We start from the raw sequence: 144179 nt of genomic DNA on the forward strand, positions 1-144179 counted from the left end.
GAAATGAAGAGAGGAGGGAAAGAAGGAAAGAAAGGAAAGGGGAGGGAGGAAGCATGGGTGGAGAAGAGACTGACATTTGGACATTGTCTCTATGGGAGGCTCTGAACTGGGCATTTTATATACATTATCTTACTTATTTCCTGGAATAACCTGTAATTGTCATTATTTCCACCATTCAAAAATACTAGATTGGCAGGAGAAAAAAGAGTTCTGGAGATGGATGGCAAAACACTGGGAATGTACTAAACATTACAGAACTGTCCACTTCTGGTGGTAAAAATGTCTGTTTTACATTTTTACTTTACTACAATTAGACATTTAAAAAACAAGAAGAGCCAGGCGCCGGGACTCACACCTGTAATCCTAGGGGCTATAGAGGCTGAAGCAGGAAGATCGTGGGTTCAAAGCCAGCCTCAAAAGTGAGGTGTTAAGCAACTCAGTGAGACCCTGTCTCTAAATAAAATACTTAAAAGGGCTGGGGATGGGGCTCAGTGGTTAAGCACTCCTGGATTCACTCCCTAGTACCAGAATCAACAACAACAAAGAGAAACAATAAGAGTCAACTATTTCAGTGCTTTCTTTGAATAATGAAAAGTAAGTAAACAAACTTAGGTTAAAATTTGATTCGGTGAAGTTTCTCTTTCTACTGTAGTTTACTACTGAATAAGACTATTGCTATACAAGGGGCATCAGCAACTTGCTTGGAGGGTTCAGATAAGTAAGGGAAACATGCCCTGCACACTTCTAACACTAGAATCATTTTATGTACAAATGATCTTTTTGTGGGTCTCTTCTATTACACCTTAGGTTGCCCCAAGTCAGTGACTATCCCATTCATCTTGCTATTTTCTTCCTTGACTCTCCTTGACACATGGCATGCCTTCAATGTGAGCAATTCAGAGAAGACCAGATGTTTGAGAGAGACCTAGAAAGATGCAGAGAACTTCACCAGCTAGACGGGATGGGGGAGGAATAGGGGAGACCCTGCTTTTTTGGTGGTTGCTGTTTTGAGAAACAAAAGTGTGGATGTGAGACACTGCAGAATTTATTAAAAGCACAAAGGATAATTTCCTCAATTGGAGAGTGAATTTTGATGAGAACTGAAGGACTTATGTTGAGGTACAGGGTTGATCTGAAATGTTATGAGTTTCTACAGACTGAGACCAAATGAACTTAATCTGCTAAACAAATGTCCACTCCTGGTCCAAAAACGAAAAATAGCCAGAATAGTTTAATTAATTAGATTTTAAATAGAACAAAACAAAATAAACTAAAATTAAAAAGATGAACAATCTATATCTTTGCTCTAATATAACCACAGAATTCACTCAATTCAAAAATATTCTAGATAATCTTAAGAAATAGCTACATATTGCCATGGAAAGGAAATCTCCTCAGAAAAGAATAAATTGCTTAAAATATTTAGCAAAGAAGAAGCAAGATAAGAATACAAGCTATAGTCTGCATTATTCCCCAAATGATATACTTTTAGGAACATTAATTAAATGGCATTTTCCCCCTAATCTTCAGAGAAATGTTTGTTGGTGTTTACTGGGTAAGTTCTGTGAGATCCTTATGTGCCTTTTGAATCATCAAAGTAACACTGAGTGATTTCATGGCAAGTGAAAAAAAAAAGATATTTATACTGTATCCCAGTTCTTTTAAAACTGGTATTTCACACAAGGGTCATGGCGGAAATATTAACTACAGAATCTGTTCATTCTGAGAACTGGAGTCTTCAAATCTGCTGATTATTAAAATATCCATGGTTCTCCCCGCCCCATGTTAATATCTGAGATATTGAATTTGGGCTGTAGATTCAGTCATCCTCCCTCTCCAAGTAGTATTATCATGACTACGTTTTCCTTCCTGGGTAAGATTTGCCTCTGAGGTTCAGATTGGCATGTGAATTCCATCTGCATCTTCTACAGGATGTTCATGACTATAATATATCTCACAAGCATTAATTATGTATGGATTATAGAGAGGGTTGTATATTTAATTTTTTACTTCAGTGTTTTATGTTGACAGGCAAAAGTTAAAAACTTCTAAGAGACATTGTAATCTATTATTAACTTGTTACATCAGTGACCATTCTCAAGATGCATTTCTTGGTGTTCATATTTTCAAAGAGTATAATTGATTCCAGGTGTTGGCATTTCAGTGCTTCAAGGCTTAGAAGCTCTGGTTCCACATTTTCTTTACCTGCATATCTCTAATATTTTATCTCTTATCACTTCTTTTCTTAGATAACAACAGCTATCCAGGCACTTAATCAATGGTTTGGAGGCTGGGGTGGTGGCTCAGTGGTAGAGCACTTGCCTGGCATGTGTGAGGCACTGGTTCCATTCTCAGCCCCACATATAAATAAATTAAATAAAGGCCCATTGACAACTAAAAAAATATTTTAAAAATGAAGTAAATAAAATAAATAAATGGTTTGAACAATGAGGTTCAGACTTTAATCATTTAGGAATTAAAATCTATATAGGATTGGATATTAGGGCTTAAAAGGAAGTTTGAATGTTTATAGATTGTTAAGGAAATACTGAAGTAGCTATAATCACCTAAGGAGAACAGAGTAAAACAAAGGAATCTCATATAAAGAGGTTATAAAGTCAATAATCAAGGTGTTTTACCTACACTGTGACATATTCACCACTCAATAGCCACATACTGTCCTACACAGACTAGCTCTCCTTCAGTTACACAGGGTCAAGGGACTATTCCTGACCAATAAGTCCATGGCAGAAGGGACATGTATCATTGTGGACTCAGCCACCGAAAAACAAAATCAATTCAGTATGCCCCGCATTTTGTGCTGAGAATTCCAGAGAAGCAAAATATTTCCAATGGCAGGACATCTCAGAAATCACAGGGTTTGTTTTACTCTGGGTAGCCAAGGGACTTCCAGCAGTAAAGCCCTTGAAGCCTCTGGACATAGAGCAGCAGGAATCCAGAAACACAATAGAATGTTAATGTGTTTAAGCCACTGAATTTTCAGAGCTGTTACCTCAATGTAGCCTCACCTATCCTGATCAGAAGACAAATTAGTACCGGATGGTGGGGGGCTATCCGAACAAAATCTAAAATACACAACCTTGGTACAGCAGTACTAATACTGAAGACTGAAAAGGTAAGAATTATGTTATACTGTAGCAAAACTTTTGATACAACTTTAGCCTGGACTGCAGATGTCCTCCCTTTTTTAACAGAATGGGAAGTTGAGAAACCAAGCATCGGTCACTGTTGGTCATCCACAGAATGGCAATCTGTGCAAGAGATGGAGAAGGAGAAGATGGGCCAGGATGTGTGCAGAAAGGATATAGATAACTCTGGAAATTCAGGTTCCTAAAACATTGAAGGAAAAAAAGGGGGGGGGGGGGGCGGAGGAGAGAATGATCTAAGCCTCTACTTGTAAAAATTTGAGTGTCTTATGGGAAAGATCAGATTCAGAGTGAGAGCCTCCTTACTAAATCCAGTAATTTCTTAATGACCGTCCCTGCATTGAGAGAGCAGTTTGAGAGTGGAAAGCAAATCTGCTTGACATAACTGTGAAGAACATAGGGTGATTATTAGTATGGAGAACTACTTGAATAAAGTGAGTGGGAAGCCTACTAAGTTTTGGAAAGTGTGGAATGATACTGAAAAAGCCATTCTCAGGAAGAAGTGAAGATGAACCGATTTGAAAGGTCTCTATCACTGAAACAGCACTAGCTAAATACTTGTGTCATTAGGAGCTGTCCTCCTAATTGCTATGTTCAATGGCAGTGAAGTGGACACTTGAAATGCATCATTTCAGGTTACTAGTATTATGCTGATATTATCATGGTTATTAAAGGTCAAGAACCATACAGAATGAGAGCTTCATCTAATTAGTCAAGAGTACATGTCATCAATTTGTTACTTGTCATTTAAATCTCAAACCTCAAACCATTTTTTTTTTTATGGTAGACTAATGGTACAGCAGGACACAAAGTAGGTAGAATTATGTTGATTGCTCCTGTTCTTTAAGTAAACTACATAGCCATTCAGCTGCCCTAAAAATTGAACCCATTAAGTATTCATCTCAATCATTGTTAGCTCATCTTTGAAAACAAAAAGGGTAATGCAGAAAGAGTAAAGCAACACTATACTATTTTAAACCAGACGACTAACAGGAAGCAAGTTCAGACTTAAGGTAAAGGTGAGTTGTGAACTTATTTATGTAATTATGCTCTTTGCATAATTATGCAAAGTGGGTCAAAGAATGAAATAGTTAATTAATAAATCAATGCTTCTCTAAGAGTTTTTCTAAGATTTTAGCATGTTAGAACTAAAACTGATCTGATAGGTAAAACATCCCCTGGCAGTTTAAAAGGTAAAGGAAAGGTGATATCTTTTTTTTCTTAATTTGTCCTATTTAAAAAGGATTTGATTTTTTTCCTGTCCCCTTCAAATAAAGGGAAGTTTAGCATACTGTTCTTTTTTAAAATACCCTGTATCTTCAGGCTATCAGTGACACAGAAGTCATGTTTTCCTATTATCATGTATTTTACAGCAATCAAACTACCTCAACAAATGATCTCCCCCCAAATTGTTCTTTGTACCCAAATTACCACCAAACTCTCAAAGCTGGCATGAGCCTTAAGTACTTAATTAGATCATAAGACTATCAGTTAATAAAAGCAAATTTCAGAACTCAGACTGAGTGAATATCCACTTCTTCCAATGGTAGAGCCAAGCCCAACACCATTTGTTGGAAGATGCTCTTGAACTTCCCTGAGATTAAACTGGGAGGAAAAGTGGGGGGAAAAAAGACATCCTCTGAGAGAGAGCAAAATGATTCAGAGTACCTGCCTCTTAATATCAGTTTGTCCCCAAGTTGTTGAAGAAGAACATATCAGTTACCCTCCTGGGAATGAGCAAACCATCTCTCCAAACAGTGACATGACTCCTCATCCTGTTTTGAGACCCATCACATTACAGAAACAATGCTAATATTTAACATGTGTTGAATTTTACCTTTTTGCTAGTAGCCCAGAGATCAGTAAAGTACATTTTGAAGATGAGGAAACTGAGGCTTAGAGAAGATTCATTTAGCGATCAGTGGAACAGCTGGAATTTAATCCACATTCTCTTTGACTCAGTGTCATACCCATTAAATTGTGGTGGTCTGTCCCCTGAGATCCGTGGCTTTCATATTAACTTTCCAATTCTATGTGTCATTTTGGGCGTGTGCATATGTGCGTTTTCTACACCTCCAAACAGTGTATCGTTTATAACAGATCATTTTAGGGATAGATCAGATTCAACAATTTAATTCTCAAAAGTTGAAGAAGAACAATTTCATCAGTTTGTCTTCTGTTTTCTAAAATATAATTGCCTTTTTTCCCACTCTTTTTTTTTTTTAAGCCACCCATTTTTTATTCAGATAAACTCACAGGAAGAAGACAATTAGAGCAGAAATTGTAATGACCTTCCACACTATATATATCATTACAAATCTTTCAGTTCAAATTGGAAATTTTCAAGTGCCAGGACCAAATCTACTGCAATAACAACAACAACGAATAAAATGTAATAGCTTCATTTACTATTCAGAGATTATCAAATTTCTTTTTTTTTGGGGGGGGAGTTGTGTTTTTTTTTGTTTTATTAATTTTTTGTTTATATATGACAATGGAATGCATTACAATTCATATTACACATATAGAGCACACATTTTTCATATCTCTGATTGTATACAAAGTCTATTCACACCAACTCGTGTCTTCCTACATGTACTTTGGATAAAGATGTCCATCACATTCCACTATCATTTTGGAATCTCTCTGCTACTGCTGTGTGTGATAGCCGATACAGCAAATTACTGCTAATTTTTAAATTCACCAGAAGTTTCAGTTCCACTTTCTTATAAATTAACAATGTTTACCCCACAAAAACAGTTCCAGTTTTTCTGTCTCCTCTTACCTCTTCATTATATATTGCTCTCTTATGCTATAAAAAAGACATATTAAATGAACATGGAATATTGTGAGATATTCAAAGTTTGAACTCTTCCCCTCTAAGCAAATAAACTATTTGTATTAATAATGCAACAGCATCTCATTTTGTTTTAATTTGAAATATTCATGTGACTCAAAAATCAAAATACTTTAAAATGTACTCTTCAAGAATTATCTTGGGCCGGGGGTTGTAGCTCAGTGATAGAGTGCTTGCCTATCACATGTGAGGCCCTGGGTTCAATCCTCAATACCACATAAAAATAAATAAACAAAATAAAGGCATTGTGTCCATTTACAACTAAAAAAAATAATTTTAAATAATAAAAAAAGAATTATCTTGTTCTAACTCTGTCTCTTTCTACTGTGCCCTACTCTGTCCTTTTCTGCCTAAAGGTAATACATTTCTTGGTTATGTGTGCACATATTGGGTTTTTATTTGCAAATGTAAGGAAAAAAATATAAATATTTTTCTTTTCCTTCCTTACTTATGCAAAAAAATAGTCACACAATATTATTATATTATTTTAAACAACTTTAATTATGTCATTCCTATGCTCATCTTATTTGCATTTTTATTACCTACCCATGGCCCTTTCTGAATTTCTAATTCAAAGTTTAACTTAATTTTGTTCTGTCTTTGACAATGCTCAAAGATTCTTTAAGGGATATACATTGTTAAAACACACTATGTTAGTCAGCTTTCCATTGCTGAGGCAAAATACCTGAGAACAACAACTTAGGGTGAAAATTTTGTTTGGGCTTAGGGTTTCAGAGGTTTTAGTCCATGGCTGGCTGGCTCCATTGCTTTGGGCCTTGGTTGAGGTGGAACAACATGACAGAAGGGTGTGGGTAAGAAAACTGCTCTCCTCCTTTCATCTGGAAAATAGAGAATCACAAAGTGGCCTAGGACATAGTATAGTTCTCAATGGGATCATTCCAAGGATCCATTCCCTTCAACTAGGTTCCACTTCTCAGAGTTTCTACACCTCCCAATAATACCATCAGCTATAAGAACTCAATGGATTAACCCACTGATAAGCTCAGAGCCCTCATGATCCAATCATTTCTCCAACTCCACACCTATGAATACTGCTGCACTGAAGAACAAAGCTTTAACACAGGAACCTTTGGGGAGCAGCGCAGATCCAAACCATAATACATACACCTACCTCTAGACTTGATTTTTGTTTTTAGTTATTTTTCCTTCTGAATGAGTTATAAAGTCTAGGATGAAAGAAAAATGGCAGTGAATTAAATATGTTATTATGGTCCCTCATGAATTGGTTTTACTGGATGAAAGAAGACCCATTCTGAAACACTACCTGTGTAGACAGGCATGGTAACATATGCCTATAACCCTAGCAATTAGGGAGAATGAGGCACTAGAATTGTAAGATCAAAGCCAGCCTCAGCAATTTAGCAAGGTCCTAGGTAACTTACTCAGACCTGTCTCAAAACAAAAAATAAAAAGGGGCTGGGATGTGCCTCAGTGTTTGAGAGCCCCTGAGTTCAATCCCTAGCAACACCTCTGCCCCCCCTTACAACTATGAAATTTAGAATAGAAAGAAAGAGAATCTTAATGTGTATTTCCACCTGAATATGTGAAATGAATAACAGTTTGTAACATAAATAAATAATAATAATATGAAAACATGAGAAATTCTCAGTTCTCAAAGAACTTAATTTGTATTAGGAAACTATAAAAAAATAATAGTATGTTCAGTATGTTTCTCATGTTGGAACTCTAACTTTGCCAAGAATCAGTGCTTCTTTAAATGTAGTATGGGTAGATGTGTAGCCTCAGGATAACCAGCAGTAATGGGATTATTTAGAATCTGTCCCTCAGTATTCTAAGCTCTGTGGAATGAGCTCCAGCATCATGGTCTGTCAACTTCAGCAGCTGGTGGGTATTTAGGTAGAAACAATCCAAGGAGATTTACACAGCAACACATTCTTTTGGAAAATCCATACTCTCATTAAATGCAGTGTATCACTTTCATAATAGATGATTACAAACAGATTAAAGCCATTATTAATGGATTTCAGTTTAACTCATTATCTGCATAATTTTTGTTTCTACCCAAAATATTTTTTAGAAAAAAATGGAACCAAGAGGGGAAAAAAAAAAAAAAACCATATACTGGCAGCTATTTGTCAAGAATCCGTGATATGAACTCTGCAGTCAAAGGTTAAAACAGTTTTCTTTTTTTTAAATATACCTGTTATTAAAAATTCCTGGTGATGAACCGGGGCCATTTATACTACTCTGATCAAGGAAACCATCTAAGAGGACAGAAACACCAGCAGTAGAAATACCAACATGCTCATGAATGCTAAATTTTCATCTTTGTGGTTGTATGTTAAGGGATTAAGTTTTATATATAAAAGCTCTTTCCCCTAAAAATTGATTTTTTAAAATCATAGTAAATCCCTGTTGAGATTTAGAAAATATGACATTTCCAAGTATAGATTTTAAATGAGCCAGTCGTGCTAAAAATGCCTCCATAGTCAAAAGATGAGATCTCAAATAAATATAATCAGGTCTAGGTAAAAATCTCAGTTAAGAAACACTTTGTTCAGATAAGTAGAGAAGGAAGTCATTTTTTTTTTTTTGGCCCTCTCTAAAAAGCTAACTCCATTTAAGCCCTCCTCGAGTCCACTGTGGTATTTAAAGATGATTTTCTTCTCTCTGCAAATGTCTCCGAGTGCTTTGTTGGTACATTTTGCTGCCTGGAATGGGGACTTCCCATTTCATCCCAGATGGTGAGAATTCATCTGTTTTGAGTGTCCCATCATTGCTACTTCTCCTATAAAGCCTTTCTTAATATCCTCCACTTGGGTGTTGTTTCTTTTTTTTTTTTTTATTGGTTGTTCAAAACATTATAAAGCTCTTGACATATCATATTTCATACATTAGATTCAAGTTGGTTATGAACTCCCAATTTTACCCCAAATACAGATTGCAGAATCACATCGGTTACACATCCACATTTTTACATAATGCCCTATTAGTAACTGTTGTATTCTGCTACCTTTCCTATCCTCTACCATCCCCCTCCCTCCCCTCCCATCTTCTCTCTCTACCCCATCCACTGTAATTCATATCTCTCCTTGTTTATTTTCCCATTCCCCTCCCAACCTCTTATATGTAATTTTGTATAACAATGAGGGTCTCCCTCCATTAACATGCAATTTCCCTTTTCTCTCCCTTTCCATCCCTGAAGATCTTAAAAGAGCGTACTACAGGGATACTGCTACATCGATGTTCATAGCAGCACAATTCACAATTGCTAGACTGTGGAACCAACCCAGATGCCCTTCAATAGATGAATGGATAAAAAAAAATGTGGCATTTATACACCATGGAGTATTACGCAGCACTAAAAAATGACAAAATCATAGAATTTGCAGGGAAATGGATGGCACTAGAGCAGATTATGCTTAGTGAAGCTAGCCAATCCATAAAAAACAAATACCAAATGTCTTCTTTGATATAATGAGAGCAACTAAGAACAGAGCAGGGAGGAAGAGCAGGAAGAAAAGATTAACATTAAACAGATACATGGGTGTTGTTTCTAGGTCTTCTGATCTATCAGAAAATTGTGTTTGCACATCTCTTGGGACTCTTGATAAAACCAAATACATATTTCTTTTCTATCAGGGACTATACACTGCTTTGAAAGCATAGTTTTATATTTAGCTTTGCACTTAGCACAATAATTAACAACTAGGTTGAGCTCACAAAATAGCTAGCAGATGAGTTGACCGGAATAAAAGTCAACACTGGTCCATTCAGATACAGTAAGGAGAAGATGGGTGCCTAACATTTGTGCCATTCATGCATATTGCTATAGTCTCTAGTAAATGTCTTAGGTATTTAATAAATACACATAAACTAAATATAAATGAAATAAAATAATTTATAAGCATTTTGGTATATATCTAAATAAGTAAAATTTTCTAAAATGAAACACAAATAATTGTTCAGTGTACCATGAAACATTTCCTAAGGTCCCACTAATGCTTTGTGAACGACAATTGATTTATTTCATCACTTTTTATTGTTAAATTTGTTTGGGGTGTCAAAACATGAAGCGATCGGCAAATATTGTTGAGTGCACATGTGCACACTGAGGTATGTTCTGAATGAAGGATAGATGGAAAGCCATTTACTTAGAACTACGAGAACAGGAAACCCAGGCAAACATCCATGATTTAAAAAAAGGAAAGAAAGAAAGGGAGGGAGGGAGGAAGGAAGGAAGGAAGGAAGGAAGGAAGGAAGGAAGGAAGGAAGGAAGGAAGGAAGGAAGGAAATAATGGGATAGATTTAATAAAATTCTGACTCATATAATGTTTATTGGGTAACTTTTTCTGAAACGAGAGAAGATTCAAATATATTCTTTTCTAATATTAAGTTGTCCTTTATTCCCTTCGCCTGGGGCTACATGGACATTATTTTTCCAGAAACTATTTTCTTTGTTTTACACTCATAGGTATCTGATATGAGTTGTATGTGTTTTTATTTTTCCTTTGAAAGATCCGGTGTGTTTCTATTATAATAACTATCTAGAGTCATGAAGTGAGGAAACTGGCATCAAGTGGGAGAAGAAAATGCTTTGGATAAATTTTCATTACTGTCCTTTATATAGTGAGACTAGAAAGTTGTGTGGCTCTATGTGAATTGCTTTAACCTTATCTTTATGCAGAAGCATTTTTGAAAATGTTAGTGATCTAATAATGAGACACCTGACAGTAGAAAACAATACCCTCTTTATTGGATCGGAGGCAAAGCTAAAAAAGTAATAGCCTCATTATTTTTGCACTAAGCATTCCCAGATTAAGTGAACCTTGCATGTAGCAGCTGAATGCATTTTTTTTTTCTGCAACTGCAGACTAAGACGTGTGGCATGTGTTTTCTATACTTTCAGAAGTGGGCATATTTTTCATGTCTGCTATTTTGATATAACTTTCAATTCTAATACTGTTTCAACAAAAATATGTTTTCAGGGAATTAGTTTCCTTGTTGATAATATTATGACAATGATTGATGCTTGGTATTTCTAATCCATTCATAAGTGGTTCTGTACTTTGATTGCCTTTGGAAGTAAAATAAAGACCCATGGAGAAATGTTGTATTCCTTTGAGGCATGGCTTGGACCTATAACAGCAAAATTTAAATCAATGTCAACATAGTTTCACTATCGCAAAGTTTAAAACGGCGCTTACCATATTTTAACTCTTTTGTAAAAATTCCATTCCTCAAAATGCACAACACAATCATAATTTTTACAAATATCATGCTTTATGCTTTATATGTTGGTGTGCATAATTATAATGCATGGCCTTCAGTTGTTCATGTGGTGCTCTGAGATATAACAAGTTAGATAGAAAATTGACTTTAGCTGCTCAGAATTAGAATCATTATTCTACTCTAATGTCTTAATCCTTTATTTATTTATTTATTTATTTATTTATTTTTATTGGTCGTTCAAAACATTACAAAGCTCATGACATATCATCTTTCATACATTTGACTCAAGTGGGTTATGAACTCCCATTTTTACCCCAAATACAAATTGCAGAATCACATCGGTTACACATTCACATTTTTACATAATGGCATATTAGTGACTGTTGTATTCTGCTACCTTTCCAATTCACAATAGCTAGACTGTGGAACCAACCTAGATGCCCTTCAATAGATGAATGGATAAAAAAAAAAAAATGTGGCATTTATACACAATGGAGTATTATGCAGCACTAAAAAATGACAAAATCATGGAATTTGCAGGGAAATGGATGGCATTAGAGCAGATTATGCTAAGCGAAACTAGCCAATCCTTAAAAAACAAATGCCAAATGTCTTCTTTGATATAAGGAGAGCAACTAAGAACAGAACAGGGAGGAAGAGCATGAGGAAAAGATTAACATTAAACAACTAAGAACAGAACAGGGAGGAAGAGCATGAGGAAAAGATTAACATTAACAAGTGGGGGGAGAGAAAGGGAGAGAGAAGGGAAATCGTATGGAAATGGTAGGAGACCCTCAATGTTACACAAAATGTCTTAATCCTTATAGCTCATTTGGTTTTATTTTACCTTCCATGGAGTAGTTAGAATTGAGCATCATTATTCCTTTAGGTCAAGAACATAAAAAAATGTTCTTGATTTTAAATTTTATAAATTGAGAAGATGGCTCCATTTTAGATAGGTTGCTTTGGCAAGGTTTCTCTGATAGTGATGCATTTGAGTAAGTGGAGAAAACAAGTTTAAATGAATATTTCAGATAGTATCCCCAAGAAAGGGAATGGCTATAAGGCAGGGCAAAGAATGAACATAAACAGCAAAAATTCTTCACAGTACAATGAGTGTGGGGAGAGTGGTTGAAGGTTTGACTGGGAAGTGGTAAGGATGCAAATTTATTGTGAATATAATTGGAATCATTGGAGAGTTTGAGTAGGAAAATTGCAAGATCTGATAGATGTTTTGAGTAAATTATTCTGGATGCTTTGTGAAGTATAGGGAACAAAAATAAAAAGTAGAAAGATCAGCTAACTATCTTTTTCTAGAATCCTGATGTGGGATAATGGTAAATGTCACTAGCTGAAAGCCATGTACATGACATTTAATGGTCACATATGGAAATTTTTTAAGCTACAGGTAAAGAAGATGCCAATGGTTTGGATAAGAATTCTGGGAGAAAGTTAAGAATTCTTGGAGAAAGAGACAAATTTGTTTTGGACAACTGGACAAGAGGCAGTATTGCTTTCTAAGATGAGGAACAGGCTTGGAGTGGATAGCAAAGAAACACAGTTCTATTTTGAGCATGCACTTTCTTGACCTGGATAGATAATAATGCTCCATGCTATCTCCTCCTTGGAAAATAAGAGTAAACCAAGCAAACAACAAGGTGTATGGCACAGAAATAGAATCTTCACAAAACAGGTGGTGTTTAAAGCTGCATGAATAGATGAGATAACCAAAAGAATACATATGAATAGAAGATAGGTCAGAGTCTAAAAGAATCTTTTGCACATGGAACATAAAGAGATCAAGAAGAAAAAAGACCCCGAGGAACAGATATGAAAGTTGGGGGAGAAACTAGGAGATTCCATTGCCCCAGGAAATAAGAGATGAAATAATTTTCAGAAAGATCCCATGTAGATGAAGATTGCATATAATGAGTATTGGGTAATGGCCTCCACACTTAATATTGTCGAAAGTTATGTTGCAAGGAAAGTTTGTGTGCAAAGGTGGGAGAAACAAACTGGTAAGCATAAATTCAGGATGGAAAGGAGGCAAGGGAAGAGAGACAGCTAATATAGGCAGTTTTTTTTTCCCCTTTGAGTCTTGCCATCAAAAGTAACCAATATAAACAGTAGCATTTGGAAGGAGGTGAGAAATCAAGACAGGCATCTGTTTATTTTAAAGTCAAAGAAAGAAGAAATATTTACTTTTAATGTAAAACAGAAGGGAAATGATTGAGGAAGCAAATTTTTGAGTGGTCCAGAGGACATGAAATTCAATGCACAGATGGAACAGTTCGAGAGAGCCACAGGAGACATTTCAACAGTTAAACAATAGGCAGAAGGCAAAGTATAGGAGTGCAGAGGTAGATGTCTATTAATTCCATGACAGAAGAATAAGGACATCCTCTTCTTACCATTTCAATGTTTTATTTTAAAAGATCCAAGGGCATCAGCTGATGTTCAGAAAAGGATAAAGAGAGACCCCAGGTAGGAGATGTGAACCAGTACCCTTACAGAAATGGGAAAGAGGTTTCACTAAGATAATGTAATAGGGTTACCTGGCAGTGTAGAGAGCCTGCTTCAGATTGATGGTCATGAGTTCAAAGTGTTATCTGTCAGAATGATGGTGTATTCTGCTCTGTACAAACTTTAGATGTTTGGATCGAAGCATAGTGTGACCACAATACATACATTCAGGGTAAAGATTTTTGAAGTCTAAAATATTACCAAGAGTAGCATAGACATGAGATCAGCAAGGTATGTATTAAAACTTTGGATGAGGTGACACAGAAGCTGGTGTATATTAATGAGGAATGACTGATAGTATCAGTGAAGAATACTTGATTGCAGATGCTTTTAAGGGGTCAGGAAGGAAGGAAGGGAGGGAAGGCTGGGTGTGGTGGTGTATGTCTGTAATCCCAGCAGCTTGGGAGGTGGAGGTAGGAGGATCATGAGTTCAAAGCCAGCCTTAGCAAAAGTGATGTGCTAAGCAACTCAGTGAGACCCTGTCTCTAAATAAAATACAAAATAGGGCTGGGGATGTGGTTCGATGGTTAAGTGCCCCTGAGTTCAATCCCCAGTACCAAAATAAAAAAGAAAAGAAGAGAAAGAAAGAAAAGTCTAGAAACACAAGCTAAGAAACAGAAACATGCTAACTCTCTCACCTCTAGTCCTCTACATAAAATCAAAGTATGAGAAAACAAAATCATTTCCTGAAAGACTTGTAATTGCCATTTCCTAAGAGAATGATGCAATGGCTTTTACTGATGAAAAACTGGGGTTCTCCAACCGTGTGGTCAAAAGTGAATAATCAATTTTTGAGGTTGGTATAGCAGCTAATAATTGAGGCCAGATGAAAATGGAAAGTTGGCCAGGAAGATGGACTGTAGAACTTACCAGTATCTCTGAAGAACTCCTTGAACACTGCTCTGAGCAATGCCATGCTATGTGGAAAAACATTACCATTTATGCAGAGCCCAGTGGCCTCCCTTAAAACTTTCTGGGTGCATGGTAGTGGAATAAAGAGGAGTTGTTAGTATTATTTGGACTCTATGCTATTGATGCTCCTTTGGATTAAGGTCAGGGAATCTCTGACAAGGAGAGAGCAAATGTTTCCCTAAAGGTTCTGTGCCCTTGACTTCCACTGATACCAGTGAAAATACTTGACCTTGCTAAAATGTATGTTCCTGTGGTTGTGCTATTCACCTTTCCCCACCCCACACTGTGCACTTTGTGGTGGATTTGTGCAGACTGCATTCCTTGTGCTCTACATACTGGTTGAATCTGGTTGACAGGACAGGGCATGGGAGGAGAAGAAGACAGAAAAGTTTTACTTCCCCTATTATTCTCCTAATTGAGCTCTGTACGAACAATCATATTTTTAAACTGAAGATTATAGAATCTGCTATGTGGCTTTTTATGCACAACTTTCTTATCTTCCATCTTCTGCTAATTATCTCTTGCTTTGCTTTTCAAGCCTATGGGTAGTCATGATGGTCCACTCTTTCTAGTCCTGGAATAGTGTGTTATACCTTACAGTCACCCTATACCTTACCCACAGCTTTGCAAATGTATTTCCCAAATTACCTACTTTAGGTAAGCTGTTTTCTGCTAGATTAGTAATAAGTGCAGCATCTGTGTCCATTTTGTGCTCTTACAACAGAATACCTGAGGCTGAGTAATTTATAATGAATAGCATTGCACTGGCTCACAATTCCAGAGGTTGAGAAATCCAAGATTGAGAGCCCAGCATCAGGTGAGGGACTAGGGACAATGTCCTCCATGATGGAGGGTGGAAGAATAAGAGAGAGATGGAGGAAGAAAGGGAGAGAACAGTGTGGAAGAGGAGAAAGAGAAAGCATGAGAGAGATCCAAAAACATTTTTTTTAGAAGATACTCACTCCTGTGTTACCATACACACTTCCCCTGATAATGACATTCATCCATTTGTAAGGGTCCCCATGACCAGATATTGTCTGATTAGAGTACACCTCCCAAGTTTTTTACTTGTGAACTTTGAGGAACACACGGAAGCTACAGCTTATAGTAAATAAGGGATGATCCCAAGGGAAAATCCCTAAATGGGATTCTGGGATTGATTGTTAATATATTTGAGAAATACACAGATAACCTCTGGAGAAACAAGAATGAGTAACCCAGGGCATGTGGCAGTGAGCGTGTGTGCTTGCCATCTACAGTGAAGCCAGGTAAAAGCCACAGCACTGGAGTTGGAGGGCATGGCGGTCTGGTACTATAGCCCCTACAGACTGTGGCATTAGCAGGCTTACCATGAGGGCTACACAGGGCAACTGACCTTTGGCATATTGACAGCTTCTGATTAGATGGTCAATAAGGCTTGCTGAAATAATTACAAGTATATGGTTGTAATTACACAGCAGTCATTATCACTGATACTGCTATGTGCTCACTGCTTTTCATGAGTTAGACTGTTGGTGTTTTAATGCTGTAAGTCTTCATCTGTTCTGTGGAGCCTCCACTAACCTGATTCAAATCTGATATTAGAAGTTAAATTACAGCAACTAATTAACTAAATTTACCAACATACTTCAATGATGATTTAAGAGATATGGCATTTACTGATCTCTGAGCAATACTGAGCAACCTATAAAATCAGTAGTTTCAGTATATATTTATACTGCAAGCATTGTTACAAAGAAACTGCCATTATGTCTGGCACACTTCAGCTGTTTCTTCCTGGTCCCCCCAAATCTAGAATGTTGTGTGGTATAGTCTGGATACTGACTTATTGATAATAGATTTCTAGAACCAGTCTATTTTCTACAACTAATGCATGTCTTCCTCATTAACAGAATTGATTATTATAATATCTTCTAGTGTTTTTATAAGAATGAAATGGGATGGATAATGAGTGTGCCCAGGGCAGTAATTGTACCACCAGTTGACGTGCAGGGAAATTTATACCCCAACCCAAACACCCACTTTGGGATAAGCCACCCAAGCTTTATCAAGTCCATTTAGAATTTATACATAGAAGGAATCAGGATATATAGTTTGATATTGCTACAAAGAGTGAGCGAGTATGTGTGTGAGATACAGCTTATGTGTATGTGACAAAGTTTTCCCTGAGTGAGGCTTTCAGAAATACTTCTTTAGTAGTGGAAACCATTGCTTTATTCAGAATACTTATTTGAAATTACAAAAATGTCATTCAGGCCTTATTATAAGTTGAATTGTGTCCCTTCTTCACACCAAAAAAAATACATATATCTTAAAGTGTTAACCCCTAGTACCACATAATGCACCCTTATGTGAAATAAGGTCACTGCAAATATAATTAGTTTAAAACACAGTCATACTGGAGTAGCATGGGCCCCTGGTCCAATATGAATGATGTCCTCAGAATATGGCCATGTGAAGACAGACACAGGGAAAAGGCCATGTGGCAGTGATCAGCATGATGCAGCCCTAAGTCAAAGAACATCAAGGATGGCTGTCACATCACCAGAAGCTGGGTAGAAGCAAACAGGATTTTCCCTACTGGTTTCAGAGGGTGCATGAACCCACTGACACCGTAGTCTTAGATTTCCGTAATTTCAGACTATTCTGGACTCTGGAACTGGGAGAGAATAAATGTCTGTTATTTTTAGCCACCAACTTGTGATGCTTCCTTATGGCAGCCCTAGGAAACTAATACAGACCTACAGGTTAGATACAAATAGGAGAAATCAGTGGGAAATAGCTTTTGGCACTCTGGGTGGCTGTGCAGAATCACTCAAAGAAGCATGGTTCCCAGCCATTTAAGGAAGTGACAATTGCAAGAAAGAAATATATCCCATGTAGTACAGAGACCGTAGCCCTCCTTTTATGTGGAGCATGAGGAATTGATTTGGTCTTGGATATTTTTCTTCTGTTTATTATTTGGAGTCTTTTCTCTATCATTTACTCAAGTAGATGATGTTGTCAGAACATTTTTTCTTTATCTCTTTTCAAGCTTATTGCTAATCCAAATGATGTTGTAGGCCAATTCAAAATATTAGATTACTGCCTCCTCAAACTCAGTGGCTTACCACTGACCCTTCAGATTCAGAATCTTGGAAATGAATGCAAATCAATGGATCTCATGACCACCCAAAGAATAAAAAGCGCTACTTATGGAATTTAGATATTAAATTAATAAAGATATGCTGCTACAGAACCCTCCTCTCTTTACTACCAAAAGAAAAAAATCTCACCAAACAAAGGGAATGTGCATTATTTTAATTACAAAGTAAATGAATTTTCTAAGAGGAAACCCATTGTGTAGGTCAAAACACATTGAAAAGAAATAATGTGGAGGTAAATATGAAAACATCTTTCTAATTAGTTGAAGACATTTCTGTAAGTATCTAGGGATCATTCTCCTACTACTTATGCTGATACTAGAATGGCTTTGTGATATTCTTCATGGAAGAATGGGCTGCAGATAATTGTACTAGAGGGAAGGTGTGGTAGTGCCAAAATTGCTGAATTATTAAAGATTTAATATAGTTTCCATAGGAAAGATAATTCCTGGCAAGATAATTTGGGGAGATAATCAAGTCATGTAGACTGGTAGATCGGCCAAGAAGGAAATCAGATGTAAAATGGAAAGCACAGAAATCTGAATTATTTAAATATGGTTGCTTTATTTACAAATGGACTGAGCAAAATGTCTCATTAAATAAAAAGTAATTTTCCAAGAGAAAGATGAAATATCCACAACACAGAATAAGAATAAAGATAACAAATGTCAAACATTCAGCTACAACAAACTGTGAAATTAGTTTTCCTCTGCCTAATGGAGAACAAACGACAGCTTTCCGTGTTTATTACTTATCAATCACATCCCGCAAGGAGTAATTTATTCCCCCAAAGGCTTTGAATGACCATTTTTTTTATTAGGTTTACTTCACCAAAAAGGCAGAATTCTGATTTCCATACTTTTAATTCAACAATAACATGTGGTCTTTTATGAATGTCGATGATAAAGTGGGTTTTCGTAGTGTTTCCTAAGGCAGAGAAACCCAGACTGCACCACCACCCTGGTAGACCATGGCGGCTCTGCATGTTATTTATTTATTTATTTTATCAGAATGTATTGAGTACTAGTTTTTAAAACTTTTTGAGCAAGTTGACATCCTTGTGATATAACTTAACCTGTGGTCAGTGAACTCTGTTCCTTCAATACAATCTAGACCAATTTATGGGTTGTTGAACTTGCATGAAAAGTTTCATATAGCATGAGACACATACTAATTATGCAGAGTGGAATATGTATTGGTCTGTAACAGGGAAGGAAAAAAATTGTCCAGTATCACAAATAGTTTGAGAAACACTGGCATATTAGGAAGAGCATAAACTTTGGAGTCAGACCTTAGTTAAGATTTAACACCATATTCTTCACAGCTCATGCAATCCTGAGAATGCCACTAAAGCAGAGACAGATAGATAGATAGATAGATAGATAGATAAATAGATAGAGAGTCATTAAAGTTCATTGAGAAGTTTAAATGGAATGCTTTGACTTTAACACACAGTACTCAGTGAGGCTTCACAGATATCCAACTAACTTCAGTTCCTGTAGTTTTTTTCCCACTAAGGAAGACACCACTACTGTAAAGATGGTCAAATCTAGTCCTTCATAGGAAGCATCATTTCTAATGAAATCAGTAAGATAGAATAATCATTAAGTGTAGACTAAAATTCTTTGCATAAAAATAGAGAAAACAATTTTTTTACATATATCTTAGATATTATATATTAAATATGTATTAAATATATATTAAGTATATACTACATATTTTTATATTTTATATGTAAACATATATATATATATATATATATATATAATATTTAAGTAATATTTTTTTACCCAAGTCTGATAAATATACTGCCAATTTTAAATTCTTCCTACTATATGTCCATGCACTATTTTTCTTTGCCATCAAGATCTAAGCACTAGTAAAAGGATAATGTTATCCCTTGTGCTCCAAACCATTCATGTGAAAACCTGGATACAAGTCAAACCTACCCAGATTGATGAAAGCCTCACAGGATTGCACACATGTTTCTTATATTTCTAGGTATCTCTGAAACTGGACCCCACTGCTCACACATGTAGTTATGTATTCTATGCTGCTCTTTCCTTGACTGTCAAAAATTAACAGGTTGGGGCTTTGAAACATAGTGATAAGCTCTACTGGTTAAAGTTCACTTCAGAAGGGCAAAGTCCAGGCCAAGAAATGCAAGACAATTGCCTGAAACTGGAGAGGAGGAAAAGAACATAAAGCTTTGACTGGTTTTGAAAAATGAGATTATTACAGAGTCTGAGAAGCAGCGAGGCAGCCTTCACCCATCAGAGGGCCTAACCCTGGGACTCCAGCCCTGGAGCTCCAATCATGCCAAATTTAGAAACACACAACTTGGAAGTCTGAAGGAAAAGTGCATTGGACTAATATGACTTCAAGTCATTTGTCATGGTAACCTCAAGAAGACTCTAAGGTTACACATTTTTTTCCCCTCTCAAGACATACTGCTTCTTGACTAGAAAATGAGCATTATAATCTGCTGAGTTAAGTATAAGAATAGGGACTTTCCAGGAAAACAAATACAAGTGGCTAAATAGACAGGAAACATCTTCAACATTGCTCATGGTCCAAGACATGAATATTACAATGATAATGATATATCTTACTTAGGCAAACATTAGAATGTCTGATAAAGTATTGGTGAGCATGTACGAGAAAAAGAAATTTTCGTTCTGTTGATGGGTGAGTTGGATGATGTGTCTGTGTCCTCAGAAAAATTCCTGTTGAGATCCCAACTTTCAATGTGAGAGTTAGTTATGGGACCAGGGATCTGAGGGAGGTGACTGGCTCATAAAGGTGGGGGTCCTCTTGATGGGATTTGGGCTTTGATGGGAAACAGACCGCAGAGAGCTCTCTCACTTTTTTCTACCATATGAGGAGACAACAAGAAGTGAACCTTCTAAGAACATATCTGATCTGGCAGTGCCTTCATCTTAGACTTCCAACCTCCAGAACTGTGGAAACTAAATGTTCTTTATAATGCCAAGTGATATTTTTGTGATAGCAGCCCAAACTAAGACAGAATACAAATGGGTTACAACCATTTAAAAGGAAAAGAAGCCTTTTTCAGATTAAAAGTTACATGTACCCTTTGACATAGAAACTCCACTGTTAGGAATATATCATGAAATAATCTTACAAAAAATTGGATACACACACACACATAAACACACACACACACACACATATATACATATATACACACACACACACACACACACATATATATATATATATATATGAATATATATACACACACATATACATATATATATATATATATATATGAATGTTAATGGTGTCATTTGGATATTCTTTCTTTTTTTATTTATATATGATAGTGGAATGCATTACAATTTGTATTACACACATATAGCATAATTTTTCATATCTCTGGTTGTTTACACAGTATATTCACACTAATTTATGTCTTCATACCTGTACTTTGGATAATAATGACCATCACATTCCACCTCATTGCTAACCCCATGCCCCCTCCCTTCCCCTCCAACCCCTCTGCCCTATCTAGAGTTCATCTATTGCCCCCATGCTCCCATTCCCTATCCCACTATGAATCAGCCTCCTTATAGCAAATAAAACATTCGGCATTTGTTGTTTTTTTTTTTTTTTTGGATTGGCTAACTTCACTTGTCATTGAATATTCTATGAGAAAAAATTCATAATGTAAATGTCAATCAAGACAAAACTAAAAGTAAATGTTGTGGGGTGGGGTGTAGAGAACACGTTGTATATGGGGGCTTGTCCATAAGAGTTACACCAAAAGATAGCACATTCAGGATAATTTCAGGAATATATGATAAAAGAACTTTTACAAAAATATGTTTTTTTGGTTGTCAATGGACCTTTCTTCTATGTATTTACTTGTATGTGGTGCTGAGAATCAAACCAGGTGCCTTACACATGGTAGGCAAAGTACTTGACCACTGAGCTACGACTCCAGCCCCTGAAACAAACAAAAAAAAAAATTTTTAAAGGAGAGGGCATAGTATAGAGAAATAAAAAATAATTTGTTTCCTGGGACTAGTCTCTGTGGAGCGCTTCCTACTTCTATGTCTGAAGGCAGCAAGCGGCAGTGGTCAGAACCGAGAGGACAAGAGGTTCATAGAGAAGTCTGCCTTGATGGAGTAGTCATAGAGGAGCACAGCCTGCATCAGGCAAGCAAATGGAAAGGGAACTAGAGCAACCACTCTTGAGATCCTACTCTCATCCCTCAGCTCATTTGTGTTGGGGCTTCAGTCGCCCTAATGCCTTTGGAAGCCAGAGGCCAAGGAAGTCTATGGAGAACCGCCTTTGAGGACAGAGTAAAGATGAACAGAGACACAGAGACCCAGCATGGCATGGTACACACAAATCCACCCCACTACCACACGTGGGCACACACCCATGTACACATGTTCACACACATCAGACAGAGACAATGCCTGTCTTTATCTCAGATCTGAAAATATTAACTATGGTGATCTAGCAAAGTGAGAAGTTCTTTACACTCTTCAGAGTGATATTTTTTTCCTCAATGCCACACATATGGTTTTTAATTTAGAAACAACAATAAAGGCATTTTTATTGTAAAAACAACTAAATGAGATTGCTGACAGTATATGAGACAAAGTTAGAGGAAAGAAGACATAATCCAAAACTGGGAATAGGTTTTCCCCCCACCCTGCTTAAGCCTACCTGACGTTTGGTAGCTGGGGCTGTCTCTAAAACTTTGGAGCAAAAGAAACCAAACCAAGAAAAAGCTCAGATTTAAGAATGCACTGTGAGAAACCTCCCCAAATGCCACAGAAGCAGAAGGAATGAGAATTAAAGACTCAAAACTATTTCCACTTAACCTCAAGTCGTGAGTCAGAATAAAGAGTGTACCAGGACTGTGCTTTCTCCAAATGGATACAGATGATTCACCATCACGATTTCTACAAAGGCCATAGATCCCAGGACAGTATCAGGCTAGGACTCAGGTCAAAGATAGAAAAGTTGCATTTATGTCAATAACACTTATTAAGAACTCCATCTAAATAAAGGCTGATATGAATTTCTGATTTGTTTTTCAAGAAAACATTTTGATTTGTGTACATAGCAAGGACAAAGCAGGGATGTGAAACATTTAAATCTCAGCTCAAATACCCACTTACATCCATGCGCTAGAACACCTGTTACTCATCTATAGACTGACATGTTCATCAGTAGGAGAAACGGTATGAATTAAGCTCAGTCAGAAGGAGAAAAATCTCTGCAGGAAATGAGGCTTTCGAAGTTCATGTGCCATAAGGGGATTATAAGCCTGGTTTTATTTACAAGAATTTAAAGAATATTGTAGTAATTCTCCAACTTGAACTTTGCCCCAATCAGGAACAGAGAATGAATGTGTGTGTATGTATATATATGTGTGTGTGTGTGTGTGTGTGTGTGTGTGTGTGTATATATATATATATATATATATAATTTTTTTTTAATATTCTGGGATCATGGGTGACCAAAGTTACAAAAGCGGGCAGTACAGTGCTACAAAGTTTAGGGGGCTGGAAAATCTTTCTTGTAGAATGATGTTTAAGTGGATCCTCAAGAAATGTGGCAGGGTGGCATATTGGTTGAGCAATCAGTGAACTCAGAAAGCAGACAGTATGAAATTAAACCCCTGCTCTGATGCCTATTTTTAGATTTATGGCTTTGGACGAGCTATTTCTCTGTGCTACCATAAAAAATAATAATAATATCAACTTAGTAAGGATGCTGATCACAATACCATACCTTAAATTATACTACAGAGCTATAGTAACAAAAATGGCATGGTATTGGCACAAAAACAAACATGAAGACCAATGGAACAGAATAGAAGACACAGAGTTTTACCATCATAAACACAGTTATACTAGACAGAGACGCTATAAACATACATTGGAGAAAAGATGGCTTCTTCAACAAATGGTGCTGGGAAAACTGGAAATCCACGTGTAGTAGAATGTAATTGAAACTCTATGTCTCACACTGTACAAAACTCAACTCAAAAGTGGACCAAGGACTCAGGCATTAGACCAGATACTCTGCACTTACTAGAAGAAAAAGAAGGCACAACTCTTCACCATGTCAACTTAGGAATGGACTCCCTCAATAAGATTCCTATTGTGCAAAAAGTAAAATAAAGAATCAACAAATAGAGCAGGCATGGTGGTACATACCTAGAATACCAGCAGCTCAGGAGGCTGAGACAGGAAGATAGGGAGTTCAAAGCAGCTTCAGCAATAGCAAGGCACTAAACAACTCAGTGAAACTCTGTCTCTAAATAAAATACAAAATAGGACTGGGGATGTGACTCAGTATTTGAGACTCCCTGAGTTCAATCCATGATACACCCCCCTCCAAAAAAAAATTTGAATAAATGGGATGGTATCAAACTAAAAAGCTTCTTAACTGCAAACAATCAAGGACATGAACAGAGAGCCTACAGAATGGGAGAAAATCTTTACCATCTGCACCTCAGAGCATTAATCTCCAGGATATACAAAGAACTCCAAAAGCTTAACACCAAAAAAACACCCCTCTAAAAACAAATAACTTGATCTATAAATGGTCTAACAAACTGGACAGCATTCATAGAAGAAGAAATATGAATAGACAAAAATATTTTTAAAAATGTACAACATTTTTAGCAATTAGAAAAATGCAAATCAAAAGTACCATTGAGATTCCATCTCACTGCAGCCAGAATGCCAATTATCAAGAATACAAGTAACCATAAAGATTGAGGAGGATTTGGGGGAAAAGGCTCACTCATACATTGCTGGAGGGATTGCAAATTGGTGCAACCACTATGGAAAGTAATATAGAGATTCCTTAGAAAATTTGGAATGGAACCATTACTTGACCCAGTTATCCCACTCCTTGGTTTATACTAAAAGGACTTAAAATCAGCATACAGCGGTGACACAGCCACTTCAATGTTTACAGCAGCTCAATTCACAACAGCGAAGCCATGGGAGCAACCTAAGTGCCCTTCAATACATGAATGAATAAACAAAATGTGATACACACACACACACACACACACACACACACACACTAGACTATTACTCAGCCATAAAGAAGAATGAAATTATGGCATTTGCTGGTAAATGGATGGAACTGGAGAAAATCATGCTATGTGAAATAAGCCAGTCCCCAAAAAACCAAAGGCAGAAGCTCTCTCTGATACATGGATTTTAATCCATAATAAGGGAGGAGAAAATTAGAACTTCATTGGACTAGACAAAGGGGAATGAAGGGAAGGGATGGGGGTTGGGAATAGCAAACACAGTAGAATGAATTGGACCTACCTCTCCTATCCTTACGTAGGAATGTGTGACCGATGTATCTTCACATCCTGTAAAACCACTATAATGCTATGCTAATTGGAACAATTAGGATATGTATGTATAATACACCAAACACACTCTACTGTCATGTATAGAAAGAACAAATTAAAACATAGAGATGCTGAGGGCATTACTAGGATAAGTTCACACCTAGTGATCAGAATAGTGTCACAGTAAGCTTTGTGACTTTTTGGCCACAAGTATTTGTGAAGTTGGAGGGATTGTGTTCAGAAGAAAGGGGAAGACATCAAGCATGAGGGACCTGAGGAAAGAGAGAGTTTGATGCTTTCAAAGGCCTGAAAGGTCCTAGAAAGACCAAATATATGTTCAATAAGTAGGTGGACCTTTTTTAGATAAAGTAAAAGTTTGAAATATTGCCTAAATGGCAGAGGCAAGGTGTTAAAAACTCTCAAGGAACTAAAAAAAATCTCAGATTTGAATCTGGAAAAGATAATTTTCATGGAACCTGCTGGAAGTATGTAAGGAAATTTGAAGAAATATGTGAAATTTTTTTTTTTTTTTGGTAACCCAGGCTAAATATGATTCTAGATTGAACTACGTTGGGCTCAATGAAATGGACATCGATAGCCACTTTCTTCTCAGACACCTAAACTCAATCAAATGGTTTAATTTTTTTTCTTGAAGAGGGTTGTTAACATTTTTAATTGAAGGAAAACTTTTATTCCTCTAATCCTTAAGGTGTAACTAAACATAAAAGACCTGTCTCGGATCCCATTCACAAATTTCACCAATGTCCATAGTTAAGTCACTTTGACTATGAAGAAAACTGCTAAATTCCCTATAGCCATCCGATTTTAATTTCACATTGTAATGGGTTTCTTGGCAGCTATATCTATCAATTATTTCTCTATCTCATATACCCAATATAGTACCTATACAATTGCTCTTTCTCCAAACAATCAACATTTGGAGGTGTATATGTTCCTGTTGCTGCTGTAACAACTACCAACACTTTGTGTAGTAGAATAAATTGGCCATAAGTTTCCTATATTCATATATGAATACACTACCATGTGAAAATCCCCATCATGTACAACCACAAAAATGGGATCCTAATTAGAATAAGATATACTCCATGTATGTATAATTGTCAAAATATACTCTACTTTATGAATATCTAAAAAGAATAAATAAAAAAAAATAAAACAACACATATATACTCTCTTACAGTTGTAAAGGTCCGGAAGTCTAAAATGGATCTGTAGGTTTTAGAGAGACTCTAGGGGAGGATCTTTTTCTTGTTTTTCCAATGTCTAGAAGTTGCCCTCTTTCCCTAGCTCCTGGTCACATCATCTTCTTTCATTAGCATGTGTTTGAATCTGACCCTACTGCTCCTCTCTCACTTATGAGGACCCTTGTGTGATTGCAATGGTAGGCCTGGACAATTCAGGATAATATTTTCCTTCAGGATCCTTAATTTAATCACATCTTCAAAGTTCCTGTTGCAATACCAGGTGACATATCATAGATTTTAGGGTTCAGGATATGGTCATCTGTCAGGATATAATTCTACTCACCACAGGAGGGTGTGAGTTACTGTAGTACTCACTGAGTGATGCTTAGAAGTAACCTGTCATTGGTAGTATAGTAGTATTACATCACATGCTTTCAAAAAATACTTTCTAACTAAGTGACTTGACCTAGGAAATTTATGCCATTGATTTGCATGAAATCCTGCTCCTGTGGCTCTCACGTTGTTCAGTTATTCATGTACCTTTGCTTACATTTTGCCCCCAAATTCAGGTCTTCAGGTGTATCCTGTTCATATAATCTCTGTTCCTATTCTGCCCATCTTATACAGCCATACTGAGACTTAAGAATTTCCACATGCCTAAGAAATTCGGTGCATCCTTCTTTTCTTGTCAGTCTTCCTTAAATACTAACTTTTTTTTTTTGAAAATTAGTTCTGTAATGAATTTGGTTCAATACTTTCTTCCATATCTTTTTAAAAATGAATAGCTACTTACATATCTTTCTACATAGGGTATGCTTTCAATCTCTTTTCTTCATGCAAGACCTTTCTAACCTACAAAGTCTGCCTGCATCTCTTTGTAGTGGTTTAGGTCTTGGCTGACTTGCTATCTACTCTAAGTGCTCCATCATAGAAATACAATTTAAACCTATATATATATATATATATATACCATGCCTCTATATGCAATTTATCATTAATATTTCTTATCTTCTTACTGCTCTCAACCCTTTGTTGTCATTGTTGTTTAATGTACCCAGGCCTTGTAATCGATATTTCATGTATCTTGTTTAATCAAAATTTATCTCATCATGACTTCTAATGTATGTTTGTTATCAGCTCTTGAAGGCTCATTATTACTGTTTTTTTTTAAACTGGGCTTCTTTTACATATTTTCAATTTGAGGCTAAGGAAAGCTTTCATTCTGGCTTTGCCTCGGCAACTTTTGTTATCAAAACGTTTTTCTAGACTCAGCATATCTGAATCACTTTTTCACTGTGCTCAGTGATCAAGAGACTTTTAAGTGGAGCAGTTGGCATCATCATTCCAGGAAAAAGCACATTTCTGGGTCATAAGTGACCCTAAAACGGTTACAAGTCAAAGAGATCCCCGTGTAGGAAGAGACTCTCTAATGCAGCTTTTTCATGTAATTAAGTGGAACCTGGTCTATATTCTTGCAGCTTGCATTTCTCAGCCTAAATATGGCCACTGAGAGATGAATTTTGCCTTCATCTGCCCATGAATACCAATTTTCCACAAAGCTGCTCCCCCCCACCTTTATTTAGTCTTATTCAGTCACTGAAGCCTCTTGGGAGTCAGCTCTCCAAGTGCATTTTTTAACTACTCTGGTCCCCAGCAGGCAGATCCCTGGATTCCACTATGCTCTGCTTGCCACTACCTATGACCATCTTACCAGATACCAGGGACTCTCCCAATAGGTATCTTAACTCCCCACCACAGCACTGCTGACCTTGCTAGGTACTTGAAAAATATTTTTTCTTTGGGACTGTAGTTTTCTAGAGCTGACATGATAAAGCACCACAAACCAAATGCCTTTTAAAAAAAGAAATATAATCTCTTACAGGTCTGGAGACTAGGAGTCTGTAATCAAGTTGTTGGCAGGGTTGTGCTTGCACTGAGGGTTCTGGGGGCAGTTCTCCTGTGCATCTTCCTACTTTTCCTAGTTGCTGGCAATCCTAAGCATCCCTGGGCTTGTAGATGGCTAACTCCCATCCCTACCTCCAGTCACTGAGTGTTCTTCCTGTGTTTATGCATCTGCACCCAAATCTCCTTCTTATATGGACAGCAGTCAATGGTCACCCTACTCCAATATGACCTAGTTTTAACTTGACAATATCTGCAAAGACTCCTATGTCAAAATAAGGTTGGGCTGGGGATGTGGCTCAATCGGTAGTGCGCTCGCCTGGCATGCGTGCGGCCCAGGTTCGATCCTCAGCACCACATACAAAGATGTTGTGTCCGCCGAAAACTAAAAAATAAATGTTAAAAAAAATTCTCTCTCTCTTTCTCTCTCTCTCTCTCTTTAAAAAAAAATAAGGTTGCATTCACAACTAGTGAGGGTTAGCACATGAATATATGACAGGGACCATGCTGTCGTAGCAAATTAGTTCTTGAGGGCCTACTTTGTGTCTGACACACTTAGCGCTCCTACTAGGCATAGGCACTGCCCCGCTCACTCCAATCTACCCTTGCACCCTGGACCTTTCTGCAGTCTCCTTGGGGAGCAGCCCAATCACTAGTGTGTAGATGCCTTTCAGATTGCAGGGCTGCATGGGGTTAATGGCAAAAGGACAGAACTATGCCTGCCTCTCTTTCTCTCTCTCTCTCTCTCTCTCTCTCTCTCTCTCTCTCTCTCATAATTGGTTCTGTAATGGGAGTACAGAAGCACCACTGTGTGTGCTTAAGAATCCCACGGAATTTTTCACAACATGGCTACTTCCTATTTTCTTTCACATCTAGTCTTCATTCACCTGAGGGCACGAATGTGATTGAATGCATGGGGACTGGGCCAAGGACAAAGCCAAATGAAAGATCTGGGATATATCCAGGAAAAGAAACACACACACACACACACACACACACACAAATAAGTAACAATAAAAAATAAATCATTCTCTGACCTCATGGTTTTAAAGCTAAGTAAGTCCCAAACCTCTTCCCATAGTCTTTTCTAGGAATAGTCTTAGTCCCGCTTTCAAATTGACCCTTGGATGTGCTGTGCATATACCCGGTTTATGCACACTATTTATGTAATTAGTAACATTCACCCTTCTGGACTATCAGTTTCACCTCAGACTATCAGCTCTAGCTCTCATTTTCTAACTGCCACCAGAGATCAACATCAAGGAAACATCTAATAACTTATTTCTGAACATGATAATGATTAATGGGAGCTTACTGCTTTCTAGATGCTATGAGTCTTTTATGTCCATTATCTCAATTGATATATGTGCCTAGAAATAGATATATGGTATTGTCATGTCCATGGTACAGATTAGAAAACTGATGCCACTGCCTGCCATAAAAAAATAAGTAAATAAATTGCTCAAGGTCACATGGCTACAACATTGACCTATCTTTTTGGCTCTAAACAATTTTTATATTTTGATTTTTCCATTATCATTCATGCAGCACAGTCTATAGGGTGCTAAAAATTATGTACTATGAATATCTTCTATGCTTTTTATTCTTTAATGTTCATTAATAATCAGTAAGTAAAATGTACCTTTAATTCCTTAGGAATTGTGTGGAAATAAACTAGATATATGGAAACATGCAAAGAGCAAGGGTATCAAATTCATGTTTATAGCTGAGTTTAAAGGCACGTCAACCTGTCCTGTGCCACTTTCGTAATCAGCAGTTGAACTGGTTTATGTACAAATTGCATCTCCCAATGCAGCGAGTACATTGCCATCCTCACAACTAAGGTTCATGCTCTGCTGACACCTCCAACTGGGGCTGTATGCAAATACACACACATACACACACACACACACAAATTTCCAAGCCTCAAATCCAATTTATTAGTATTAGCATGTGCTTGCTGAAAGAGACAATTTAAATAGGATATTTTGTAAAAGCAGAATTAGATGTAGATTCAGAGCCAGAAATGTCTCCGTAGGGTAATATATCCCCTATTCTGCCATTATATTTTTCCCTCTTTAATTTTTCTAGATGGGTCAAATGAGGCTAAAGCGTAACACTAGGCAGCTTTATTGACATCATTACTAATTTGGTAGCAGTCTCTTTTGTTTATGACTGGTAATTTTTTTCCAATTCCAATTTTTTATTTCTTTGCCATTTTGAGCTAGCATCTATCTCAGGCAGCAAATAAAAGAAAGCACATGTCCTCAGTTTCCAAATTGATGTCCCTTTCCACCAGTGTGCTGTGATATAAGGAGCTCTGCTGGAACACATACGTCCTGTGACATATCATCCCTCTGAACCACTTGGCCTTTATTCATCCATTCAGCTCCAGCTACACTGTGCGCACTGTGTGAACACGGTGTATACACCAGACACTCTGCTGAAAATCAGGGGATATTTAGAGTATTCAAAATCATTCAGAGCAGTAGACTTTCCAGTTATTTCTCGGTAATGGAGGCTTGACCTCCACCACAATAGAGATATTTCTGAAACTGAGGTTAATCTTCAAGGTAAGATACATATATCTGCCTCAAGTTAGTGACAGTGGACAAGTCATTTCATACCCTGTCAGGGACCCACTTTCTTCATTTGCAACTCACAACTGGGACACGATCTCTAAGTTTCTTCCAGGCAACATTCTGTGATTTCAATGAATCCAAAGTTTACATGATTTATATCAGGCTGCTTTATGTTTATAACTTTCTGGATAACATTGGTTTTTAATTTTTGAACATATAGTCCAATTCTTAAATCATTGTGGAAATTTTAGATAGTAGCAATGCCCACAAAGAAGGCATATCACAGTTACTTCAAACAATACATTCCAGAAATGAATAGTCAACATTTTAGCATTGGCTGCTCTCTATAATTTTATAGGAAAAGATACTTTATAAGGAATTTTCATGATAATAAAATGCTGAGAGCCACAGCCAGTCGGAATGGCCCCTGGCATTTTACCAGAAGTATGGTTGAGAGGCAAGCCATTAAGATGATGTTGGATTGAAACAGGTTGTGTATTCAATTGTATATTAGACCTTTACTGTCCTGTAATAGGATGGCTCTTGCTGCCTCGGGCGCCCGCTACTTTGGAGTTGGGCGCCATGAGTGTGCCCACAGCCGGGGGAGGGAGTTCCGGTTGGTGTGTGGTATGTTCCTGGAGGAGCTGCATGGGTGGTGTTTGGGAGAGTTCCCGCGGAGTGTACTGGTGGAGTTCAGAAATAAAGTTTGTTCCTGCTTGAGTGGCTGGTGATTTGTGCCCAGCCAGACTACAGCAATAAAATATATATTTTAGCTATGAAAATAACTCTGATTTATTTTTAAGGTTTTGTAGTGGTTTTAAAATTCTTTTCTGCATGTCTGTAGAAGTTCCTTGTTATCTTTCTAAGTTCTACCATTGGTGTAAGGTGTAGAGGGGGAAACTCAGGTTGTCGGATCATCTCAAAGTGAATGAGGTGTTCCCACCAGATCCAAAGGTGGTCAGGAACACGGGTGAGAAGGAAATGTAAAGCTGGAAGGTAATCTGGACAAACTCTATAACTACTGCTTGGGGATCTTTGCAGAAAGACCATTTCACAGTTCAGAATAAGAAAATTTACAGGAAATATCTTAGAAAAAACAACTTTGCCTGTTAAGCCTATTTGCACACTTACTGACATCAGCTGTCTGTGTAGATCAGGAGTCAGGGAAGCACCGTTTATGCTACAGTGACTTCCAGGAAAATAATTCACAATGAAAATAAATGAAGGTCTGTGTTCAAGCCAAGAGAAACATTTGCTCAGCTGGAAAGTCAGCCAAGTGGAATATATGCTTGCTCACCTCCGAATTCTGTTCTCTAGCCATCTTGTATTTAATTATATGATAACAGGAGGGGTGTTAATGCATACCTAGCTTTGGTACTGCTTTAGAATTTTGTCAGCATTGTTAACTTGGACATTCTTCTTGTTCTTGCTAAGAATTCTTTCTTTTTTTACATGACTTATTACTGGTTTGTATTTTTATTGTTTTTAACCTACCTTCCTTTACCACCACTCATAAATAAATTGTATGTGTAAAGTACACAAATAGGCATTGCCTTCTAAGGTAGTACATATTGGGAGGAAGGGATGCCAAGTGTAACAAGAATCCTCAGCACATTCTGGCTTTTCCTTCTGGTCGCACAGAATGATCATGATTCCTTATGTTGAACCATTTCTTTAAGACTAGGCCTCAGATGTAGATGATCTCTCTCTTTGTCTGTCTGTCTGTCTCTCTCTCTCTCTCTCCCCTCTCTCCCCTATCTCCCTCCCTCCCTCCCTCATCCAGACATAGATCTCTGAGCAACTTCTCTGCAGTCTTTCAAAGGCAGAATACAAATCAGTCCTTTTAAGAATTTATAAAACCCCAGAAAGCAAATAAAACACTACCAATAGCACTTGATGATTCTCTAAGTCATTCCCTCTTCAGCCTCTTGTTAGTTGGATTCATTCACTTTCACTCCACCAAAGCTTCCCTCTCTAAAGGTCCAAAGTGTCTTCTCAATCCTTTGTCTGCTTAACTTCTTTGTAATATTTGAAAATGACAATCACGTCCTCCTTCTTTCAAGAACTCTTTCTCCAAGCTTTGGAATGTAGATCCATTCCAATTTTTCTTGCACCTGTCAGGAAGTCCCCAAGACCCTTATTTTATTTACCCAATTTTCTTTTTAGCACCAAAGATGTTGTCAAGAAAAATCGCATGAAATTGTCAAGGTTACAACATCTTGATGAGTTCAGAAGGACAGTCAAGATTTACATAAGCTAAGTTTTTATCTGTAATAGATGACCAACTCAGAACTAGTAGTCTCAATATATTTACATTTAATACTAAAATCCTGATTGCAATCTGCGGTATAGCCTAAAAGCTTCACAAGAATTCAGAACTACTGAAGGTTGTGATTCTAGACCTATTTTCTTCTCGTTCTATATATTCTGTTAACATCATGACTTCAACTAGAAGCTTTTTATTGATAATTACAAGGTCTAGAGAGTCTCCCTTAATTTATATTTTTTGAATTTCAGGTCTCATTTTAAAATTCTGGCCAATAGGGCAATGAGTATGAATTCATGCCTGTCTCACTGCTGACCAGAAACACTATGTAGAAAATGGGTCCATATTTACCTCCCAAGGTTTTAGCAATGAGAACATGAGATGGTGCCTCTGGTGTATGAGCCACCTGCCATCAGCAAGCCTCACATTATTCAGGATTAATTAATTCAGGACTAGTTATTTTCTTATCTGTTCATAACTAGCCAGTCATCTCCTTAGCCACAGTTGGAAACAGGAAGCAGGAGCTGCTTTTATTGATTGCACTTTGACTTTCCTTATATTCCTGGACAGTCCATTACTAATGCTGCCAAACTTAAACTTGAAAATATTCTTGGGAGCTCACTTTATATAGAGTTGAGTCTGTGGAATAAAATTCCTCACCAGGGCCTTCCTTTGCTCTTAGTTTCCATCAAGTCCTTGTTACTAAATGTCTCACAGCATTTTACAATTTACTTTATGTGCTTGTCATCTCATAACCAATGGAGCAGACAGAGGTTTTTATCTCCCAATAAATAGGGTCCAGTCAAGACCTCTGTTTAATTCATCACTGCCCAAAACAGCATTGGATATTCTCCCCAACCCCTGGTTTTTATACACCCGCTGTGCTATTCAGTCCTTCTTGGTTTTAGTATAATTCATATTTTATTCAAAGCCATCTAATTTATTTACAATTTCTTGAATTGATCTTTTCCAATTTATACAGATAAAAATGCATGAGTGTGTTGTAAAGACACATATCTATTAGGAAAATAAATACTACCCTGCCATTATTATACCCACCCAACTTCATCCAATACATAACTGCCATATTGCCTGTTTGACTCTTTCCCCTCTCCCACAGTTACATGATTTTGAAATTTTCTGTACAAGTGCAGATTCCAAAGCCCTATCCTTCCCTAAATTGAGTTGTAACCTCAAATTCTGTTGATTCCATCACATCCTTTTCTTTCCCCAAGCCATTTTCTGAGAGCAGGTCCTCATTGTCTCTCTTCCTGATTCATGAAACAATGTCTGAACTATTCCTCACCATCCTTTTTTCTCTGATCAGTCATAACTCCAGTGGAGCTGCCACTCCATCATATAAAGAGAATTTATATGTAGTTGTGTCACAGGTATCAAGAGGCAGAAAAGTTTTTTTCTTAGATCCTGATTGCCTGTAGAATGATCTCAGATTTAGCAGTCTCTAAAACCTCCACCATTTTCCCTAATTACATCTCCTCTATATATCACCTTATTTCTTTCTGTAGTAACCACTCAAGTACTATTTAAGACATTGGCTTGTTCTCATTTATGTAGAACATTTTTTTTTCTCCACAAGATCCATCCTAGTTCTTCCTTCAAATTCGAATGCTAATATGATCCTTTCTTTACGTAGTCTTTCCCTGACTAAAATCATGCAGAGTTCATCTTTTTTCTTACTTTGGCTAATTTAACACTTCACCTACATCTGTATTATGACAATTTTATATAGAAAAGCATGTAAATATAGGATTTCCTGTGTTAAGAGAAATTGGTGCATCCTTTACAGTGGCAAGAAGCAGGGTTTGGTGCAAAGGAGTAAGTACATAGTGAATGCCTACAGAATGCATTAACCAAAACTACAGTTGCACAACACTGTTATAAATGGTGTAAGTAATACATCTCCCTGACAATGACTAATTCTGTATCTTCCAACGGTTTCTTTAGTAAGGCTGGGGAGATTCTGTATTCTGTGTTCTTAAGGTAATTTTTCTTGCACTTTGGTGAATTCAGAGCATGAACTCTCTTTCTTATTCTGATCTGTAAAATGAGGCTGCGTTGTTGGAAAGGTTAAATTTGGCCAGTGATATAAAGCACACCCCTAACATGCATTACTCCATATGTATCAGTTATTAATTATACATGTTAAGATGTAAATATGAATTTGGTGACAATGTCAGTTATTTTTCTCACTTGCATATTAGATAGAAGTATACCAATTGAGATTGATATACCACCACCAATTTATTCCATGGTACAGCAAGGTTAACTACTGAAACCTCAATTAAGCTGTAGTGTTTTCCCAACCTCATGATAAAAAAAAATACATTGAAAATAACAGCAATAATAATGTGCACAAGGAACTTTTTGTACATTTTCTTTTTCATTAAAACAAATCTTAGTAAAAATGTAATTGTTATCATACCCATTTTACAGATGAGAAGGATAAATTATTTATCTAACATTCGAAGACTCACATATGTGAGAAAGAATACTTTGCTGATCTGACCAGCTCAACAGGGCATCCCTTTAACTACAGTTCCTGTATTTCCATATAATGCTTTAATTTTATTGTCCTTGCTTTTACTATACACACTCTCCAGCTTGCTTTCATCTGATCACTATATATTCAAATAATACCTATTTGAAGGTCAAGATAAATGAGACTTAGTATATGAAACCACACATGCTCTTTAAAAGTAACTTCTTTCCTCTAAGAAATTTGCTTCTAATTTACCTTTACTTTTTAAGGCACTTATAATTTTTTACTCTAAATTATAATTATTGGCACATGTAATTTTTCTTTCCATTAAATCTCTAAATTGCTTGAGAAAACAATTGACGTTCTATCCTGCTTTGGATTCTTAGCACACTACATTGCACACAGTAGGTGGATAACATTTGAATTTTTCTACTTTTTGTTTCTCATGTCAATCTTGTGATTTGTATGATAGGATTTGATTTTCTCATCTTATAGATAAGGAAAAGGGAGTTCTCTGAGCAGCGTTTTGGGGATATAGCAATGTACACATAGAAGTGATCATGGCACTAAATGTTTCTGAAGACAGACTTGGTCTTTGAACGAATCCTATTTTCTTTTGATTGACATGACAATCCTAAAGATGAATTTTAAGAAATCTTATGAAATTTAGTTTCTGAAAACCTTCATTAGGCATACTAAGAGTTTATAGTTATGGATGTTACTAGCAAATGAGCTTTAATTCTTAATACAAACAATGCATTTTTTTCTCTTTTAGAGTTTTATACATTCTAAATATATATTAAAAGGCAATCACTAAATAATTATTTTATCATTACCCCAAATTTCTAGACCAACAAACACATCTTAGACACACAATAATACTAAGTGCTTGCTATATGATTAAACACATATTTTTGTTGATGGATACATCCTTGAAACCTTTTCTCCAGGACAGATTCCTGAATAATAGACACATAGCTCTCATAAGTCTTTCATGAGATTTGGCATTCAAATTTGTTTAAATTAGAAATCTTTTAAACTACATATTTCTTATAAGATAATAATCCATTTTTAAAGTTAGGAAAAAGTTCTTATAGAATTCTGGATTAATGATGCAACTTACATAGTTTACATTCAACATTTGGAAATGTTATATCATATTACATATGATATTATTTACAGCCCTTCAATTTGTTTCTTACTATGGTTGTCATTTCATGTTCCCTTTTAAAACTTTTCTCCTCTGGGAAAATGTTTGCCTTGAACCAAATGTCTTAAAGTCAATGACATTCACTATAACAGAGAAGCATCCATCCTTGTTTAAGTTATGAGGATAGAATAAATAACATCTTCATTCAGAATGTCAGCAATATCAGTTATTGAACATCTAATACCATTAACATTGCAACATGCTTGCATAAAAAAGGACTAATGAGTTTTAGTCGGTAAATAGTTTACAGTAAGTTATAATCTTTGTCAGTTGATATGTTTACTATATTTGCAAATTAATCTCAGATCTGAAATATTCCCATGGAGAACACTTGTGAAGGACAAGATTGTGATATCCGTGATAACAAATCCCAGTGTTTAAGAAATAAAGTCAAATCAGTGAATTAAAGTGAAAAAAAAAATGAAGTCCATCTTTAGACTGTGAATGGTTTAAAAACCATCATCTATGTAGAAAAAATGTTGATTCTCTAAAGGGCTCTTTGCCAATAGCTTCAGATTTCACCAGAGAGAACTGTCAAAATTTCAGATTTCAAAGGTTATAACCAGAATGTGCAAAAACCTTAAAAGGCAGGTAAACCTTGTAAGATTTTTGCTTACAATGTAACACATATGGCCGTGCATTAATGTTTACAACACATAGGCTTCACACGCCTCTCAATAACAAAAGTTGGGATGGCTTTCATTTTACATTACTGTGTGCTCATCTTTATTTTTATCCTCCAAGAATAAATGAGTTTCTTCTGTGTATTATTTTAAGACAAAAGCAGTAGTAAAGAAAGGTAAGTAACTGATTCAAGAGGCTAAAATTATATAAATAAAAAGAAAGGATTTCACACACATTAAGAGATAAAGGCAAACAAAATCACAGAGAATACGTATTTTTTAAGAAACTTGGTGGGACATAGGATAGATTAAAAATAAAGAAAATTTTTTAGAAGGGGTACCTTTTTACTAGCTTTCTTGGTTCTTTAGCTTGAGATTCCAAAATAGCATTTATTATTTATCTATTTATTACCTTATGTTTTTACCCTCAATGAACAATGATTCAGTTATTTAAATGCTATGTAATATTTAGCTGATTTGTTTCCTTTTGCTTAGTTTCAGCATGTTCTTTTTAAAGTTCTTAAAGCTCAGCAAACCCAAGGTGAGTCAGAGGTTAGTACTTTGAAGGCCTTGACACTCGAGACACATCAGTGTGTAAATGACTGGTACACTCTGTCACTCTCTCTGAACTTAAAGCCCAGATGTATTTAAACATGACTATTATCCATCCATCCATTAATAACTGGGTTTAAATGTGAGTTTTAACCTCTGATTATTTTTATAGAGTACATTTGAATTAGCCTTAATTAATTACACAGCCACTAAAATGAAATCTACTTGGGATGTTGATTTAGAGCTTTTCAGTTTAACAGTTTTGTTACTACGAAACTAGCATGAATGATAAATCAAGTTGATGTTCCCCAAATCAAATGTTCTCTTTTTCTCTTTATTATATAACCATATGCTTTTTCCTTTTTCGTAAATTTGGAGGGTTGAATCAGCTTAATGAATCATTTTCTAGAACTTGAAATTACCCATTTTAGAACAAATGTCCTAATAAGTCCTTCTCTTCCACTCAGCCAGACCTGCTATTACTCCCATCTCTTGCCCCCAATCACTTCAACTCTTCTTAGTCTATTGTTGCATTAGAATGTCAAACCTTTCTGGCCTTACATCCCTCCCAGGCCATCCTTGGACCAGTCCCGTGATTGCTCATCTTGGTGTCTTTGTTCGTACTATTTTCCATCTATTTGGTCCCTCTTCACCTTCTGCTGATGGCTCCTCTTTGGCCATGCCCACGTATTGACCAATCCAACCATCTCTTTCCCAGGTTGGGAAATGTTACTGGATAAAATCTCACATTTCCCATTATTATATCCATTATACATTTATGATTACAACTTTGCTGAAGCAACTTGAATTTTTTTTTCTTTATCAATCTTTCCATCCCTTTTTCATAACCACATAACAGCTATTCCAAAACTTTCAAAACTAACTTCAACACTCTAGTCTTATCTTCAACTCAATTAATTCTCATTTACAGAACACAATGTCATGTATTTTATTTGGGACGATTATGGTTGCCATAAAAAGGACTTCGCAGAACCTATAGAACTTTCTAATACAAAGAGGGAAACAATGTTTGAAAAAGAAAGGCAATTAGAATACTCCCTGGATAGAAGAGAGAGGCTGCCAAAAGATTCTGTTTTTAACGTGTGAAATGTCACAAAAGGGCATATATTCAAATAACTTTAGGAATGAGTGTGCTATGGTCTAGATCTGAGGTGTCCCCAAAAGTTTATGTCGAGGTAATGCAAAAACATTCGGAGGTTGGAATGAGATTAAGGAAACCTTAACCTATTCAGTGCACTAATCCACTGATGAAATAACTAAGTGGTAACTAATAGGCAGGTAGGGTATGGTTGGAGAAAGTAGTTCAGTGGGGGTGTGGCTTTGAGTCTTATATTCTGTTTCTGGTGAGCAGAGCTAGCACTTTCTCGCTCACACTCTCTCTCCTTCCTGGTGGCCATGTTCTGAGCTGTATTCCTTCACCACATCCTTCTGCTATGATATTCTGCCTCACTCTGACCCAAGCTAAGGAGTCAGCTGTCTGTGTACTGAGACTTCTGAAACCATGAGCCTCCAAAAGGTTTCCCTCTTCTACGTTGTTCTAGTCAGGTCTTTTGGTCATAGCAACAAAAAGTTGCCTAATAAAGAGTGGAATCTGAGAGACTAAGCACAAAGAAGCTGTGCCAGATCATCAGCATGGTCTGATGAAGACAAGAGGTCACAAAGATTTAGGGCTGAAGACAAGCAGGAGCATGTGGTAATTAGCAAATAATTGATGACCACTAAAACAAAATAGTCATTATAATATTATATATATATAAATATATATATATATATATATATATATATATATATATATATAGACACGTGTTTGCAAATCCTAGTTCATTGCTTCTTAACAATAATTTTGTTTTTTTCTTCCTTTCTATAAATAAGAATGTTTTTAAGAGTTTTTCAAGCAGATATTATATCTGTGAAAAACATAATCTCATTATCTAGTCTCTACAATCACCTTGTTTTCTACCCTCCTCTGTATAAGCAGAAAAAGTTCTTATGATGGGAGAGGGTTTCGGGTTTCTCTGGTTTTTAATTTGGCTTTAATCACCAAATTATCAAAACATTAACTATCAGAAAGTCTTAAGTGACAAGGAAGCTAATATAACCCTGTTACAGCACAGCGATTATAATATAGACAGAAATCACTTCTGTTTGAATTACAATATTTTTTCTGAGATAAGATCATGCCATATTGCCCATGCCCAGTCTGGCCTTGGGTTCTCAATCCTCTTGCCTCTACCTCCTGAGTGTGACAGCCACATACTGTCACACCCGGCTTTTGAACTATAAAATTTGTATTGACATTTACTAATGTAATTCTGAAGAATTAGTGGATCAAGTAAGGTGTGGGTGTGTGCTATCCTACTCTCAATAAGAAACATGATAACTCTCATTTAACCTTATAAAAATGATGATTCTTTTGCCCTCTGATAACAGCAATCTAATATTATGAGACATATATCAAGTGTTCTGTTTTGCTATTATGTAGGCTAGAAACTGGCAGAGAAATATGGCAGATTTTTTTCTGCATCCCTTGACTAATCAATGAGGATAATTTCTTTGAGGAACTACAAGAAAGGGGTGAGGCATCACACTCTTCCTTATTTTGCCGTACATTTGCCCTGTACCATGATCTCTAGAATGATGAAACTTCATACCCTGAATCTTCATATAATTCCTACTCCTCCCATTGTGATTAGAAAGGATGGGAAAGGAAAGGATATTGTCATTGCTTTTATATTAATTCTATCTGGCTAGTTTGTGTCTTTGTGTGGTATAAATTTGGTTGGATTAAAAATAATGTTTTTATTTCTGAATTAAGAAAGCAGTGAGATGCATACTTCTGTGTATACTTTTGCTTATATAGTACTTTATTTTTATCTTTCCTGCTCGATAAATCCTTTTGCCTAATATTATAGAGAATGTCTTCTTTCATTCAATGTCTTAATGGCACCTTCAGAATCAATATGTCTAAGACCAAATAGGATATTTGCTCTTTTTCTACAAATAAAACAATGACTAAAATCTACAGACCTTTTTTGTTCTTCTACATTCCTCATCACAATAAGTTGCTTCATTCTGTTGCCCCAAATTTTTACTGTGATATAATCCACCTCTGTGAAACTGCTGTAGTACTGAGTCACCAATCAGCAAACATGACTCCTCCCAGCTCACACGTGCCTTGAGTGCAGATACTGAGTGTAGCCTAAGCTTTCTGTAGTCACAGAAAGACATCTAGGTGATGGAGCACAGGATAGAATATAAATAAGGATATGCCAACTAATAGAATTAAGGCCTGTGAGTGAAACTTCACCAACCCAGGTAAGAGGTAATCTCAATAGATGCACAGTAGAATTTGGTAACTGGGTATGATTCTACTGTGTCTTTTACTCTCTCTTTACTAAATATTAGAAGTTGTTACTATGATACCTTTGCCATGCTTTACCATGGTATATGTGTGTGTGTTTATGAAGAGAGAAAGCATGCATTTGGGACATGAAGAATATGTGGTGTTTTCCATCTAAAACTACATGTTTATTAACTAAGTGCTTAACATATACATGAACTATTTTGGATTGGGATTGGGATTAAAAATAATCTAAAAAGATGCAAATTCTGAGGGAGGTAAAGAAACAATTCAAGAAGACAGGTAAGGCTAAAGAATTTAGATGTTTTCCTTGAAGTCTTCATCAAAATCCTTCTCTTTCTGAATTTAAGAAGATATTTGTTTTTAACATTGCTTTCACCTTCCATGAACTTCACCATTATTTTGTCCACTTCTGCCTATGTATGCCAGTACAGGATGGTTTTTTGATGAAATTTTGTAGTGCACCACTTAGAGAATGCGCAAAAAACTCTTGGGTAACTTAGTGAATCATCCCAGAGACTGATGTCTTGATTTCATAGAGGATCTGTTTTTGTTCTTTGCATGCTAAGAAACTGCTCATTGACTTCCTTGACATTCCTCAGTGGGTGGAAACCAGGAATGGTGGCTAGAGGCAGTGAGTGATATGGTTCTCATGCTGAGAGCTACCTTGTACTCAGCATCAATGGTGTGCATAAGCTCAGGCTCATTGAAGCCTGGAATTCCTGTTGTATCTGTCAGTGAGACGCTCACATCATGTAGTAAAGAGGAGAAAGGAACTGGAACCTGTTTGCTACCATCTGTGGACTCAAGGAAAAGCAGCCATTTTTACCATTAGCTTGGAAAGAAAGTGAAGGATAAATATAATAATACCACTCATTGTGTTAGTATGATCAGTTTGGGTTTCAGAAATAGGTTACCTGGAAACTTGTTGGGAATGTAATAGATTTTATTTGAGGTCTATTATTGAAATGAGCGTGGCCTTGTAGACCCCAATTATAGCATTCAATATTTTTCTTGAGGAAATGACTCCAACATGCTTATGATAAAATCACGGCTTTCTCAGTGTTTGAGCCAGTGGTTCCCACTGTGACTGAATAATCTGAATATTCTGGAACAGTCACAACTGTCCGAATCTTTACCTATTTTGGGTGAACAATGCTTACATTTTCAGTTCTCTTTTGATAGTGACCCTTTTCTCAGTTGTTTTTGTACAAAATATGAGTGAAAAGTAAGCTAATATGAAGATCTGACCAAAACCATGGGTAAATAGAGTACATGGATGAAGAACTGAATTAACAACAACAAAAAAATTATGCAGAGAATGCTTCATAAATTCAGGGAATGTCACTCAGTGCTCCATCAAAATTACACATTTTCAGTGCAGTTTTAAGTTCTTTCTCTGGTTTCCACTGCAGTGTCAATGATATGTTCATTATTAATGCCTCACCAGAACTGGATCCTCAAATGGTTGCCATATTGATCAGTCCCTATTCCCTGTGGTTCATGTTTATTTATTTACTTATTTATGATTTATACTATTCTCAGTTTATGTTCCAAAGTAGAGAACTATTTCTTTATTCTGTGCTACTTTTCTACTTTAAAAGATGAATTAATGTTAGTTAGGAGCCAGCTCATGTAGGCTGGTGAGAGTTTGTCATGGAACCCTTGTCCCCACTCCATCTTCATTGACGTCAATAAAGATAATTGCTTGAAGTCGGATATAATGGGTATATTTACACTAGGGATATTGGTGAACACTACAAACTACGTCTTTGTCTTCCCTCTCCTTACCCTGGAGAGCTGGTTCTGAAGCATTTCTCAGCATGCTAACAGTTGTAACATATCACGGCAAGCTGAAGCAACAAGGTTTACCTACAATGGTTGGGAGACTCTGAGAAGGAGATTATTTTAGTTCACAGTTCATAAGATTGCAAGGATCCATATTCAGACTTGCTAGAAGAAGGACTTTGCATAATCATAGATTTTAGCCTTTGCATTAAAGAAGTGACTTGATAGGACTTTATATTTTTCCCTTCAGGAAGAGAATGAGTTTATTTTCCTTGTGGAAAGAGGAGTGAAATAGCTATTTAGTACAAGATGAGAAGACTAGCAGAAACTGCAATGTGCTCACCAAGACTTGTATCATCTACTGACCTTGTGCATGGCTATTCGATGATTTCGACCTCACTTGCAACAAAACATGACCAGATGAACACAGCAATTTGGATCTGGCCATTTTTCAGTTATGGCCCATAAGAACCTCCCGTGTTCTTAATCTATTCTCCTTTCTCCCTATCTTCCATCCAGAAGAAAATAGAAGAGGAAACCCAGGTCCTAGAGAAACCCAGGTTTCCTAGGAAACCCAGGAATCTTAAGATTAAAACAGTTAAAGTCCTTGAATATGGAGAAGGCTGCTTTCTTCTCAATCTATGTGCATTAGAATTTGAGTGAATAAGAAGTACATTTTACTTGTGATAAGCCTTCAAAATTGGAGGACATACCTATTTTAGAAGTGGCATTATCCACCTCAAATTATATAAGCCTTTAGCACCTCATTTTAGCTGTTGTTATGAACATTTTCTTTTGAAATCCTCTAATCTTTCATTATAATCATTACAGTTGTGTTTATAAACATTTTCTTATTTTCAAAAATATCAGGTGATTCACCAAAGATTATTTAATCATAAGACAAAGTTCAAAGTCCTTAGCATGTTTGTAATGTCAATAAAAGGCCCACATTTGCTTTTTTCTGTCTTCCCACTATTCAAGTCCACTCTCTCCCACCTTAAAAAGTATATGTCTCCCACCTTAAAAAGTATAACAAGTCCTTATCATACTGATGATCCCATATTTCCAAAATTAGACATATTCTCAGGTTACCATTTTTTAAATTATTTTTATTCTGTTCCAGATGCATTATTACTTCAAATTTCTTCCTATTTTTTGCCCTTTTGATTTTATTTTTCTTATAGCAATCCATTTTGTATTAGTAGGCTAAAACAAAATGAGTCCATATTCACATCTCTATAACATATTCTTTATAATATTAATATAGCACTTATTTTATTATTGATCATAAACTCACACATTATCCTCTGCAAGCTTTTGAGCTGTTTTAAGTTCTCTGATATAATGTTGTACCCATTCTCTTTTACTGGAGGTTATCTATAGTAAACATATAGGCCATTCAATTGAATGGAATCAATATCCTCCATGATTTAAAATTGGTGACGTTTTTAAAAGCACAACTTTTTAAGACAAAAATTTCTTGAATTTTAACAGTTGCATGGTAGGGCAAAAAGCAATGACAATATAATCAGATCCATGAGTTGTTAAGGAAAAGAAAAGAAAAACTTACTTGATTAAGAAACAAGAAAAATTATAAGCAGTCATTTCTGTATGACTAATGTCAAGTACATTCTTATTCATTTACTAAAGCAAACTCCAAAAACTCTGATTATATCATAGTCATTCTTTCTCCTTTAGTTTAATGAAATGACACATAATTATAAAACGGTCTTTCCCCTACTTTTGAAATAATTCCATTGCTCTATACTATAATGTTATTTTGGAATTTTAAGTACATTCTAGGGCAAAATGAAATAATAATCCAAAAGCTACACACAATTTTAATTAAATTAATGTGGGGGAAATTTGATATGTAAGCAAACTCAAAGATGTAGATAAAACTATATGCATAATTTTCAAAATATGCTTCATCTTTAAACATCAAAAGATCACATTCTTTTAAACTTTCAGTAGATAAAGATGAATGCATTTAGAATATGAAGCAATTTTATTCAGTAAGCACAACCACTACATTTTTTCCCCTTCGACTATGGTGCTATTTACTAGTGTATTTTATACTGCTCAAAATGTGAAGAAAAGTCAATAAGTACACACATAGAATCCCATAAAATGGGCTAGCTTAATACATTTTTTGTTTGAAGCTTATGCAGTATATCAAAAGAGGCTCAACTATTGATCTTTATTGTTAAATACCACAGCATGGATGATTGCCTTCATTTCGATAGAAATTCATGAAGATCATGAAGTTGTGTTATTCCACACCTCCTACTCTCCATCCATCCCTTCTTCCTGAGACAGTGACAAAGTGACATTTTAATTTAGTGCTCGCCTATCATACCAAACATTTTTGCACTTAAAGCTGTGGTCAGAAACATTATAATGAAAACAATAAATTATTTTCTACCTCTTTATGTCAGTTTCCAATGGAAAAGATGTCATCGGAGCCTGAACACAGGTTACAGAACACCTTGGATAAGCCAGGACCAGATATTTAAAGCATGTGGTGAGCAGTGTATCAGGGTTTTCCTATACCAAAAGAACAATTCAGATATAAATGATTTCTATTTCCCCATTCCTTTAAGTACTCCTTGTATTACAGAAAGAAAAGAAATAAAAATATAGGAGAGGAGATATAATGATGGTTTGGAAACAAAACAATAATAAGATTGGCCACTTCAATACAGCAAAATAATCTGAGACATTCATGTCTACTTTTTGCATATGAATATAAATCATTTTTAAATGAACTGAAAAGAAGCAATCTGCATGTGTGCTTACTACAATTCTAGACTTTTAATGTAATATTTGACAACTATTTTTCACTGTGAAAAGATTAAGACTCTACTGTGATGTTTGGGTATCTAAATTGGTTTGGAAGGAATTGCCAATTGTTCTCACAATTTCTTTCAGAAGTGCATTTTTTTAATGATTCTTCAATCCTACTCTAGACTTCCTATGCCATGTAAGATGCACAGCAGTGTAGTGAATATGAATCTAGAAAATGATACCTATCATTCCTTTTCTAAAGGAAATTGACTCTGGCTCAGAATCCCTACTCATCAGTGTGAACAAGAGCATCAATCTTTCTGTGGAAACTCTCTCCCCATAAACTCACAGAAGAATCCTGGCATTCTCTGGTTCCAAAAACCTGACAAAAGGGTCCATTTCCTATCCATCATGAGAATTCTACCATTGCTAATATCAAGAGATGATTCACTTTCTGATGAGCTACACTTTTTCCATGGGCTCAAAGATGCTTTCCGTAGGAGTACTTTCCACTGAAATATATTTATTTAAATTCCTATTTATTTACTTACTTACTCGGGATTGAACGCAGGGCCCCTTGCATACTAGCTGTGTGTTCTACCACTGTGCTACATCCCCAACACCCAATTCTTCCCATCACTGTCTTTTTAAAAATTTGGCACAAGATCTTGCTAAATCACCCAGGCTGACCTTGAACTTATAACCCTCCTGCCTCAGCCTCCTGAGTAACTGGGACTACAGACATGTGCCACCATGCCCAGATGCAGTTTAGATTTAGATTTTACCTTTTGTAAAAAGAAAACCAATGGCATCCTCAAAGCCACAGCATTAGTGTTTACCCTTCTCAGGCAGCTCACAGCCATTGCTTGATCCATCCGCAAATTTTTAAACAATGCATTTGTAGCACTCCATCAGTTGCAGAAATTCATAAATAGCAATTCACTTTCATGGCTAGGTTAATTTGCTTTGTGTTTTCAGGCTTTTGCAAGCCCTCCAATCTTTATGTTCTTTTTGGAGAACAATTAACTTTCTTCCTTAGACTGCAGAGGGACCTTAACTCTACAGAAATCCTAGTGGGACTAATGTTCAAGTACTTGACAACTTCCATTTTTACTCTTGAAACTCACAAATCATTAGAAATCACCATTAGCAAAAGGAGCCATGATTTCAACCCTTTAAAACTTGGATGCCTTGAATCTGGAAGGAAAAGTGTGCCAGTAGGTAACATTCTTCCTTCAGTGGTGAAAAAAAAAGACATAAGTTCAGAGACCTGATAATTATTCTGTCTCCTAAGTATATTAAAGTCCATATGATGTATATCAGGACAAATGACTCAAGGTCAAGACAGGCAAGATAATATGGTTCCTTGGTTTTCTTCCATTTTAAAGCAATATATTCATTCTTGATGCAAACCTGGTTAATTAAAAATCATTTATATTGATCTTCTAACACTGTAGATATCTGATTACCTGATTTCTCTGCTTAATGCATAAACTGTCGTATTAAATGTAAATGAAATGCTTGCTTAATAAATTCAACTATTAAAGAGTATTTTCATTTTGAGCATATCAACAGAGACTGAGCATAGCCCAGATGTTCTACAGAGTGGAAGAGACTAAATAATAGGAAGGTTTCTTTGCCCTTCTCTTTTTTCTCCTCTTTCAATATATATTTCCATTCTCTTCATTATCCTCTTCATCCTTTCCCTCTAGTTGATATTACTGACCATCTGCAATAAGCTAAATCATATGAGGAAAAGACAATATGAGAAAGACATGCTACCAAACAATTGACTACTTGAATAGAAGTCTACAGTGAACTGAGTACTAAGAGTAGATCAGCAGTCACGTGCCATGATAAATTCACTGGAGCATCTTGTTAACCCATTTGTAATAAACACACACACACACAAAACACCCCCAACAATCTTTATTTTTATATTATAGCAAAATATCTTTATATAATTTAAAATACTAAGAATGTGATAGCAAATTCAGATTGTTCCTTCAACCTCTAAACTACCCTGTCAATGTACTCTGCCATTCACAAAATGTATTGGAAATATTTGAAAAATATTGATGTTTTAGTCAACTGTATTGTTGCTGTAAACCAAAAGAACTGACAGAGAGAGTTAGAGGAGAAAAAGTTTATTTGGGGGCTCATGGGTTCAGAGATCTCAGTGCACAGTCTGGCAGCTCCATTTCTCTGGTCAAGGAAGAACATTATGGTGGAAAAGTGTGGCAAAGGAAATCAGCTCAGGTCATAATACCAGGAAACAGAGAGAAACAAGTTCAGCTCACGGGGGATAATTTATATATCCAAAAGGCATTCCCCCAATGACCTACCTCCTCCAGCCATAACCAGTCTGTCTTCAGTTACCACCCTGTTAATCCCTATAAGGGAACTAATTTATTCAATGGATTAAGGTTCTAATAACTCAATCATTTCACCTTTAAAACTTCTTGCATTGTCTCACATGTGTGAGCTTTTAGGGAACACCTCATATCTAACTTATAACATAGGGCATCTAATCTTATAAGAGAGAAAGAACAGCATTGTGAACAGGTACAAAATTTAGTAGCATAGAGAAAATAAGCATAGAAAATTCATGGAGACAGAAATATGCAAACAGAGATATGCGAATAAATATGTACAACAAAATATTAGAGAGAAAAAGGCAAATTACATAGCATAAAAACAATGGCACATGGAGAGTAATGATCAATATTCCAGTCCATTCCAATCTATGTGAAGAAGTAATCTAAATTAAGAAAAATTATGTGAATTCTACATTTCTATAACTGAAGACATCTTAGCCCTTGCTCTGGTTGGAGAAATGAGTGAAGTACCTATAAGCTGGCATCCATACCAAGGGCATTTGGGATCATAATATTAAAAGGCTGGGCTATCAAAGAAGCAAGAGAAAATAATTAAAGTTATGGTTTATACATTGTGTTTACTTTATGAATTCTCTTACATTAATTCCCTTTTTGGAATATCATCTTCCACTTATTTGTTCAAATACCTAAATTGAATGGATAAATTAATTATGCTTTAAGTTGTAGAAATAATCCATTTTCTCTTTATTTTTCTCTTAATATGCTCCCTTTATAAAGTTTCACTTTGCTTTATTTTTGTCCATTTACCCCAACATGTCTAGATTGGGGTATAGGTCTTAAGGGAAAAAAAAAATGAAAATTGCACATAGGTGCAGGAAAAGAGTTTTTGTGACACACATTCTGCCCTACCTAACCCACACAGACCACAACTTGGTTTCATGGCAAAGCCTCAGGGAAAGGATTAACTCCTAGCAGGTCCTGTAGGTAACAAAATTCTCCCATATGTCTGTTTCCATCCATTGGTTTATATGAATGTTTAGCAGTCTCTTGAATGATCCTAGGAAGAGTAGTGATACAAAACAGTAAAATCATTTTTGCGAAATAGTTTTTTTTTTGTTTCTTAAACCCATAAACATACATGTATCATATGATATAGATATTTGACTTTTATATATTTACTCCAGAGAAATGAAAGCAGATGTCCATAGAGATATGTGTCATAATGTTTATAGCAGATTTATTTGTAATAGCCTCAACCTAGATATGCTAATATTCAGCAACAAGTGGAGTGGATGGATAACAAATTCCTAAAGTCATTCTATTGAATACTACTAAGCAATAAACAAATAACAAATTCTTGATGACTGCAATATAGATGATCTTCAAAATAATTATGCTGAGTAAAAACATCCTGCAAAACCAGTGCACACAGTGTAATTCTATTATATAAAGTTTTACAAAACACAAATTAATCTATAGTGACAGAGAATAGATCAGTGTTTGCTTTAGTGACAGGATAAGCAGGAAAGAGGTGAGTGGGAGAGACAAATTATAATAGGCCATGAAAAAACTTTTGGGGAAATGAATATACATTATCTTTATTGTAGAAATGATTTTTTAAACTGTAGCAATATCTATGTCATATATATATATATATATTCATATACACTGCATGTACCTCACATTTATATCACATTTATATCCCACATATTGAACTGCATACTTTAAGTATATACAGTAAATATGCCTCAATAAACAGATAGCTAGCATTGAAACCTTGACCACAATTGGGTTTCAAACAAGTATAGATATTCAGATAAGTGTCAACACTGAGTAGAAGCATTTGAAGCCAGAGTTCTAAAAGAATTAAGAAGTATTCTGAGAAATGTATTTATCTTGAAGTAAAGAGTCGGGCTTCAGGAACTAAATTTAACCATAGCACTTAAGAAAAAATTGAATTTTTCCCTCACATTGTGATTTCCAAAACAGAAAGCAAATAAATCTATCTAGAAGTAATTTTACAATTTAAAAGAAGAGTTTCACTAAACACCGCAGAATTTTCAAACTCAAGGAACTTTGTTGTAGGACCTTTTCAATAAAGGAACTTGGCCCATGGGGAGATAAATGATCCATTTTATTTCAAAATACATTGCCTAACTGATGTGGTACAATAAGTTTCAAGGGTATGTTTTTCTAATTTCCTAATATATCTCCAAAATAGCTCAAAACAACTGGAAAAGAGAACTCTAGATCTGCTGGTACCCCTAAGGTAATTGAAAGTGGCACCAGCCACTTCAATTTCAATGGCTGTGGGTATCTGCAAAACAGTATACAACAATATGTTTTATTTGTGTACTCATTTATATCATCATTTGAGTGAATTGTCAGAAATATTTGAGAGAGGGTATTGTAAAAATGTCAAATTTTCTTTTTCATGAACAGCTAGGTCTTGTATTCTTAAACCTCAGTCCCCATGACACATTCTCTTCCCCACAATGTCTTGCCTTACCTAAGACATTGAAGGTGTTAACATGCCAAACTGACATATTGATTGTTTAAAGCTGAAATCACTTGGGCAACTGTAATTTCACAAAAGGACATTTGGTCTGACTTCCTTATACACAGCAAGCTGTATAGATGTTATTCACATATCATGGCTACAAAAAAGCCTCAATCACCTGAGACTGATAATTGGGGTGGGACTGAACACGAACAAACAAACTCCAATGTAACCCTCATCTAGCTTCTATATCCCCTAGATATCTCTCAGTACTATCCCAAGGGTTTACTACTCTAGACCCAACATCCATCTGTCCTGCTGTGTCTTTGCAAATAGTGCTTTGTTTAGAAAGTAGTAAGCATCAAGCTTTGGTCATTTCTTCATACTTCACTATCTTTTGAACATCCTCATGCATGTGTAAAATTAATCAAACTGCACTGAGCATCATGGTGCACTCCTGAAATCCCAGTGGCTCGGGATGCTGAGGCAGGAGGATCACGAGTTCCAAGACAGCCTCAGCAATGGCAAGGCACTAAGCAACTCAATGAGACCCTGTCTCTAAATAAAACACAAAATAGAACTGGGGATGTGGCTCAGTGGTCAAGTTTCCCTGAATTCAATCACTGGTACCACCCCCCCCCCCCAATATATTAAGAAAACTGTGATGCTTTGTTCTCATCAATTATCTCTTGTATTAATTGAGATCCTAGGTCTATCCAAAAAGCCCACAGAAGAACTAAGAAGAATAGCAAGAATCTCTTTTCCTACAGTATTTGAAATTGGTATTGTGAAGATATTTTAAATTTATTTTATTGATTTGTTTGAATAACACTCTTGATCAGAAAGAAGTGAAAATACTTTTAAGAGTTTATCTTTAAGAAAATGAACTGAAATGCCAAGCAAGAGTAAAGAATTCATTCAACGGAATACTGTATTGTCATTAAAATACTGGCTATGCAATCACTAAAAGAGGAAATAACTTTTTTTTGAAAACAGCAAGATGTAAAAGTTTTGTAGAGCATGGTTTTGATTATATGCAAAATCCTTGAAAATCAACTAGGTGGAAACATACCAAAATATGTTGGAATGATGAAATAATGTTTGATTTCTTTTTCTTTTTTTTTTCCAAATGACCAAATTGACTGTTTTAACAATCAAGCAGTTGACTTACAGGCAAAATTGAAATATTTGAACAAAAATGTTAAGCTCATATTCATTGATATTGAGAGTATAGCAGCAAACTCCAGCATTAATATGCAGAGAAGTGTCTTTTATGTAACAAAGAAGCATAACCAGGTGTGTTGACAGAGGGTTGAACTTCAAGTTGCCTGGCCACAAGTTCATTTGCAAGAAACTTGTCATTCCATTAGAGGTTCTATCATTTTATCCTTATTTGTCCCAAGTGGCTTTCCCCATTTTAAATGAGGAAGAATAAATATTTTGGAAGTGTTGTACTTGATATAGAAAAGTATTGGAGAGCTATATAACCCATATTCAAGATGTCTGTGTTACAATCAAGAATTTTTAAGGCACCAAGAACTTCATTTAGATGCTTTGAACAATCTGGTTTTAGTTCTTTATCATTTAATGTAGCAAACTATTTAAACTTTTACCAAATCAATTGTACTTTTGCTCTCAAATGGCTACTGAAGGACTAATTTCTAATCTCTACTTTAGTATTCTCCAAATTTTTTTTCTATTATATATGGTTTAACTGCGAATAATCATCTGGGTGACATTTTATCCCTAGAGTTCTCTATTATTCAGAAGTCTCTCAATTTCATGTGTGAAATATGACTATATGCCATAAGTTTTAAATGATTATTTTAAGCCCACTCCTTGGCAGGATTCACTAGCCATGCATAATAGACTCCCTAAAGAAATACCTTTTTGTTTTAGTTGGCTTTTTTACTGTTGTGACTTAAGGATGTGACAAAACAATTTTAAATTTGTTTATTTGAGGGCTTACAGTTTTAGAGGTCTTAGTCCATAGAAGGCTGGCTCCACTCGTTGGGTTAGATGTGAGGCAGCACATCATGGCAGAAGAGTGTGGCAGAGGAAAGTTGCTCATATGGTGATAAATCAGAAAGCAGAGAGACTCTACTCACCAGATACAAATATATACCCAAAGCCACACCCCAATTCCCAATTCCTTCAGCCACCCTTCACCACTTCAGTTACCACTCAGTTAAATCACTGATTGGGTTAATACTCTTACAAACCAATCATTTCTCTTCTGAATCTTCTTGCACTATCTCACACATGAGCTTTGGGAGGACATTTCACCTCTAAGCCATGACACCTTTCTATTGAAACCTCACTAATTATACCATATTTTGATACCATAATTGTGTTCCCAGGATTCTGGCCTTCATTTTCTTACTAGACATTTCAGTTCATATGTATCTGCCCCCATCCCTCTTTATTGTTATTATTCATCTTGATCTGCCTCAGGAATTCTCAAACCTAATGCACATTTTAATTACCTGTAAAACAAACTGTTGTCTGGGACTCATCCCAGATATATGAGTTCTGAGGTAAGGTTTAAGCAGTGGTAAAGTGAAATAGTATCCCAAGTGGTGGTAGTGAGGATGAATTCTACTGTGCAGTCATGGTGGAGAATTAAGGCTTGAATACTGGATGCAGTCTAACTTGGCTTACCCATGTATCTGTCACCAATGCTTCATGGGAAATCTTAGAAAAAAGTTTCTGATCTTTATAAAATCTATCGCAGCATGAGATTTTGGAATTGCTGTTCAGCATTAAGAATTTTAACAAAATGACAAAATACTAATTGTGAGATACATGTCAAATATATAGATTCAATCTTTATCTTTTGTTAACTGAATAAAGCACAGAACACACAATGTAGTAAGTTATTCAAGCTTCTCAAACAAATGAATATTACATAAAGGCATAATTGGGAAATTTGTAAAGGCTGCATATCAAAAAATCTTTAAATTCTTTTATAAAAAGGCAGCATAAAATTATACCACTTTTGCTCTAAATAAGGTTACTTAGCAAAAGTGTCATTATTTTAAATTTGCAAACTAAAGTGGCATGAGACCTGCTGAATTAGAGGCCACAAAGTAGTTAAAAATCTATAGAAGGCCAGGGCAACTCTTCTCCCTTTATTCTACTAAACCTAAAAGGAGTCTTCAATGTTCCTTGTCAAAGAAACCATTTGCTAGCCCATCTTTCCCTTCCTGTCTTTCTTGGAAGTTCTTTGCCTGCGTGTATTTTATTACAAGTCATGGGTTGAGTCAATATGGGAAAAACAGAAATGAAGTTCTGTTTCTTAAAACCTGGGAAAATAGAACTGAAATTAGACATCAGATTCAAATATCATAATGCTAAGTATTATTTATTTTTTAAGAATAATTTTGTTTCTAGAAGGAAACCTGAAATTACTAGCTATAAATATTGAGATACAAAATTATGCAAAGTCTGACCACTAATAAAATTAAGGCATATGGACAACTTCATGAATTGTTTTTTGTTTGTTTGTTTGTTTGGTTGGTTTTTTTTTTTAGAAAAAGTGGTCCCAACCAGGGTAAAAGCAGGGACTGTGCCACTAGTTTTATACTTGGACAGCCCGTTTCAAATATTCCCAGAAATTCTAGTTTAATCAATCTAGAGCATTTTATGTGAAGAAACTGATTTCTTCTTACATAGGCAATCAGCCACCAAGAATAATATTGGACATTTGCATTTCATTGTCCCATAGCACTTTAAATCTAGTGTGTTCATATCTGAATTTACGTAACTTCCATGAAACTTTTGTACTGAATTCATTCTTCTCCATATTGACATTGATGAATGACATCTACACCCATCAACATGTCTGAATTTAAAGCCACAGAGCCATCTTCAACTCCCTCTTCTCCTTTACTACGTGTCTCCCAACATCAAGTAAAACATCAGAACCTGTGGGTTGTAGCTGACATATACTTTGATCATTGTTGACTCTCAGTCTACCTTTGTTTCAGTCTTAAAACTCCAAGAACCATACTTTCCCCACCAACTATCTCATGATTTATTTATTTATTTTTCCTTTGGTAAGCTTCATTGACTGGTGAAAACTAAAGAGTTAATATGCAACATGAGCTTATAGTAAGTCCTGGAAATTCCTGAAAAATACATTTTTGAATGAATTTTGTTTACTGATAGGAGGCATTTTATTTGTTTCTATATGTCTGCTTGAGTTTGGCATTGTATGAGCCCATCAGTGACAGAAGAAATGGAAAAGGGGCATGCTCAAGAGAGATTTAAAAAGACTATCATCAACAGATGAATGGATAAAGAAACTGTGGCATACATATACAATAGAAATTTCTCAGCATTAAAAGAGAATAAAGTTATGGCATTTTGCAGGTAAATGGATGGAGTTGGAGAATATCATGCTAAGCGAAGTAAGCCAATCCCCCCAAAATAAAGGCCGAATATTCTCGCTGATAAGTGAATGCTGATCCATAATGGGAGGGGGGACTTTGATTGCAAAGTAGGGGAGGGGAAATGGGGCAGGAAATTTGGCGGAATGAGGTGAACATCATTATCCTAAGTACATACATGATGGCACATATGGTGAAACTCTACATCGTGTATAACCAGAGAAATGAAAAGTTGTGCTCCATTTGTACACAATGAATTGAAATGCATTCTGTTGTCATGTATAACTAATTAGAACACATAAAAAATAAATAAAAAGACTGTCATCAGAACCAAAGAGTAGCCTTCATTCACTCATACATCAATTTCAGCTAAGTATTCCCTTTACAGAAAACCGACTGCATTCCCTGAGATAAAAGTGAGGGGTTAGGCCTAATCTCTGTCTTCAAGGAATGTGGAACGTAGAAAATGAACTCTTTCATCTGAGATATTTTCATAATATCTTGTTTACATGGTTTCTCCATTTGTTTCAAAGCAAGACCATCTGCATTTAGCTAAAAAAAAAAAAAAAAAGATTATTCTATCTAATATTTCATCAATTCTCGCCTCTGTGCTTAGCATCATCTTAGTCACACATGGGCACCTGGAAAAAGCTTACTCAACATTTTGAATGTATATTGTCTTCAGGAGCTTCAAATTTGCAGCATGAGGCTTTCTAAAACAATAAAAGGGATTGCAATATAGTTTAAGGAGCTTGAACCTTGAATTTAGTTAGCTTGGGACTTTGAGTAAAGTCACTATGACTCTGAAACCAGATTGCTCAGCTGTAACACAGGTTTATTATTATCTACCATCAGGGATAGTTAATATAAATATATGTAAGTAAAAGATCAATAAGCTAATCTAATAAGGAAAAGGTAACTATTGTTTTCATTAATTCCATCATCATAATCTTTGTTCTGGTTGCTTATCATCTACCATTAACAAACAATCTGAATAAAATTAGAAGCAAAGATTCATTTAAATTTAAATAAACACATTGTTTCTAATGTAGAGTGCCAACCTTCAGAAGGAAAGTCAGGATTATGCAAAGGTTTTAAAAAATGAATCTGTGAATCACCTACAGGACTAATACTCTAAAAATAAATGAGCCTTACAGTTGGTCTTTGCTCATTTTAAATCTATGGGTATTTAATAGGTCTGGCTATTCCCTGAGGTGTCTGATGCAAGTCTCCAATCACAGACCAGACTTTGTCTTTGGTTAGAAATGACCTAGCTTTGTGAGCCAGAGGGGGGGTAGCACCTGACCTTAGCTACATTTATGGGGTTAATCTGAGTATTAACCTGCTTCTATGGTTATGCATTAGGTACAATAATGCTTTAGTGAAGAAATTGACCTTTCAGATACTGCTTCTGTCCTTTGGTGATGAAAATCAATCAAAACAAATTAATTTTTAAAATAAAACATACTTTGAATAAGACCTATTAAAAGGGAAGTTGGAGAGTTGTATGTAATTTTGCAAAGCAAATAAATGGAAATGTTGTATCCTTTTAAAAGGCACTGGTTAGGAATTAGGGTTTGGAAATGTAACTGCTAAAATATGAAGAAACATTGCTGAATGGGTTTTCATATAACTGGCTGAAATTGCTTATTATTCTTACCCCACACCAGAGGCACTGTGACAAAATTTTTAAATAACCCATTTTTCAAAAAGTTTAAGGGTGGTGCTTGTGAGGACACTCCTTGGAGGGTTCTGATAGCAGAGATCAGGTCTTCCTGCCTGATCCCCATGGAGGGCTGATGCAGCATCAACCAGGAGCGAAGCTGCAACTCCAGTCCCTGCCACCTGGACTCGCCACCAGCTCTTAGGGACACCTATAGGGATGGAGGACCCGTGACTCAGAGCTGTCCACTCAATGATGCACTGAGCTCCTGGGGCTGTGAATTTTCTCTCCCTTCAGATGTGTTTTATGAAGTATGATTTTAAATTTGTTCTGTGGTCTTGGAGAAGCTGCTGAAAGACCCTCTTGCTAAACTTTCAACCCTGTCTCCAATGACATTTTAAACACCCAATAAAGTATCAGACCTTTAAAAAAAAACAGTGGGCAATTTGTCAAAATTTAACGCACAAATGGGCCAGGGTTAGCATGTGATTTATATGCAAGTATGTTTTTATATATGTTCTTTAATTTCATGCTTTTGAGCAGTTGGGATGACAGTTTAGACATGCTCTAATGAAGTAAATATATTTTCATTATTATTAAAGAGGATTAAATACATACTGACTTAGAAGAAGAAAAAAGTGAAGACATGCTTAATTATGCCTAATAGATTTTTAAATTCATTGATGTATAGGAAATTCAATAATTAGAAATAGAACAGTATATTAGAATATTATATGTTTACACATGTGCTGATGAAGCGGGTTTATACACTTAGACAGATCTCCCATATTTTTAAATATTTAATATCATTACTTAAGACTTTCATCAAATAGGTGTAGACAAGTACATGTTGAATTCAGTCATCATACATGTATTAAGAAAAATTTTCCAGGAAGAAAATAAGTTTCATAATTTTAAGCCATTTTTTTTATTAGAGGTATCTTAGTACATATTTACTTTTCAAGATATAGTATAGTAAGTCACAGTGATGAAAAGAAGCAAGACTCTATAAAAAGCATTACAGAGGGATCAATTCTCAGCCAGAACATCTTGGATGCTGGGTAGTTTACTATGTCAATAAAAACATAACCGCATCTCAGAGGATTTTCTTTTGTTATCATGGTCCACAAATCTACGTGAAAGGCTTACACGGAGACAGAGAACATGCCTGCTGTGTTTCTGCATCACCTGTTTCTGAGATCTGTAAATTGTTTAACTCTAATTATTATAAAATAATGGGCAGGTTTGGGTTTAATTTCTACAAGTGTTCTGTTCTCTGCTATTTTGACCCTGAAATGTTCTCCACACCATATAGATGCAGATGTAGGAGTATAAGGACTTTATAGCATAGTGTGCCTAATCTTTAAATCTTCACTTTATTTTACTAGTCACCCTTTTCATTGCTGTTGTAAATTGACATTCTTTGCCATTAACCAATTTTATGGAATCTGAGAAGAGGATAGGAGATGTCCTCCTGCTTACAGGAGATGTCAGTTTGATTCTCCCCCAATCTAGGATGGGGAAAATTAGGTTTGTTTAAATACATGTTGAAATAGCATGAGAAATATAAGCAACAGTAACAGGAAAAAAAATATTTGAAGTTTATACCAATAGCTAAATATTATGCTGTCATATTGTATGAGAAACATGATGGTTGGATAGAGTGGCACCATTAAAAGATGAAGACAGCACCAAGAGAGGGTTAGACATGTAGTCAAGAGGTTCAAGTCACACCTCATGAGGGATGTTGTATACAAAGTGTGTCTTGAGTAACTTGGGATATCTTAAAACTTCCTATGTTTCCCAAAGGCAAGATGAGGAACTTGTGTACTGTAACTTTTTCAGTTTGTCTTGTGGTTGTTGAAAGCATTAATACGAGAAAGTTTCAAAATAGATTTATGTTTGCTGGCCATGAATTATTGTAGTTAGACATCAAGGAACAATTTATTCATAAAGTCTTTGAGATGATAAAAAATCATCATCAATTAATTTTTAAAAACTATAATTCTAAGAGTGCTGGTATATGCTGATCTGAGAAAAAACTGACCATTACCCTCAAAGTTTCCTTTCTCTCTCTCTCTCTCTCTCTCTCTCTCTCTCTCTCTCTCTCTCTCTCTCTTTCTTTCTCCCTCCCTCCCTTCCTTCTCTTGTTCCCTTCATCCTTTTTTCCTCTCCTTTATTTCTTTATAAGGTAATTTTTCTAGGATCTTGGCTCAGTGGGTAGAAGTGAGGATGGGAATATCAGAAGAACATGGAGTGTAAATATCTGAGTATAAATCACCTAGGATATGCCAAAACCTAGGCATTTGCAGGCAGCATCTCTCTTAATCTTGAATGCAACATATGTGCTAGATACTATTACCTAGTTCTGTTTTTCTGATGAGAAAGGGGAGGCTTAAACGTCACGTAATTCACCCAAAGTTGAACAACTGAAGTATGGCAGATGTGTGAACCAAATTCTAGTGTATCTGATTCTTAAATTGATGTCTTCAACCACTATAAGTTTATGTATATTGATAATACTATTCAGAGCATCTAGAGAGTGTTTCTTTTTTGACAGTTTTGTATAATAGATGAGTAAATTAAGGCACAAGCTAGCTCCAGAATACTACAGTTTTCAATACAAGAGTATGCAATATTGCCTGGAGAAGAGGGGAAGCCAATTTATTTTTGATGTGTGATAAATACCTTCTGTCCCTCATCTACTTTAAAAGTGATTTATGAATAAACTTGAAGAAGATAATTACTGCAAATGCTGTAGTCTATGTTAGATGTCATTCAGGTCTCTGCTTTACTTTAACCACAATTAAAGGTTGATAAAATGCTACTGTTTTTTTAAAATTTATGTAGTTATTTAAATTTATTCATCATTATCATGTGGATGCTATCTAAATTTACCTATTCCACAGGATTTATGTACATATGTATATATATATGTATGTGTATATATATATATATATATATATATATATATATATATATATATATATAATTGTATGTAATATATACACATTTACGCATATAAAATACATATGCCTATATATACACTTTATGGTTTATAATTGCCTTCAGATAAGTATGTAATTGAAAACTGAATGTTATGTTGATCAATCATGAATTAGTGAAAATATCTTTCTTTTTTAGTAACATTTATTAAAAATTTAGAAATTCTACTATAGATTTATATTGCCTTGTATATATGATTCAATTTCATTTTCATACTTAATTGGACTATAAGATGCATAGTAAGAGGAAAACTCAGAATTTCATTTTAATCTGTTGTGTTTTGAAGTTAATATTCATAATATTAAACACATAGTTAATAGGTAATTTTGTTAATGGACAAAATACACCATGTGAATATACAATGCATATTCATTAAAAAAATAAATGATATAATTTTTATAAGATCAAACCTTCACCTGTTAAAGAGTGCAATAAACAAATGAAAATATACTGATACATTAACCATTATAGCAACATTTCTCAAATGCAAGGATTTGAAACTTGATTTATCACTACAAACAAAAATATACTGTCCAAATAATTTTATTAAAAAAACTGTATTTTAATTCCTTGATATATTTTCTTAATATAGTAGAGTCTTATACTTCTATGTATATAATGTTAATTAAAAGATGTGTAACAAATAATACTTTATTATCAGAAAGAACGTGATTTTAAAAGTAAATTTTAAAAATACAAAAAATAGCATGATTGCTTAACATGTTGAAGCAAAAAACATTTAACTACTAAAAAGTTAGTTTTTGCTTTTTCTTCCAACCATATAACCACAAAATATTGTCAACAATGTGATATTTATACTTCTAAAATTTCCAGTATGCACATTCATATACTTTATATATTTGATTACTTTTATAAATAAGGAATCGTATTATTTCATACTTCTAATTTTTCATGAAAAATATAGACACTATTACTTTTTGGTTCATAGCTCATAGGGTTTTAGGGAATTGTTGTATCAAATGTGATTTAATCTTCCTGTATTGAGGAGTATTTAGGTAGCTTGTAATGCTATAATGTGCATTGTTATACATATCTCATGTAAACTTTTCTAGAACAACAGATTTACTCACTAAAAATAAATGAATAAATAGCTGAGAGTTGCATCAATTGACCTTGATAATCTTTGTAATAATGTATATTCTACAGTACTTTTGAGAATATGTTCCTCATACCCTTGCTAATACTGAAGGTAAAACATATTTTGCCAATCTTATAAGCTATAAATGCCATATCATTGTTTTAGTTTGAAGTCTCTTATTCACTAGGAACTTTGTGAACTTATACCTACTCTTCAGTTATTTGAGATTTTCTATTAAGTACTTTCCTATCATTTTAATATATTCTTTCTGCTTATTTACCATTTTTCTATTTATTTATATGGAATCTTTTTACATAGGAGATACTGACCTTTATCTCTTGTTTTACTCTGCCTATTGTTTTTTGTTATTTATCTTTATTTATGTATAACTTTTTAATGTCACTGAAGTTATTTTTTCCAGTCATATTTGGTAATGTTCTTGTCATAACTGAAGTCTTTCACATTTCTAGATAATAGAAACCAACTTTCCTATTTGCCTTCAAATGCTCTTGTAATTTTATATACATATTTTGATAGTGAATATATTTGTACTTTTATATATTAACTTTGTCTAAATGAATACCCAACTAATCATATAGCATGCATTGAAGAACTTACTTCCTAATATGACAAAATATTTTTTTATATTTTATATGTATATGCACACATGATTAGTTTATTCCATTGATATAGGTATCTTTTCTTGTATGTTTTCTCTGTTTTATACATTCATACAAAGCCCACCACTACATTTTCTTTTCTTTTTCCAAAATATTCTTCTCAGGGCTGGGGTATAGTCCAGGGGTATAACCCTTGCCTAGCATGTGCAAAGCCCTAGGTTGAATCCTAAGAACTAAGTAAATATATATTTGGCAGTTTTTGACCATAATTCTTTTAAATGGCATTACATTGCAAACATAAAAAAAAATTGCTGATCATTTTACTAAAAAAAATTAATTCATAAATTAATAGAAATATTCATAAATATTTCTATCCAGTAACATGGAAGAGTTCCTCCAACTTTTCATCTTCATGTATGATACGATTTGTTTTCATTTTTGTATTCTTATATGATGTGGGCATTCTTTGTTTAATGTATTATTAATATTTATAAAAATAAATTGCTTTGTGACATTTGTCTTATAACTGCTCACCTTTAAAATATTTTCCTAGTTGTAGAGATGTTAATTTACTCCTCTTAGAATACCATTAAAATTTTTTACACTATTTAAATAATAAACATATTTCTCCTTTTCTTCTAATACTTACAGTTTTATTATTTTGGTTTTATTTTTATTTCATTGGCTAGACACAAACAATGGTGAATGTTTATTATCATGTAACATTATGTTTTTTTATCAATTAAATAAAGTTTTCTTCTATTACTTGTTTGATAATACTTTTAAATTATTCCTGGAAAAATCTGTCAATAGTAATTTATTAAGTATGGTGCATTTTATTTTATTTTTGGTACCAGAGATTGAACCAAGAGGTACTTAACCACTGAACCACATCCCCAATCTTCTTTTAATATTTTATTTATAGACAAAGTCTTGTAAGTTGATTAGGCCTCGCTAAACTGCTAAGGTTGGCTTTGAACTCACGATCCTCTTGACTCAGCCTTCAGGGCCGCTGGGATTATAGGCATGAGCCACCAAGCCTGGCTTGTGTATTTTTTTTAATGTATTATTGTGGTGAATTGAAGTAATAGATTAGCATTTTTAAACCATCAAACCATCCTCAATTTTCTAAAATGGATCCTATATATTTAATTATGGCATATATTTCACAGGAATTTCTTTTTCTGGCTACACTTTGTTTTAAATTCAACTTCATTATATTCATAATTAATTTTTCTGGGCCATCATTTTCTCCTTTTAAAATCAACATTATTCTGGCATTATAGAATCAATTTTAAAATGTTCTACTTTTGTGGGTGGTATAAAATATTTTAGTACAAAAGAAAAACATCAGTCCTGGATTTTTAATTTTTTCGGATTTCTTAAGTGGTTCTCTTTCAACATATCTTTATTTTTTAAAGTTCTTCTATAGCTTTTAGACAGGTTTTTGAGCTCTTTTCTATTTTACTCACCATTTTTAAAGATTATTTTCCATAGAACATACTGTTTCAGTTTTTATATGTGCTATTTATATGACATAACAAGGTATTTTCTTTCACATTATGGAACATGTAATTTAAAATGGTTTAAACAATGGCAGTCCGCATGAAGATGATTTTATTGGGTAAATGGGAATTGGTCCAATTTTCAGCAAATATCTTAACTCCTTTCTGTTGATTTTATTAGAGTCACTCTCCTCCTGGTAGTCACATAACTGTACACTTCCAGACCTTCTGTTATAAAGTTAAACACAGGAAGATACCAGTACCAACACCCACAACATAATACTGATATGGGACCAATTCAGTCACAGTCAAAGCATATGGATGTCTTATTTTTGGCTGGGGAAAGTAATAGAAGGACACAATGACAAAGAAAAAAAATGTGCTACACATGTCATTAAAATATCTATAATAATGTATCTTTAATGGTGCAACCACTATGGAAAGCAGTATGGAGATTCCTCAGTAAATTGGGAATGGAACTGCCATTTCACCCAGCTGTCCCATTCCTTGGTTTATACCCAAAAGACTTAAAATCAGCATACTATAGAGACACAGCCACATCAATGTTTATAGGAGCTCAATTCACAATAGCTAGACTATGGAACCAACCTAGGTGTCCCTCCATAGGTGAATGGATAAAGAAAATGTGGTATATACACTCAATGGACTATTACTCAACTTTAAAGAAGAATGAAATTATGGCATTTGCCAGTAAATGGTTGGAGTTGGAGAATATCATACTAAGCAAAATAAGCCAATCCCACAAAAACCAAAGGCCAAATGTTTTCTCTAATATACAGATGCTAATTCAAAATAAGGTGGGGGGCACTATTGCATTACCTTAGATTAGGTAGAGGGAATTGATGGGAGGGAAGGGGAAGGGATGTGGGAATAGGAAAGGTAGAAGAATGAAACAGACACCATATATATATATGTGTGTGTGTGTGTGTGTGTGTGTGTGACTATATGACCATATGACCACGTACACTCAGAAAAATGAGAAATTATATCCCATCTATGTATGATATATCAAAGTGCAAATATGCATTCTACTGTCATGTATAACATTAAAAGAAATAAAAAATTTAAAAAAGTCTTTAAAATATATTTTGATGGCTGATGACATGTGAGTCTCTTATATTAATATTTTAATTTAAAATTTTTAATTTAAAAATGTTTGTCTACATCTGCTTATTTATACTTTTCTGTGATTGTTGAAATCCATGTGTTATGAAAATTCCATTTGAAAGTGTTTGTTAAATTGAGATAGCAGTTACAGTAATTAAATGATAAGACCTGGACACTAGAATTATGGTTTTGCAGAAATTTTTCATAGATCTAGATTCCTCCATAACTGCATTAACCATCTCTCACAAGAATCATTTGGAGGAATAAATAAACTTTCCATGTGGTTCTGAAATGTATATTTTAATTGGCTTTGGATATTGCTCCCTTTATAGTATTTAATAGAGGAAGCAAAAATGATAAGTAATTGAAAATTGCTGATTTGATTGCTTTTTTATTAACAAAGATCCTATGAGCTCTTTGATGTTTGTTTCATTCGGAGGCCTTAGAAAATTACAAAAAGTAGTAAGCATCACGACATCATTTCGGACATGCTCAAATTGTAGATGATTTGATATTTATGAACTTTGCAAATGTTATATGTACTCATGAATTGCTTAACCTCAGGGATGCATCCTAAGAAATGCCTTGATAGATGATGTCATGTTAACCTCACAGAGGGTATTCACACAAGTGAAAACGAATAAGCCAAACACTTCTAGGCTATATGCTGTTGCCTATTGCTCCAAGGCTACAACCCTTATAGCATGTTACTGTACTGAATGTCACAGGTAATGGTAGCACAGTGGCAAGTATTTTTGTATATAAGTAGAAAATGTACTAAAATATGATTTAAAATTTTAAAAAATGATAAATTCATCTGGGCATGGGTGAGTCAATCAATGGGTGGTGCATGAATATGCAGGCATAGAACACTACTGAATACTGCTACAGACTTTACAAACACTGCACACCGAGGCTACACAACATTTATTAAAAATTTTTATTTCTTCAATAATAAATTAACTATAGCTTACATTGATTTTTATTTCATAAGCTTTGTATCCTTATTCAATAAGTTTTTACTTCATGAAGTTCTTATCCTTATTTTATAATCTTTTGTGATTTTTTTTTTTTTTTTTGCAGTTCCGTGGTTGAATCCAGGGCCCTGTACATGTATTCTACCACTGAACCATACTCCACAAAACTACTTTAAATTATTTTTAAATTTTAGTTTTGTATGTAGTACTTTTAAAACTTTTTGATGGCATGATAAGCACAGGGTCTCGATCATAGGCTTATCAACATGGCTGACTTCCACCTCTGTTTTGTCCTACTAGAAGTTCTTCAGCGATCACAGCATGAATGGAGCTATTATTTTTTATGATAGCATTACCTTCTTCTGGAACACCACGTGGAGAACCTGCATGAGGCTGTTTTACAATTCTTTTTTTTTTTTTTTTAACAAATAAGAGAGGTGCACACTGAAATAACAACAAAAATTATAGTATACTCAATACATAAGTCAGTAACATACTTGCTGATCATCATTATCTGTACATAATTTTATGAGCTACATGCCCAGCTCTTTTTATTTTGATTTTGATACAGAATCTCACTACGTTTCTCAGGCCGGTCTTGAACTTGTGATTCTTCTACCTCAGCATCTAAGTGGATGGTATTACAGAAGTGCTCCACTGTGTCTGGTTTGTGCTATACTTTTATAGAACTGTGAGCACCCTGGGTGTGTTTATATCAGCAACCATGTGAGTAAAGCATTGTGTTTTGATGTTATGGTAGCTATGTCATCACTAGGGGATAGGAGTTTTTCAGCTTCATTATAATCTTATGGGATGCATGTTGTACATTCAGTTCATTGTTGACCCAAATGTTGTCCTGTAACACATGAATCTGAGTGTGTGTGTGTGTGTGTGTGTGTGTGTGAGTCTCTGTGTTGTGTATTTTGCACCTTTTCTCACCCAGTATATCTATCCAGCAAAATGGTGATTCTCATAAGACAAAGTTATAGTTTAAATTTAACTGAAAATTTGGCTCCTTTTAAATTAAAAAAAAAAATGGAAAAAAAATGCAAGATGGCGGGAAGCAAGGGGCTCTGTCTAATACAAAGGAAACTCAAATACATCCAGGTAAAAGCTGCTAGTCCTCTTGAACTTGCATATCTGCTACTATGTAAAGGGTGTAAAATCTCAGCTGTTCTAGGACAGTTACAAACAAAATCAGATTAGCTGTACTTTTAGTCTTCCCGGTACCTTATGATCTTGCCTTCTAATTTCAGTAAAATGACCTTTCTTTCATGTGTTAAAAAAGAAAAATCCCAAGAAGCTTCCAGGGATTGGATGTTGAGTGACTGACTTCGGACAATGAATCAGGTTTGCTGAATCAATGTCTTCATTGTCTTAGCCATGTAAAATTGGACAATTCATCCAAAGCAGACTGAATGGTATCCTTGGTGGTCATTTACTCTGGAAACAAGGAAGAAGTTGTTCTGTGGTTGCTAAGCTGATTGAACCTTGGACTCGAGCTGCTAGAAACTACATTTCCTACCAGCACAGAATTTTCCTGAGAATGAAGCTGATACAGTGGAAAACATAATTGGAAGTTGAAGAGGAAAGCAGTATCTGACATCCCAATACAATTTCTAAACCCTGGTTCATGCCACTTCTGAATGACAATCTCCACATATTTATTGCCAGAATCCATATCTTTTCTGGGCTTAATTTAGTTCCTGGAGGGGTTTGCTTTACTTGCAACCAACGTCTATTAGAGAAGACTCAGAGAAGAAGAAGAAGAAAGAAGATAGAGAGGAAGAAAGAGGATACCACTACAAGAAAGAAACAAAGGATACCCCAGGAAGGATGTATTTGTTAGTGCATTTACTTATGCAACAACTATCAGTTCCTTTTCTGTGCATTATAATGTATAAGATGCAAAATGTCTAATACATCAAAGCATGATACATACCCCTGTCTTCATCAATACATAGTCATGGCAGAGACAATCAGAAAAAAATCTTTTTAAGTATCATATTCAGACAAGGGGTATGAAGGAAACAAACAGGATGCTAAGAATGGGAAATATGGGTAGACTTTCTCTGAGGTGGTATTTATACTCCAGCTAAAGGAGATGAAGGAACTGTCCATGCAAAAACTATAGTAAAGAGAGGGAGTACTTCTATGAATGTGCATGGTGGTAGGGTGCAAATGTTTATAGCAAACGAGATGCAAAGGATTTTACTGCAGTTGAAATAATTTTATGTTATAAAATTTGTGGGGTACTTTAGAATTCAGGCTATATTTTGTTTTTCAGAACCCTGAGCAATTTATTTCAGCCTGTTGAATTTTTATTGGCTGGATTAAAATTTCTGCAGCTTTGGCTAACCTACTGTTGACACACTTCAGTAGGTCCTTTGTTTTTGAGGTGTGGGTAGTGTGGTGGGCTCCAATAGTCCAAGTCCAGAAGGACGACTTTCAGAGAGAAAACTGTATTTGTAAATTTTAAATAGCTGTAATAGTCTCTACATCTCATTTGGTAGCTTTGATTCATTCCAGGCAAGTTTTGGTTAAGTGGTTTCACTTAGACCTTTCACATTTAAATAATTTCTCTAGGGCACTGGGATTCTGTTCAATTTATTGTAGGCAGCATCATTTGTGGTCAGGAGCAGTGGCTGTAGAAATTACTCCGTGGTGGAGGGGAGAAGGGAGGGAGAAAGAGAGACACAGAGAGAGCAGGGCAGGGCAGGGGGAGAGGAGAGGAAGGGAGGAAGAAGGAGAGAACACTTCATACATTTGAGGTACATCCTTGGGCAAGCTTCTCCCAACATTTTCTCTCTTAACCTGTTTCTGCAGAGTCAGCAAGTAAATTCCTGCCTTGGAATCATTTTGGATTTGTTTAGGTCTTGACATCTGCTGAGTCATAACATCAAAATGGTCTTCCCATGATGAGTGTAAGATAAATCTGATAGACTCTTTGGTAGTGATATTGATTCTGCATTAATTTTTCAATTCACTGTACAATATAGCAATTTTTATAAAGCACATGAGTCTGTATTTCTTCCAGAAGAATGAGGTAGAACTGTATGCTTGTCTAGAGATGAATACGGTACTGATAGAATCTGTTATATGCAAATTACAACTTCAATGTATGTAATTTTGTGGTGGTTGGATAGCTTTATTTTACTTTGCTTTGATTCTGTTTTTACTATGCTAAAATTTTTATTTTTTGAGTCACAATATATCACACATTACTGAAAATCTGGAATTTAGTTGATTCTCTAAGTTAGTTATGTATATTGGAATGAAAGAGTATCTTTTAGCTGTTGTGTCTAACACACTAATGTTTTTGCCAAGTATCTACAATCACAGAGGAGGAAAAACCCAGAGTTCTATTATAAATTCAACATTCATTAAAGTGACAAAAAAAAGGCAAGACTATAGGACATGCTTTCTTTCAACAAGTAAATTACCTCTTAATATGATGGAAATATCTCTTTTAAGCTCTAACATTTAATATTACAGATTTTCAACTAGGTCCTTTGAACAAGGGGATCCACCTAATGAGTTTATCCTATTTTTTCATCTCTATGTTATTGTGATAAATGAAGCAATACGCTAATTTGGAATAAAATTTGGAAATAAATGAAATACAAACAGTAACATATTACTAGTATATAGAAAGTCAGAAGAGATTATCCTTCTTTTCATAAAAACAAAAACAAGCTAAATAAACTATAAAATTATAGTTTCTCTGAGCCTATCAGAGTTCTAGATGCAAATAAACCATTATCTAAACTCTAGAAAGCAATGAGTCTTTTATAATAGGGAATCTAGACACATCTTTGGCAGAATGATCAGAGAATGGAGAATTTGTGGCTAATAGGATTAGGAAGAAACAAGCTAAATAACTTTTAAGAGCTACATCCTGGCTTGCACAACCAATTACAATTCCAAGGAGCCCCAGATACTGAACAAGTTTGCAGTCTCTCGCCAGCTGTCTCATGGACCTTCACCAGTTGTGGTGGTAGAAGGACAAAGGCAGAACTGAGAGCTCATAAAGATCTCTTGTTTCCTGTGGTCTCTCACAACTACCAGGAAACTGAATATGGATACAGAGGATAGTGGAGGTAATAAGGCCAAAACAATCTGTGATTCACTTGGCAAGGGCTGGAAACAAAGCAGAGATTGCAAATTAGGTGGAGGCCTTTCTCCTAGGTGTGAAAAATCTGAAGCAGGTTTGGAGAGCAAATGAAGTTCTCCAGAAAATAAAAAAAAAAAAAAAGAAAGAAAAAAAAAAGGCTTTGTGTTGGTAGAAAGCAAACAGAAGAATCACACTATTTGGAAAGCTTTTAGTTCATTTATAAAATACATAACCTCCAGAATCTCACAGGTTTTTAGATTCCAAGCCATACAGAACAGGGAGACTTCAGCTCAGTGTCTAACAGGTGAAATCAGCAGTGAAGTAATACAAAGAAAGCCACAAAACTCAAGCTAGTTTGATACAGATGAAATGGCCCCCAATTATAACTGCCTATCACTTAAAGGTGTACTCCCTTTTATAAATATAGATACAAATCTTTGTTTATTTTATACAGGTGATCAATGTACAATATGAAATTTACAGAAGAGAGAGAGAATGGGAGTCATCATCAAGAGATGAAATAGATAATAGAAGTAGATGTAGACATGGCTCAAATATTCTAATTATCATTCAGGAACTTAAACACTGTGATAAAAAGGTAAATGGTCTACTTGAAAATGTGGATGGCATGTATAAATACATAGATAATCTTAGAAGCAGCAGAGAAACTTAAAAATTAAAATGAGAATATTACAAATGAAAATTATCTAAAATAAAAAAACCATTAGTTGGGTTTAATAGATTAGACTAAGTATATAAAACAGAATTTAAACACACAACAGTAGAATATAAAAGGGAAACATAAAGAGAAAGAAAGGTATAAACAGAGGGTCTAAGATCCATAGATCAAATCATCTAGCATGAGTACAAGTGGGTTCATAGATGGAAAGTGAAAACAGGTAAGCCAATAGCTATGCTAAATCCCCAATTTATTATTTTGAACAAAATAAGTCACATACATGAGCACACGCGCGCGCGCGCACACACACACACACACACACACACAGGCATACACACACAGGATTAATTGTATTATTCCATTCATATAACCTCTAGAAACAGGTAGGACTAATTTATTTCCTAACTAATTTAAGTCCCTCTGTTCTGTATGGCTTGGAATCTAAAAACCTGTGAGATTCTGGAGTTATATATTTTATAAATGAACTGAAATCTTTCCAAATATTGGTATTTATTTGCTCGTATGATCAAAACATTCTGTTTTTTTTTTGTTTGTTTGTTTTTTGTTTGTTTGTTGTGAAGTTTCAACTACATGTAGAATTGATGAAAATAATTAAACTGAACAAAAAAGAATCTGTGGGTAATCCTCAGTTAAAAAATAAGCAAATAGCAGCAAGAAAAATAATTTATAGTATGACCACCTGGGAACTACCACAGTTAAACCTTTCTTTTGTATTTGCTTCTTTTAATAGATTCATATTGCATTATAATGATATAAATAGTCTTGTTAGAATTGTTAACATGGTTGCATGCTGGCATATTTCATTTATATACCCAAGGACATCAATATAAAAGGAGAAAAGAGAAAACCAGCAACATAACAAAGATTAAAATAGAAGACCAAATTTATCTTTCAACAAAGAGTTTAGATGCCTGCTACTTTAGATTAAGATGCTGCCCAAATTAGCTTCCAGAAAAGAATGAAGGGTAAACAAAAGGACTACAATTTTCTTTTGAAACCCAAGAATGTAATGAAGCTTCATAGGAGGCTTTAACCAGGAATTAGAATTTCTGAACACACACCATACAAACATTATTGCCCTTAAGTCCCACTTCTGTAACTGTTTTCTTTCTGCAATACTCTTTCTTACTTATTTCTTTGTTATGTTGACTGGCTTCTTCTCAGGGTTAGCAAAAACTCCACTCGAATATTGTGTGAATTTATCTTTTCATGGTACTATGTATTAAAGCCTCACATTATCTTTGCCCTCCAACTTCTTAATTTCTGTCCGCTGTTTCTCACCTATCTAGCATCTTAAGCAAGTGAAATATTACCACCAGGAAAAAAATGGATTCAGCATAAAAATCAAATTGAATGGAGCTATGATGTAGTATGAGGCAAGATGAAGAACTGGAGCCCGATCAAAAGTGCTATTCATCCTCTGAATCACAAGAGTTGGAAATATTTCCTTGGTAAGTTTCAGAATGGTTAAGGATTAGTGACTGCTCTGTGCTCCCTATTCATACTTCTTGCAAATGAAAATATTTATTGCTGGTTTCTTGTCTTTCCATGTTTTACTACTCTGGGTAGGTTAGGGGTCATTGAATAACATATTTTTTCAATTTATACCTTTCTCTATTAGGAGATCCATATCTACAGCTAACATAGGCTTCAAATTGCTGGTCTTTATGCCTGAAGCCTGGCTCGAAATGTTGAGACTTTGGTCCTTTGGAGAGAAATTGAGAGTATTTTACATGCAAAGAAGCACATTAATGAATGGTTGTAAACAAAGACTATGGTAACCATGATGATGGTAGGAATTAATGATCTCCCTAGATCTGTACTTGTTGCATTCTCCAAAGCTCTCAGATAGCCTTTCTACATAAGCAACTTCTGAGTCTAGACCTCAAAAGGTTTTATACTCTTTTGCCGCAGTCTGGCTGGGCACAAATCACGAGCCACTGAAGCAGGAACAAACTTTATTTCTGAACTCCACCAGCACAGTCCACACATGCTCCCCGGGAATTCTCCCCGAACCACGCGGCTCATCCAGGAACCAGCAGCCGGAAATATCCTTCCTCTGGCACTTCCCCAACCAATGGGAACTCTCCGGGAATCCCCGCGAGAGCTCAACTGGAACTCAACGGGAACTCACTGGCGTCACCTCTCAACCACTACTTCTGGCAAAAATGCCATGCATCACCCTGACTCGGCTGTGGCCCTCAACACTCTTTACATGTTTTCTTCCACTTTAAGGCTTTCTTGTATTTAGAGTAACCTTGACAGGATAGACTTCTAGATAGTTACAAGACATGCACAAGATGATGACAAAGGAAGGTGAACCAAGGCAATAGAGTTGACACCCAGCCATATTCCAGAAAGAGAGATGCCCATCTACTTTGCAGATGATCAAAGTTTTAAGAGGGAGCCAATTCAAAAAAGCACCTAATTTGCAGACCCTAAAGAATCATAAGCTAAGACATGAATGTTGTGGAAGATATTGAGTGTTTTGATGGCTTGTTTTCAGCAATTCCCAATAGAGACAGTCCAAAATTGTACCTTATTAAAATTTTTTTATTCCCAGAAACCACAGCTTACAGGAATAATTATTTAATGTCCCAATTTTAAACTACTAGGGGTAAGACTCATTGATTTCCTCTGTCCCCAAATTAGTTCATCTTGATTTAGATGTTTATCTTCTGAAACATGAGATGCTGGGGGAGAGTATCTGATACCAATAGTACATTGCTTGTCTAAAATATTAGGAAGATTATCCTCCCCCACCAACCAAGAGCAAATGATCCAGGAAAAAATGTATAGCCACTTCTTTTCTATAGTATTATATTAAAGCTTCATTCTTACTATTTCCCTACCAAAAAAAGCCACTAATTTAAAAAATACTTAAGAGTTCATATTTTTTAGACATAATTCAAAAAGCAAGAAATGAGTCAGCCATAGGTTAATAGTATTTAAGTTAAAAATATTTAGTTCCCTAGCATTTAGTGAGGGGAAATGTTGATTTATCATTATTTTGTTAAACACAGATTTAAATCATGAAAAAATAGTTTGATCAGGGAGTAATAACACTGTACATTCAAGTGAATAGGATATGAGTCCTATTTCAGAAATAATTATTAGTGTTACGTATTTTTGTTTTTTAAAAAGATGGGTTAAAATAAAGTCAGCATTTAATCAAAGAAGATAGAAAAGTAAAAATGAAATCTAATGACATTGAAATAATGGAAAATATTGAAAATTAAAAACTGAAGTTAATAAAAAAATACAGTAGTATGGAGTGAGGGGTCAACAAAACAAAGGGAAATGTTGAAATAAGTCCAAGACCAGGAACACTGAAAAATAATAGCTATGATATTAAGGACTATAAAATAGAAAAAAAGAGAAAATACAAAGATTGAAAGTAGAAATTCTTATTATTACTGTGTGTATGTATGTGACTGCATGACCAATGTGATTCTTCAACCTGTATACTCAGAAAAATGAGATATTATATTCCATCCGATTCAAATGTATGATATGTCAAGATCACGGTACTGTCATGTGTAACTAAGTAAAACAAACAAACAAATAAATAAATAAATAAAAAGAAAGAAGAAATTCTAAGAAAGATTAAATTGAAAAGCTACTGATGGAGCAATTAAATGGAATACATAGACCCCCAGGTAAAAGAAAAGAAAAAAAAAGAGATTTCCTCTCACTCCAATTAGAATGGTAGTCATCAAGGATACTGGGATCAAATGCTGGCGAGGATATGGGGGGAAAGGAACAGTTTTACACTGTTGGTGGAATTGCATATTAGGACAATCACTAATTAGTATGGACCTTCCTCAAAAGACTAAGAATATAACCACCATCAGTCCCAGGCTAAGTCCCTCCTCAGTATTTTTTCCAAAAGAATTAAAATCAGCTAATACTAAAGGGATCTATGTTTATAGCAGCACAATTCACAACAGCCAAATTATAGAACCAGCCTACATGTTAATGGACAAATGAATAGACAAAGAAAATCTGATACACACACACACTCTCTCTCTCTCTCACACACACACACACACATACACACAATGGAGTTTTATTCAAACATAAAGAAGAATGAAATTATTTTCACGAAAATGGGTGGAACTTGAGAGCATTAAGTGAAATAAGCCAAACTCAGAAAGTCAAGGGTCCTATGTTTTCTATTACATGTGGAAGCTAGGGAAAGCAAAGGCAGAAAGAAGGCAGGGTGCATATCATAAAAACAGAAGGAATTTCAATAGAATGGAGGAAGGGGAAAGGGGGGATGAAGTTTCTTTAAGAGAATAGATACTTCTAAAGCAGCAGGCAGAACCTATGGGGAGGCAGAGCCCCATGGTGCTCATGAAGCCAGCAAGCTGCCCAGTGGCACTGGTCTCCCTGTTCCCCCTTGGTCCCAAAGCGAAGATGCACTGAAGGAGGAACAAGCAAACTGGGAGATTTCTGGAATGTTCTTTGGACAAAATTGTCACCATTGCCTAGGATATTTTTCGGGGACAAGTTGCCTTGTAGATAGGATCTTCAGAAAAAAACAATACACAATACCCAGTTAAATTTGAATTTCAGATTTAAAATAAAGGAATATCCTTTTAGTGTAAGTATGGCCTAAATATTTCACAAGACATATGTAAACCACAAAGGCTCTTTGTTGTTTATCTGAAATTCAAGTACACCTGTGTTTTATGTGTTGTTTTTTTTTTTTTTGTTGTTGTTGTTGTTGTTAAACTTGACAACCTCACTTATAGCTACTCATTTCTGTCAACTGAAACAGAATAAACTACTTAATAGAGACATAGAAACTCCTGATTCTTACAGGGGTTTGTTTGCGAGCCAGAAATATTTTTCACTTGCCAGGATAATGCCCTGGCTTCTCCTTAAAAAAAAATGTGGTCACAAATACAACCTATTTTGGAAACTTCCTCATATTTAAAAATAATATAGTAAAATATGCAAACCAAGACAAATAAAATCCTAGATGCAACACAAAAATACCATTAGAGAAAGTAGGACTGAAAAGGTTGGGAGATGGGGCAATGATGTGAATGTGGCATTTCTCCATTGTCTTCCACTTTCATGTTTATTTATTTATTTATTTATTTGTTTGTTTTTAATTGGAGTTTATGGAGCTGAACCATGATCAAGGTGAAAGACAAGTGGAGCCCTAAGTCCTACATTGCAAGGACAGGAAGGTTGTCAGTTTGCCTGGCTCCTTTGAACTAAAAAGTAAAAGGAAATGGATGCTTTCCAGGAGTGAGAACAGAGTTTATTGTCTAAGCCATAAAAAGGGCTGGGCAAGCATGTAGCCCTGTGTAAGTGTTTTTTTATTTGTTTTTGTTTTTGTTGTTGTTGTTTGCTTTACAACATCATGATCGAAAAGTTATTTCATCATCAAGTTGTACCCAACTCCACAGCCATGTCTCTCTCAGAATTGCCACCAAACTGTGCTCTTGAGCTCTGTCCCCAAGCAGATCAACAGTGCTCTTGTTAACTTTGAAGTGACTATGCCGTGATGTTTTCTGTGTAAACCCACTGAGAATGATGGAGGATACTTGCTTCCCGATGGCTCTACACAGACATCTGAAGTACCACATTATTCATACGACAGTGGCACAGGATAACAGACTCCTCCAGGCTCAAGGGAGACATTTTAGAAAAACAAAACTTGTATTTTGATATCTGGCATGTATAAAACGGTATAAAAATGTGCTTTCTTCCTGAAGTTCCCTAAATCTAACTGTATTTGATCACCATTCAGTTCAAGTTCCTTTTTTGATGTTTATAAGATTCTATAATATGGAGCAAAAAAAAAAAAAAAAAAAAAAAAAAAAAAGACTTGAATGACCAGACTGTTAATAGTGGCTCTTTTTGTGGTATTAAAAAAAATGGATGCAAATTGGTTTTGCTCCTTTCCACATTTCTGTGTTGTGCAGACTTACAATAACAAGCATATATTGCTTTTCTAATAGACAAAAACTTTATTAACATATTGTGCATTCATATAACAGTCTCATCACCTGAAAATTGCATAAAAATATTATCTTTGCTTCTAACCCTCCAATTCTAAATTGTTATCTAATTCAAAAATATGCTAAGGTGATTTGCATGTCCATTGAAGTTTTGGAAGAGATGGCACTCTGCATTTCACAGTACCTCCAAGGTGATACTGATGCTGCTGGTCTGTGGACCACAACTTTCTATGTCATCTCCCCATTATCTTGAGGTCATGCCATTCTTTCCCTGCTCCAAACTGTTTCCTACATTATTATCAATGATCACTTTAGAACATGAATCTCATATTAGATAGCCAAACCATAAAAAATAACTCATAGCTCCCATATCTTACATGATAAAATGTCACCTTCTCTATATAGCTTTCGAGGCCTTTCACAGGACAGCTACAAAATCCTCATGTAGCTACATCTTCTTGGACAGCTTCAAATAGCCTGTCACACTGAGCTGTTCTCAAGCATGACTTTTTATGCCCTTCAATATTACACATAGTAAACCTCATGTTTAAAATTATTTCAATGAATTGCCTTTGATATCTCAAAACTCTATTCTCAGATTAATTCCTACTTAAGGACTTCTTTCATCCCCACCATTTAATTATTGACCCTAGTAATTAAATGCTTCCTTGTGCAATCTCCCAGGGCAGTCTATATTTGTCTTATGTAACACACACACACACACACACACAGGCATTCACATGTGTGCACAATTTCTATTTGTTTTTTAGTGGAAGAAAGCGGGATTTGGAGTCACACAAATCTGAATTTGAATTTTGATTTCAACAATTTTCATTTCTTCCAAAATCTACCAATGCTACAAAACTAGCAACTACTTATAAATTTTTTTAAGACTTGTTTTAAGGCTCAAAATGCAGCCTTAGTGAATGTTCTATGTGCACTTAAAAAGAATGTGTCTTAGGCTCTTGGAGCACACTATCATTGTCATAGTTACGTTAGGTCAGTAAAATAAATGGGTTGACAGTATTACTCATGTCTGCATAACTTCACTGACTTTCTATTTATTCTACCAATTACCAAGTGCTGAAATTTCCTGTTTCAATTGCATATTTTTTTCCTAGTTTCTTAGTAACCATATAAATAAGTGCCTATAAGTGAATACTAGAGTGACAGCATGCCCCAAATTTCACCATTCATGCTACATGCACTTCCAAGTCCTCACACTATAGAATGCATATTATAGGATCTTTGGATCATTATAATCAATCATGTCAGTGGTCATGCATGTGTGCCATGAAGGCCATATAAAAACCTATATGAGTCAGAATATAAAAGGGGATATAATAGGTTTTGTTCAAAGAATCAAGATCACCATGATCTACATGAAATAAGAGATTGATTATAGAGATTAGTCCATATGGAATTGTGAATAAGTCTATTAAAACCATTGCCTCTTTGTCAAATGGAGGACCTGTTGTTCCCATAGATCAGGAAGACCAGTCATCAGAAAGAGGTAGTGGATGTGAACCAAGGGTGAATGCATACAAACTGGTATCTGTGGGGACAAACTAAAGCCACATTTGTCCTTATGGTCTCTGTTACATGTGATGAAGTGATGAATAGCCGCAGTGAGCTCCTTGTGAGCTCCATAGACATATCCACTACCCATCACAGAACTCAGAAGTTGAAGGAGCTATCAGGAGACAGGAGAAAAAGTGACACAGCTGTGACACCATCCCAACAAATTAAATCAGCGGGGCAGAGATGATCTCAGCCATAGTGTGTGGTCTCTTATTCTAGCCTTCAGCACATAAGGGCTTCTTTCTCACATTAGTGATCAAAACCCATGCTGATTCCTTCTGTAGTCAGCCTCACCCCAGAGTACAGAAGGAATTTCTGAGAAATACTGCCAGTTTAGGTTAGTAGACTATCACTCACATGGGGAGAACAATGGATCTTGCAGTAGCAAGTGTATACACAATCTCTCATAAAATAAGTATGATGATTCAAGTATATAGTATATATTGGTAATCATATTTTTTTAATTAAAATAGGTTTCTAAAAAAACTTTCAATGTTCAATAGCTGGGCATCCATTAGTTGATACACTGCTACAGCTTAATATGGACAATTAGAATAATTTCACACTCATTTATTTTTTAACACAGTTATTCCATGAAGTCATTAATCTTACCTCTTTACGCCTATTTATTCATGGACTTATTTGTTCAACTTATCAAAAACCTACTTGTATAAAATTTTTGGAATGTATTGCCAAGCCTTCTTATTGTATATTTTTCTTACTATGAAAAATCCTAGCAAGACACCTGTCAGCTGGAAATCATATAGAATCTCTTTTATACACTGTGTAATGAATGTAACATGTTACATATTAAGCAATCAGAACTTGTGGAATATTCAAAGGTTAGTGAGAAGAGAAGGCATTGAAAAACCAAAGCTCACAATGAAGTACATTTACTTGAGCCATATTATAATCATTATTTTGTCAAATATAGATAACGCATCTGAAATAGAAAGCCAGAGGGATGCCCTTGACAATGTGATAAAATCGAAAAGAATATAGTGACCTCAGCAACAAAATCCTATCATTGCTTGAGAGGGACAGACAGACCACATTGGTAAATTCTCCCTATTCAAAAGGCTACAAATGGAAGAGTTTATCTTAATCTAAACTTTTAGTATCAATGGGTATCTATTTCAGACGGTTCCAGTATATTTTGGAGTTTCCCTTTGGTGTTTATAGGATTCATGGAATTATCCTTTGAAAACATTAGAGTTAACTGTACTAAAGGATTATATTTCAAAAAGAATAAAGCTTTTTTCCATTATTAATTATCTTTGTAGATTTCCAATGGGACTTCAAGTGGAGATGGTTGCCAAAATTTCTAATACGCAAATATGGTACTGACAGTGACAATTTCAAGTGGGGAAATATGTCTCTGCAGCATTTATTTTTTTGGGGGTGTATCAGGGATTGAATTCAAGGGCACTCAATCACTGAGCCACATCCCCATCCCTATTTTGTATTTTATTTAGAGACAGGGTCTCACTGAGTTGCTTAGCACCTTGCTTTTGCGGAGGCTGGCTTTGAATTTGCAATCCTCTTATCTCAGCCTCCTGAGCTGCTGGGATTACAGGCATGCATCATGGTGCCCAGCCTCTCTGCAGCTTTTTAAATGTCCATTGATTTACTCAATAAGCAGGAATGAAGGCCTGTTGGGTGATAGATCCTATCTTGTTCTGGTAACAACAATCTAGTAATAGTAGGTCTCTTCTGTTTGAGGGGCTTAAATTTGGTAGAGATGTGCAAATTAATCAGCAATTATGGTGTGGTATATATTTAAGAATGGCACAGCCCATAGAACATGGTAGAAATGCTAATAGGTTTCTAGCCCAGGCTGTGGGATCAAGGATAATCTTCTAGGAAAATCCTAATAAAGTTGAGATTTGAAGTAGTAGCAGGTTAAGGATGGCAACTCTAGGCACTAAATCCACTACACAAAGGCATGAACTGGGAGGTGATGGACAGGAAAGCGGTTTGGTGGGGTAATTTCAAAGCAGCCAAGTAAGTGGTGGTAGGGGAACAGGTTTGTATACTTACTGCAAGAATGCAGAGGGTTTCCTGGGATAGCACCCCAGAACATTTGTTGGCATGGAGTAATTGCAGATATGGAATTAATGATTTCATGAGTGATGGATCCGTGAGAAAAACACTCTAATGGTTCTAACAAGTGAATTGTAAACAGTGGTTGCTAGTCCTGTTTTTCTGTCCTTATTCTCACTACAGTCTTTAAGGTCTAAAAAAATAAAATGGGCAGCAAAGATAAAGTTCTTATCCTGAAAGGACTCCTAATGCAAGGTGGGATACATGAAAAGTACCTGCAGGCAAAGAGAAGATGGGGAAGAGACAGATGTGGCACCAGTGGGGTGCTTCCTAATGAAGCATCACCTGGAGACCTTCTTCAGCACTAGAACACAGGGGCTGGTCATTTCTTTGAGCCTCCATACTTTTCAAAGACTTCAGCTCAGAGGCAATTAGTTTATTTTTAAGAGAGGTTCTGTGGATGGTGGGGAAGTATATATAAATCACACAAGGATTTCTCTGTTAAGGGGTGACTCCTAGTTTCTATTTCATTACCAGTGTGGGCATAATGTTATGAAAGCAACAGGGTTTCTCCGGCATAGTAGAGCATATATTCACTGACCTTAGGAGTAGGCTATGTTTCTTCAGAATAAAAATGAAAGTAGCAGTGGTCTGGACTGTTGCTTTAAATGACCCAGCTGTACAAATACACATACATAGCAGAGCCTTTGGAGTCTGTGAGGTACTTGGAAATTGTAAGCAAACTCTATGGACTAACGACATGGAACTTCTTCCATTTCAATACACAGACCACATTAGAAGAGACCTTAAACAGAATCATGGAAAGAAGTATAGAAATTGCCAGAACCATAAACTAAAAAATCCTGTGAAAAGTTACCAGCCTCTTGGCAAGGTTAGCTTTATTCTTTGCTGAGAAACACTGCTCTAAGTTTAAATTTGGGACCCCCTAAATATATCAAAACCTGAGTACAGACGGCCTCCTCTGCCTTGTCTGTAGTCTCTCCCTGTGAATGGCATTGGTTAAGGAAACACTGTCAATCAAACTATTTAAAATGAATAAAACTGGGACTTTAATTTCCTTTTCCATAAAATTAAGTTGGGATTAAATAAGATATGGGAGGTGAAAACACTGTAATACTTGTACAATGACACTCAGAATAGAAGATTGTTTGGCAGATAAGAGTTTTTTTTTTTTTTTTTTTAATTAACCTTCTGTCCTTCTACTTCACTTTCACATGTGGACTCCACAGCCCCAGCCCTCAATATAAAGAACTGGCCAATAAGGTATTAGTAGACATTATGGGAACAGAAGATTTATAGGTGTTTGTGTTCTTGGCTGTGCCAAAGCCAACTCACACTGAATCTAAATTTTCAGGAATTTGGCAAACCAGGTTCCAAGGAAACCATCATCAAAAATCAGTAAAATTAGTAGCAATGGTAATACATTCTAAAAACTCACTGTTTCATAACTATGTTATTGCCTTTTACTGTTATCTATGCTCTCAGGTTATTTGCATTCATTAAGTCTACCTGGGTGTGAGTTCTGTGCAAGAGTGTACATCTCTTTCCAGTTTTACATTTGAGCACACAGTTGGCAATATGAAGATGAAAATCATATAAACAATGTGAAATAAATATATGTAAATTGAAACAAGTCATTTCCAAATATAGCATCTGTGCAGAAACCAGTTACAAAGGAAAGCCTGTTTCTAGGCTGCACCTTGATTAGTGTCTGAGAACTTGGACTTGAGGAAGCTTCCCATGATTCCCAGAACTAGGAATAGTGGCTAAGGCAAAAGATATGCGACTGAACTGAACCCCATAAACATCTTGGGCATTAAATGCAAATGAGTTTCACTGGTAGATAACACCACTTTTTTTGTTATATTTAATCATGGAGGAATTAAGTATATCCTATGTGTGATGCCACAGGAAGAAGATCCATAGAAGCTTACACCTGTTTTTTTCTGGACATTGATTCCTATACCTTTGCTCTTTGCTGGGTTTACTTTGTATAATTTGCTGTGTTTCATGATGATTTTGGTGAGTGTTTCTAGAAAGTGACTGAAACTCAGGGTGATATTGCACCTCCCAAGACAGCATTATATAAGCTTAGCTAGTCAAAAGAATATATGGACATAAAGGTGACTTTGTCATAGAAAATTCTTACCTTAGATTTCTTGAGTCTGGCCCTCAAGTTTAGGACCTATTTTCCTATTTGATACTACCAATATTTAAAAATTTATTTCTCAGCTTTATTGAAGTGTATAACTTGCAAATAAAAATCACATATATTTAAGGTGTACGATGTGATGCTTTGACATGTCTACATTGGGGAATGATTGCCACAATTGAACTAATTGATACATACATCATCTCACATATTTTACCTTTAAAAATTTAGTCCCTAGACCCTAAACTTTAATTTATAGCATCTGGGCATTAGGCACTCTAGAAATTTCTGTAAATCTTCAGATTATGTCTCTGAATGTCTTCAATTTTTGATGGTGAGTCACAGTTGGGGGCTTCTGATTATATATTAATGCATGTAAATTTGACCCTCCATAATACTTTTTTGTTGTTTTCAATCAGGGACACAGTATACTTATTTTAACACATTTACAGCATAATGAGTTTATGGGAACACTGCTATAAATATGTTTAAAGACTAAACATAAAAATAGGGTGAGTATAGAAACTGACATGCATAATTCATTGATAGAAAGGTATTATGCAAGTTCCATGCTCCAGAGAATGGTTACATAAAATTTTAATGAAAGTTTTGCAACCTAAAACTCATATATGCTCTTGAGTAGCACAGAGGAATATCACTTTCCTTGAAGGTGGTTCTGGGTAGCTAAATCACAAAGATATATTCATTAAGGTTTTTATACTAACTATAGAAAAACTGAACTGTGTTTCCATTATTTTGTATTTCTAACTAATGCAATTTTAATAGTTATGTTGTGTACAAGTGTAAAAATAGCATTTCTCAAAGATGTCAGTTGAATGTACCATATTAGTGTTAGTAGCATAACTATTAATACTAATATTATAATGTATCCAATACTGGATAGATTTTATATATATAAGCATCTATTCTGAAAAAAATAAAGTATGCTATTTAGGACAATTATTCTTGAAATGGCAACTAGGAACTTGGCACATAATTTTAGCAAGAATGGGTGTGTGGCTATTTATAGTTGATTAGTGAAGGCTTATTGGTGAGAAGATTTTTATTTTATGTAATATGTACAATAGAGAAATGTAGCTTTTAGATATACAGAAGACGTGGATTGCATACAGAATTCCATATACAGTTCCTTGAGCATTAGGTACTCCCAAATGTATGTGCATTTTTAGTAAATTTTTATTTTGTAATAAACATTTTGTTTATTTTCTTCTTATATCTAGATAGATTTGGAGTTTGGAGAACAAGGACCTGAAGATATAAGACCTCAAGATTCTTACCCTTGATGAATTGTTCTAGGTAGAACTGTGGCTGATACAAATTATGTTCAGTGAGAAACAGGATATGGAATCAGAAGCAAAAATAAAGATGATAGTTTATTATGATGATGATAATTAAGATCACAGACCATGAACTTTTCAGAGATATTATTGGAAACAGAGAAAATGCCTTCACAGCTAAAAGTGAACTTTTCTTGAGTAGTGAATGAAAATATAATATTTAAGGAGATATTGGTCATGTCCCATGAATAAAGTGACCAAATGGTTATGCAGGACTTGTTCTACTTTGTAACATGCACTTGAAGGAAGGCAGCCTTATGAGCAATGACTAACTCTGGGGTTGGATTGTCTATACTCTTTAGAATTTAGGAAATTTTAGCCAGCAAACATGGATTATGCCCTTTTTATCCAAAGTGGAGAGAATGTGTCTATAGCAAATATGAAGATAGGCATGCCCCAGGGCAAGCTCACACCTACCACATACAATGCTCTCTCTGACTTTTCCATCTGGTTATTAAAACTAATGAGCTCAAACTCTTGACATCTGACCCCTGCTTGAACAACAAACTTCAACTTTAGGTTCTACTTAACTATATGGCTCTTGTTTCTGATTTTCATGCTCTTGGTTTAGTAAATATTTGTTGAATATTTAAAACAACTCTTTGGCACTGACTTTATCATGACTTTGAATCAGGAATTATTTGGGAATAACTACTCACTTTCCCATGAAAGGATACATATCTGTATGCCAACTTTATACCTCTCTTCTCTCTAGTCATGCCCACCCAAATACTTTTGTTTTGCATAAATTCTTGGACTTCTTCGTTCCAAGACTCCAAAATTATTTCTCACTTGGAGCCTATTATTGATCACTTTCCTCAGTCCTTAATTTCTTGGTGGGTCAGTGCTTGGGTTGGTGCTTCCATGCCCCTGCCTCGATCTCCATTATCTAGTGACAGGTAGGTCCTTACCAAACAAGTGTCAGAATAAATGAATAAATGAAGGAATGGTGTAGAACTTCAGCAAAGCCCACCAGAACTACATGTGCCTTCTTGAGATAGTTCTCTTCTTTCCACCTGAATAAATGCTTCCAAATACTTAATTTCTGATTACTCAGAGTCACATTTGCTACCTAATACAACCCAGGACCAAGTTTTCCAGAGGGCCTGTGGCCATCTCTGATTATATTTTTAACATGACAATTGCAAACATTTCTCCAGGAAGATAATCAAAGTCAGGTTTTGTATTTATATTTCCAAATGAGAAGTTCAGTCCTAGAAATTCTAGGCTCTAAATTGCACTTTCCCAAGCCTTCTCTTGGATTCCTCATTCCCTGCTAATGTGTAAAAGCCATCCATGGCCTTGTAAATCTAAGCACAGTTTAAGGATTAAGAGTAATCAAAGTATCATGATCACACCCATCCCGATAAACTAAAGTGAGATTACTTGGTGAGGGCTGGAAACAGTGGCTTCCTGAAAATCTAAAGATCACATCACCTAAGAGGTCTAAGAATGCTATTTGGAGGTCAATATATACACAAATCTTTAAGTAAGGTATAAATGTTAAATAAGTGGAAATAAAAACTAGTTATTTCAAGTCCTATATTTTATTAACTGTTTATTGAAGAATGCATTGAGCAGTTTAATGTGTAATCAAAGCAAGAATCTTCCTTTTAACATTCCTGTAGAGGGTCATAAAAAGGAAAACAATTGTCCTAAATTACAGAATCAGGTTATATTTCACTTTCTTTGCTTTCTAATTCTGATAAGATCAATCATGTATTTGCAACTTTAGCAATTTCCAACACAAAAGTTTGCATGAGTGTAGTGTTGAGCAAGTATCTAAGACAGATGGAGGCTGTTCAAACAGCAACTCTTCTCTTAAACTTTGGAAGGAAAGTGTTTCTTATAATAAATTTTAGTTCAGTTTTTATTGCTTGTGGGTTGATGGAAGTAGCAACTATATTGTCACCTTTCTGCATTGAAACCAAGTCTGTATTCCTGGTCAACCTGAGGTAGTATTAGCTATTTGTGATCCCTGAAGTTCTTGACATCTTGGCCTACTAGCGTCATCTATGGTCAAACTGAACCCAGAACTCATTTTTGAAAGACTTGTCAAGAGAGAGAATATGCTTTTTTAATGGAATATGTTTAACTGGTTTTTTTTAAAGAATGTATCTACCATCAAGAAAAGCATAAATAATTCTTAGAATTGCACAAATGCATTATATTTTCATCCAACTGTGAATGCTTTCTGGTACTATTCTGGAACAAATAAGGCTATAAAACATCAATCTACTACACATGAAAAAATTAAAATTTAAAATATTTATGCTTAACAAAGACAGCTGAAGCATAAGAGAGACAGGCTGGAGATTTCTGGTAAGAAAAATAAAACTGATACATTGGATTTGATGACAGATTACTTATCATTTCAATTATATATACATTATTTTGGCAGTTAGTTCTCATGTGTAACCCTATTTTTTTCTCCTTAATAGTAGTTTTGAGGCAGTTCTATTTGCACTAACAAGGCATATTAAAACAGAAGTACTGACTACCACAAAGCAAACAAATGTCGAATAGCCAGGGGATTCTGGCTGGAGCCAAGTTGACAGTTCAATTATCCAAACAGGTTACAAATGACTGTATTGAAGACAAATGCCTGTGGATTCCCTTCTGTGAGTACTACTCAATAAGATTGAAAAATATCAAAAAGAAGATGTCATCTCTTAAAATAACTATATATTTTTGAAATATGATAAAGATGTTCATCTGTATACAAACACATGTGTGTTGGAGGACATGTATTTAAATAATTATGAGAATCCTGAGCTTGGGTCATTTTTTAAGGGCGAACGTAGCAAGATTGGGTTGCTAAGAGCAATTATAATTAATAAATTCATTTACCTGTCTCCTTCATGACATTACAGTGTAAATAAAGTTATCATGAATGCTTTGAAGCATTGTAAGATTCTGAGTCTCTGAGCATATTTTGAAATTATTGCACACAATTGTTCTCTATCTGTTGTCTACTGTCATTTGGGCATAGAGTGATTTTTTTTTTAACTACAAATCACCAAATGATTTTTAGGGTTGACAGGGTAGCTCAGTGAGAGAGCATGAGGAGCATATGAGAAGTCCTAGATTCCATCCCCAACATTAAAAACAAGCAAATGAAAATAACACACCTAATTTTACTAATTGGGTTACTATTTAACTAAAAAAATGAAAACACAGGAGATGAAATAATATGGTTGAAAACTTGTCTTTGTTATTCAGGAGACTTTGTGTTTGTTGTTTTCTTATTGGAGTGAGATTCTCTCTTTGGAAAAGTTATATGGTTCAAAACACAAGAAAACTATCATGTCCTTCATGTTTCATCAACATGTGAATGTCCAAATTATGCACTCAGAATTTATGGGCCATCAATAAATGAAGGAAGACATAACATGATAGAAAGTGCCCATGATTTGAAGCCAAGGAAACTTGTGTCACAAACAATGTAGGCTCAGACAACATATTCAACATTGCTGAACTTGATTTCATTTGTCTCCAGTGTAGCATTGATAATACTAGGATTATTCAAACCAAAAGGAATAGATAAGTTATGCTTGTAATGTATTGTCATAACATCTTAAGTGACTTGTTGATATTAACTTCTGTAATAAATGACCTGGCCATAGAGACATATGGTCACCTGCTTAGAATTTGAGTGACAGGAATTCCATATCTTCTTTTCTTAAATCATTCATTTCATTCAATGAACAGACATCGAATATTCAATGTGTTAGATGCTGGCTGATAACTGGGTATAATACAGTAAAAAAAGGTAGAGTTAAAAGTATCATAATCCAGTGAGAGAAATATACAAAGAAAAACTTCAGTCAACATAGAGGCTTGCCTGGGCATGGACACAAAATCTGGTTTGGTGTGTTCACTAAAGAAATGCATCCACTGGAGCTGGGAAGATGGTTCAGTGGTAGAGTACTTGCCTAGCACCCCTAGACCCTGAGTTTAATCCCCAGAACGAAAGAAAAGGATAAGAGGGAGAAAAAGAAGAAGAGCCTCCCAATTTACAAAAAGGCATTATTCCAAGGATCCAAGATAGTGGCGTAGAGGCAAGCAGCACCTTGTAGCTTCTCTGTATCTAGGAATCAAGGCAACTGGAGAATGCCTATTTAGAAAGGTGGATGACTGAGGGGATTCACTGATCTTGAACACCGAACAATCAGAGACCCAGAAATTCTAGTCAGTAGAACAGAGGTCAAGAAAGAATACATCAGCACCAAGACTGGCTGCAATTGTGGTCCAGCGAAGGAGAGGGGTAAGGGAGAGGCAGACACAGAGTGGACAAAATCATCATGGAAAGGCAGTTGAACTTAGCTGATCTGGTAATGGCACAGCTTGAGAAGTACTGAGCTTCTCAACTTATAAATGAAGTGCTTATAAGGAGGCAAAGAGCCATCTTATGGAAGTCATGCTTGAACTTGTTGCTTTGGGTACTCTGGAGACCACAGCACATATTGCCACACCAATTTTGTTGGAAACTACCCTGTGGCTCAGTATGGCCCCAGAAGAATACCACTGAAGCAAGACACAGAGATGATAAGCAATGAGATTGAAATAGTAATAAAGTCTCCAAACACAGAAAAGCCCAAGACTGGATGAATTCACTGATACATGTTAAAAGATCTTTTACAATCAAAAAATCAATGTTCCCCAACCCATTCGATGAAAAAGAAAGTAAAGGAACACTTCCAAATTCTTGAATAAAGCCAGTGTCATTCTGGTACCCAAAATGGATAAGGTCACATCAACAAAAAATTACAGTTCAATATCCATGATGAACATACATTCAAAAATTCTCAATAAAACATCTGCAAATTGAAATCAGCAGCACATTGAGAAGTTCATACAGCATGATCAAGTTGGTTTTATTCTAGGGATTCAAGAATGTTTGGACATATGCAAATCAATAAACATAAAACACCATATAAATAGAATCAAGGATAAAAGTTACATGATCATCTCAATAGATGCAGAAAAAGCCTTTGACAAAATTCAACATTATTACGATAAAAGTCCTAAAGGGACTATATATAGCAGGATCCTAACTCAATATAATGAAAGCTGTCTACTAAAAACTTACATCCAACTTCATACTGAATGGAGAAAAACTAAAAGCATTTTCTCTAAAATTAAGAATGAGATAAGAATGCTCACTTTCAGTGCTCCTATTCAATAGAGTATCTGAAATTTAAGTCAGAACAATTAGGGAAGAGAATGAAAGAAAAGGAAAGCAAACAGGAAAGGAACAAATAAAATTTTCCCTATTTGCAGATAATATGATCCCAAAGCCTCTGAAAACTAAAGATTCCTGAAGACAATAAGATTTGATCAACAAATATAGCAAAATAGCAGGATATAGAATAAATATTCAAAACTGAATAGGTTTTTTTGTACACTAATAATGAACCCTATAAAGAAGAAATAAGGAAAATTCATTCACAATAGCTGCAAAAAATAAAAATACACCTATCCAAGGAATTAAAATATATATTTTTATATAATTAATATACATTTTATATAGTTTATGTATATCATAATATATCATTATATTATATATTCATATATTACATATAAATATATATATATATATACACACACACACACACACACACACACACACACATATATATATATATATTTTTCCCCCCCTGGGGATTGAACCCAGGGGTGATTAAACACTGAGCCATATCCCCAGCTTTTTTTATATTTTAATTAGAGACAGGATCTCACTGAGTTCTGTAGGGCCTCACTAAGTTGCTGAGCCTTTCTTGGAACTTGTTATCCTCCTGTCTCAGCCTCCTGAGGCCCTGGGATTATGAACATGCACCACCATGCCCAGCCAGTCATCTGATTCTTGAAAACAAGGCAAAAGCTTACATTGAGAAAAGGCAGCCTCTTTAATAAGTGGTACTGGGAAAAGGGGATATCCATATGCAGAAAAATGAAACTAGATCCCTATCATATCATACAAAACATAAACTCAAAGGGTTCAAAGACTTAACTATGAGACATGAAACTTTGAAACTGCTGGAAGAAAATATGAAAAACAGATCTTGGAAAAAGATGGCCGCTGCGCACGGGGTTTGCTGAAGTGCTGAGCATGGTGCTCAGAGCAGCGGCTTTAATCAAGATTTCGCACAATGTGTAAGAGCTCCTTTCACTGTTAATCTGTAACGGACCACTTTGCCAAGCAGCAGGAAGAACAAAGAGATCAAAAAAGAGACGCTTGGCTCCCGGACGCTTTGGTGCCCAGAGCCGCGGGCGCTTTGCTCCCATTTGCTTCCTCTTTCACTTCGCTCTGGGCAGAAAAGGTGAATGTGTAATCAGCAGTGGATTGTAAGTACCCTAGGCAAAGAAAGCTCAGTGCACCCTGCCTTTTTTTTTTTTTTTTTTTTGAATATTTTTTATACAGGGAGAGTTTGTGGATTGGGATCGTTGGCTGGGCTGCGGTTTCTGTGCCGAAAATCCACTCCGCGGAAGCCGCCATTTGCTTTCTGCCGGCTGTTTTGATGGCTATGGCTACATTGTCCGGCAGCCGCACCTAGAGGTTGGAGCTGGGCTGCGTGCCGAGCCCTGTCCTCCAAAGGCTGGACCGCAGCCTTGAGCGCCTGGGTCGCCTGTTCGCCGCTGCACCCTCGGGCAGAGCCTGCTCTGGGGTCAGTCTGCATGCCCCTGCGAGGGGACCCGTGCTTCAGAGGAGGGAGCCGGAGAGCCGTGGCAGCAGCCCCTTGGGCCCCGGGGGCTGGGCACCGGTCGGTGGCGCAGCTAGGGTCGCAGACGAGTGCGGCGCCCCTGAGCGTGGCCCCGGGGAAGAGGCGACGGCGGCAGGGTTTAATTTCTAGAAATCTGGACTGGAAACAGAAGCAGCAGTTTGTATAATCCCAAGAACTTGCTTATGCCAGGAAGCTGTAAGGGCAACATGAATATCATTGAGGAGATCTAACATGACAGCAGGCGGAGAGAGATCAAGTCTCTGACCTCTTCAACTGCGCGGGCATAGGGAGCTGTAAACTGTATAAATGCTGTTTGCTCAGGATCACTAGGCAATGATGAGCTGACGTGGATCTGGGGTGTACAGTCTGGGCCCCTCAGAACACACACACCGAGCCCGGATCGGCTGCATCCAAGCTCCGGTTCGCCTGCTTCTCATGACTCAGCACTAACAATCCCGCTGAAATAACTGGTTGGCCCTTAGGAACTTTCAGAGGTAAAAACCAACCGAGCCTTCATAGGCAGTGGCCACAAGATTGAAACGGGGATTGGGAGAGACAGCCAGGACCCACCCGTTGCATTGGTCACCCGGCAAAGGGAACGAACGGTCACCAATTACATGTGATACCACCTTGGCAGAGAACTGACCTCACGGGCGGAGGAGATAACTGCATTTAAACCAGCGCAACAGGGCTCCCAGGAACAGCAGACATGGCGTGTAGCTAGTATTGTGGTGAGCGTCACAGGTGAGCGCGGCCTGGCTTGAGGAAACACAAGAGAAGGCCCTAGGCACTCAGGATTGGAGACCCGCCCAGTCTGTGAGGAAGAGCTGCTACACAATGATTGGTTCCCACTTAGTGAGAGGAGAAGCTTGACCCAGTGGGCACAGCTCCACCTACTGGAAGAGAAATTAATCGAACTCTATGACTGCATTTATTATTATTATTATTATCATTTTTTTCTTTTTCTTTTTTTTTTCTATTTCTTTCATTTTCAATTTTATTGTTGTTGTTCTTTAACTTTTTTTAATGTTTCTAATTTTTTAATTTTTATTATTATTATAATTTTTAATTTTAATTTTCATTATTTTTATTATCATTATTTTTGTAAAAAATTTTTTTTTCTTTTCTTTCTTTCTCTATTTTCTAACTTTTGTGTGTGTGTTTTGTTTTTGTTTCTTTTGTCTTTTCATTTCTTTTTAATTTTCTTAGTCCCGCTTCCTTGAATTCTACCTGCCTACTCTCATTCTCTTTAGTGACTTCTTCCCTTCCCTTCTAATATCTTTCCTCCCAAGCATCAAATAAATTTATAAGAGTAAACAGTAACTCAGCAGTCAAACAGAACAAGAAGTAACATGAGCAGCATAAAAAAGCAAGGAAGAAAAGGGGTACAAACAATGAAGGACAGCCTAAATATTCAGGAGGACCTAGAATCAGCAGAAAAATGGTCATATAAAGAACTCAAGGAATACCTTAGAAAGATGGAATGGAACCTTAAAGAGGATACGAGACAGCAAATCCAAACAGTGAAAGAACACTTTGAAAATGAATTACATAAACAGATAAAAGAAGAAGTTAAGCATCTTTATCAGGAGATAGAGATTATAAAAAAAAATCAAACAATAATTCTAGAAATGAAGGAAACAATAAACCAAATTAAAAACTCAATTGAGAGTATCAGTAACAGAGTGGAGCAAGTAGAAGCCAGAACATCAGATAATGAAGACAAAATATATCATCTTGAAAAGAGCCTAGCCAACTCAGAAAGGCTGGTTAAAAATCACGAGAGAAACATCCAAGAGATATGGGATAACATAAAAAAACCAAACCTACGAGTCATAGGGATAGAAGAAGGTACAGAGATTCAAACCAAGGGAATGAGTAGCCTGCTAAATGAAATAATTACAGAAAACTTTCCAGAAATAAAAAAGGAAACGGATATACAAATTTTAGATGCATACAGGACACCGAGCACACAAAATCACAGTAGACCAACGCCAAGACACATTGTTATGAAGATATCCAATATAGAGAACAAAGAGAAAATATTAAAAGCTACAAGAGAAAGGAGGCAGATTACATTCAGGGGTAAACCGATAAGGTTAACAACGGATTTTTCATCACAGACGCTGAAAGCGAGAAGATCCTGGAACAAAGTATTTCAAACACTGAAAGACAATGGATGCCAACCAAGAATTCTGTATCCAGCAAAATTAAGCTTCAGGTATGACAACGAAATAAAAATCTTTCATGATAAACAAAAGCTAAAAGAATTTGAAGCCAGAAAACCAGCATTGCAAAGCATCTTGAGCAAAACACTACACGAGGAAGAAATGAAAAACAATAACCAAAACCATCAGTGGGAAGTGCCTCTATAAAAACAGAGGGCGGGGGGAAAGCTAACCATGGAGAAACAAACTAAATTAAATAAAAAAAAAGAAGAAGATAAATAATCAAACATGGCTGGAAGTACAAACCATATATCAATAGTAACTCTAAACGTTAATGGCTTAAACTCTTCAATAAAGCGACATAGGCTGGTAACATGGATTAAAAAAACAAATCCAACAATATGCTGCCTCCAGGAGACACATCTGATTGCAAAAGACATACACAAGCTGAAGGTGAAAGGTTGGGAAAAAATATACCACGCACACGGTCCTCGTAAGCAAGCAGGGGTGGCCATCCTCATATCGAATAAAATCGACTTCAAGACTAAGTTAATCAAAAGGAATAAGGAAGGACATTATATACTGTTAAAAGGAACCATTCACCAACAAGACATAACAATTATCAATACTTATGCACCAAATAATGGTGCTGCGACGTTCATAAAACAAATTCTCCTCAAGTTCAAGAATCAAATAGACCACAACACAATAATTATGGGTGACTTCAACACACCTCTCTCACCATTTGACAGATCCTCCAAACAAAAGTTGAATAAAGAAACTATAGAACTCAATATCACAATCAACAACGTAGACTTAACTGACATATATAGAATATATCAACCATCATCAAGTGGATATACTTTTTTCTCAGCAGCACATGGATCCTTGTCAAAAATAGACCATATATTATGCCATAGGGCAACCCTCAGTAAATATACAGGGGTGGAGATAATCCCATGCATTTTATCTGATCATAATGGAATGAAACTGGAAATCAATGATAAAAGAAAGAAGGAAAAATCCTACATCACATGGAAAATGAACAATATGTTACTGAATGATCAATGGGTTACAGAAGACATAAAGGAGGAAATCAAAAAATTCTTAGAGATAAATGAAAATACAGACACAACATATCGGAATCTATGGGACACAATGAACGCAGTTTTAAGAGGGAAATTCATCGCCTGGAGGTCATTCCTCAAAAAAAGGAAAAACCAACAAATAAATGAGCTCACACTTCATCTCAAAGCCCTAGAAAAGGAAGAGCAAAACAACAGCAAATGTAGCAGAAGGCAAGAAATAATTAAAATCAGAGCGGAAATCAACGAAATTGAAACAAAAGAAACTATTGAAAAAATTAACAAAACTAAAAGTTGGTTCTTTGAAAAAATAAATAAGATTGACAGACCCTTAGCCATGCTAACGAAGAGAAGAAGAGAGAGAACTCAAATTACTAACATACGGGATGAAAAAGGCAATATCATAACAGATGCTACAGAAATACAGAAGACAATTAGAAATTATTTTGAAAACCTATATTCCAATAAAATAGAAGATAGTGAAGACATCGATAAATTCCTTAAGTCATATGATTTGCCCAGACTGAGTCAGGAGGATACTCACAACTTAAACAGACCAATATCAATAGATGAAATAGAAGAAGCAATCAAAAGACTTCCAACCAAGAAAAGCCCAGGACCGGATGGGTATACAGCGGAATTTTACAAAACCTTTAAGGAAGAATTAATACCAATACTTTTCAAGCTATTTCAGGAAATAGAAAAAGAGGGAGCTCTGCCAAATTCATTCTATGAGGCCAACATCACCCTGATTCCGAAACCAGACAAAGACACCTCAAAGAAAGAAAACTACAGACCAATATCTCTGATGAACCTAGATGCAAAAATCTTCAATAAAATTCTGGCAAATCGAATACAAAGGCACATCGAAAAAATTGTGCACCATGATCAAGTAGGATTCATCCCTGGGATGCAAGGATGGTTCAATATACGGAAATCAATAAATGTTATTCACCACATCAATAGACTTAAAGATAAGAACCATATGATCATCCCAATAGACGCAGAAAAAGCATTCGACAAAGTACAGCATCCCTTTATGTTCAAAACATTAGAAAAACTAGGAATAACAGGAACTTACCTCGACATAGTAAAAGCTATCTATGCTAAGCCTCAGGCTAGCATCATTCTCAATGGAGAAAAATTGAAGACATTCCCCCTAAAATCTGGAACAAGACAGGGATGCCCTCTATCACCACTTCTATTCAATATAGTTCTCGAAACACTGGCCAGAGCAATTAGACAGACAAAAGAAATTAAAGGCATAAAAATAGGAAAGGAAGAACTTAAATTATCACTATTTGCAGGTGACATGATTCTATACCTAGAAGACCCAAAAGGGTCTACAAAAAAACTACTAGAACTAATAAATGAATTCAGCAAAGTGGCAGGATATAAAATCAACACGCATAAATCAAAGGCATTTCTGTATATCAGTGACAAAACTTCTGAAACGGAAATGAGGAAAAACACTCCATTCACAATATCCTCAAAAAAAAATAAAATACTTGGGAATCAACATAACAAAAGAGGTGAAGGATTTATACAATGAAAATTACAAAACCCTAAAAAGAGAAGTAGAAGAAGATCTTAGAAGATGGAAAAATATACCCTGTTCATGGATAGGCAGAACTAACATCATCAAAATGGCGATATTACCAAAAGTTCTCTATAGGTTTAATGCAATGCCAATCAAAATCCCAATGGCATTTCTTGTAGAAATAGAGAAAGCAATCATGAAATTCATATGGAAAAATAAAAGACCCAGAATATCAAAAGCAATTCTAAGCAGGAAGTGTGAATCAGGTTGTATAGCGATACCGGATTTAAAACTATATTACAGAGCAATAGTAACAAAAACAGCATGGTACTGGTACCAAAACAGGCGGGTGGACCAATGGTACAGAATAGAGGACACAGAGACTAATCCACAAAGCTACAACTATCTTATATTTGATAAAGGAGCTAAAAGCATGCAATGGAGGAAGGATAGCATCTTCAACAAATGGTGTTGGGAAAACTGGAAATCCATATGCAACAAAATGAAACTGAATCCCCTCCTCTCGCCATGCACAAAAGTTAACTCAACGTGGATCAAGGTGCTAGATATCAAATCAGAGACTCTACGTCTGATAGAAGAAAAAGTTGGCTCCAATCTACTTATTATGGGGTCGGGCTCCAAATTCCTTAATAGGACACCCATAGCACAAAAGTTAATAACAAGAATCAACAAATGGGACTTACTTAAACTGAAAAGTTTTTTCTCAGCAAGAGAAACAATAAGAGAGGTAAATAGGGAGCCTACATCCTGGGAACAAATTTTTACTCCTCACACTTCAGATAGAGCCCTAATATCCAGAGTATACAAAGAACTCAAAAAATTAAACAATAAGAAAACAAATAACCCAATCAACAAATGGGCCAAATTCCTGAACAGACACTTCTCAGTGGAGGACATACAATCAATCAGCAAGTACATGAAAAAATGCTCACCATCTCTAGCAGTCAGAGAAATGCAAATCAAAACCACCCTAAGATACCATCTCACTCCAGTAAGATTGGCAGCCATTATGAAGTCAAACAACAACAAGTCCTGGCGAGGATGTGGGGAAAAAGGTACACTTGTACATTGCTGGTGGGACTGCAAACTGGTGCGGCCAATTTGGAAAGCAGTATGGAGATTCCTGGGAAAGCTGGGAATGGAACCACCATATGACCCAGCTATTGCCCTTCTCGGACTATTCCCTGAAGACCTTAAAAGAGCGTACTACAGGGATACTGCTACATCGATGTTCATAGCAGCACAATTCACAATAGCTAGACTGTGGAACCAACCCAGATGCCCTTCAATAGATGAATGGATAAAAAAATGTGGCATTTATACACAATGGAGTACTATACAGCACTAAAAAATGACAAAATCATGGAATTTGCAGGAAAATGGATGGCACTAGAGCAGATTATGCTTAGTGAAGCTAGCCAATCCCTAAAAAACAAATATCAAATGTCTTCTTTGATATAATGAGAGCAACTAAGAACAAAGCAGGGAGGAAGAGCAGGAAGAAAAGATTAACATTAAACAGATACATGAAGTGGGAGGGAAAGGGAGAGAAAAGGGAAATTGCATGGTAATGGAGGGAGATCCTCATTGTTATACAAAATTACATATAAGAGGTTGTGAGGGGAATGGGAAAATAAACAAGGAGAGAAATGAATTACAGTAGATGGGGTAGAGAGAGAAGATGGGAGGGGAGGGGAGGGGAGATAGTAGAGGATAGGAAAGGTAGCAGAATACAACAGTTACTAATAGGGCATTATGTAAAAATGTAGATGTGTAACCGACGTGATTCTGCAATCTGTATTTGGGGTAAAATTGGGAGTTCAAAACCCACTTGAATCAAATGTATGAAATATGATATGTCAAGAGCTTTGTAATGTTTTGAACAACCAATAAAAAAAATAAAAAAATAAAAAGTGAAAAAAAAAAAGAAAATATGAAAAACACTTGAAGACATTGGCACAGGCTATAAGTTCCTGAGTAGAACTGTAATAGCTAAGAAAATAGTAAGAATAGACAAGAGGGACTGCATCAAATTAAAAGTCGTCTGCATAGCCACATCAATGTTTATAGCAACTCAATTCACAATAGCTTAGTTTTGGAACTAAACTAGGTGCCCTTCAACAGATGAATGGATAAATGAAATGTGGTATATATACACAAGGGAAGGTTAGTCAGCCATAAAGAAGAATGAAATTAGGCCATTTGCCAGTAAATGGTTGGAACTTGAGACTATCATTGGAAGTGAAATAAGCCAATCCAAAAAACCAAAGGCCGATGTTTCTTTCTGACATATGGATGCTAACACACAATAAGGGGCAGGGAGTAAAGAATACAGGTTCATTGAATTAGACAAAGGGGAATGAAAGGAAGGGAGGGGTGATGGAAATAGGAAAGACAGTAGAATGATCTTAACTTTTTTTATGTTCACATATGAATACACAACCAGTGAAACTCCATATCACATACAATCACAAGAATGGGATCCTAATTAGAATCAGTTATGCTCCATGTATGTATAGTATGTCAAAATACATTCCACTGTCATGTATATCTAAAAAGAACAAATTTAAAAAGTGAAAAACAAAACATTTGCCTAGCAAAGAAAACAATTAAGAGTGAAGGCAGCCTATGTAATTTTAAATATTTTTGCCTGCTACTTTTCTGACAGAATAAATAGCTAGACTATACAAGGAACTCAAAAATGTGAACACCTTAAAAAGCAAACAATGGAATCAATAAATGGGCAAATTAATTGAACAGACACTTCTTGAAGAAGTAGTACAAATGGTCAATAAATATATGAAAAAAATATTCAACATATTTAGCCATTAGGGAAATGCAAATCAAAACTACACTGAGATTCTAACTGACCCCCCAAGATATCATCAAGAATAGAAAAAAACAATAAATGATGGTGAGACTGCAGAGAAGAGGAACCCTTTAATCCTGTTGGTAGGAATGTAAATTAGAACAGTCAGTATGGAAATAGGATGGAGGTTTCTCAAAAAGAAGATAGAACTTACCATGTCCTCCAGCTGTTCCACTCCTTGATACCTTCCTAATGGCAATGAAGACAGCATGCTGTAGGGAGATTTTCCTACACAAGCTTATTGCAGCCCAGTACACAAAAGCAGTTATCCAATTAGCTTAGTTGCCTATCAGCCAATGAATGGATAAACAATATGTGATGTGTGTACACAATGGAGTATTATTCAACCACACACACACAAAAATAATCATGTCCTTTGAGGTCAAATGAATGGAAAGGTGTTATGAGAAATAAGCAGGACACAGAAAGACAGTGTTGCAGGCTTTCCTCATATGTGGTCACTGGGGAGGGGGGCCACATGAATTTAGCAGAGAGACTATTAAAGAAAAGGATGGGAAAATAGGGAGAACAAAGAGTGGAGGATCAGGGAAGGTAAGAGGTGAGGTAGATGAGATCGAACTATGTTATTTACATGTAGAAATATGCTACAATGAAACCCAGGATTTTGTATAATTAAAATTCAATAACTGAAAAAAAAATAAATAAAATAAAAGATAGTGACACCTGGTAAAGATAATGATTGAGTAGTCTCTCCAGTAAAGAAGAATTTTCCAAGCAAAAGCACTGAGACAATCAGTGAGGTCATGTCTTGGGAACATTTGTTAACCCATTTACATTTGTGGAGGAGACTAGGAATACATGTTCTTGGATACACCTGCCTAGAATAGGAACACAGAATTCATACGGACAAAGATGTCGAGCTGGAAAATACATGGACAAAATTTTGAAAATTTTGGAAATGTTTTTGACTCTAAATCTCTACATGGTGTTCTTTATACATCCTACTTGCCTTATCTAAGGCACATCCATTTGGAAATGCGAAACATTATTTCATTTTTATGTTGACTATAATTCAAATGTAAACAACAGATGGACATGTTAACGGAATAAATGAAAGCCATTCATGCCAATCTTGTATAGACAAAGAAGTTTTGTAAAGGTAATGCTCCATTTTTTTCTCAGTTTTAATGAGGTATAAGTTAAATGGAATTCATTTAAGGTGATCAACTCATGTTTTTTTTATATACACACATAAACACACTCACACACTTTGTGAGAAGATCACCAAAATCAAGCTAATTAATATAATATCATCTCACATAGTTTATGTTTTTTTGTGTGTGTGTGTTTTTTTATCATTTGTGTGTGTTAAGAATACTTGAGATCAACTCTCAGCAAATTTCCAATACACAATACATTGCTATTAACTTTTAATTAATAATAAGTTCTCATGTATAGCATGGTGACTAAATAATAAATAATTATTCATCTTATAACTGAAAGTCTATACCCTTTGAGAAGTAATCCCCCCTTTTCCCACTGCTTCATCTCCAGAACCACTATTCTACTGTTTGTTACTCTAAGTTCATCTTTTTTCACTTAGATTCCAAATATAAGTGATGCTATGCAGTATTTACCTTGCTGGGTCTGGTTTATTTTGCATAGAATGAAGTCCTTTAGGTTCACCCATATTGTTGTAAATGCAGAATCACCTTCTTTTTAAAGACTGACTAATATGCTATTGTGTGTATGTGTGTGCATTTCCTTAATTTGTTATTATCCTATTTGTATCTTATCTTATTTGTTCTTAAATGGTTTCTGTTTCCTACTATAAATAATGCTGCAATCAACATGGAAGTACATTTATGTCTTTGAGATACTGCTTTCAATTTCTTTACATATATACCCAGAAGTGGATTATTGGATCTCACTAGCAGTTATATTTTTCATTTGCTGAGGAATATCTATTCTGTTTTCCATAATGGTTATTAACAATATATGTTCCCTTCAACAGTGTTCAAAGGTTTCTTCTTCTTCTTCTCCTCCTCCTTCTCTTCTTCCCCCTACCCTCCTCCTCCTCCTCCTTTTTTTTTTTTTTTGGTACTCAGGATTGAATCCAGTGACACTTATCCACTGAGCCACATCCTCAGCCCTTTTTTATATTTTGTTTAGAGGCAGCATCTCACTAAGTTGCTTAGGACCTCACTATGTTGCTGAGGCTGGCTTTGAATTTGTGATCCTCCTGAGCCACTGAGGTTACAGGCATGCACCACTGTGCCAGCTCTCCACAGTCTTAATAACGTGTTGTGTTTATCTCTAGATTTTCTTAAAGTTGTTATTCTAATAGGTGCAAGGTTATTTTTTATTGTAGTTGTTGTTTGCATTTTCATCATTATTATTATTGTTATTAGTTCCATGGTGGTGTGATTACTAAATCTTCATCTAACAAATTAAAATGCCACCAGCCACTATTATAACACTGAGATGTACAGTATAACAGTCATTGAAACATCTATGGGTCTTGCTTGATCCACCTTTGTGTTTTTGTAAACATTTAAATAATAGTTCTATTTTTATGAGATTTGCAGAATTATCAAAATTATGATTGATAGGGAGTGAAATTATGAAAAATTTTTAAATTGATATTCCTCAGACATGAATTTTCCACAGTTTTGTTAGCATTTATAAGTCAATTATAGACTTATGTTCTTAGCTCATAAGTACATTAAGACCTACCTCAAGCTCATTTCAATTATTTGAATATAGCATTTTATTAAAATATTCTAAGCATCCTTTTGAAGAATTCATTTTAAGTGAAAGTTAATATTTAATTCATTGATATCACGTCTACTTTCACTCAAAATATTTAAATAAAGTCATTAAACTGCTTCTTAAAGTCAAGAAAAAGTCTCATTAGAAGTATGATTTAATTTAAATGCTGTAGAGACTAAATTTGTTTGTATTTCTGAATCACTAAATTTACCTTCCTTAGTCATGTCCAACACATCCTCTTCCGGCCACTTTGATTTGATAAAACTCGAAGAACTGTCATAATTTTACTAAAGCTCCCAAAGTTCAGTCACAAAATTATGAATGCTAGTCCAGAAAGGCAGACAAGAATGAAAGATGAAAATGGAGAAGGCCTATAAGAGTCCCATGTGGAGAAATCTTTATTTTTAAAATAGGTTCATTATCCAGAGCCCTGGGGAAGGAGGATTGAGAAGAGATTTGCCAATTGGAAAGACTGGATCAGCAGCCTCAGGCTTTGCTTCTGAATGTTACCATCCTTGGTAGTTCTTTGGAAAACTTCCACTTCTGGGATCACAAATGTAAACTCCTGACTCACAGCAAAGTCTCCTCTCCTGGGTTTCTCTTATAGAACATGACAGGCACAACTTTTGTAAAAGTTAAAGGATTACAAATGGCAGCCAATATAACACAACCCATTGGGTCATAGTTCGGATCCTGAATATCGTAGTATAGAAATGGGAACTCATGTAGAATAAACTTCCACACTTCTCTGTTCCTCCTGCTACTTTCAGTTCCTTCTCTAAGTAAAATTGTTGTGAAATAACCTCATATCTTTAATGATAGCGTGATGTCATAGAAACTGCACTGGCTTGGGAGAATTCAGTTTTGATTCTGTCTCATGAACAGTCCACGCAGAACAAATCTAACAAAGTTCTTTAACCTCACTGAATAAACATTTTTCTTCTTGAAAAATAGCAAAAAAAAAAGTAGGATTATTATAATTTTCAAATGGGATACAGTATGAAATTAAAGTTCAATAAATGTTTAAAAAGGAGAAAAACACTATTACCTATACTCAAGAGACTTTTTCCCTAATTTTCTCTCTCCAGTTTTTTACATATGAAAGACTCTATTAACATTGTGCTACAGAAATTGACCTTCTAGGATAAAACACTCCTCAGAAATCTATAGAATTCTTCCATTCAGCTTCTGATCTTTACATTTCTATTTCACAGTTCAATTTCTTTCCAGACCTGAGCTAATGACACTGTAAAGCCATAACTCAAAGCAAAATACTTATTGTTCTTCTCTGGAGAATTTTCTGGCTCCTCACTCACTGAAGTAGATATGGTATACCATCATTTAGTACCTAGGATACTGTAGAAATTAATCACATTATCCACTCATCACATATAATTGAGATAATACCAATACATTGTGAACCATTTTCAGTTAGTGACTGAGTTACCATTCAGATGTTAAAGAAACTCAGTGCTTATTTCACACTGCATACATGTTTCTGGAATTGTCTCCGAGCCCCAAAGTGAAGCAACATGAACCTTTATATAGTTACTTCCAAATATTACCTGAAACTCCATGGGTTTTGCCTAACCTTCTGTATTCCAATGATAGTCTTAACTAATTACCTATTTCTGCTGTAACAGAACCTTATATCCTTTTTTTAGACTCAGCTGAACAAAGTGATAAACTATAAAAGCAAAAAATGCCTCATAATCCCATGTCTACACTAGCTACCAGAATCCTACAGTGTCTTAATTTTTCTGCATCCTGCTTTGTCCCCAATTGTTTATGCTAAGGCATACACCTACTAAGCCACCCGCCCTATATTCCTGTCCCAGGGCAGATGGTAAACCTCTTGATACATAATAATGTTATCACTAAGGAAACAGAAAAACTAGAATACTTTTCTGCCTTTTTATGGTGACTGTGCTTTTTAAATCTCTGTTGAGATTATTGTAGAAACTATATATAAGGAAGGAAAATCATACAAGAAACAAAAAACACAAAATATAAACCTCACGAACCCTCAGGAATGCCTGTGTAGACTTTGTAAAAGTTGAGTTAGAACATTAATCTTGAATATAAGATAATCACACCTTCTATTCTCTTACCATCTGTTTTATAAAATTCAATTTCTTTTTTTTCTGATTGAAAGACACAACTCAAGGACACTGATAGATGAAAGTCAGACTATTTTGCTACTTACAGTTCTGAATGTGAGAAGGCTGCCAGACAGGGACACAGAAGGTTCTCTCAGGGACAAAATAGCAGCAAGCTGCAGCTGTAGAAGACGATTTTTTTTTTATAGCAATTGGGGTACAGTTAGAGTTCATGAGCTCCCTGCAGAGTGGCTAATTTGAAAAATTTGGGGAGTGGGGGTTTCTGGTGCCTAGGGTCTGTCCCTCTCTAGTACATGGCCCTGCAGCCACTAGGGCAGGCAGGTACATAGTAGCCCTAGTGTGTTGGAACCCAAGAAAGGAAGTAGCTGGGATGTGGATTTAATTAGCTGTTCAAACAAGAAACTAAAACCTCAAAACTAGGTCAAGACAGCATTTAAAAGAAAAAAAATCAAGTATATATTATACCACCTGCCATACCATCATGCCCACGAGAAACTTGGTAGTCTAAATAGCAACACTGAGAAAATAAATACAGGAGGGAAGGGGCTCAACTCAGCAAAGACTACAGAGAATGCAGCTGCCAATGCACTCACCCAGCACAACCAAGGGCAAGTCCAAGAGAGGACCTCCACCATTAAGACACAGCAAAACTGCCCTCTTGCCAATAAGACACAGTCAGCATCTTAGATCCCCACTAATTTGTTAGCAGCTCCCTCTCTCTTAGGGAATAAGAAGTTAGGCAGGAGTTAGAGAGAAATAGGTATGAATTTCCAATTTCCTTTATTACATTTTCTTTAGGATTTATAATAATAAAAAAAAATCAGTTTCTAAAGACATGGCCTGAAGATAACTGAATCAAAAACCCAAGGACGCATTTTGACAGAATTGTCTATAACAATCAATAATTCACTTGGGATTAATGCTGACGTGTAACAAATCCTAGGGATTATTCTGAAAATTGACTCAGATGTCTAGACTCTGTAATATGGTTTGCAAGGCCTTCCATGGCATAGATCTCAACTGCATTCATTTTCTCTGCACACCATCTATTTGGAAGTTCTTTGTGGTTGTATTTTATTTGCATCAGATACATAGACAAATTACAGACAATATGTTATCATAACTGGTATTTCAGGATTAGGCAGTGAATTAGTATGTTTCAACCATACATTGTGAGGTGGCCATTGGCATCTGTGAGGTGAGCCAATGTCATAGCACACCACACTATATACCACACTGAGGAGTCTGGACTTCTTTTTAAAACTTCACAGAAATGATCAATCATCAAAGAGTTTTATCCATGGAAGGGAGATTATTATAGTAAGATAGCTCTATCTACTGTATGGAAGATGGTTGTGGGGGGGTAATGAACTTCAAGTCCAGGTACAAGCTGTCATTGTCATGGAGATGGGAGATGTTGGTGATCCTCCTTAAGTTCTAAGGAGGTGGAATGAAAAATGATGGATGGATCCAACAGGCATTAAGAAGATAAAAATGAAAGGATGGAATGATTCATTCAATGTAGAGAGTTGAATGACTGGAAGATCTCTGTTAGGGTTTGCATCTGGAATGCCCCACGAAAGCTCACACATTGGGCAATGCAGCAATGCTCAGAGGTGAAATGATTCCATCATGAGGGTTCTGACCTCATGGGTGTATTAATCCATTTGTTGAATTAATAATTTGAGTGGATCAACAAGAAGATGGTGAACACTATGGGCAGATGGGGCTTGGCTAGAGGGAGTAGATCAACTGTGGTAAGGTCGAGGGTACTGTATGTGTCCCTGGCCCCTTCCTGTGTCTTCCCCTCTGCTTCCCAGTTATCATGATCTTAGCAGCTTTCTTCTCTCACCATGAGAGGCTCTGCCTCAGAGCCTCCAGACCAGGAACGACCCTCTGAACCAATGAGCCAAAGTGAAACTTTCCCCCTCAAAGTTGTTCTTGTCAATTGTTGTGTGCACAGTGAAGATAAACTGACTTACACATTCACGTGATCTCTGAGGTATGTCAGTGGAAATCCTGAGGAACACTTGCTATTTCTGATCTTAGGATGCCTCCCGTAGAGTCCTTCATGTCACTGGGTCTTTAAAGATAACCCCAGAACAGCATTCATCAAAAAGCATTGTAATTGTTGACTTTTATCCTTTACTCAGTATTATCTTGTGAGCTTCTTGTTGACAGAGTCTTACCTCTGTGGCTCTGAAGTACTACCTAATCCACCAAAAGAATAATCAATAGTTTAAAAGTTGTCCTCGGGTTTATCATATTATAATGTTGAGGTTAAGTTCCTTCTGTTCTTAGCTTCCCTGGCCTTTTAAACATAAATGGGTGCTACGTTTTGTCAAACTCTTTTCTATGTCTATTGATCTAATCATGTGATTCTTGTCCTTAACTCTATTTATGTGATGAATTACATTTGTTGATTTGTGTATGTTGAACCAAACTTGGATCTCTGGGATGAATCCCACTTGATCATAATGTACTCTTTTTAAACGTGATTTTATACATGGTTTGCCAATATTTTATTATGAATTTTTACATCTATGTTCATCAAGAATATTGGCCTAAAGTTTTCTTTCCTTGATACCTTGGGTTTGGTATCAGGGTTATACTGGATTCACAAAATGAATTTGACAATGTTCCTTCCTAAATAAATTGCAGGGGGGTGGAACGATTCTATCAAACTAAAAGAATAAACAGGAAGTAGAACAAGGAAATTAAGTGGGAGGGAGAAAGGACAGGATAAGGTAAAATCAGTGGTATGAATCTGAGCTAACTTCCAATCTACATGTATTCATATGCTACAGTGAATCTCAACATTACGTATATCCACAAGACACTAACTTTATTAAAAAAATAGAGAAAATAGGAAAATCAGTAGAGGAAAGAAAATAGAGGGAGGTAGAAAAGAAAGAGGAAGGGAAAGTACTGGGACTTACTTGGAGAAAGTCATATTCCATGCATTTGTAATTATGTCAAAATAAATCCTAATGTTAAGTATAACTAACATGATCCAATAAAAAGGTGAGAAAAAGAGAGAGAAGGAGATTCTTAAATGGGTAATTTGCTCTAACAAAAAAAGTGTTTCATTGTCTTCAACCAACACATTTCTATATGTCACTTTATATTGAGTGTAGGTTATGGAGCTCTTACTTCTAACTATCCTATAAGAATCTTTCCTACAACTTGGGACTCAAGGACAAGAATACTTTCATCTTGCAGTATCATTATCTTCCAGCTTTAAGGAAACTCAATTGGCACTTGGAAGCAGAAAACATAGGGAAATCAAACCTGACTCCCATGATCAGAGAGTGAAATATATCACTGATATCAACAATTCCCTGTGAGACCTGAAGGATCCAATCAGAGCAAAGTAGTTTGGACACACACACACACACACACACACACACACACACACAGAGATAACATCAATAGAAGGACATAAAATGGAAGGTAAGAAGAGGGAGACTAAGGGATTAAATATGACTAGAGAGAAGAAAATAAGAGTTAATTCCTAACATTCTGAAAGGAAAATGAGTCACACAACATGTAACAGATGACTTAATAAATACTGTGGCAAATACACTAAAAAGGTCCCTATTCTATCCAAATCAAGACTATGTGCTGTTAAGCAAGCATACATAGTTACAGAATAATACTTTATATCACTATATTATAGCAAGTCACAATGTGAGGTTATTCACAGCTTTATATACTTCCTCAAATATTTCATCACTTAATTATGCTATTTCAAGCATAATAACTTTGAAGTTACTATACTACTTGGGTTTTCCTTCTCATCCAGAGAAAGGTTGAAGAGTAAAACTCAAGTATAAGGATTTAGGAATTTATTTGTGTGTGTGATGGAGTGTCAAATTACTCAGAATTCAGAAATGTAACACTGGGGTATGCAGAGATTAATGTACATCAGCTGAAAACTTATGACCTGATCTTCCTTATACAGTTACTTAATGCAGTTACCTAATACAATTTATAGTAGGCATTTTACAGGAATATGAACCTTGGTCTCAGAATGTATCCTTACTATGCAAAATATTCCACTAGTTATCCAGTTGTATTTGTATGTTTCAACAGATCTGTTTTGCACATTTATTTTTAAACATAAAATTAGGTTTCCTCGCTTGATTTTATAGCAAAATTAGCATATTCATAACATTAAAGGTATTATTGAAATTCTGACTCTGGAACTGCACTTTAGTAAATACATCTTAATGTGTGTTCATGAACTATAACAGGCAGTGACATTGCATAATATGAAACCACCCAAGATATGAATGGATTAGTATGTTAAAGGGAAAATGTAAATGTGAAACCTAAATGAAACAGTAAAATATTCTGCTCCTTAAGAGGTTTTCTAATTGTCATGGAGTAACTCCTCAAAACCATTCTTCTAATTTTCATTTAATTTTACAGAGCCTTAATTTCTTCGTTTATTTACTGCAGAGGTGGTTTTTGAGGAAATCATAGAAAGATACTTAGAAAAACTATCAACTGATAATCTATAATCATTAAAACCAGTCCCTATTGCCAAACTCTTCAAAATTATGAATACACACGAAGTTGATAGGATCATATAAAAAGTTAAGAGTAATACTAACATGGCTGTTTATAAAATTTCTAACTTGTTGGTAGATTGAGGTCAAGAGCCTAAAAATTATGGTAGAAATAAGACATTACTATGATATTGGAATAACTTTTAGAGTATTGCCATATCAGATAAAAATCTTATATAGAGTATTTTTACCTCTGTAAGTAAAATCAGTGTATAATGCAATTTTGTTTAATCTTTGCATCTCCTTTTTATATCAAGTTATACTAGCTGTGTCTGGAACATGTTTTCTGTCTCTATCCTGTGAAATAATTTTGTAACATGAGGTTTACTGGGTTATTGAAATTTTAGTAGAAATATCCTGTCAAACCATCTGTGTCTGGTATATGTAGGTGAGGAGGGGAAAACTGGGTGGATTTTAATGTATCTTTTATATTCTTATAATTATTAGCTTGGTCTGATATCCTTCCTACTTGAGTCCACTTTTACAAGTTAGTTTTCTTTTTAAGGTATTCTCCATTTTACTTAAGTGGATTTTTATATGGCTAATTCTTACAAAACTTGCATGTCTTTTAAACGGAATGGGATGATGTTTCAGATACAGAGATTGAAACACAAATCTTTACTATAATGGTACCAACATTTGCTCTAATTGTTAAATATAAGATTCTATATATTTATAAAATAAAAGTATCATTGGTTATTAAAAATGTGTTAATTGCTGAGAGATATTAAAATCTGTCTCTATGAATTTATCAAGAACTCTTTGCAATTTTGCCTTTTGTTTTTCATTAAAGCTCTTGGATGAATCCTGGACCTGAGTGGTTACGTCTTTCTGGAAAACATTTCATTTCATCATTGTGTCCTTAATAAGGATTCACCATCCTTAAAAATGTCTTCAAGGACAGGTGAACACCAGCTATTTGGGGTTAATATTTTCCTGGTCTCACTTTCCTCATTCATTATTGTTTGGGTCCTTATATATTTGAGTCACTTTATCTATAAGTATTCTTTTGACTGATGGCTTCATATCCCATTTCAGACTCCTTGTTTTCAAGGTGTAACTTTATTCCATCTATATTAATAGGTGATTATTGATCTTGTTTTGTTTTTACAATCCCCTGAAATTTTGACTTCAATCTACCAAACTTGGTTTCTTTATTTTTGTTTAGTTTGGTTTGGTTTTCTCCCTTATCTTTTACTTTTGTTATTGGTTTCAAAAGTAGATATTCTAATTCTTTTATTTTCAAGTGCTGATGCTTAAATTCTAATTCACATATGTAATAAAGGATAAAATTATTTATATCAATAATACTGAAAGAATAGCAGATCTTAACTTTAATTTTGATCTCCTTTAACTTCTTTCAACATTATTTTACCTGATATGTTAATATATGTCTTGCCTTAGTATCAATAAACTATTTGTATTTTGTATTATTCATGTCCCAGTGCTTATTTATTAATTGCGAACATATTTACCCATTTATTTGTACAAGAATACTTGTGAAAAATAATTGGCTGAGCATATCTATGATCCTTTGGATTCATAACATGTCTTAAGAATAATTTATAGATTCTCTCAGATATATCTCTATTAAAATAGTGCAGACGCTCTCCAAACGAAAATATATTTTCCCCTTTCCATCGTCAGTAATAATTAAACTGTGTTTTAAAGCTCTCCCCTGACAACTTTTTAAATAAATTGGAAAAATTCTCAAATACATTGAAATATCATTCTACTGTTCTGGCCAATGAAAAATTGGATCATCTATCTAATTGTGGTGATTTAAAAAGGCAATTAGAATAAATTATAACCTCATAGTTATTTATTACAATGTTATACAAATACAGTATTAGTTTATTTGTAGGAAGAACAGATGAAGGCCATTTTTGTATTAGATATCTAGACCTGACTTGCTCTGTTAGTGTAACTGGTTATGAGAACATAGGGAATAACTTCTTTGTCATCATATTTAAAGAATATTGATTGATTGACTACTTAAGGCCTGGGAGTACATGAGTTTTTTTAAAAGCATGTATTTTAAGAATGAAATGGGTACAGATGGAATCATTTACACTGATATACAGATATGGCAAGGATTTCCTCCATAGTTCTACCACAATAAAGCCAAACTTTTATTACTTTCTGTCCTTACTGTTCTCTCTTCCTTGATGTTAAAATTATCTATCATAATAATACTGTGTAACAAACTGCCAAGACATTCAGGGTCTGAGAGCAATCACCATGTCTTACTTGTTACATAACTAAAAGGGTGGCAGGTAGATCTCCTAGTTTTTCTGGACTCACGCATTCCTCTGCAGTCTAGTGAAAAGTGTGAAGCTGGCCCTGCTAATATTGGCTTAGGTTTCTCATGTGTGCCTGGTTGGCTAGGTACATGTGGGCCAGTCTTTGTGTTTCTTTCTCACATATTTCTTTTAGGCTGGCCTGCACATGTTTCAGTATTAGTAACAAAAGCATTAGAGTAGAAATGGCAATATGCATGTGCATTTTCAAATTTCTGCTTGTGTCAAATTTTCTAATAGTCAGTTGGCTAAAGAAAGTCATAAGGATAGGCTTCAAATCAATGAAGGAGCATATTAGCAAAATAATGGATATGAGGAAGTCTTAAAATTGGTACCATTATTGCAATCAATCACCAATTTTATTTATGTGAGTTTTTATGATTTCTCATAAAAACTCACATAAATAAAATTTCTCCCTCTGTAAACACCATATTGTAGTGGCAAATCTCTAGACTACATTCCCAGTGAGAAAATTCAGTCATATAAATTCCTCAAAATCACACAACTAGTTATTTCTTAAAATAGATTTTGAAGGCAGGCTTTCTGACTCAAGCTACTAATTTCTTTTCTATTTACTATTCTTCACCCCTTTCCACTTGCTATCTATTTTTTTAAATGCTTGATTTGTTTACATTTTTGTTTTAGGCTAGTAAGTTTCTTTGGATTACAATTAAAGTTCAATATCAGTCACAAGCATAATAAATCAATAGGATTTCTAGCCATAAATTGCACAAAAAAAATATTTATTGGTTTTGTTTTTCTTTCTGCAGGGAAATATGCAAATTGTAATTCTCTGTAGCATTGTGATACATGATTTTTCCTGTTATAAATATCACATTAAAGGAGTAAATGGTATGGGTCAAATCTCTCTCTCATTTTGCATTTTACTCTACATAATTTAAGAAATTTTGACAGCTATTTTATCTTTATGTGCATCAATAAAAGATCACCCAGAAAGTTCATACCTTTATATTAGATGAAAATATTGAAGTTAATTCTTCTTAGCATGTTTGTATTTATTTATATAGTAAACATCCATTGGAAATTTAAATCAAATTTATTATTTAGAAGGTCATGGCAAGGTTATCTCTCTTATTAAAGCCGTCATTCTTCTGTACTGCTCTCATTGTATTTTTTTTTGTTTTGTTTTTGATAAAATGAAACTTTCTATTTCATTGCAAGAGTCATTATTGCTTTCTTTTGGTTACTGGAAGCTGATCTTTCCTGAACTACTGTCATAATTGCCAAAATTACACCCAAATACATACACCCTAGAGTTTGTATCCTCTTTATTAAGCCTTCAAATTGTACAAAAATATTATTGATAAAATTTTAATTTTATCATATTTTTTATCTAATTCAAAACTCACTGGGCGTGTAGCACACACTTATTTATAATCCCAGCAGTTCAGGAGGCTGAGGCAGGAGGATCAAAAGTTCAAAACCAGCCTCACCAACTTATTGAGGACCTAAGCAATTTAAGGAGACCCTGTCTCAAAATAATAATTAAAAAAAAAACAGAAGACCACCCACAAGCCCATTTGTACACTGGAAACCATCTTATACATAGATTGATCATAACATTGTCTATAATCCATCTCTTTACCCAACCTTAGATCATGATTATTACCTTTTTATAAACCTAGTTTTACCATTTTATAAACCTAGTGTTACTATTCTCCCATTTGGGTATGACAAAGTCATACTCAATGGCTCTCTTATCTTCCTCAACATAGTTCATCAATATTTGAATCTTATCGATTTTCTCCTCTCAATGTCTTTGCAAACCATCTATGCATCTTCATTCTAACCACTCTTTCCAAGTTCAGCCTTGTTTGGCTCTCTCTTGCATAATTACAATACCCTATTTTCTAGCTTCCTGACATCTCATCTGGCTTATATGCATTGGTCTCAAGGATGCCAGAATTTCTTTGTAAAATGCAAAACTCATCATTCCACTCTCATTCCTGATGGTATTTATGAGCCACCAAAATCCAAACTTGACATCCTAACAATCTTGATAATCACATGTCCCCTCCACACCTTTTCATCTTTGTCTTCTGTAACTTCCAGCCCTACTTCCCATGTGAGTTTACTGGAGCTGCTACAAGGAGGTGCCACAAACCGGATGAATTAAATGAGTGAAGTTTATTGTCCCATGGTTCTGGAGACCAAAAATGTGAACTCAATATGTTTTCAGGGTTGTTTCCTTTCCAGAGCTAAGGAGGAGAACTAGCTTCATGCCTGTGTCCTAGCTTCTGGTAGTTTGCTAGCAACCTCTGGCATTCCCCGAATTACAGAAGCATCAGCAACACATCTGCTTTCATTTGCAAATGGCACTCTCTCCATAAGAAAGTTTCTGTGGAAAAAAATTGCCTTTGAATAAAGCACACCAGTCATTGAACCAATTAAATAAAAGTGGTTAATAGGCTTTAAAAGTGCCAATTAATAATTTCAGTTTAAGTTGATTATCTCTGGAAAGACTATATTTCCAATCAACATCATGTTCTGCAGAAACTAGGGCTAGTGAGGAGTCCAACATGCCTTTTTTAAGGGAAATACAGTTCAGCTCAAAACATCTCCTATTACTTTTTACACATACATAATTCCACATGTGAAATATGAGCCTCGGTACTTTAGGGTCTCTGTGATACTCATTTTTGCATCTAGAGTCTAATAAAATATTAAGTACAACATCAGCTTCTCAAAGTGACACCAGTGTGATTTCATCATAGGAATCTACTCCTTAAAACAGTTAACTCTAAATTTTTTGCAAGTGGGTATCCAGGTTCTATAATGTCACTCTAAAGACACTCCATAATATGGCCGATTAAACTCCTTTCCAAAATGTATTACCTACTTTCGCCATGGCCATTTCATTACTGTTTGTGTCACTTATATACTTTATCAAACCATTCTGTGTCTTCTGCATTCAATGGACATAAACAGACTTTTTCCTGCAAAGCATGACTATGTGGCATTCTCTCTTTTCATTAGTATAGCAGTGGATCTTCTCTGGATATGCTCTTCTATCTCTATACCTAATTGCAAATGTCACGTTATTCTTCATTCCAAGCACTGTTGACTATGCTCTTCATTTTCACTTCTCCTCTACAAGTGTTCTATTTAATTCTAAGCAAACCATATGTGTATATAGCTGTCTCACTTCTTGATGCCAATACAATGCTCCCTCAAGCTCTCCTTTTGGAGCTCCCTTCTTTTTATGGCTATTACATGGTTATTTGAAACTCCCATAGCTCATTGAAAGCCTATTAACCAGGTACAGTTCTATAAATTTGGAATACATCAATGAATAAAATAGACAATGACCTCTGCCCACAACTATCTTATATTCTAATAGGGATAGGAAGGTAATTAAAATAAACAATAAACACTAGATAGGATAATTAGATGGTATTTTTGAAAGTAATCTCAAAATGAGAAGAAAAACCACATCGGGGCCAGAGAAATAATAGCAGCTGAAATTTAAAGAGTGGTCAGAAAGGAGCTCATAGATAAGCTGCCTTATCAACAATGATGGAATGGAGAAGACAGAATCTTAACTTTGGGTAAAGAAAGATCCAGAAAAAGGGGACTTTCAGTGCAGGACCATACCTGGAGAAAGTGCCAAGTATGTCTGAAGAATAGACAGGAGCCTTGTGGTTGAAGAGGAGTGAAGATATGGGTGGGAAGGAAAAGTTGAAGGTACAGCCAAACTTACTACTTACAGGTCATGTGAGCCATTGAAAATAATACCAATCATAAATTCATGATTATCAATTTCTATTTCCTTGCCCATTTCCCATTTAGCTTTTTATTTTCAGAGCCTATGTGACTATCTGTGATGGTTTTAATTATGTATCTGTTGAAGTCATGTTATTTCTCTCCCCTCCTACAATGTAAGGTCCTTGTGGCTAAGAACTTGTACCTAAAATAGTGCTGGAGATACGGTGGTGGTCCAGTTGAGTTTGTTAAAAACATTAATGTTGCATGAGGTCTTCTTACATCGTCTGCCATCTACCGACATAGTACACTTTAGATCTGCTTTTCCCGTAACTGATGTTTGTGCTCAAAATATATTTGCTGATTTGAACTGCAGTGATGGGGAAAGCAAGTATCAGAGTAACCTGGGATAGATGTGCTTCCTGTCTCTCAGCACAAGAGATTGAAGTGTGTTTATTTTTTTTACAATCTGTATGCATGGGTCTACTAATTGGTAGGGATAAGCCTCTGGCCATGCTTATAAAATACAGAAATAATAAGCAAGCTGTTCTTATTTTTTTTATAAAGATGTGAAGTTGGGGCTAGTGCTCAATTACCCATATCTCCACAAATTAGAACTCTGTTCCGTTTAGAAACACCTTTTTCAGGAGAAAAGAACATGTCCTCTTTAAATTTGTATTTGTAGAATTATATTATTTTTAATATAAGAATAAACAATGAAATAAAGTTGTGTAAAGCTTAAAAATTGTGCTGAATCTTTCACATGCTTCTAGGTTGTAGTGCTAATTGCAATTCAAATATCGTACATCTCTTCTTGCACGTGTCTCTTAATCAACAGAGCAGAAATAAGGCCAATCAGGAACTACATGTTCATGCCAGAGCTCTAGCAGGGACATCATTGGTAACACTGCCATTACATTGAGATTTTGAGATGCAAAAACCAGCTCCTTGTTAGGGGATTTGGGGAAGATAATATTTATTGGAATAACCCAAATGGAGCACTATGGGGGAAAAAATCTAGACATATTTTTAACTGAACACACAGAATTAATTAAACATACTCCATCCAATTATTTCTGTAAACAATTTTTTTTTAAGGAGAAATATTTAGGGAACCAACATAATTTGAGAAGTAGCACAGTACTGGGTTTTATTGCACAAAAGCAAGAACCACTTGGTTCTTGGCCCAGTGCTAACAAAGCTGGGCATAAAATCTGTGATCTTGGGCCTGTTGTTTCTGTGTGTCTTTTTCTTCATCTTTAAAATGATGACATCAATAGGACTATGCTCATATGGTTGGAATTAAAACACAAGAAAACACTAAGAATAATGCCTAGTGGATAATAGGTACTTTTAAAAAGTGTTTACTATTTTGAATAGATATAAATAAATGCTGAGATATATCCATTATCTTATTCAATGCTCAAACAGTACAAAGTAGTATCACCATTTTTATTTTTAAAGGTAAAGAAACTGAGGCTCAACAAACTTACCCACTCTGACCAAATCCACACATTTAGTAGCTTCTGAAACCAAAATTTGAGCAAAGCTCATCAGATTTGACAGCTCATACTGTAACAACTCCTTCACTTTTCTTACAAGATGATAGTAGTCAATATCTACTATCTAAAATCCAATGTTGTGTGTGTTTTGTAAGCTCTTACTGCAAATCCACAAGAGTTGTCATTTCTTGGACTTTCTCTTAATTTTTGAGATTGGCTCACTTTCTGTGTATTGTTTCTTTGGCTTCTTCACTTTATTCTTTAATAAATTCAGACTCCCTCCCTTAACCCCAGAATCCATTTTCCTTCTACAGTTTTTTTTTAACATTTTTTTTTAAATACCACATCACTGCAATTACAAAAAGTTGAAAACTAGGTAAAACAAATCTTTGGTAATATAAGTCAGGGTAGTGGTTACCTCTGGAACCTGGAAGAAGGTAACTTTTGTATGATTACTGATATGTGTTTTCATAATCTGGATGGCAGTTGTATGGGAATGTTCCATTCTTGAAAATCACAGTGTGATTTATAATTGAGCAATAAAATTAATAAAGTACCTGATAAGCTAATATTCCATTAAAGAAAATTTTAAAGCATTAAGGAGCTACATTGAAACATCAAAGCTAAAATTATTAAGTTCAGCATAAGAAGTTAGAAGATAACCACTAGATTGTACAAAAACAAAGAATAAGTGAATATATGAACAAACTAGAAAATAAACACCTAATGTCACTTTTCAATATAAAATATGAACAAATGTTGTTCTCTGTTCTTTAGAAGTTACAGCTACCTCTTAGAAATTCCTCATTTTTCAAAGAAGAGAGCAATTGTGATAACTGTGCATGCAAAAAAAAAAAATTTGCTCAACATAAAAACAGGCAATTTTGTCTTTTTCCCATTTAATTATAGCTACTGTTTAAAGCAAAGATATTCAAAAAGGCTTTAGTGATTGTCCCAGATGATGGGCACACATGATGTATAAAGCAGAAATTCAGCCTCAGAACTTTTTCGATGGATGGATTAGAGGTAGCCAGCCTCCCAAGTCCAGATTGTTGGAAACATTAACATGTTCTTCTGGATCTTTACTAATACCTGATTCCTGTAAATGGAGCACAAATTATTTGAGAATCAAAAATTAAATTCTTTATAAGATAGAAATTAGAAAAATATGTATTCATTTTAATTTTAATTTTTGAATAAGAGTATAGGGTGATTTTTAAACTGTCAAGCTTATTTTTTATTTTTTATTTATTCTTTAAAATACTTAAACACTTAAAATATTTTAGCCACATATAAAATAAATATGCCAGATACTCCCATCTAGGAATATGTTGCATAAAAAAGGGACAATAAAATGCTATATAATTGGTCTGACAATACATTATAAAAGCTTCTAGAGTAATTTCACAACACACAGATACTACCTAGGTAAAAAAATTAGAAATATCCTAGGGAACCTGGAATATGGCAGGATAAGTATGGCATTTCAAATGCAGAAATGACATAAATAAAGTTTAAATTGGATGAGGGCTATGAGATATGCAGTGATATGTCACAATGCCCGTTAGATAGATATGATTTAAATCATGACAATGTCTTATGACATAAAGTTTGTTTGCCACCGCTCCCTCTTCTACCTGTGGCAGAAGTAGCTCCTGCTCCAGTTGTTGATATCATGGAAGTCACAAGGGATTTTGGTGTGAAGATCGGAAGTTCCTTTTTAAAATAGTAGACTGTGGTTTGGAATTTCATGTTTGCTATTGTGATATTCAATTCCTAACTCTCCCATTGCATCCTCTGCATGAAAGCAGGGTCTTTTTTTATTATTGATGACCCTTTGAAGTAAATATCTGAAAAAAATAGCATATATAGCTTAAATGAAATGTACATGGCATCATAAAAATCTGTTGATGTGAATTGAATTCACAGAGGCATAACTGATGTACAGAAATTCACAAGGAATTTAAAGAAGCCTGAGGACAGAGTGCTCTGGGGAGAAGAAACAGAAATATTAATGCTCTGCAATGAGAACAATCTTGGAGTGTTTGAGAAAGGACAACATGGCAACGGTGGCTAAAGCAAAGTGCAGGTGGATGATTTTTACCAGCTGGGCTCAGACAGATACAGAACACTGTTTCTGTAGGACATTGTAGAGTATACTGAGTCTGGATTGGTTCAAAGAGTAGTGAAACAATAGTTTGATAAAGAAGGTTATATTATTTAATTTAAATATTTCAGAGGGCATCTGCTTGTTCTAATGAGCAGAGAATAGTTCTTAGGAGCAAAAGTGGAACATTCCAAGCCTGCTTTTGCCCATTGATGGACTCTGGCTCAGACAGCAGTAGAAAGGGAGATACATTTTGAAACTAGAGAGAATATGCTGGCTGATAAATTAGGAGGAGGAAAGGTAGAAATAGAAAACAACAAAAATGTAAGTAAAAATTCCAAGGCATTTGGCTTAAGAAACTGAATGCCTGTGTAATTCCCTCAATGGGCAAGACAGGGTTGATTGACACCTGGTTTGGAGACATGTAAACATGACTCTAAGATGTCAAGTGGACATCTTTGTAACTGATCCTGAATGTGAAATAGATGGTTACAGATTATCTTAAATATTTATGAAATGTTTTATATTATTGTCCCTACATTAAAATAACACAGTTACACTGTTACAAGTATTAATTGACAAAAATCACAGTTCTAATCCTGGTCTGACTCCTACGCTAATATGATTGGTTTGTGTCACTCTGCTCTATTCTATCTACATGGTAATGAGAAATAAACATATATTGGTTATAATTTAAGGCATGATATGGCTAAAGTTCTATCTCAGAAAGAACACTGGATGTCCTAATGGAAGCAGGTGGTGCAATGAAGAGGTAGATTCTCAATATGCAGAGCTGGAGGCAAATACATTTTTGTTTATATCTGAACAGATTACAAGATCATATGAGCAAGAACAGAGGAGTGAATATGTGTGTGTGTGTGTGTGTGTCTGTGCGTGTGTGTAGTGTGTGGGTGTGTGTATGTATGAATTGCAGCTTCAGGATCATAGGGAAGGTTTGGAAATGGGCAGGATAAAGGAGAGGCTGAATGTGGACACTAGATACTGTGTATCATGATAAAGAAATTAGATTTTATTCTGGAAAGAAAAACCTTTAAGTTTTTGAATAGGGCTGGAGGAATGGCCATGTAAATGTAAAGGTATTTGTCCCTCTCATATAAAACAATAAGATGTCTAAGCGAATGTGTATCACAATCCAACTATTTTATACATGGGAAATCTGTATCTAAGATCACAGATCCTTCACCAAAGAGTATATAAATAGCCAGGTGTTATTCTAAAATAAAAATTCAGATATCATGATATATTAATATCCTTTCCATTTCCTATTCAATGCTATGAATTATGTCTTATAATCCTATATATTATCATTAATATCATTATTTTTATTTACATTCTTAATTCCTCTATCATGACAAGTTCAATCCTGGTGCTTTATACTAGAAGAACTGTTCCCAATTATGTGATTATGGTGATTCTGATATCATTTTTAAATCTTCGTTGTTCTTTAATTTTTTTCCATATTCCCCTATAAAACTGAAACACAAACTAGGAGAGCAAAGTCAAAGTCCTAGATGTATAAAAATGCTAGATAGCAAGGTAGTCCCATGAACTCCCAAACATGGGTGACTGAAAGCCAACCACCAAAGGCAACAAGACCTGCATGATACCCGTGGCTGTGCAGCCGGAAATGAAGAGAGTCCTGGGGACCCCTGATGACACATCATCCAGACAGACCCAACACAGCCTGGAGTCCTCACTGGAAATTGCAGGAGTGCGACCTGAGACTGACAGACAGAGCTGGCCAGGGCTTGTGAAGCTGAGTTCAAGTAGTTCAAATATGTTCAGAAGAATGGCTGGGACCCAGTGAACTCTCAAAACTAAGCCACTGAAGTTCCTGTCCAGGGTTCAGCCAGTCTTGAGATGATACCACAGGACACAGAATCCAAGTTGACAGAAGAGGAACAAACAGGGGAATGATATGGGGGTGGACATATCAGCAGGAGTTCAAACTCACAAAATCGTCCTTTAACACTTCACAAAGACACGTAAGAGGGAGAGTAAGAGATGTCAAACATCATTTGACTACTAAGGACTACATATAGGCATATGTAGTCTGGCTGTGTGACTGGTGGTGACCTCTGGCAACCTCTGCTGATGCTACCGCTCTGACTCTCCAGAGACCTTAGAGTTATCTCCCAGAATATACAGAATTGGAGTAGACAAAATTAGAATACCCTTTGCATATATGTATATGTAGACAAGCTTATATTTATAACTATAATTGTATGGCTATTTATTAAATCTTATTATACTTAATATGGAATATTTATAACCAAATATTCTATTCTAAGAGAATTCTATTAAGTAAGCAACTATTAAGCAATCTTCACAAATTTTTGTTTACTGACTACAACATAATCTACTATTATGTTTCTTTTCTTCTGCATTATTTCTCTCTTGTTTGTTGTTTAGGCTGGTACTAACAATTGGCTACTGCAAATGATATGATGAACATGCTTTGTTATTTGCTATGACAAATTATGTGATGAATACAAATTGATGTCCACATTCATGATTATTTTCTAAGGATAAATTCCTCATGAGAAATTTCAAGGTTAAGATAAATGAAGGTTTTGTTTTTGTTGTTGCTTCATGATACTTGCTATGATATGCCCTACTTGCTCTACACAAATGTTCTAGTTCTACCAGTGAACATTCCTGCATGAGTGCATTAGTAGCCATTTCTTTATACCTTAGAACACAGCAGACTTTTTAAAATTCTTTTTCAGTTTCTAGGGAATAAATACCTCCACATTCATAAAATCTATATGTATTTATATTTATTGAGAATAATAATATCTTATGGCTGTGAGATTGATATTAAGAAAATCAAAACTCAAACTTAAGAGTCCAGGATTGCATGTACTCACTGAAATATAAAAGACACAATCATACAGAAAAGAAATATAGAAACTAGCTAGGTGCAGTGGTACATGCCTGCAATCCTAATGGCTCAGGAGGCTGAGGCAGGAATATCACAAGTTCAAGGCTAGCCTTAGCAACTTAGCAACACCTTATGAAATTTAGTGAGACCCTGTCTCAAAATATAAAAATGGCTATAGATGTGGCTCAATGGTTAAGTACCTCTGGGTTCAATCCGTGATATAGAAAAAGAAATACAGAAACTATGGTTTTATGGATGTCTTCAGAAGGAAAGATTTGTTCATGTTTGGCAAACATCCCACCTACCTACTGCAAGGACTTGGTAAGAATCAGCCCTTTGTTGCACACAAAGTCTGCATTGGCTTTGTTCTTTGATTTTACCTACATAGAATGAAGTTAATATATATGGCTACATAATTGGAGCTTGAAGGTACTTAACATCATTCAGTAAATCTGTTATGAACATATATCTATGATCCTCTACAATGTCATTCATTAATAATTTTCTAGTTCTCTTAGAATCTATAGAACTTATGGTATACAGAATGTGTAACTTGATTACTTTCAATGGGTGAAACTTTTAGGGATATATTCACACTGAAATTTGAGGCTACTATTTACAAATAAATTTTAATTCATCTAACAAAATAAAAAAAATTATTATTATAAACTAATTACTAAAGTTGAATCCCACAGACTTGTTAGAGGGCACAGTCCCAGTGAATTAAATACTTCCAACCAGGTCCTACTTCATGAAGATTCTACCACCTTCTAATAATCTCAAGTCTTTAACATATTGGCCTTTGGGGGACATTCAATATCCAAATTATAGCAGTGGCAGAAACTCAAAATTATTCAGTTTACCAAAAAGGAAGACCAATTTTAGCACATCGAAGAATCTCCCTGACTCAAGACACTCAGAAATGTAAATGCAGTTAAGTCTCAGGAACAATTAGAACCCACTCTCCATTCAAGATTGTTTTAGCCTTATTTCTGCTCTTTTCTGTCTATCTGACTATCTTCTTTATTTTCTTCAAATTGGATTTCTTCACCTCCAGTGTCCCTGTGTCTTCTTTGTCTACCTGGCTTCCATCAATAGCCAAGCAATCATAGGACCCAAATGACAGATTGGCTTCATTTTATGGTTGCAGTAACCAAAGTTCTGGGAAAGATACTGATGCTCTCAGCTAGAATCAGGTGTCTAGACCTGAACAAATTTTCTCTGTGGAGAGTCATGGATATGCTTTGATGTAGAATGCTATTATTGTAAACATTCATAGAAGTAAAGGTTACAGATTAATCAATTGGATGAGTGGTTAATTCAGACAAAATGAATGAAAAGCCATTTTCTAAGTGATCAATTTTTCAATTGATTTTGTCAATATTACCAAATATACTTATTATCAAAAATATTGCCACATATTTCACAGATTTGATGATTTCTTAATAGTTCTGTTAGAATATACAGTCCTGATCTCTATTGATATAGAAATATATATATATATATATATATATATATATATATATATATATATATACATGTGCATGCATATATACACACTTATAAATATACAGAATATGATATATATACACATCTATTTACACACAACTCTAGTATGCATATATAGGTACATAAATATTTACTTTTAATAATGATGTTAAATTTATCTTTAAGGTAGTTGCTAAAAGTAATACATTATAGCTGATGTGCCTTAAATTTGGAAAGTAAAAGAAATAACATCCAAAAACCTCTCAAAGCAATCTAAAGAAGCTGAAAGGATCACATCATTAATGAATTGCTGAATGTTTGGTTTCTAACAAGAAGCAATGAGAAGCATCAACTTGTTAGCTGTAAGGAGAAAGATTCAATATCAAAGGTTAAAAGTGTCCAAGTGAGGAAGCGAGGTGAGGATGCCCTCAAGGGGAAACTATAATTGACTCTATGAATAGAAATAAACTAGGAAGTGACAGGAGCAACCACATCACATCATAAATCACAGCTACTAATTTCCAGACAGTGCAAATGAATTGTAACTCCACCTGAAAATGTCAAATGATTCCTAAAGCTGTTAGAGATTACAAACCAAAATAAAGTTTTTTTTTTTAATTACATGAAACTGAACATTTCCCATATAGAGTAATAAAATTTGTGTTATAGACATACAATTTCCATTTGGAAAAGGATATATACACATATTTAGAATTTTAACGTAATACTTCGAATTGCAATGTTCGTAAAATCATGGTTCAATAGTATCAACTTAAATTGTATATTCTCGTTGAACTTTCACAAATGTTCCTTTTGAAGCTCTCAAATCATTCTGTTTATTTGTTAAAAATTATAATTACCAAATTTCATAAATTTGTTAAATCAGTCATTTAGCAAAGTATTTATCAGGAAGATTGGTTTTTGGCAGAGTTACTACATTGCAAACTGAATTTCAGTAATTTGATTTGGTGATTTTATTTTTAGCAAACTGGGTTGGTTTCATAGATGGATGGGGGACAATTTGAATTCTCGTGGGTGTCTCCAACACAGAGGCCCCACATCATGCCAAGGGTAGATGACACCTCAGATAATCCCTAATGTTAATTTAGCACATTACTCCTTCATTTTTATTATTATTGTTGTTGTTGAAAACTATTCAAGTTCCAGAGAACTAAAAATTTCTTGCTTCCAAATGGGATTGCCCAATTTTTAGCTCTGTTCCCATTTTGATTCAATCACCAACTTTTGTCAGAACTCTCACAATCCACAGATCATAACTATGACCCTTTCAAAATCTTGTTGCTTCCATAGCTTGTTTCAAAAACTGGAAGGGCCAAGTGTCTGCTAAGGTTTGGCATAAGGCAGGTGTTCAATGCAACTTCAAAGATTCATACTGACAATGATGCATATTTTGATGCCATAACCCCAAATCCGTATTCAGTCCCAAGAGAAGACTTCAAGAGAAGGGAAACATTTTATGTATATAAGGGTATGTAGGGCTAAGAGTCCTTTTGTATATTTTCCTGTTTCAAATACACAAGTACTTTTGTAAGGTAGTCAGAAATCATCTAACTTTGTGAAAACAGCATTTTAAAAGTGGGGACCACTCACTGACTTGGCTGATCTATGAATTAATTTATTGTCTTAAATTAATATTTAGAGACACTCAGAGACACCAGAGTTGCAACAGTGAGCAAAAAAAAAAAAAAAGGATAAAAATTCTATCTTAACAAACTTGTCTTTAGAGTGGAAGAAAAGAGAAATAAATAAATTTAAAAAAAAAAACACTAACTAAAACAAAAAGTAGGAGGTCAAATGGCAAAACAGGTTAAGATTGATACAAGCAAGTATTCAGACTTTGCCCAGCAGGATGTGTGAGTGTGAATGTGTGTTAGTGCGTGGATGTACACAATTCTACATATGTGATCAGTTTGGGCTTTTCTTGTAAAGAAAAAGCTAAAGGATTTGAGGACCTAAGACATGGAGATCACTGGGAGAAAAATACTTCCTGGGAAAAGTCACGTGCCTTCCAATGAAAACCTGTCCTGTCTGATAGATTCCAGGAAGAGTCAGAAGGTCATGGTAGGTGGAGGATGTGAGCAGTGTGAGTTGAGGGAGGTGACTGGGTAGGGGATTACAGTCATCATAGGGAATCCTTCTAAGGACTTGAAAGCATTGTTGACCTTTTCCTCTCCTCATCCCTGCCATTCAATAGTTAATTAAATTCTACGGAGCTACTCCAGGCATGTCTGTCTAATTTCTCTCGCTTCTCTTCACTTTTCACCATTGCTGAAGTATACAAGTTCTCAGCATCCCTTGCTTTTACAGTAACCATAGTTGTCAAATTGAGCACCATGATTTTTTCCATCCTTTGCATTCACACCAGAGATGTATTTCTCATACCCAACTCCCAAACACAAAAGCACTTTAAACACATTTCACTGAAGCACAAATAAGCTCAAATGTTAGCACAGTATTCAGGACATGGAAAAATTTCATCTCAATTTAATTTTTAACTTTATTGGCAGGTGATGCCCTCATCCCCAGCTTTCTTTCCTACATCTGCAGCAGCCTATGAGTACCTCATCTGAATTGACTAATGACTTTTTTTCAATATCAGGCCTCAGTACGATCATTCTCCAATGGCATTTAGTACTTTACTGTAACATATGATACTCTGTAGGCATTGGATTCTGTGTCCACCTCTTGTTCCTATTTGTCACAAGAGTGTTTACTTCCTGTGACTCTATGCTGCATATCCAAATTATTAGGTGGGTTCTAGATATTCCTGGAGAGAAATGTGGTGAGAATACCTATATACTTCTAACAGAAGCACCAAGGTGCTTGATGATAATGAACAAGAATTGAGCATGTGTGACTGACAGCAAATCCCTTGGTGTAGAGCCTGTTTAAGAATATGAGCTCTAGAGTCAGACTGTTTGATTCAGAGGAAGTGACTTAAATGCCTCTATGCCAACTAAGGATAAGAAAAATGTCAAACTTATTCATTTATCGCAAAGATTAATGCAGTGATTTTCATATCATATGTTCTCAATATGTTAGCTCATATGAATATTATAAACCAGGTTCACCATTGTACAGTTGTGGAAAGGACTAACCCTGCTAAGATAGAGTCAGGTGTATAAAAATATATTAGGAGGATTAAGGAAAGACAAAAAATGTTTATTAAAAAAGAGATTCATAGAATAGGCATAGGCACAGTATATTCACTAAACATAGTCCTGAGTTCTTGGATTCTTTGGGCATGGCAGGGCTCCTGGGAATCCCACTGAGAGTCAGCCACAAACACTGACCTGGTACTAGATGCCACTGTGAAATATCCTGGGGAGTCCTTACCACATAGAATTGGCCATACAAAAGAATATATCTGGTGGGTTCAGAGCCATAAAATGAGGTTTTGCAGTACTTCATAATTCAATTCTACCCCCAAGTTGGCAGAGCCGAGATAATTACTTGCTATTATATATATTCCTGGAACCTATTGCAAGAATGACATATAATAGGACTCAATAAGTTTTTGCTGAATGAATTAATGCTGAATCTTCACTTCCTCTTGGCAATCAATATTTTAATTACATTGTTGGCAGTTATGGTTAATTCATGAAGCACTAATGGGAAACAAGCACATTCCACAGGAAGAAAATACAGAACAGAATACAACAAATAGCATTGTAGATACCATTAGGCAAATATATTGGTCTCTCCTTTCCCCCGGCCTGTGTACTACAATCCGAATCCCATATGGAAAAAAAAAAACAAAAAAACTAGTGCTTCACACCTTCTGTTTTCAACTGTTCTTGCAGTCTTTGAAGATTAAAATTTTTGTGCCAGCTTTGACCCTTTTTAAAGCCCCTACTTTAATCAGTCTATATTTGTTGAGGATCTAATTAATACATATGAGGTGCACAGTCATGTGCTGAAGTAGCAGTACTCATACTCTCAATGTGCCCAAGTTTTGCTTTGAGAAACGTTTGAAAAATTTTAAGTTCTACTTTTGAAAAAGACAAAGGATAATCTACAGATACCAAAAATGTTACTGGAGCTACCTTTTGAAGGAGGAAACCAGGTCAAACCATCTTTGTAATTGACCTTTCAGAAATATTTGGAGTTGGTACACTTTGTCTTGGAAATTTGCCAAGTTATTATTATTTTGGGGGGGGGGGGTATTGGTGATTGAACTCAGGGGCACTCAATCACTAAGCCACATCTCCAGCCCTATTTTGTATTTTATTTAGAGACAGGGTCTCACTGAGTTGCTTAGCACCTCACCATGACTGAGGCTGCCTTTGGACTCACAATCCTCCTGTCTCAGCCTCCTGAGCCACTGGGATTACAGGTGTGTGTGCCAGTGCACAGGGCCCCAGTTATTAAGGTAAGTTTTATGTATCTTCACAGAAATATTATATTTTGTGATGCTCTTCCAAGCTTCATTAGAGTGGCATGAAGAATGTTAACAGTAGAGAAATTATCCCTGTGAGTTTGATGGGAAAATCCTGATCTATACTTCTTATCCACCCTTAGCATAGTTTTGGCTTACACCATAAATTCCATGTTCTAATAAATACTGGCCAAAATGAACTTCGGGTTTCTCCCAGCTTGATTAAATTTTAGTTGGGCTTTTTCCCTGTGTCTAGACCTGTCCTCTAACTTCCTGATCATACCCTATCCTTAGAGAATCTGGATGGTATAACTAAAAGAGTCCCTCCTCTCCCTTTGCTTTGAGCATCTACTTTCAAAAATTTGTAGCTGTAAATTCTTTCTCTGCCACTTTGAGATGTGAATCTTTTTTTGTAATTTCTTTCTTGTCAGTTTTACAAGCCAAAGCCAGGCATGTCTTTCTCTAGACTCTGAGCAACACCCCTTGAAATGTCATATCCAGGAAGATGGTGACCTTATCCCCCATTCTCTGGGGAGGGCAGGAGCCTAACTTCCTTTCAGTGGGCACCTTGTTCCATGTTATAAAACTATTTGTGGTTAAGATATGAGAAAGTCGATTTTTTCCTCTGCATAAGGTCACTCAGGGTGTGTGCACCCACACACACACATTTGCTGGGCCCCCAACATAATACCTCAGCTCTTAAAAATTCTCCATCTCTTGGTACTAGTGGAGTTAGGTTCTGTTCCTTCTCCCTATTGCAAGAGGCTGGACTAATATCTTAGTTGTCCATTCAGATTTTTCCCTGTGCAATTTTTTGCTTTGACAAAATCATGTAAGAGTGATCAGAGAGAATCCTGACGTCATTCCTGACCTACAGACTCAGTCAACTGTCTGGTACCATCTCCACTGGGATATCCGAGAGTCCTCTCAAACTCCACGTACCTAATAAGTAACTCTCAAAGTTCACCAATGTACCCACCTCTTAACTGCAAACACAAAAATAGCTCCTATTGGTGGTTTCGCTTTCACAGATAATAATCCTTGATATCATCTTCCACTCCTTTTTTTCCCCCTGAACATTTAATTCACCAGCAAATTCCACTGAATTAAAATGTAAAATCCATCCAAGATGTATTCCTTACCACATAAACATCTACTATTCTAGTGCCAGCCACCATTTTCTTCTGCTTGGGTTGTTATAACTACACCCCTTTCTCACTCCTCGTCTGGATCCCAGAAATCTCGTGACCCCAACAATTCCTCACCAACAGAGCTATCCTTTAAAAAGGGTCTTCTGTCTAAAACTTGATTGGACTTCCAATATCAATCAGAACAAAAGCCAGAAACCTTCTGCCCACTTTATGGTAGATTGTAATGATGCAGCCTAAGGGTATGTTTAGAACAAATTAAGAACGTAGCTGAAGACCTTTATTAAGACCTCAGAAACACTTAAAGGGGTGCCTCATTTCTCTCATTTCCCAAAGGGAAGTGGTCACATTTCTTACATTCGGGGGCTTGGGAGATGACTTTGGTTTGCACAGTGATTTATGAAGTAGCACGTGGATTCTCATTCTGATTCCTCACTCCTGAATCACACAATTTATTTTCTGCAAAGCAACAGCCTTACCCCAAAGAAGGACACAGTCCTGTGTTACAAAGATCATACCACATTTTTTTTTTCTGTGAGAAAACAAATCTCTGTCATAGTCCACCCTGTACTCTGCCCTAAGTATTTTCTTGTGTTTATATTGCCAACTGACCTGCTCTTCTGCAGCCCTTGTGGTCTATTTAATTAAAATAGAATGTTACAACAGATAATATGTGTTTTAAGTCATTTCCAGGCTCCTATCTCTCCACCTACCTCAACCGTAGCATCTTTCTGCAGAATAAAGATGGTCGAGTTGGAAAGTGCTGGAGCTCTCTCTCTGCCGAATCACTGTAGATAAAGGTGGACACCAACGCTTCCCATGTACCTTGACCTTAGACAAGACAAACCAAAAAGCAATTATAAGAAAGACAGCAGGTAAAGATTATTTCTTTTCTATGTCAGGTGCATCAGGACTCTTCAAACACCCTTTAATACTTTCCCAGAAGAAGTGGCATTGGTGAATTTTCCGTAATTAGTTCAGGGGTTAAATGCATTTTTAAACATCTGTGGTTAAAATGAAACCAGCGATAAAGTTTACCAAGAGCTTTGGGAACAAATGAATGACAAGTTTTTGTCAACAAACATAAATGTGTGGTGGAGGAGGAAGAAGAAGAAGGAGGAGGAGGAGGAAGGAGAGGGGGAGGAGGAGAGGATCCGTGTACAGAATCAAAAAGCAATAAGTCTTATCAGAGATCCAAACAATATGAGCATGCAGCGTAAGATCCTGTAGTGGATTCAGGTATCAGAAGATAATCCTAATTATCAGAATTAATTAGAATTCAGCCCCTCCCCAAATAAAAGAAATAACAGTAAAACAGGTTAACTGGGTTCTTTGTTTTACTTACTGCTGTTTAGAAAATTATGTGGGTGAATTCTAGAAAGAAGAATGTGCAAAGACAGAGTCATGAGAAACTATGTTGGGTTCAGTATGGCTAAAATTCATCATGCATGTGGGGGCTTCGTAAAAGACATGGTGGGGGAATGTCACAGGAAGATCAGAAGGAGTAGGGAGGCTTTGATGAGTTTGGGATTTTTACCATGAGCCAATGGAAGCCAATGGAAGGATTTTAAGTGGGATGCAGCCCCCCTTCCCCCATGCCTGCATATAGGAAGAAAGTAACAATAGGCAGAAGGCAGATGAGTGATAGGGGGACCAGGCAAGTCACTAGAGAACAGGACAACTGGGAGGCTGTCTAACCAGGACAAGTCACAGGGTACAGTGGAAGTGCTAATGAGGATCCCTTGCCACAACCTGCACTTCATACCCTACGCAGCTGCCATTGTATTTGACAGGTCACTTATTCCTATCTTATATCAATAAGTGCAAATCTGAATTAAAAGACTATATACCACAAGAATTTCTTTCTTTCCAAATTGGGAATATCCCTATCAATATGTTGCTTAAAACCCAGGATGGGGGTATTCCTGAGAGATGCAGCAAAGCATGCCCAGGACATGGAGAGGATGAGAACAAGGCTCAGAGTTCATGGGCATGGCACATCCCTGTATTAATGGAAGTGTGGTACAGAGTGTTGGGAACATAAGTAAAGAAGAGCAAGATTATACAAGGCGTTCTGCACCAGCTTGCAGACCTTCAATATAATCCTGAACTGGTGTCATGATCCTGAAGGACTAAAGGGAAGTTTTAATGTAATCCAGGAGATGCCAAGAGTCAAAATAAAATAAGGTCCAGGCAGAGGTGATAGCTCTGTGAGGTCTCTGGCTCCTCCTATGAGAACACCCTGTGAGAAATGTTCAGATTATGCAAATACGAGGCAAACAGACAAGTCAGTAATCTAAATCTGCTTTTAGGTCTTTAAGATGACCTGTTTAATTTTTAAAATATTTTTTATCTTAGTAATAGTGAAGATTAAGATCTTATTCTTCTTTCCATATCATTCCCCTTGGGATTGGTTGGGAAAATGTCAAGCCAGTACCACGATTTCTTGGTTAAAGTCAGCTTAGGGTACAAATGCCAAAGCTCAGAAATGTGGAGCAGAGAAAGGACTGTCCTCATCCAAATGGCAGCAGAGATGAAGTACATGGCTACCTGAGCCTCTCTGGGTTAGTGCCTGGTTTTCTGATGGCCTAAAGTCAGTTTCATATGGAAGGATAGACAAGAGTAAATGGACAAAGTAATAATGCTTTGTGCAAAATATATATGATATCTATGAAAGGACTTTTAAGATGCTAAGACATAATATTAAATAAATTTATGCTAAAGTAATTATTATTCTCTGATCCTTCTTACAATCATTGTTATAATCAAGTTCTTATTATCTCATTTTCACTTTAGCAAAGCACACTTACCTGTATATGCATAAGTTTAAATGCACTTGGAAAGAGGAATTCAGAGAGTTCTTACTATGCTTTTTTAACTGGCAAGCCTTTTAAAGATTAATTTGCACTAAAAATATGGCCTGAAGTCATCAGCAAAGGGAGTAATAACTTCCAAAACCCAGTGATTAAAAAAGGCTATGGATGATTTTCTTAAACAAGTATGTACAAAGTTAATTTAAAAAAAATAAAACATCAAACCTAATATCTCCATTTGAATTCTTTATAGGATTAGAGATGTTTTGATGGAGGTTGCATGGTGAAGAAAATGGGCCAAAAAACAATCACAGCAAATTTAAGCTTCATTTATCTCAATTCTTGAGATCAACTGGCTACAGGGGCAATAATTCAAAAAAATAACAAAAGGAGAAATTTTATGCTCAATATAATTTCTTACATTCATTTCAAATTAAGAGCAGGAGACCATAATAGGAAGAATGTTGGCCCTCATAATCTTGACCTCCTGGTGCTACTCACATGAATACATAACAAAGGGGACATGGCAGATGTAATTAAGATTACTAATTACCTGACCTTCAAATTGAAAGATTGTCCTGGGTTATCTAAGTGGGCCTAAGATAATCACATGAGCACATAAAAGATTTTCCTTTAGCTGAAGCAGAAGTCAGAGATTTGTAGAATGTGGATTCAACATGCCATTGTTTGCTTAGAAATGAAAGGATCCTCAGTCTTGCAATTTGAAAGAAGTGAATTCTTCCAAAAACTTGAGGAAGCATAAAAGCTGTCTTTCCTAGAGCCTCCGATGAAGAGGCACCTTAGACCCTGCAAGACCCTGCACTGAGGATTCAATTGTGCTTACACTTCTAACCCAGGGAAATATGAGATAATAAAGGGATGATGTTTTAAGCTACTGAGTTCGTGAATTACTTAAGGTAGCAATGGAAGAGTCTAATACAGACCTTTACCCAAAGTTTTATAATGTTGTGACAAGCTTTGCTGTGTTTGGCATCGAATCTGTTTTACACTGAAAATGACAGAATGTGAGATTTTCAAGTGCAATCTGCCCATGAACTCATACATATGTTACATTACAGAGAGAACAAAAAGACATCATTGCTGGAGCAACTATTTTCTGTGTTTTATATCCTAGGCTGTGGCAGACACAGTAATATGTCTTTGTTGAATATATATCATGATGTTATACTTATGCATTAAAGATAAAGCCAAACTATCTTTGATTGGAATATACTTTTGAATTCAATCTCTTAATATACAGCCTTTATGCTCCTCCTGAGGATGAACAAATTAAACTTTGTCTTCAATGTGTTGATTCTGTACATGTAGCCAATATAAAACAGCTGATGTGAAAGTAATTCTTCTACCCAGAAGCGATGAGGAAAGAATTTGAATGGTTTCATTTGTTTCTCAATGTGATAAGCCCTAGTTATGTAACTGAGAAATATATTCTTTGTCACTCTTTAAAATATCATTTTCTATAGTTGAATTTTAATGGTAATTTCAGTAATGGTTTAAAGACTTCTATGGCTACATTTTAGCTGTATAGTTTGTTCTCAGAAAAATTTCAAGAGCCTAGTCCAAGAAAAATTCAATCATAATTCTTATATCATGAAAACCCAGTTACCTCTAGGACAGGAAAATAGACAACTATCTTAAACTATCACACAAGTCGCTCCCTATGAAACATTAAGAATTTCAGAATCTAGGACGTTGATTTGAATGCAAGTAATCAATTCTCAGAAACAATGTATTCTATTTCCCATCATCCTTAATATCATCAGTATATGACTTTCAATTTTCATTCATTTATTTTTTTCAGTCACTGAACACTCCTCCAGTGCCTATCATGGGCTAAAAACTCTACTAGATGATGGGTTGGGGAAGGTAAATATTTGCAAAGGTTATGACATCTACTCTCCAAAATACCACTGTAGAGAGAGAAAACAAAAAGGGATGCTGTTTTCAGCCACTGAGTTTGTGAATTCCTTAAGGTAGCAATGGAAGATCAGTAGAGACCCTTATCCAAATATTACTATGCAAATATTCATTAAAATATAGTGTCTTGGGTGCTAAAATACAGGTGGATACTAGACAGACACAAAAGTAAAAGTACTTAATGTCATCTCTTGAGGCAAGGGAGTATTCACAGAAGAAGAAACATCTGAAAATGATTATAAATAGTAAGAGGTGGACCCAGGCGTACAATCCAACCCCAGATTGTGAAGGAATGCTTGCAGATAGGATGAAGTGTGTTAGGTACCAAACAGTCCACGAATAGACTTTCATGTTCTACATATAATGGATTTTGTATGATATGGTCAATGGGAAAATCACCAAAAGTTATAAATATGAGAGATATAAAGAAAGGTCTCTGTTTTAGAAATGTAACTGATTGCATTCAGGTGAATAGATTTAAGATAGGGCAGTTGAAAGGAGAGAGACCAGTTAGAAAGCTCTTACTGCAAAGAATCAAGTTGAAACAAAAAGAGTAGGGCAGGGGTTCTTATACTAATTACTAAAACTTACTATAGTGCTGCAGTAGTCAAGAGTATAGTGTTGGCATTAGGACAGATATACAGATCAATGAACACAGTAGATGGCCCAAAAGAAAAATTGGCTTTCACCAAAAATGCCAAGACAATTCATTGGAAAAATAATTAATTCTTTCAACAATTAAAGGTAAGATAATTAAGTATATATGTGCAAAAATAAACATGTCACACTATACCCATAATTTCAATGTGGATATTTACCTAGGTGGATCATAGTTAAAACTATAAAAATTATTTTTTAAAAAACTATAGAAAACTATTTATATATGACACAGATGAATGATACACTAAAAAGTAAAGAATATTCCATCTAAATTATAATATTTTATGCTTCAAAAGTCACATTTAAGAACATGAAAAGATAAAACACAGATTAAGAGATTATATTTTTAAATCATATATTGTGAAGGAAATGATACAGCATATATATGTAAATAATGCATACAAGAGTAACCTTTAAAACAATATTTAAAAAGAATCAAAGGATTTTTAATACATATTGATCCAAAGAAGATACATAAATGACTAATAATGTGGGGAGATTTTTAGTAATTTGGAAAAATGCAAATTAAAACCTTAATGAGACAACACTTTACATCTAGTAGGATGGTTAAAATTATAATTTTTAAAAGACAATACAAGTATTGGTGTTGATATGAAAAAAAGACTATGAGCCTTAAATATTACTGTAGAAATCCATATTGGAATAAACACTTTAGAACTGAATTTAGCAGGATTTTTCAAATTAAGTATAAATTTAACCTTATGACTCTAAAATTTCAATCTTAGGTATCCATATAAAATCAATAAAAAATATTTCCACACACAGACTTACAAGTGAATAAGGGCCATTATTCCTGTTATCTAAAATCTAGAAATAATTTAAATTTACATTGACTTATGAATGAATAAACAAATTGTAGTTCATCTCTGCAATGTGGGAGGCTATCAATCAATAATAGTGAATCAACTATCTATACAGGTGGAGACATGGATGAAGTTCAAAAACATCACTGAATGAGAGTAGCCAGGCAGAGAAGACCTCAGGTTGTAGGGTTATAGTTATTTATAAAAATGTCCATAAAAAGCAGATCTATAAGGAAAGAAAAATCATCAGTGATTGCCCGGGACTTACAGCAGAAAGTGCAGATTGACTGAAGTTTTGCAGGAGGAATCTTTGTGGGTGACATAAATATTCTAAAGCTGAACTGCTGTGATGGTTGCACAACTGTATACATTTTCTAGGAATAACTGAATTTTACATTTTCAAAGAACATATTTTTGATCCATAAGGAATACCAATCCAAATGTTAAAAAGTGACTGGTACTACTGTATACATGCCCCATCAGTGGTAGATATAGGCAACTGAGGCAAGGTTATAAGGTTGAACAAGCAGGCTTTGCTGCTGATGTCAATGCTGAATGCAATGGGAATTACAGGTTTTCTTAGAACTGCACCCCAAATGGCAATGGCACAAGTCTTTACTTGAAGAGAGATCTCAGATTGGGGCTTAGGGTTCTGCTACAGAGTTCCTTATACTTTCTTGAGGAGCATTAGGAAGACACACTTGACCAAAGTGAATATCTTTGGCTATGTTTTGAGAAGAAAAGTGAACTACATTTGGACAATGGATGCAGGAGACTTTGAAATTATAATTCTATGTAATCAATAAAAATTGAGAGTTGTATGTATATAAAGGAAAGTAGCATACTGACATAGGTATATCAGGAAAGTTCTTAAAAGTTTATTGCAGAATGAGTATCATCAGAGTTTGTAGGTATCCACTGAGAAGGGTTTCTTTGTTTTCATGAAGGCTGTACATGAGATGGAGAATGGTGAAGAAGAAATCACAAAGTACGTTTTATTTTCAAGCTGCATGTCTCTGCAAAAGAGCACAACACTGCAATGGTTTAGGGGCTGCTAGCAAAACTTCTAATAGGAAGATGAAATAAAAAAAAAAAAATAAGAGTCCAAGAAGTAGATTTTGAGTTGAGACTAAGAAGTCAGATTGAGTATTGGTGGAGATAGAAATGCAAAAAAAAATGTCCATTTAGAAAATGGCCATAAGCACAGAACTGAAGCCTTAAATGAGGATCAGTCAAATAGAAAAGAACAGACATGCCAGTACAAATCAAGGACTTAATCTTGAGTGAAGTCCTTGTAGGGTGGGAAAGAAAGAAGAAGGAAAGAAACAGATGAACAAAATAGAAATATATGGAATATAAAAAAAAATTCAATGACCTGGGAACAAGGTAGAGTGAGTTTCAAGGGGACAAGGGGGTAATTATTAGAGAGATATTTGCTGGGACAAGGCGGTAATTATTAGAGCGATATTTGCTGCTAATTTCAAATACAACAAATTCTGCAGAGAAACATCAGGTATGGGAGAAAAATCTGTCATCAGAGAGGTATTTAGTAGATCATATGGAGAGACTGTATAATAACAATTATGAGACTAGTCTCTGGAGTCAGTAGATGTAAATTCACACAAACTATCCAATATTTTTAGTGCTCAATCAGTAGTTTATCTATTGCTAAAATAAATATCATCATGTAAGAAAAAGAAGTCAGACGTAAATAAATTCAAATAGCTACAGACAACACAAAACAATGTTTGGAGGTTTGTTTTTATATTTTGTATTCTAAAGAAAATTAACATCACAGAGAAAATAGTAATTAAGATAAATTTCCATGTATAATGTAAATAGCACACTGTGTGACATTTTACACTAAACATTCTATCAAAAATATTTCCCATGGTAATGATATTTTGCTTATTATTTTCTCAGTGAGTGAATAATGGTTGATAGTTTATTTATACTGAATGGCAGTGCTCTTGCTTTGATTTCACAACGATTTTCTAATGTAAATTATGCATATTTTAGTGTGGAATGTAGGATTGAATAAGGACAAGAACTTGAATGCCATCCATCATCTCAATTGCCATAAATAAAATGTACCCTGTCAATTTCTGTGACTGGCACTTCTATTATTTCTTAAACTACTCGAGCAGTACTGGAGAAGTACCCCTTGAGAAGATGTAGATGACAAAGTAGACGTTTCTATGGTCTATTGACCTAGTGGTAAGGATTTCAATAGTATATCAGAGGACTTAAAGAATACTCCCAGCTTATCTGGATTACATTTCAATTGGCTTTACTGTGGAATTCATGGGAGAAAAATGTGTATGGGTAGGCACCATTTTTTTTTTTTTTTTTTTTTGCACTTTCAAAGAAAGGGATCAACTTCCTGCATGCTTCTTAACATATATTATTGTTTTATCAAAATTTTTTAAGAAATTGTTTATGGGCAGATTTCTTTGTTACTGAGAGCTCCATAGGAGAGAAGCCTATTTCCACATAGGGCCACAGCAAGCTGCCACTGTCAGAGGTGACTCATATTTGGCACATGAGGTATAGATAGCTAGGTTCCCTGCTCCCACATTCCCTGTTAAATAGATAACTTGAATGAGTTCATAGGTTTCATAGAATAGGAAACATCCCTCCACCCTAGAACACAGGCCCAAGATACTTAGAATGGGTGCATAGTGGCCCCAGGGTGTGAGAACCTAACAACAACAAAAAAACTGGTTAGTGTATGAATTTAATCCATTATTTAAGAAAGGGAATTGACTAGTTTCTACTCAGCCTCAATAGGAGTCAAGGTAGCTTAAATAAGCAATAATTATTTACGCACACAAGTATTTTTTAATATTCACAACAAACTATGAAATAGGAACTACTATGGACATAGTATAATTATAAAAATTCAATTATAAAAATTATTCAAAGGGAAGATGTAAATTTCTCACAGGTCACAAGAATTGTAACTGAGAGACTATAAATTCAAAGCTCATTTTTCTAGTGTCATATTCAATATGTGTTCTTCCATGCAGATCTAATCTAGATGGGAGCTCTCCTTTGTTCTGAGCTTTTAAATCCTCTTCCCCACTCTGAAATTTATTCTACTGCTTGGCAAATCTTCATGACCAGCCCATCCCTCAGGAGGAGGAGAAGCTGAAGCAATTGAATATACTAGTTCTAGGATAAGAGATCCACTCAAAAATCTAAACTTAATGTCAGTTTTACTGTGTGGAGTTGATAGTTGTGAGTAGTTTGTTTCCTCCTCACACCTAGTTACAGATTTTCCACCCAGCTGATGTATTTAATAATGAGATGAGTGTCAAAAAGCAGGAATATACATGGAGCTACAGAATCTCTTTTGTGAAGGGAAAGATCTTTTGCCAGAGTTGCCTGCATTAGTCAGTCTTTGTCACTATAACAAAATACCTGACATAATCAACTGATATGAGAAAAGGTTCATTCTGGGTTACAGTTTTGAAGATTCAAGTATACCATGATTACCTGGCCCCACTGGGTCTCTGGCAGGGAGTCTGTGGCAGATTAATCTGCTTATCTCAGGATCAGGAGGCAAATGAGAAAGGACATGCTGGGATCCCCAGGTTCCTCCCTCTTGGGACATGTCAATGACCTAAGAATCTGCCACAAGGTCCCAACTCCTAAAGTTTCCACCCCTTCTCAATAGTGCCACTCTAGTGACCAAGGCTTTAACCTGGAGAACTTTGGAGGCTATTTAATCATAACAGGATCTTAATGCAATTATAGTAAATTTTCAATTATTAAAAAATCCTCAGCTTTGGAAACAGTACTCAGAAACATACAAAGGAAAAGTTAGTAAATCAATATGACTAAGGAAGAAGATACATTTAGGACAAGGGTAGAAGAAAAAACTGGGCATATTAAAATGTGAGATCACTAAAGTCTTTTCACATTATTACAAGGGGTTGCAACTTTCTTCTTTTTATTTGTTTGCATCTAAATACATTTTAAAGAAGCACTATGGTCACTATTACATATGAAAGATAATTCTATGTCCAAAAGACAATGGAAAGCCAGGTGTTGTGGTGCAGGCCTATAATCCCAGCTACTCAGGAGGCTGAGATAGGAGCATTGTGAGTTCAAGGCCAGCCTTAGTAACTTAGGGAGACCCTCACCTATTTTTTTTTGAAAGGAAACATTGACTGAGACAATAATGTAAGAACTTAGGCTGAAAAATGAAACCTGAATGACATTAGCAAAATGACAGCAAAACAAATATTGAATAAAGAGGTAGAATCAAGTGCAAATGAAAAAGCAGAATACATTCCCCAAACCAAGAGCAATTTGTTGGGCAATGTGTAAGTTTTGGAGGAGACCCATCAATGCCAACAACCAAAGGCAGATTTGTTTGGGACACATTATAACACTGATGTTTATTGTAGAATGTGAAGTCATGAGTCTTAGAGGAACTGGGACACCAAGGATGAGGTTAGTGTGCTCTTGAACTGTATTCTGCAGTAGGTATCCCCTGAGAACAACTGGTCTATGAGTGCATCCTAAAGTTAATATTTGAAAACAAAAATTATATTTGCATCTGAATCACATTTTAATGCAATAGAATGAAGAGGAAAATGTTTTCACAGTTCCTACAATAATACTATATTTTGCTTTCACTCTGGTGTTTTAGAGAGAAAAATAGTGTGTTAGCAAAGAAAGAGATTAAATGGCTCTGGTATGATATCTTCTTTGAAGTTTATTATTTTTTTTAATTCTAAATTTCATCCTGTATGTGAGAATTCTATGAACAACAAAAAGAAATGTAGAGCGATTCAATATCCTTCTCCCCTTTAGGAATTCATTTACTGATAAAGTGGCTATTCTGTCAAGAATTATCATCATAAAAAGAAATATCAAAAGAATCCCTTTCTCTTTTCCTTTTCTGGGAAATTATTTCTGCTGTTCATTCATGAGGTGCTTCTCTGCCTGAAGCAAACCTTACAAAGGAAGACTACTGTTTGGCCCTTTAATGTCTTAGTACCTCAGTCCAGTTGATCTGTTGCTCTGAGTGGCTTAAACATTTTTAATTGGATTGTTAGACATGGGAGAATCTTTGCTTTCTGAACAAATGCAGATTACAGGGTTTGAAGCACATGAGCCTGAGAAGAAGCAGAATAAGAAGATGACCTACAGTGGTCCCCTGAGGTTGAAGTTTTGATAGCATTGAACTCAAGTTGCAAAATGAACTGTATCTCATGGTACTTAGGTAACTAGGTAAGGCTGTTAGTGCAATAACTGTTTTAATTCACACTTGTTAAATTATCTTTTTTTGTAATAACTCTTTTTATCACTGCTATTTCTTTCCTTAAGGTTTTGTCTGTTATGAATATTGTTACACCAGCTTTTGTTTACATTTACTTTCTTGCTTATTTTATTTTTAAGGATCCCATAATATTTTTAGAAGTAACTCTTGCAAATGTGGCTGGGATTTAAAAATCCAATCTAAGAGACTGGTGGGTAACCAAATTACTCTGTTAGCATTTATTGTGTTAGCATTTATTATTATATTTAGACATACTTTTTTTTCTAATTTTCTGCTTTGCTTGGGTAAAGTTTTCTTTCTCCCCTATTCTTTTAATATTTATTTTTCTATTTTTATGATTTTAGATAGTACACATAATGCTTTCATTGATTATGCCTAAAATTTTAAGAGATATACCTTACTATACATATTTCTAAGAAGTCTACAATTATTTAGTATCACTCTATTTCTCCCAAGTAGATGTGGATCCCTATTTTAACTCTTAACACTTTACCCCATGGTCATTTTTTTGTTTTCTAAAAAAATTAAGTATGAAATCGGTTATTATTTTATGGACAATATTAAATTTACAAATATATTTCAGAAATTTGTTACACTACTTTTCTTGTATCAGATTCCTACACATTGGATTTTTCTTCATGCTGAAGTATGTCCTGTAGTAACTCTCAAGAAAATCTATGGATGATAACATCCCATTAGTGTTTTTTTTTTTTTCCTTGCCTTTTTTATAGATATTAATATGGCCTTCTGAGTAACAAGTTAGCATTATTTACCTAGTAAGTCATGACCTGATGATGCACTAACTTGGTTGAGCTGTCAAAAGTTTTGAGTATGTGAAAAACACACAGTCTAAATGCTGTATTTTAGTGATCACATTTAGCCACATCTCTAAACTAAATCATTCTTCAGGACTTCTAAACTGGAAAACGTATTAGAAACCCACTTATATATATTTATATAAATGTGTATGTGTGTGTATGTACATATATATGTAAAATTGTTATTTCATTTTATTCTTATATTACTGAGGATGGAACTCAGGGCATTTTACATGTTAGCAAAGTGATCTATGACTGGCTACACCCTTAATCCTATATTTATTTATTTGTTGGGTTAGTGATTATTGGTTGATTGATTGTACTAGGAATGAATCCAGGGACACTTTACCATTGGGCTATACCCCAGCACTTGTTATTTGTTATTTTGAAACAGGATCTTGCTATGTCATTGAGGGTCTCACTAAGTTCCTGAGTCTGGCCTTGAAATTGCAATCCTCTCGCATTACCCTGCCAAGTCACTAGTGTGTCATGCAGTGTTCAAATCAGGTTAAGTATGCCTAGCTCACATAAGTATCACTTATTTGTGGTGAAAACATACAAAATCGTTTCTTCTAGCTTTTTAATAAAGGTCTGATTTTTTTTTCTTACTTCTTTCTAACTCAGTTAATTGTAGAATTCTAAACTGTCAGTTACTTATACTCCACTCTCCTCTGGTTCATATTGTTGAAGAGAAGTCTGCCATTTGCCATCATCCCTGTATGTTTCATGTTATCTGCTTGATTTTTAAGACTTTTGTCTTTAACCTTTTGTTCCATAGTTTTACTACAATATATATATATATATATATATAATTATATATTATTTTACTTTTTACTATGTGGCATTCAGTAAAACTGAATTAACTTATTCTGTGGACTGTCTTACATTCTGGAAAATTCTACTCCAATAGTGCGTCTCTAACAGACTATTCTCTTCTTCCTGAATGCCTGTTGAATAAATACTGGAGCCTGCTTTTCTATTCTTTATTCTTTTAAACAATGTTCCATCTTTAAAAGCACCCTCTCTGTATTCTGGGTGAGTTTCTCACTACTGCTTTCCCATAGAAACAACTTCTAATTGCTTCTGTTTATACACCTCTATCCTTTGTTGCAGTTTGCTTATTCATCAGTATTCTTTATTTTTATGAGTAATATTCCCTCATTTATATTTTCAGAAAATTTTAAATCCCTTAAAGTTATTTCAGAAAGTTATTTTTTGTTGACTCCCTTTTTAGCATGGTAGTTTCTCATTGTTTTGAAATTGTTCATCCCAGGATCACCTTGATGGGGGTTTCCCTCCTCCTTCTTCCTATCTATCTCACCCTTAGTTTTCACTCCGATTTTCCGTTCTGTTGGTTATGAAATAGCCTTTCTGCAGGCCCACAAGGCTGCTCTAACAGTGCGTAGTCTCAAAGGAGTGCCAGCAGGCTTTACCTGGAGGTACAATATCCTAACCCAGCTTGTAGCTTAGTCTAGACTTCAGAGGTCCTGGGGCTTCACCCGTTTCCTGTTCAGCTCCCTGGAAAACTGTTTTCACATAATCCATTCCTTTCTGCTAGTGTGTGTCAGTTTCCCTTGTTGTTATTTTAAACTTCCTTTACCAGGTGGAGAGCTCTAGCACGCTCCTGATTTTAAAATATAAGTTTTTCTCCTGTTTCCTTCTATGTGAGAGACCTACTTATCCTCTTACCATTAAAAACAAATCTGCCTTCATCTGCCTGCAGATTTGAGGCTGAGGAATCTCCCAGTTTTAACATATCCATTTCACCTTCCTTATGTTCTGCCCTTTTTCCTGTTTCTTTAAGATAAATATGAGAGGAAGTCAATTATCACTAACCTTGGATTGTTGGTGTTTTTAAAAATACTTCCAAACATCCAAATTATGAATACGGGACCATGACTTATATTCTTCTATCTATAGTTACCCTGTGCCTTCCTATATCAATAAGCATTGCTAGATTTGGCCTCCGCCTTTTTATGCAGGTACGTATCTCTTCACCTGTATTTGGTACCTTCTGATCATAAAAGGGGGGACTTTGTAATTGAGTTATATCTGAATTTTATACTTGACCTGGCTTCTCCCAACATAAAAACTACAGATCACATATGCATGTGCACACACACACACACACACACACGCCCACACAATCTCATATAGGACAATATGAAAAAAATTAAGTGTAAACAAATAGGTAAATGGAAGTTATCTGAGCCAGAACACAGAGGATTCCTCACCGTAGGCTGTTTCGATCTTGAGGGATTTTTTTTTTTTTTTTTTGCTTTTTGCTTTTGCAAAATAGTAATACCCACTTCCAAAAGTCACATTCCTTTAATCAGGCCCAATACCTTAAAAGAGTCTATGCAAGCATCACTGATGATTGAATTCCCATAGCTTCAAAATACGCTTTCTCTCGCCGAGCTGTCAGCTGTCAAAGGCAGAAACTGCCAACTGCTAATACATGGCTAGAGTCTAAGTGGTATGGCATATTCCTTGGAATTGAGGAAATTGAAACCGAAATCCCAAAATACCCGTAGCTTGTAGTAGTTTCATGTTTAGAAATTGAGAGAATTTCCAATTGGAAAGTTTATGGAACCTTAGTAGAGTGACTGAAGTGCATATGAAAAAACTATAAATAAATCTCTCAAGTCAAGGTCTTAGCAAAGACCACAGATTTTATATCCTGGGCCAAGAGGTATGGGGGCATATTTCAAAGTTAACAAACTCCTACATAAACCCATTCTTCTTACCGCAAAGAATTCCTTCCTCCAGGTCTCTTTGAATTGCTCTTATTCCTGAGGAAGAGGAAAAGCCAATTTTTAATGCGCATATTATGTTCATGTCTTAGTAGTTTTCTTTTCTTTTAAACTTGTATCCTTTTTTACCTGTATCTTTCAATTTTTAATGTATTAAGAATCTGAAAGTAGTTTGAGATTTACAAAGAAATTGAGAAAAATGTAGAAAGAGCTCCCATATACCCCCAGTCTTCACACACAGGTATTATTATCCCCCATGAGCAAGATCCCACAGTGGAATACTTGATATAATCAATGAATCCATATTAATATATCATTACTGCTTGAAGTCTATAGTTTGCAATTGGGTTCCCTCTTGGTGGTGTATAGTCTGTTGGTTTTTGACAAGTTTTAATAACAGGTATTGACCACTAGAATATCTTACAGATCATTCTACTACCCTAAAATCATCCACACTCTGAGTATCTATCCATCTCTGTACCACCAATGCCTAGCAACTACTGATCTTTTTATTGTTTTTCCTTTCCCAGAATGTTACACAATTGCAATCATGCAGTCTGTAGACCTTTCAGATGGACTTAGTGACACATATTTCAGGTTCCTCAATGGCTTTCCTATTTGAGGATATGTGTTGCTGAAATAAGCCTAATTCAATGTCTTGTTATGGCTTCATTGCTCATTTCCTTTTGACCCTGAATAATAATCAGTTGTTCTGAATTATCCATCCATAGAAAAGGAAAACTTAGTTGCTTCTAAGTTTGGGTAATTGTGAATAAAGCTGCCATAAACATGCCACATGCTGTTTTTTTTTTAATTTTGACTTTTTAAAATTTATTTTAAGTAGGTATGTATGATAGCAGAATGCATTTTGATTCATTGACACAATTGCAGCACAACTTTACATTTCTATGGTTGTACACAATGTAGCATCACATGCAGGTTTTTGTATCCACGTATATTTTCAGCTCCTTTGAGCAAATAACAAGCAGCAAAAATTCTGGTCATATAAGAAGAGTTTAAGTTTTTATTGTTGTTGTTGTTTGTTTGTTTGTTTTGGTACCAAAGATTGAACCCAAGGGCACTTAACAATTGAGCCACATTTCCAGCTGTCAGCCCCCCACCCCCACTTTTATTTAATTTTATCTAGATACAGGTTCTCCCTGAGGTGCTCAATGATTCACTAAGTTGCTGAGGCTGGCTTTGAACCCTCCATCCTCCTGGCTCAGCCTCCAGAGTTGTTGTGATTATAAGTATGAACCACTTCACCAGACAAGTTTGTTTACTTTGTAAAAAACTGACAAAATGTCTTCAAACCTGGCTGCACTATTTTGTATTCCTGCAGGTAACAAACCAGACTTCCTATTTCTCTGCATCCCTGACAGAATTTCATGTTACTGGTGCTTTTGATTTGGCCATTCTATCAGGTATGTAGTGGTATCTCATAACCTTAGTCTTTGATTCTCTAATGACAGATGATGTTGAGTGTCTTTTTATGTGGTTATTGCCACCTGTATACCTTCTTTGGTGAGGTGTCTGCTCTTTCACCCATTGTTTAATCTGGTCGTTAGATTTCTCATTGTTGAGCTTTAAGAATTTGGTATATGGGGGCTGGAGTTGTGGCTCAGTGGTAGAGTGCTTGCCTAGCATGCATGAAGTACTGGGTTCGATCCTCAGCACCACAGAAATGTAAAATAAAGATATTGTGTCCACCTAAAACTTAAAAATAAGTATTAAAAAAAGAATTTGGTATATGGTTGGGAAACCATCCTTTATCAGATATATCTTCATAAACATTTTCTCCCAGTCTTTTGCTTGTCTTTCTCATTCTATTGACCATGTCTTTCATAGTGTGGAAGTTTCTTATTTTGATGAAGTTTTTATCATTGATAATTTATTTCATGACCATGTTTTGGTATTGTATCTAAAAACCCACCACCATGTCCAATGTTATACCTTTTTATTCTATGTTTACTTCTAGAAGTTCTGTAGGTTTGCATTTTACATAAGAGTCTATGATCAATTTTTAGTTTATTTTATGCTGAATGTAGTCTGTGTCTGTTTTTTTCTGTGTGTGTGTATGCAGATGTCCAGTTGTCTCAGAATCACTTGTTAAGAAGACTGCCTTTTCCCCACTGTATTGTTTACATTTGTGTCAAAGATCAGTTGCCTAAATTATTAAGAATACAAGTAACAATAAATGTTGGTGAAGATGTGGGGGAAAATGGTTCACTCATACATTGCTGGTGGGACTGTAAACTGGTACAACCACTCTGGAAAGCAGTATGGGGATTTCTTAAAAAACTTATAATGGAGCCACCATTTGACTCAGTCTATAACCAAAGGTCTTAAAATCAGTATACTATAGTGATGTAGCCACATCAATGTTAATAGCAGCTCAATTCACAATAGGCAAGCTTTGGAACCAACAGATGTGCCCTTCAACTGATGAGTGGAATAAGAAAATGTGGTTTATACACACCATGGAATATTACTCAGCTATAAAGAAGAATGAAATAATG

This window comes from Marmota flaviventris, chromosome 17 (genome assembly GCF_047511675.1).
Source record: "Marmota flaviventris isolate mMarFla1 chromosome 17, mMarFla1.hap1, whole genome shotgun sequence".
NCBI classification, from domain to species: domain Eukaryota; kingdom Metazoa; phylum Chordata; class Mammalia; order Rodentia; family Sciuridae; genus Marmota; species Marmota flaviventris.